Source organism: Schistocerca americana, chromosome 2, assembly GCF_021461395.2.
Source record: "Schistocerca americana isolate TAMUIC-IGC-003095 chromosome 2, iqSchAmer2.1, whole genome shotgun sequence".
NCBI classification, from domain to species: domain Eukaryota; kingdom Metazoa; phylum Arthropoda; class Insecta; order Orthoptera; family Acrididae; genus Schistocerca; species Schistocerca americana.
Window position 1 is genome coordinate 811,880,682 of NC_060120.1, and position 144,179 is coordinate 812,024,860.

Below are 144,179 nucleotides of genomic sequence, written 5' to 3' on the forward strand. Positions count from 1 at the left end.
TGAAAGTAAATCCCCACACTATCATTGCCAAAAGTACAACCAAAAATAAAACGGGTGCCCGGCAAGCAGCAAGACAGAAAAAGTGACTTCTTTTTACTGTAACAGTATTAATTCTGCTAGTACAAAGAGAACTCATCTATTCGTGTGCTCAGCAATAAATCTCCCTGTGGAGAAGATTACTAAAATTACTGAAACTTCTCCTGATGTTACATGTTCACATACCATGCCATGTCACATCAAAATCTCTATTGGGTAAGGTGCCCTATTTTCGGATAGTTAAGGAAACGTCAGGATAAAATCACCTCCCGAAAATTATTGACGTATGTAACACATAACAGATTTTGATTGTGTGTAACCTTTTACAGGGAAAGTCAGCAGATTGCATTTTACAATTTACCTCAAGGAAACTTGTGCATTTTGGACATTATACTAAAAGGTTGCGCATTGACCCGCCAGGGTAGCCGAGAGCGCTAACGCGCTGCTTCCTGACTCGGGTAGGCGCGCCAGCCCAGGATCGAATCCGCCCGGCGGATTAAGGACGAGGGCCTGCATGCTGGCCAGCGTGGTTGTGGTTTTTAGGCGGTTTTCCACATCCCGCTAGGTGAATACCGGGTTGGTCCTCCGGTTCAGCCTCAGTTACACTACTCAGACATTTGAAAAACGTTCGCACTATTTCATGACTTACACTAGATGCGGAGAGCTGGGGTACACTACTTCCGTCCAGGGGGTTTTGGGGTGGCGGCAGGAAGGGCATCCGTCCACCCTCTGCCATTAACACTGCCAAATCCGTCATAACAAAGCCGCCCCCCGTTGGTGCGGGACACAGGCCCGAGAAAGAAGAATGAAGAACTAAAAGGTTGCGCATTGTTTGTTTTTCAGATAGTCCAGTTGTTAATTTTGGATAGGACTATTTCATAACGAAAACTTTAAGATTGCATACCTGTAGGAATACTGTTTTATTACAAAAAATAGTGTTGAGATATTCCAGTTTGATTACAATAATCATACACTTATAACCACATTGGGTCTATCATTTGCAGATTTCACATATGTACTTCAACTAGCCATGTTTCTCAGTCCCAACACACAGTTCATGTATCCAGCACAATCATCCTAAACACTTTATCCATTCTTCTCCAGATTTATCTTCCCGGTATGGGACAGAACAATAGAAGTATTTCTCATCTGCACTGTCTTCATAACCCGTCGGGACAAAAAACTAAAATTTTCTTTATCCCCACTCGTTTTAGCTACCTTTGTGTTCTCCTGGATGACGTTTTGGCTGCTTGATGTTTTATCCTTTTAGAAGACTCTCCTAGTTCTTCTAAAATTGCCCTCTTGTATTTTAGCTTGCCTTGAGCTCCAAGTCCTTACTAAAGCACATTTTCTGCCTATCTAGAGCCCAGTTTCTATTCCAAGTTTCCTGCCCTTACGTAATCTCAAAATGCAGATTGTGGCACTTGAAACACTTTGGATGCCTTTAAAAACCCTGTTTCTTTATTTGTGATGGTTTCCAGTCCCTTCCTCACATTTTTCTCTGCCCAACACTTTCTTTTCATTCCACCCATCTTCTGAAAACAAATAAAAAGTGAAATCTACAAAGAGGTGCCTCTGTCAGATGATCGAAATTAGGCACCCTAGCAGTATCCGAAATTAGGCACGTATACCATTTGACTAACATGGCTGAACTACCGAAACATGTAATGAATTACCGCATTTAAAAGCTGCTAACAAATTTCATTAAATGTGATATATCACTAATAGATGTTACTAAATTATCAAACTATTTAACATGCAACCTTGATGCTTACGTTGTGTCTACAAAACATTACATTTTATTGTAGGATATTAAGAAAAAAATCAGCCTCTATCACGGAACGCGACTGATGCCCTTGTCAGTTAGCATGACACTAAAATAGCGGAAACAAAAAGATTTCAGCTATTTTCCGCATCGGCAGCATTGTCCAGGGAGCAGAAATCCACCCGTCCAGAAATAGGCCACCCTTCGAAAATAGTGCACTTTACCTGCTGACATGATAAGATATGTAAATAGTGTGATCAATTTTATACTGTGATGATGGCTATTAACGAAAACCAGCGGTGATAATAAAGGACATATAGACGTTTGTATTTCAGGCATTTCATAAAAAAGATTAAAATATACCATTGTTAAAACACTTGTTCAATAATCCCTTTTCATGCTTACCCAAGATGTGCAGACGGTAGTCGGTAGATGCACGAAAGAGTACACACCCTTGTCTAGAGACATGCAAGAGAATGTGTTTCACTCTCCGTGATGTGCTGGGCGAAAAACTGATAGTAGAGTGCTGTGGTTCTTATGATTAGTACAGTTGTATCCAAGTAACTACGTCAAAGAGTAACCAGTGCAAACAGCTTGTGTAAAACTACAGACTGATCATCAGGAAAGATACAAGTACTTAGTGTGTTATGAGATTATATTTCGTGTATTCCTTAGCACAGTTACATCAGTTACTTGGAACGGATTGTATTGCATGTTTGTTACTAATAATATTCATAAACTTATGCAACCACTGGGTGAGTGACAGTGCGGCTGATGAGCTAAGAACTGAATTAACACATTCACTGACTCGATGTGATAGCTGTTGCATAAAAAATAATGTTTCACTCATTTCCTCACATGTCCAAGTCCCTGACTGTGCGCACCATGAAAGTTTGGTAAACATTCTGTTTATCGAGTTAATGGTTTAAGATATGACTGATTCATAACGTAAGTAATAGAAAGGTAGCAGAAAATTGTGCTAAGTGGCTTATATCTAAGAGGGAGGAGTTATATTTTCTTTTCCTAACTGATCGGAATCCCTGATGGAGTTCCATAAGGATACGGTTTGTACTAGTCCCCGTAGGTGAGCAGTCTTCCGTTTAAAGCAATAGAGAAAATTTTAGACTATGTTTTGTTAAGAAATTTTGAGAGATTTTGTGGAAATGGTCTCGTTTTCAGTTTTGTGAAACCATGGTATATTCACACCTGCACATCAATGAACCCAACAACTGCAAATGGTTTGGGGCAAATAAATAGAGCATGAGAATTTTCAGTTGAAGAAACGTGTTCTGAAGATTATTAAATAGTTTGTTTCAACATCGACTAGTAACTGTCTGTGGCAACTCGTCTCTCAAAAAGACAGCATTTTCTTTGTGAAAGTGAAATAACAGGTTCTTGTCTGCTATCATTAAGTGGTTTCCCATTTAAAGAGATTTCTGTTACTTTCATATTTAAAGATGGAACGACAACTTAACATTAAACCCATTCGCAAAAAAAATATGTATCATATATTCTACTACAACTGAAAAGGGTTGTTATTTGTGGTAGTAGTGGTAAGCTCCTATGGGACCAAACTGTTCATGTCATCGGTCCCTTCCACACTACTTAATCTATCTTAAACTAACTTACGCTAAGGACAACTCATACACCCATGCCCGAAGGAGGACTCGAACCTCCAACGAGGGGAGCCGCGAGCGGGTTGCTGTTGAACACGTAAAACGGCCTCAGGAAGAGGATGTACTTCAGAGGTATAGATTTAGCTTGTAGTATACGACATTCCTTTTGCTGTTACAGTCTTCTGTAAGACGTGACATACTTCCTCACGAATGTTCACTAATGCGAGAAATGTTAGAAGGAAGTCACACCTAAATTCTTATACATATGTGATACTAATTTCTGTGCCTGTAAAAGAAGCTGGGAAAAGAGCATGTGGGATGAGATGGGGAATATGGTAGGGCTCCTATAGTCCCTGCAACATTTTTTTCGCAGTCGTGTACTATGAGAAAACAGTGACAGAAAAGTTGTTTATACCGACTCGAAAAAGTGACGCTCTGTGAGACTGTGTAAAATAAGGCCTACTGGTGCAACTAGTTCGTGAAAAAACACACTAGAGAATAATATTACCAACTTGTTACAATTACGGATAGCCGGCATGTAAAAAACAGCTACACTACCGTTTGTGGAAACCGCAACACCAAGAAGTAAACGCGTGAATTTAATTAATCTAATGCCACAGATTAGGTAAATTACAAGTAACAAATGACCACCTTTTCTAATCTGCACATGTCCTTCGCGGGCCGGACGGAGTGGCCGAGAGGTTTTGGGCGCTTCAGTGTGGAACCGCACGACCGCTACGGTCGCAGGTTCGAATCCTGCCTCGGACATGGATGTATGTGATGGCCTTACGTTAGTTAGGTTTAAGTAGTTCTAAGTTCTAGGGTACTGATGACCTCAGATGTTAAGTCCCATAGTGCTCAGAGCCATTTGAACCATTTGTCCTTTGCGCCCTACTATTCAGTACGTCGTGTGGCCACCATGCGCTGCAATTAGAGCTGCTATACGCTGTGGTATTCAATCAATAAGGTACTGAATACGTTCCTGAGGGATTTCCCTCCACACAGTTTGTATCCGTGCCCACAAATAAGTGACACCAGTTACTGGAGAACCGTGACGCACTAGGTGCCGACCAACCGTATCCCAGACATGTTCGATGGGCTGTTTAAAGGTACGAGACGAGATCGGTTGTTGTAACCAATGGCGCCCCAAACCATCACACTAGGTGTTTGTCCGCTATGCCGCTCCACAATGCAGCCCTCCAGGTTGCGCTCACCACGGTAGCGCCTGACACGTATGTGTAGGATACGTTGAGGCGGTGCTCATCTGAGAAGATTACATGTTGCCACTCAGCACCCCAGCGACAGTTTTCACGTGCCCATTGCAGTCGGGGGAGGTTGTGGTTTCTGAACAGTGGAAGCTTATGTAATGGCATACGTGTAACCAGTCCACCCTGTAGCAGACGGCGACGAACCGTCGCTGCAGACAAGTTCACACCTGCTGCAGTGCTCCAGAGACGAGCCAACACTGTGAATGACGCTGTACGGTTCGTAATGGCCTTGCGGACAAGGTGACGGTCATCCCGTTCTGTGGTCATGTTCCGTGGTCCAGTTCCCGCTCGTCGCTGCATACTACCTTCCTCTATCCGCTGCTCCCATACATGCATCACTGTCGTAGCAGCATGCCCTGTGCGAGCCGAAAAGTCACGGTATGACAACTCCGTTTCCCGATCATTCTGCCCCGTTCGAAGTCGCTGACTTGCCAATGTGCCTCCCTTTGACGTCGACGAGGCGTACTGGCACTCACTGTATTGTTTCCATTTTGTGTGACAGCTCTGCACTGACTACACTAGACGCAACACTGACACTGTCGGACCGATACGAAAGGGCTCCGCTCGGCCTACATGTACGTATTACGTATTGCTTGTACATCCGTCGCCACTTCCACCAAGTGTGGCGCTATTCGGGTAATTTCTTCTCGGTGTTGCACTTTTCACAAACGGCAGTGTATGTTAATGGCAAATTTTGTACCTTTACTGTCCACATCCTGCACGAAGCTGACAAGCATTTGCGACATGATTCCCCAAATACATTTTCTGCCACTTTGTACATGCGTCTCAGTCGTCAAAGTAGTCTCCTTGTAGTATTCGCAGATGAGGATAATCTTCATTATAACTTAGTCGCATTTATGAAACTTTCTCTGTGACAATGAATGACAAAAAAAATAGAGATAGGTTGTGCATCACTTCAGATACAAAGTACGTAAAAATTATATAGCTTTAGACTGAGATGTAAGTGCTTTGGCTCATTTCACTGTTAGTTTATACTTAATGAACATCTACTTATTGTACGTATAATTTTTATCGTCAGTGCCTGAGCAAATACTGTCAACATTGCCCAAGAGGCGTCTGCGTTATTGTCGACTCTTGGTTTTACGACTTACACAGGTCTGGCTAACGTGGCACCTAATTCACCGATTTCTCCTGCACGATGACAGATTGTGTGCGTGAAGCATTAAGTCCGGCACATCCGAAGTAAGATGTACATGTGACCACAGAATCTAAAAGTATATTCTTTCGCGTTGTAATGGTGCTTGGAGATCACCGCAGAGCAGTTAGGTAAGAAACAAAGTTCGAGGATTTTCTTTCGGGGTTATTTCGGATATGTCCTGGTTATTTGAAGGCACCAGAAAACTCACCTTTTATCCTCTCGCTATGTCTACATAACGTACAGCCACGGCACGCCATGTATTCAGCAGGGTTCATGCGACTCATCTGTCTTCTTGGACGGGCGCGTAGGATTTGTTGACAGAGCTGCCTTGAATTCTTCAAGGTCTGATTCATACATCAAATTTCAGTGTATGTTCCTCAGAGTTTTGATTCTGAATAGGCATCGGCAGCCTGAACAGGCTCTGGGATACTTTGCCAAACTTTGACCGTTGGAGACAAATCAAATGGTTCAAATGGCTCTGAGCACTATGGGACTTAACATCTATGGTCATCAGTCCCCTAGAACGTAGAACTACTTAAACCTAACTAACCTAAGGACATCACACAACACCCAGTCATCACGAGGCAGAGAAAATCCCTGGCCCCGCCGGGAATCGAACCCGGGAACCCGGGCGCGGGAAGCGAGAACGCTACCGCACGACCACGAGCTGCGGACACCGTTGGAGACAGAAAAGGGATATAAAATAAAAAACAACGTACTTCCAAGAATGTAGGCCCTAGGGGAACCACACTTGGGAAGTCTCACCAGCTGGATCTCCTAAAAACAGGGTTGAGCAGATGCTTGATAAACAACTCTCGGAAAACACAACTACTCTTCGTACTTCAAGGAGCTTCGGAAACATGATGGTCTCGAAGGAATGTGGCAGCACTATGAAAAAGGACAAAAAAAGTACATCAACGGATATATCATAGTAGTAATTTGAAATGTCAGAAGCATTTCCCAAAAAGAAACGAAACTAGCGAATATACTAAAAGACATGAATCTGTAGAAATCGCAGAAGCGAAAAGGACAATGAGACATAGTATGTAGGCGATTACATTATATTCTACAATGGAGCCGAACAAAGCGTAAGAGCATATATGGCACTGCTCTTGCGTCAGAGATTGCAGATACATAAACGAAAAAAATACCCACAGCCAGACTAACTGAGAAGACACTATGCCAGCATCATAAGCGTTTATACACCAGAAAAAGGAAAAAAAGGATGAGTCTAGAATCTTCTACGAAGAACTACAAAAGACTCCAAATAAATACAGTGCTACTGATCAGATTGTTATGATGGATGATTTCAATGCCATATTAGGGAATATCGTAGAATGAATACTATAGGGCCTTTTGGAGAACTGGTATGTAATGAATGGCAAAATACTTAGAGATTTTGCGACTTACAGTAATCTAAAAATAACAAACTGACTTTTTAAGGAAAGGGAAACATAATTTTAACTGAGCCAGTAGAGATCTTAGATCAATAATTGACTACATTTTGGTAAATGGTAAGCTACATCTACATGTACATCTACATTTATACTCCGCAAGCCACCCAACGGTGTGTGGCGGAGGGCACTTTACGTGCCACTGTCATTACCTCCCTTTCCTGTTCCAGTCGCGTATGGTTCGCGGGAAGAACGACTGTCTGAAAGCCTCCGTGCGCGCTCTAATCTCTCTAATTTTGCATTCGTGATCTCCTCGGGAGGTATAAGTAGGGGGAAGCAATATATTCGATACCTCATCCAGAAATGCACCCTCTCGAAACCTGGCGAGCAAGCTACACCGCGATGCAGAGCGCCTCTCTTGCAGAGTCTGCCACTTGAGTTTATTAAACATCTCCGTAACGCTATCACGGTTACCAAATAACCCTGTGACGAAACGCGCCGCTCTTCTTTGGATCTTCTCTGTCTCCTCTGTCAACCCAACCTGGTACGGATCCCACACTGACGAGCAATACTCAAGTATAGGTCGAACGAGTGTTTTGTAAGCCACCTCCTTTGTTGATGGACTACATTTTCTAAGCACTCTCCCAATGAATCTCAACCTGGTACTCGCCTTACCAACAATTAATTTTATATGATCATTCCACTTCAAATCGTTCCGCACGCATACTCCCAGATATTTTACAGAAGTAACTGCTATCAGTGTTTGTTCCGCTATCATATAATCATACAATAAAGGATCCTTCTTTCTATGTATTCGCAATACATTACATTTGTCTATGTTAAGGGTCAGTTGCCACTCCCTGCACCAAGTGCCTATCCGCTGCAGATCTTCCTGCATTTCGCTACAATTTTCTAATGCTGCAACTTCTCTGTGTACTACAGCATTATCCGCGAAAAGCCGCATGGAACTTCCGACACTATCTACTAGGTCATTTATATATATTGTGAAAAGCAATGGTCCCATAACACTCCCCTGTGGCACGCCAGAGGTTACTTTAACGTCTGTAGACGTCTCTCCATTGATAACAACATGCTGTGTTCTGTTCGCTAAAAACTCTTCAATCCAGCCACACAGCTGGTATGATATTCCGTAGGCTCTTACTTTGTTTATCAGGCGACAGTGCGGAACTGTATCGAACGCCTTCCGGAAGTCAAGAAAAATAGCATCTACCTGGGAGCCTGTATCTAATATTTTCTGGGTCTCATGAACAAATAAAGCGAGTTGGGTCTCACACGATCGCTGTTTCCGGAATCCATGTTGATTCCTACATAGTAGATTCTGGGTTTCCAAAAACGACATGATACTCGAGCAAAAAACATGTTCTAAAATTCTACAACAGATCGACGTCAGAGATATAGGTCTATAGTTTTGCGCATCTGCTCGACGACCCTTCTTGAAGACTGGGACTATCTGTGCTCTTTTCCAATCATTTGGAACCGTCCGTTCCTCTAGAGACTTGCGGTACACGGCTGTTAGAAGGGGGGCAAGTTCTTTCGCGTACTCTGTGTAGAATCGAATTGGTATCCCGTCAGGTCCAGTGGACTTTCCTCTATTGAGTGATTCCAGTTGCTTTTCTATTCCTTGGACACTTATTTCGATGTCAGCCATTTTTTCGTTTGTGCGAGGATTTAGAGAAGGAACTGCAGTGCGGTCTTCCTCTGTGAAACAGCTTTGGAAAAAGGTGTTTAGTATTTCAGCTTTACGCGTGTCATCCTCTGTTTCAATGCCATTATCATCCCGTAGTGTCTGGATATGCTGTTTCGAGCCACTTACTGATTTAACGTAAGACCAGAACTTCCTAGGATTTTCTGTCAAGTCGGTACATAGAATTTTACTTTCAAATTCACTGAACGCTTCATGCATAGCCCTCCTTACGCTAACTTTGACATCGTTTAGCTTCTGTTTGTCTGAGAGGTTTTGGCTGCGTTTAAACTTGGTGTGGAGCTCTCTTTGCTTTCGCAGTGGTTTCCTAATTTTGTTGTTGTACCACGGTGGGTTTTTCCCGTCCCTCACAGTTTTACTCGGCACGTACCTGTCTAAAACGCATTTTACGATTGCCTTGAACTTTTTCCATAAACACACAACATTGTCAGTGTCGGAACAGAAATTTTCGTTTTGATCTGTTAGGTAGTCTGAAATCTGCCTTCTATTACTCTTGCTAAACAGATAAACCTAGTGGGTTAAGTAAGGGATAGAAGAATTTATGGAGGACAAGATATAGGATCAGACAATTTCTGGTAATCTCCGGAATAGGTCCTTTTGCGAAATGGAAGAAAATGACAAAAGAAACAAGTAACCGGCAGTACACTTGCTTGAAGAGGACAGTGTCAAATATCTTCACCAAAGCATATTCAATAAAAAGCCAGAAAACTTGCAAACTAAAGATAATGTAGAAGAATAATGGCAAAATTCGGAGAATATGAAACTTAGAGTAGACAGATAAGCTCTTGGTAGAAAGAGAAGAGTAAGGAAAAGAAAAGGCTTAAAAATTTGGAAACTAGTATATAATGAAAGCTGTTAAAAACAGTATGTATCTATAAAATACTTGAATAACTTCACAACCGAAAAGAAGCAATACTACAAGAAGAGAAGAAATATTGCTGAACATATGGTAAGAAAATCGCACCAAGAACAATGGGATTGATTTACTTCTGATATCGAGAATGATGTTCACGGGAGACATCGAATGGCCTATAAGATTTTAAATACTTTAGATGCAACAGAAAAAGAGAAAATACAAATAAACAATATTGAAGAGGAACAATGGATAAATTATTAAAAAGGATTACAGTACGATGATAAGGCACTGTAAACTGAAATTGAACCAATAGATCTGAAGGGATTTCGTTAAATACTGTCTGACGAAAGAACATCTGCCTTAACATCACTTAAGAACATAAAAGCGGCAGGAAGAGATGGTATTAATGCTGAATTGCTGAAATATGAAGGAATAATGCTACATTCACAACTGCTTTATCCTTTAAATAAGTGTTGGAAGAACAAGAGTATCTCCAGAGATTGGAAGATTGCCAGAGTGATATCAGTTTCTAAAAAGGAGATAAAGGCTTATATAGAAGCTACAGACGAGTAAATTTACTGGACTCAGCAACAAGGTATATGCTAAGATTTTAATAAGAAGACTTAAAAACATAACGGAAGTAATACTTCATGAGGAGCAAATGAGTTTTAGGAAGAGGTCTACGGTAGATGCAGTTTTTATTTTACAGCAAATAATAGAAAAATGCAGAGAACTGCTTCTATCAATTTAAAGAAAAAGCCTTCACATTATCACTGGGCAGAAACTTTACAAGCTAATGACGAATCGCGGAAATCCGAAACATTTAGCAAATGAGATAAAACTATGTACCAGAACACGACTATCACTCTAGATCTCAATGGAAAATTGATTAATGAGATACCAAGTAAGAAAGGAGTACGAGAAGGCTACTGTAACTCCTCTACTTTGTTTATTTACATACATATGTATGTATGGAAAACAGATGTATGCATGGAAAACAGAATTTCGGAAAGCTATATACCTAGGTTCATTTAAACAGTTTATATAGTTTAAATATGCTGACGATGCACTGATTCTAGCAGGCACAGAAGAAGATTTTCAGAAAGAAATTTAATTACTAAAGCACACATGGAGATCTCAACAGAAAAAGACAATGCGATTCACGGGGAAAGAACACATTAGAACGAAACTAGTGGCAGATAAGAAAATTCTAGGCCAAGTAACCCACGTCAGTTACCTAGGATGTAAAATGACATATGGCTATTGCAAAGATATAGAAATTAAGCTTAGTAAATTCAGCCGGGTGTGTAGGGAAATTAACAGAAATCTCTCAAACAAAATTAGGAAAGTTACTCAAATTCAACAAAACAGTTGCAGTCCCTACACTGTTCTATGAAAGCATGACCTGCGTGATTGGCAAGAAGCAAGAAAGCCGTATTCAGGCATAAGAAATTAAATTCCTGAGGCGAGTTAAAGGTTGCACAATAGAAGACAGACTAGAGGAATGACGATACTAAAGAAGAACTAGAAAAAATTAGTCTAAATGGTAAAATTCTAGATATAATAGAAAATAGAGAGAACTTCTAGAAAGAATGGAGAGTGACAGACTCTCCCTAAAGGCCAGAAATTAAAAGTGCCAAGAAAGATGAGATAGAGGAAGATCCCAGTAGTGAGGGGTACCTTAACTGGCAACTTCACCTAATAGCTGAAGAGGAAGAAGAAGAAGTACAAGAACGAGAACAAGTCTGAGGGCCTGAAGAGTCGTATCTTGTGGCTGGTACGATCAGACAGCAGCTGTTCGACTTTCAGGTAAGATAGAGATCAGTAGTTGCCATACATCTCTTCGATTAAAAATGTTGGAGTAAAACATTTACAGTGTATGCCTCATCCTTAAAATTTCAGCGTAATCCCCACCGCCAATGACCACCTCGCGCCAGAGTGGCTTCAGACGTCGAGCACGCGGCGTGTTCCGCCAGCAACATCGTCTCCAGGAATACGATTGCCACCGTACTGCCCGCTGTGAAATGAATCTCCGACTGCGCAACCCTTGAGGCAGTCTCACTCCATTTACGAAGGATGTAGGAGCGTCTGCAAGAGAGCCGGGTATTTGCCTGGCGAGAGAAGCAGTGGCGACGCCGGGGAGGCGGCAGGTCGGCGTCACGTTGGCGGGGGCTGTCTCGCTACGTGACGGCCGTCTCGGTGCCGAGATTATGACGTAAGGCGCCGCTGAAAGAACATTACCATACTTGTGTACGGGCGCCGCAAACAGAGTGGCCAATAGCGCAGACGCGGACGCGGACGCGGACCCCGAACTAGTGAAAGGCGTCCGGCGCGCATTAGTAATCAGCGTCAGTCCAGCTTGCAGTAAGTACATTTCTTACTGGTCACTTGCGCACTTTCTACAATGAAATATGAGGCATGTCCCCTGCCTGTCCTCTGCTGTAGGATCGAGGCCACGTCGTATCCTAGTTGCACGTACTATCCTACATTATTGTGATCTTCAACATTATTTTTAAAATGAAGTCTTCGTGATGTTATATTCCGACACATGTTTACCCTCACGGTGCCCCCCCCCCTCTCTCTCTCTCTCTCTCTCTCTCTCTCTCTCTCTCTCTCTCTCTCTCTCACTCTCTCTTTCCTCCTTTTCTCTTTGTCTCTTACTCATACTCTCCTTTCACCTTATTATGCTCTCTTCCTTCTTAAAAGAATTTTCCTGCGCAGACTGCAATAAACACCTCATTTTCTTATTTAGAAATAAGCGAATTTCATCCCCTTTGGGCATCATCAATTTACTTCGCAATAAATACTGATATGCTTGCAGGCCGGAAGGCCAAGAGGGAAGAGTTCAGATTAAAAAGGGTATAAGACAGGGATGAAGTTTTTCATCTCTACTGTTCAATCAATACATAGAAGAAGCAATGGCGGAAATAGAAGAAAGGTTCTAGAATGAATTTTAATATTCAGGGCGAAAGGATAACAATGTTAAAGTTGGCTGATGACATTGCAACCCCCGGTGAAAATGAAGAACACATACAGAAAGTGTTGAATGGGATGAACGGTTTAATTAACACGAATATTAATTGAGAGTAAATCGAAGAAAGGGAGAAGTAATCAGAAGTATCAAAAACGAGAACAGCGAGAAAGTTACCTCAAAATTGGGAATCACCAAGTACACGAAGTGAAGGGTTTCTGCTACCTAAGAAGCAAAATAATCCATGATGGTATGGGCAAGAGGGACATATAAACCAGACTAGGACTGTCAAAGAACGCATTCTTGGCCGAGAGTAGTTTGCTGCTATCAAACATAGGCCTTAATTTCAGGAAGAAAATTCTGAAAATTTACATTTGGAGTTCAGCATTCTGTGATAGTGAGACACTGACTTCGGGAAAACCGGTACAGTATAAAATGGAAGCATCTGAGATGTGGTGTTACCGAAAATTAGGTGGACAGATAAGGTAAAAATAATAAGGTACTCTGCAGAATTGGTGAGGAAAGGAGGGTAAAAACTGTATAAGAAAACTGAGACTGGAGTATTCTAGGCGCTTCAGTACGGAACCATGAGGCTGCTACGGTCGCAGGTTCGAATCCCGCCTCGGGCATGGATGTGTTTGATGCCCTTAGGTTAGTCAGGTTTAAGTAGTTCTAAGTCTAGGGGACTGATGACCTCATATGTTAAGTCCCATAGTGCTTAAAGCCATTTGAACCATTTTAGACTGTAATACGACCAGCAAATAATTGACGATGTAGGTTGCAAGTGCTACTCTGAAAAAATGGTTCAAATAGCTCTGAGCACTATGGGACTTAACATCTATGGTCATCAGTCCCCTAGACCTTAGACCTACTTAAACCTAACCAACCTAAGGACATCACACAACACCCAGTCATCACGAGGCAGAGAAAATCCCTGACCCCGCCGTGAATCGAACCCGGGAACCCGGGCGTGGGAAGCGAGAACGCTACCGCTGCTACTCTGAGATAAAAAGGTAGGCACAAAAGAGGAATTCTTGACGGGCAGCATCAAACCAGTCAGAAGACTGATGACTCAAAAAATTAAAAAAAAACTTATAGAATGTTACATTCCACTCGCAGTTTTGGGAGAAGCAACATGTGATGGTGTGAGATGCCGCTTGAGCTGAACATTGAATAAATTTTGAGCTGTGAGGATCGCTATAATCATTTTTTCGTATACATTACCGATTTCGTCAATTCTCAGTTGCAACTTGGAATCTATGTTTACAGCATTACATGGTTTTTCTCCTTCAGCACAGTAATGCTGTAAACATACAGTAGATGGCAATAGATAGTTGCCTAAACGGTAATCTATACCAATAAATGATTTTAGCGATCTCGGCAGTTGAAAATTTATCCACTGTTTCACAACCTGCGACATGGTCCCGAATTGATGAGTGAGCCGAAAATGTACAAAAAATTTCTTTTATTTCTCGTGTATGGTGACAAACTTGTAGGTCCTCAGACTACCGGTTTCGGTCAGCAATGATCAACTTCAGATCTGCAACAAAATATGGGAAAAAACACAAATACAACTAACAGATTATCTACAGCTTAAAATAATCAAATAGACCGTGATAAAAAGTATGTCTGACATACATGAAAATTTAAACGCTTTAAATGTGATGAGGCATACCGGTTTTATAAAAGCATGTCCTAATATACTGGAGCCAAAGTGTAATCGTCAAATGCTAAACATGAAATCTGCGCCGGCATCATCTCGCATATATGTATAATAGTATACACAGGAGTCATCTTGTCAGCAGCACTACTGTTCAAAAGAAACTACCGCACAACAGCAACAGAATGTTTGTGTTGCAATTTCGCCAGAAGTCGCTACTGTACGCGAACACATATTCTTCAGTTATAATTGTACGATGTAAAATAAACAGAGGGATACAATGTGTAAGACGCTTAAATTCTCATGTATGTCAGTAATACTTTTCCTCATGGTCTATTTTATTGTTTTAAGCTGTAGACAATCTGCTAGTTGTATTTGTGTTTTTTTCGTATACTCTGCTGCAGATTTGAAGATGATCATTGCTCACCGAAGCCGGGAGTCTGAGCCGATAGGCTCTCTAGCATACCCTACGGCGCTTAAGTCCGACCTCCGGTAACATGCAGGACCGGGAAGCTCCCCATAGGATAACACAAATTTAAGAGAAAAACTAGAAAAGGAAACAAGCTATCACAAGAAAAAGTTGCTTACTCGTCATAAGACATCAAATGAAATGATTTATCAACTGAATCCAGCATATAAATATTTAATAAATAGACAAATTATAAACTGTAGCCTTGGCACAAGTACTTGGACATGTGAAAGCATAATATGAAACTACATCGAGGTTATAATCAATGACTGCGAAAATGATTTGCGATTTGAAGAAAGAACCAGGGAAAAGTAAGTACGAACAGCCATATACTCACCAGAATTCCTGATGGGTGCAACTAGCTGGCTGTGAATGTTAAAACTGAGCTGTTAAATCCTGATGTAAATTAATTAGTCGCCCTCGGCTCGGTGATTGCATCGCCGGCTTATGCTTACCACCCTTGGCGGAATGAATGTGGAAGACGGCTGCAGTAGCTGCTGGAAATTCTGAGTCTTTACTCTGTTCTAAGTCGGAGACAGCTCTCTCTCCCGCTAGTACATTCTTCAGCGTCTCTGAAGCAAGCACACTCTTCCATATCCCAGCAGCAAGTTTTTCAGTCTCTCTGAAAAACTGTTTTCTGACTTAATTCCCTGAATCGTAGGTGGCTCTGCCATCACAGGAATCTCGCCAGCCAGTTATAACAGACCTTGTGATTTCTGACCAACAATAGTTTTAAAAACAAGTTTAACAAATTCTTACTCTTGCAGATTCTATCATGGTGAACCATTATTGGTGGGCCGAAGGGAGTAATGCAGACAACCTTTCCTACTGTATGACAGGTTTAGAAACGCAACCAGCCAAAACCTTGCATATAGGCACATGTGGGAAATGCGCCTTCTGCCGAAATAATTGTCATGAGCCAATCACAATCCCTTTTACTTGGATGTAAACAAATATTCCTTCGTGGCAAACCTTGTTTATGAAAGAACCACGTTCAAGTGCAGTATATTCAGTCATGAGAACACATTAAGTGCCTTTAACAGAAACAGTGTTTCTTAGCTTCAAATGATCATTTCAGTTAAATAAGATGAGTGTGGGTTGCAACGGAAGTTCAAAACAAGTGTTTTGCAAATAAGAAGACTTCGAGTCTTTGATTTTTCATGACCCATTTTCAGTTGGTTAGGTATTACAGAAAGAAGTGTATGGTTCCTATAGGGACTAATAAACAAACACTAAGAGGTTGCATTAGGTCAGTTGAAGATTTTGGTTATAATTTGTCATCACTTATGTTAAATACACGTTTTTTATTCTGCTGCACTATGAGACAGTTGGTTCACTACAATTTTTGATAGCCAGATCGCATTATTGTTTATTTTTGGTTCAAATTCCTTATAAGGAGAATTTTTCCGGTCATTAAAATCGGAATCACAACATGCTATTAACTTACATGTTGAATTTTAAATATAGTGACCGCTTTCAATTTTACATATGGATTTCAACATTTCTTTAAACTATGCCCATGCCTTCTATGTTTGTGCGAAACTCATTGAGATCACCAGTAAGTTGCTTTTTCCTGCGCTGTGTGGAATATAACGCGCTAAGCATATTAGCTTTTAGTGTGATGTTGCTTAATAGTGTCCTAGAGAGTGAAATTAGTTGAGTGCTACATAATGAAATGAGTGTTTAGTTCAAAATAAAAGAAACATCTGCACAGGATGATGACCTTCTTTAAGAAATTTACCGCGGTTGTGAGCCCATACTCTTCCTCCTGCCCCCTCTGTTTTTCACAATTTTCCTCTTTTGACTCACGCCCTCCTCCTTTCACTTCTCCTCTCGGTTTCGTAAACATTCGGGTACTTCCCTCTCACCGTCAGTATTTCTGTCTTCCTCCCAATTTCTCCCTCCTGCGCTATTTCTTCCTTCCTTACACGTCTTTCTCTGTTCGCCCCTGGCTTTTTTCTTATATCTGATCCTCCTTCTACAAAATCTCCTTTATTATTCTCGCTCTCATTCTCTTTTAACGTGCTTTTCCGCCCTCTCCTTCGCTCCGTGTCTTTGAAACATATGACCTTCCTCTTTCCTTATTCCTCTTCTATCTTGGGTATCCTTATTCTCTGTTTTCTTTTTTTTTTTTTTATTCCTAGGTCCACAATTGCTATGAATTTTGTAATAGTTGTGATACCGCCAGCTAATTCTTTATTTTCGAACCATTACGTATCCCAACAAAAAAATTTTATAAAACAATATTAGATCATCAGTACTTAACTTTTACGTTAAAATTTGAATGCAGTGACTACGCAGAATATAAGTTGGATTGGATATAGTAATTTACCAGATAGAGCTACTGTTGGATTTTACACCATTATAGTTCAAAATGTTAATAAAGTTAGCCTCTGTTACTGGCGCTATATGCACACCATTGGACAGATGCAGAAACTCTAACACATTTGTGCGTCATCATCGTAAATATTCAGTGTCTCGTTGGCACAAGTTCTCTGAAACAGCATCTTCTGCTCAACTGGTAAGATATGACGTCGTAGATATTTTATGATTGCTTTCTCTTCATCTCTTCAGCACTCTGTATCCTACTCCCTGTTTTGCACCATCTTTCCAGTAATTCGACATTTCTTTCTAATTTTATAATTATTTCCACGTAAATTAGCCCATATAACCCCTCCCCTTAAATCTGGGTTCCTGTGAATTGTTTCATTGGCGTTAATGGACGATATGTTAATGCATTTTCATTTGAGACTAATCTGTCTTCTATTTTTTCATTTTGAGTCTCCTGCAGTCTAAAATATGTAGAACACGAGCGCTTATGTGCATAGAATTTCCTTGGTTACCAGTAGGTGCTCATTTCAAAATGTGTCCCTTTCATTTGAATCATGAATAGTCTTACGTTAGAGTGGGCACTGTTACAGTCTGTTTATATGTTACCCATATTTGTTCGAATATGTAGCCGGGAAAGACCATTCTACTTTGAGAGGCCCTTTTTCAGATGATGATGTTCTGATGCGTGTGAAATCTTATGGGACTTAACTGCTAAGGTCATCAGTCCCTAAGCTTACACACTACTTAACCTAAATTATCCTAAGGACAAACACACACACCCATGCCCGAGGGAGGACTCGAACCCCCGCCGGAACCAGCGGCACAGTCCAGGACTGCAGCGCCTTAGACCGCTCGGTTAGAACCTTTTTCTCTACAGCAACATCTACCTGCGTCTTTAATTATAGTCTATCAGTCTCCCCTATTAAACCTTTTCTAGTTCAGGTGATAAGTATGTCATTGTAATGCAACATACTACGTTCATTTCTTAAAAGTAATATCCTTTGTCTTACTCTGTGATTCATCGCTGTCACTCTGCGTAGTTGAATTTCTGACTGAATGTGATATAAATTACAAATGTTATGATCCTTGTTTTTGTCTATACCTGTGTCTTGAAGTGCTGGAAATGAACATGTGGCTCTTCTTGAGATAGATACATCTCTTTAAGGTAACAAGAATCTCAATAATGGAGACAGATATCACTGTTGCAATACACAAAAAAGTCTGGTGGAAGCTGTACTGATACAAATATTGACTGTAAGATTACTGTCTATCCCATCTCAGTGACGTCTTATGAACACACATGATTTGTATTTCAACTACCGACCCAACATGTCTTCGCCCGGATACTGGTAGTAGTAAGTATCTAGTCTCAGTCGATTTGTTTATAGTACGTAGTCACTTACAGAATTGTAAATCAGTCTGTCTGTTAGTGAAAACTGTATCCAAATCCAGATTAGCCATTCACATACAGACTGAAAAACTCGGCGAGGAACTTCAATATAAAATATGTACAGATTCTGGTTGATCCTTGCTGCTCTCCAGAGATGTGGAGGCTGGTAAGTTACCGTTTCTCCCGCAGATACCGCCTCCTCTGCTACGAGAATTGACGCCAATTAAATATGGAACATATAATTATGTATCTTACAGCCTCATCATTATTATAATCAATGAATATATATACACAAACTTCCCTTTCAACTCAGTCTATGTCTTAGTCAAAAATGTACCAAAATCCCAATAGCAGTTTATAACATTATCCATAAAATAAAGACAGAAAATCGGGGTAGGGAACTTTGTATTTAATGTATATAGACGTATTTACATTTTTATTTCAATATACTAGGTATTCCTGGCCACACGTTGCAGTGGATCAGTCTGGTTAAATGAAAAATAAGGGAAAGAGAAAGCACACGTCCCTAATATGTATAGATATTGGATATAGGTGCTAATCCCCTTCTCCCACTGTCTCTGTCCATCTTCCCCTTCTCCTCTCTCTTTCATCACCTCCACCTCTCTTCCTCTGTCCATCTTCTCCTGCACCAGTCTCTCCATCACATCTGGCCTCCTCTCTCTCCCCCTCTCTTCGTCCACTACCTCCTCCCACCTTCTCCGTCCATTTTCTCCTCCCCCTGTCTTCACTTTCTTCTGGTCCTCTCTCTCCACCCTCCATCACCTCTTCCCCTTTTTACGTCCATCTTCTTCTCTCCTCCTGTCCCTCTCAATGTTCATCTTCTTTCGGCTTCCTATGTCCATTTTCTCCTATCTCTCTTCCCATCTTCTTCCCCCTACCCTCTCTGATCTTGAGTCCAGTTTATTGTTTGTGCAAATTCAGATTCTAACTACAAGCCGATAACTCTTAAATACAACTTTCCTGTTTATTAACAACGCTCCACTATATGTGTCCAAACATTTATTAAAATACCACGTAAAACTTTGAGCTAAATCTGTAGAGCACTTTACATATATATTTACATATTATATCCATTCGTAACAAACAGCCTATGTCCGTCCATTATTGTGCAATAATCTGAAGAACATCTGTCAAAAACTTTTCGAGATTTTTGATATACTACGTATTTATTTATGTATCACAAAAATTTAAAAACACGCCCATAACCACAGGCACGTATTCGAGTGACACACTGCGTCAAAATGTCGAAGCAATCGGAGAATAACTTTGGAAAATTTACGATTTTGAACAAATCAACATTTACATTTTCATTTATGCAGATGTAAACTTTTGCTTTTTTTAAAAAATGTTTAATCTACAAAACTTCTTCACCGACGGTACTGAAATTTTGACACAAAGTTGCATTCGAATACAGGCGTGTTTTTATATACCATATGGCGCTCCGTGTGTATATATAAACAAGCGTGTATTCGAATGCCACTTTGTGTCAAAATTTCAAACGAATCGACGAAGACTTTTGGAGATTTAAGTCTTAAACAAACAGAAATTTACATTATTATTTCGATTTTCCCTACAATAATTACATGTATATTTATATACATTGAGGCGCCAAAGATACTTGTATAGGCACGAGTATTCAAATACAGAGATATGTAAACAGGCAGAATACGGCGCTGCGGTCGGCAACCCCTGCATAAGACAACAAGTGACTGGCACAATTGTTAGGTCGGTTACTGCAGCTACAATGGCAGATTATCAAGATTTAAGTGAGTTTGAACGTGGTGTTATAGTCGGCGCACGAGCGATGGGGCACAACATCTCCGAGGCAGCGATGAAGTGGGAATTTTCCCGTACGACCATTTCACGAATGTACCACGAATATCAGGAATCCCGTAAAACATCAAATTTCCGACATCGCTGCGGCCGGAAAAAGATCCTCCAAGAAAGGGACCGACGACGACTGATGAGAAGGAGTTCAACCATTCTGCAAATTGCTGTAAATTTCAATGCTGGCCCATCAACAAGTGTCAGAGTGGGAACCATTCAACGAAGTATCATCAATATGGGCTTCCAGAGCCGAAGGTCCACTCGTGTACCCTTCATGACTGCACGACGCAAAGCTTTACGCCTCGCCTGAGCCCGTCAACACCGACTTTGGACTTTTGATGACTGGAAACATGTTGCCCGATCGGACGAATTTCGTTTCACGTTTTACGGAACGGATGGACGTGTACGGGTATGGAGATAACCTCATGAATCCATGGACCCAGCATGTCAGCAGGGGACTGTTCAAGCTGGTGGAGGCTCTGTAATGGTGTAGGGCCTGCGCAGTTAAAGTGATGTAGGACCACCGATACGTCTAGATACGACTCTGACAGGTGACACGTACGTAAGCAGCCTGTCTGGTCACCTGCATCCGTTCATGTCCATTGAGCATACCAAAAGACTTCGGCAATTCCAGCAACACAATGCGATATCCCACACGTCCAGTATTGGTATAGAGTGGCTCCAGAAAACTCTTCTGAATTCAAACACTTCCGCTGGTCAGCAAACCCACCAGACATGAACATTTTTGAGCATATCTGCGATGCCTTGCAAGGTACTGTTCAGAAGAGATCTCCACCCCCTCGTACTCTTACGGTTTTATGGACAGCCCTACAGGATTCATGGTGTCAATTCCCTCTATCACTACTTCAGACAATAGTCGAGTCCGTGCCACGTCGTCTTGCCGCACTTGTTCTTGCTTGGCGGGCCCTATACGGTATGAGGCAGGTGTATCAATTTCTTTGGCTCTTGGTCAAAAACTTTTGAACAAACGAATATTTACATTTTTACTTATATATTGTGGCGCGAGCCCCCGGACTCCAACTAAGTGCTGATGTAGTCGACGAGGTAGAGCTGCTACTGCCACAGCTCTCGCGGCAGAGTAGAGATACGATTGGATATAACGTCAGTCCCCGTAGATTAACGGGAGAAAAAAAACTGAAAAACTTCCGAAAAGGCGTTCCTCGCGTAGTCGTTGTATCTCAATTACAAGCTCGCAGTGTTTCCACTTATGCGAACTTGTATAACTGATGCTTTTTATTATTAATATTGTATTGTTAATTGCCAGGATTTGCAGTAGTTATTAATTCTTCTCTCGTTCGCATAGCACACACCACTGATTGGGAGGAAATATTTTAGTTAACAGTTTTTTCTTATGCTGTTGTCTCGTTCCTATGGAATTGTTGTGCTGGTATGCAGTGTGATCCACAGATACTCTTTAATTCAGTCTTCGTAAGATTGCGTCGCAATACGAAAATATTTTAAAGTTAACTTCTCAACTAATGACGTGAATATTTGCACTTCAATGGAATAGTCTTTTACGAGTAGTCGTTGATTTAGTCACTTATCAAACTATTTAATGATGTAGTCCACGCCGGGTATTTAACTGGTAACGAACAGTTTATTGTTATTTTATCACTAAATACTTATAACTCCCGCACCACACGCACACGGAATAGTTTAGTTAAATCAGTCCGATTGATTTATAGTTTCTTGGCAGTTACCACAACTCGACACTTTAGCGTAATTGATTTATCTTCATGATGTCCTTAAGGTCCAACTAATTTAAAGTCAAGTCTTATGTTCACTAATTCCGTTATTAGATTTCAATTAACCCGTAGTGTACGGTTAAATGAGTCTATCTGTTCCTGTCTCAGTTCATAAGCCGTGAATCCCGTCACGCTACAAACACTTCAAAACTCGAAAACAATCTCGTCACGATTCGCAATCTCAATAATTCAGATCAGAACTGCTCTCGTACGTCTGCACTGGATGAGTTCTAGCAAGCGACTTCTTCTGTGGAAGAGCACTGTAGGGGCATTGAACTTCTTCGTTGCGCTTACAACTCTCTTCCACATAAAAGTTATCTCTGATGAGATTACTTTGGACTTAACTTTTGGGATATTAATTTCACATTTGTCAGATGGATATTTGTACGTTGCTGAAATACGATGTTTCTTCTTTCTCTTTCGCTAACAAATATGCTTAGTCTACATCTACATCTACATCTACATTGATACTCCGCAAGCCACCCAACGGTGTGTGGCGGAGGGCACCTTACGTGCCACTGTCATTATCTCCCTTTCCTGTTCCAGTCGCGTATGGTTCGCGGGAAGAACGACTGTCTGAAAGCCTCCGTGCGCGCTCTAATCTCTCTAATTTTACATTCGTGATCTCCTCGGGAAGTATAAGTAGGGGGAAGCAATATATTCGATACCTCATCCAGAAACGCATCCTCTCGAAACCTGGCGAGCAAGCTACACCGCGATGCAGAGCGCCTCTCTTGCAGAGTCTGCCACTTGAGTTTATTAAACATCTCCGTAACGCTATCACGGTTACCAAATAACCCAGTGACGAAACGCGCCGCTCTTCTTTGGATCTTCTCTATCTCCTCCGTCAACCCGACCTGGTACGGATCCCACACTGATGAGCAATACTCAAGTATAGGTCGAACGAGTGTTTTGTAAGCCACCTCCTTTGTTGATGGACTACATTTTCTAAGCACTCTCCCAATGAATCTCAACCTGGTGCCCGCCTTACCAACAATTAGTTTTATATGATCATTCCACTTCAAATCGTTCCGTACGCATACTCCCAGATATTTTACAGAAGTAACTGCTACCAGTGTTTGTTCCGCTATCATATAATCATACAATAAAGGATCCTTCTTTCTATGTATTCGCAATACATTACATTTGTCTATGTTAAGGGTCAGTTGCCACTCCCTGCACCAAGTGCCTATCCGCTGCAGATCTTCCTGTATTTCGCTACAATTTTCTAATGCAGCAACTTCACTGTATACTACAGCATCATCCGCGAAAAGCCGCATGGAACTTCCGACACTATCTACTAAGTCATTTATATATATTGTGAAAAGCAATGGTCCCATAACACTCCCCTGTGGCACGCCAGAGGTTACTTTAACGTCTGTAGACGTCTCTCCATTGATAACAACATGCTGTGTTCTATTTGCCAAAAACTCCTCAATCCAGCCACACAGCTGGTCTGATATTCCGTAGGCTCTTACTTTGCTTATCAGGCGACAGTGCGGAACTGTATCGAACGCCTTCCGGAAGTCAAGAAGTGGTGTGCAATGTAGTTGCTGACAAAACTCTTTCGTGTTAGCTCATCGGCAAAGATGTCGTAACTGCCAAGATAACTTTCCCTACTTCATGTTCTTTCTTAATTGACTTTAAGGTGGTCGTTGGGGCGTTACAATATTCATACTGTTTTTTCTCGTTCCACCTCGTGTAGAGTTAGTGAGATTGCGCCAACACGCTACGGTTTCTCTCAATAAATGCGAAGTTTACAGTATCAGTTGCCGAGATGTTCTAGCCGACGGCCAGCGGCCGTGAATAGATGGGACCGCATTGTCAAGAGGCTTGTAACACTTTAAATAAGAACAGAAAAATATGTAAAATACATTGTAGCTGCACTATGTAACGTGTCGTACGGCTTCAGTGGGACTGGAATGTGGCTCGGGTGGGGAGTTGTTCATGAGCGGGCTTTTAATCAACCTTTGGTTTATTATTCGACAAATAACAATATCAGAGCGCGTGCATTAATGAACACGGAAAATCCTTGCACCCACCGTCTTGAGACAGTTAACTTCCGTTAACAAATGAAATAAGAAACCGAGAAAATTACCTGGCTTACTGTAACAAAATAACCTCCAAAAGGGGCAACAAGAACATACAATAAACACTTCTCCTAATATACACTATTGGCCATTAAAATTGCTACACCACGAAGATGACGTGCTACTGACGCGAAATTTAACTGACAGGAAGAAGATGCTGAGATATGCAAATGATTAGCTTTTCAGAGCATCCACACAAGGTTGGCGCCGGTGGCGACACCTACAACGTGCTGACATGCGGAAAGTTTGAACCGATTTCTCATACACAAACAGCAGTTGACCGGCGTTGCCTGGTGAAACGTTGTGATGCCTCGTGTAAGGAGGAGAAATGCGTACCATCACGTTTGCGTCTTTGATAAAGGTCGGATTGTAGCCTATCGCGATTGCGGTTTATCGTCTCGCGACATTGCTGCTTGCGTTGGTCGAGATCCAATGACTGTTAGCAGAATATGGAATCGGTGGGTTCAGGAGGGTAAAACGGAACGCCGTGCTGGATCCCACCGGCCTCGTATCACTAGCAGTCGAGATGACAGGCATCTTATCCGCATGGCTGTAACGGACCGTGCAGCCACGTCTCGATCTCTGAGTCAACACATGGGGACGTTGGCAAGATAACAACCATCTCTAAGAACAGTTCGACGACGTTTGCAGCAGCATGGAGTATCAGCTCGGAGACCATGGCTGCGATTACCCTTGACGCTGCATCACAGACAGGAGCGCCTGTGATGGTGCACTCAATGACGAACCTGGGTGCACGAATGGCAACATGTGATTTTTTCGGATGAATCCAGATTCTGTTGACAGCATCATGATGGTCGCATCCGTGTTTGGCGACATCGCGGTGAACGCACATTGAAAGCGTGTATTCGTCTTCGCCATACTAACCTATCACCCGGCATGATAGTATGGGGTGGTTACACGTCTCGTTCACCTCTTGTTCGCATTGACGGCACTTTGAACAATGGAGGTTACCTTTCAGATGTGTTACGACCCGTGGCTCTACTCTTCATTCGATCCCTGCGAAACCCTAAATTTCAGCAGGATAATGCACGACCGCATGTTGCAGGTCCTGTACGGGACTTTCTGGAAACAGAAAATGTTCGACTGTTGCCCTGGCCAGCACATTCTCCAGATCCCTCACCAACTGAAAACGTCTGGTCAATGGTGGCCGTGCAACTCGCTCTTCACAACACGCCAGTCACTTCTCTCGATGAACTTTGGGATGGGCAGCTGTACCTGTACACGCCATCCAATCTCTGTTTGACTCAATACCCAAGCGTATCAAGGCCGTTGTTACGGCCAGAGGTGTTTGTTCTGGGTGCTGATTTCTCAGGATCTATGCACCCAAATTGCGTGAAAATGGGCCGGCCGCGGTGGTCTAGCGGTTCTAGGCGCTCAGTCCGGAGCCGCGCGACTGCTACGGTCGCAGGTTCGAATCCTGCCTCGGGCATGGATGTGTGTGATGTCCTTAGGTTAGTTAGGTTTAAGTAGTTCTAAGTTCTAGGGGACTGATGACCATAGATGTTAAGTCCCATAGTGCTCAGAGCCATTTGAACCATTTTTTTTTTTTTTTTTTTTTTCGTGAAAATGTAATCACATGTCAGTTCTAGTATAATATACACTCCTGGAAATGGAAAAAAGAACACACTGACACCGGTGTGTCAGACCCACCATACTTGCTCCGGACACTGCGCGAGGGCTGTACAAGCAATGATCACACGCACGGCACAGCGGACACACCAGGAACCGCGGTGTTGGCCGTCGAATGGCGCTAGCTGCGCAGCATTTGTGCACCGCCGCCGTCAGTGTCAGCCAGTTTGCCGTGGCATACGGAGCTCCATCGCAGTCTTTAACACTGGTAGCATGCCGCGACAGCGTGGACGTGAACCGTATGTGCAGTTGACGGACTTTGAGCGAGGGCGTATAGTGGGCATGCGGGAGGCCGGGTGGACGTACCGCCGAATTGCTCAACACGTGGGGCGTGAGGTCTCCACAGTACATCGATGTTGTCGCCAGTGGTCGGCGGAAGGTGCACGTGCCCGTCGACCTGGGACCGGACCGCAGCGACGCACGGATGCACGCCAAGACCGTAGGATCCTACGCAGTGCTGTAGGGGACCGCACCGCCACTTCCCAGCAAATTAGGGACACTGTTGCTCCTGGGGTATCGGCGAGGACCATTCGCAACCGTCTCCATGCAGCTGGGCTTCGGTCCCGCACACCGTTAGGCCGTCTTCCGCTCACGCCCCAACATCGTGCAGCCCGCCTCCAGTGGTGTCGCGACAGGCGTGAATGGAGGGACGAATGGAGACATGTCGTCTTCAGCGATGAGAGTCGCTTCTGCCTTGGTGCCAATGATGGTCGTATGCGTGTTTGGCGCCGTGCAGGTGAGCGCCACAATCAGGACTGCATACGACCGAGGCACACAGGGCCAACACCCGGCATCATGGTGCGGGGAGCGATCTCCTACACTGGCCGTACACCACTGGTGATCGTCGAGGGGACACTGAATAGTGCACGGTACATCCAAACCGTCATCGAACCCATCGTTCTACCATTCCTAGACCGGCAAGGGAACTTGCTGTTCCAACAGGACAATGCACGTCCGCATGTATCCCGTGCCACCCAACGTGCTCTAGAAGGTGTAAGTCAACTACCCTGGCCAGCAAGATCTCCGGATCTGTCCCCCATTGAGCATGTTTGGGACTGGATGAAGCGTCGTCTCACGCGGTCTGCACGTCCAGCACGAACGCTGGTCCAACTGAGGCGCCAGGTGAAAATGGCATGGCAAGCCGTTCCACAGGACTACATCCAGCATCTCTACGATCGTCTCCATGGGAGAACAGCAGCCTGCATTGCTGCGAAAGTTGGATATACACTGTACTAGTGCCGACATTGTGCATGCTCTGTTGCCTGTGTCTATGTGCCTGTGGTTCTGTCAGTGTTATCATGTGATGTATCTGACCCCAGGAATGTGTCAATAAAGTTTCCCCTTCCTGAGACAATGAATTCACGATGTTCTTATTTCAATTTCCAGGAGTGTATTTGTCCAATGAATACCCGTTTATCATCTACATTTCTTCTTGGTGCAGCAATTTTAATGGCCAGTAGTGTACTTGTATACGCAACATACAGGATCCAGACACATTAATGTGACCACTGCCTACGTTCTACTCCAACGTGTAATAATCACTTACAGAGAGCAAGCGGTAGCACTAGCAGTGGAGTGCATATAAGCATGTGGCGGGGGCGGTGGAGGAGGGGGGAGGGGGGAGAAAAAGTGCGGTCGCTGTCGTAACGTGGAAATGGAGTGACTTATCTGACGTCCAAAAGGGCATGGTCATTGGCTTTCGGGCCACGGATGGAGCCTTTCCGAAACGGCTAAGTTTGTTCGCATACCGTCTTGCTTAGAATATGCCTTGCATGGAAAAATAGCGCTATCCGAAACCAGCGCTGAGGTAGCTGTGATGCACCAGAGGCCATAGATTACATGAGTGGCAGATCGCTGTGGAGATCGGTACAGGCGAACAGACGTCCAGCTGCCGAGCAACTGTCAGCCCAGATGATCCAAGGGGCTACAAAAAGTGTCTCCTCATCGACCGCTTAGTGACCTTCCTCACCAGGCGCCTGTTTTCTGCACCCTAAGGTTCATCGGTGAGAAAGACTGGAATTTGCACGCCACTGCCGCAACTGGACGTCCTGTCAGTAGGCTGTTTAGGTTTTTATGTTGGTAACGCCACGTAGCGCTCTGTATGAAAATCACTGGCTGTGCTGTGTGCAGTCTGTGGCTGGTTTGCATTGTTGTTGGCTATTGTAGTGTTGGGCAGTTGGCTGTCAACAGCGCGTATCGTCGCGCAGTTGGAGGTGAGCCGCCAGCAGTGGTGGATGTGGGGAGAGAGATGGCGGAGTTTTGAGTGCGGATGATCTGGACGTGTGTCCATCAGAGACAGTAAATTTGTAAGACTGGATGTCATGAACTGATATATATATATTATGACTTTTGAACACTGTTAAGGTAAATACATTGTTTGTTCTTTATCAAAATCTTTCATTTGCTAATTATGTCTATCAGTAGTTAGTGCCTTCAGTAGTTAGAATCTTTTATTTAACTGGCAGTATTGGCGCTCGCTGTATTGCAGTAGTTTGAGTAACGAAGATTTTTCTGAGCTCAGTGATTCATGAAAGGTATAGGTTATTGTTAGTCAGGGTCATTCTCTTGTAGGGATTATTAAAAATCAGATTGCGTTGCGTTAAAAATATTGTGTGTCAGTTTAAGCACGGTCATTGATAATTTTTCTAAGGGCACGTTTCATATGTCGACCCTTAGCCGAGGATACCTCACTGGAATCTTTTGATTTTTTCTTGTAGTTTGTGTAATTAGTGTAGCTATTGTTTATTGCTAGCGCATAATTATAGAGAGAATTTCCTTTGCAGTTGTAGTTTTTCATTGTTGTGCAGTAAAACAGTTGTGGCATGCATGTAGATTTGCACCAAGTATTTCGCAGCTGACTTGCGATTAACTAGATATTATTTTCAGTGCTATGTTAATGTGTTTTCTTATTTTTGTTCTTCATATTGTGCTTTTCTGTGTTATCGGGTGAAATAAGACAATTATGGCGTGTGAAAAACGTAATACTAGGCTCCAAAGTAAACTGAGAAATGTAAGTGAAGACGAAAGCAGTGTGTTAGCGCCACCGTGTAATGAATTAACTAATGTTCAACATAGTAATTTGGTAATTGTGCATAGGGAAATGGAGTGGGCGGCAAACAATGGTGTGGATAGGGAAACAATCAGTGAACAGGGAAGCATTATCGATCGATCGGTCGGCAACAGCTCGCCTCAGGAATCGGGAATGACAGGACACAATCTTGCAAATACTGCAGATTCAGGTTTTGGGTCCTCACCGTTTTCTCAAATAACTCAACACACATTTTCTGCTTGTCGAAATGTGAATGTTGCCGGTGCAAATTCACTGCCGAAAAGCACTGAGGAACATGTTTCAGACACCAGTGTATTGTTATTACAATTAATACAACAAATGGGACAAAAAGCTTCAAAAGTTAGACACAATGGAACAAATTCTTCAAAAGTTAGACACAATGGAACAAAATATTCAAACGCTAGACACAATGGAACAAAATAATCAAACGTTAGACTCAATGGAACAAAAGCTTGAACAAACACGTGACGATTTAATCGCAGAGTTACTTAAAGTCGAATATAAATGTCGAAAAGTCTGTAATGACGTAAAAACACAAATTTGTGAGCATTTTCAACGTATTTTTTCGCGTCATTAAAATGCATTACAGAATCACGAAGCAGCCATCAAAGAACTACAAACTAATGTTCATGAAAATCACGACACCTTTCAAGCTAAAATTGACTCAGTTGCATCTACCGATTCGGTTGGGCAACTTGCAAAACTGAGGAAAACTTAAAAGACACAGTAGATACGACTTCAACACAAACGGACACTCTGAAACTTGGTTCAGAAAAACACACTGAGGAAATCAGTTCACTATCGGAGAAAGTAGACGAACTTTCGGATCAGTTCACTAACTTATCTATAAAGGTAGATGATGATCTGACTGACACAAGACCCTTAGCCTTCACTGACACAGAAGTGTATCAACAAATTAGAAAATTCAAACAAAATCAAAATCAAATCAATACACAGTATAAAAGAGAAATCTGGGAAGTACAAGATCAGTTGACACAGGTACTACAAGAATAACATATTTCAGAGGAGACTCGCGCTCCAACACGGGAAGAGGGACTTAGAAATACGGAACAGCCACAAAATAATAACACAGGGCACTTCGGAAATTGTGAAAGAAATTGGCAAGGTACACCGAATTTTGAGATGGAACCGCCGAAAAGAAGTAACAATGACCGATGTGCGAATCGCCGACAAGATGATTTTGACTATAAGCTGTTCATTACTACACGTATATTCAAAACATTTAAGAATTCTGGCAACGACATTCATCCAAAAGCATGGCTCCATCAATTTTCTCATTGTTTTCCTCCCAACTGGTCATTGGAGCACAGGTTAGAATTTTGTGTGGCTACTTAGAGCATGAACCAGCCGTAAGAATGCGATCGGTCATTCACGATTGTCACAGTGAAGGAGAATTTTATCATGTTTTCCTCTCAGCATATTGGTCTCAAGCTACACAAGAGCGAGTAAAACATAGCATCATAATGATGAAACATTTCGAACAATCTGAATTTTCCAGTCTTGTCAAATATTTCGAAGACATGTTACATAAGAAACAGTATCTTTCAAACCCATGCAGTCCCTCATAACCTATCCGCATTTGCTTAATCAAATTGCCTGAACATTTACGACATATTATTTTGGCAGGACGTTGCAAAGACGCCATTGAAGCTTTCCAGGGACTGTTACAAGAACTGGAAATTGACACTGACAATCGCGGAACGCGAAAACAGGTGCACAACAATTACAGGTCACATCCGTCACAATTCCACGATGACAGAAATAATAACTGGACACGACAAGGCTATTTTTACAACGTAAATCGTGACCAAAACAGACACCACACATATGACAACCGTTGGCACAGTAGTAAGAATTACAGGGAAAGATCACCTCTCCGTGGTAATGACTATCACAGAGACAATCAGAGAAACAGACAATATGGCAACCAGAACTATTATTATCACGGGAGACAGAATAACTTCAGACGCAACGGTCCACCGTGCGGTGATAATTCAGGGAGAAATTCTCCACTACTTAACCGACAAGAAAGGAACTACACTAACTACCGAATGGCGACAGACTATTTGTTCATAACGACAGACCTGAATTTCATCAGAACTGGCAGGATTCAAACAGGGCTGGGCCCTTTCGACAAGGTGAATTTGTAGAAGTTAGGTCTCCTAATCCTATTACGACGCGCGCCAACAAAGAGTCAGACAATGACTCGCACTGCAGGCAGCCACGTGCGCCGGCTGGCTTAGAGAAAAATAACATGGACGCTAACCTTGAGAAAAATTTTAGCGTTTTTTACCGACGTATACCGCGTGCTAATTGCGTTCAAGTTGAAACTCTGCGTACTAGGAAGAGTAAAGGTTTACACCACATTTCACATGTAAAACCGTTTATTGAAGGATAATCTGCTTTTTAACTTAGTCTTTGCTATAAAATTTTTCACTTCACATTACTAGTACTCTTTGACACACTTAGAAACTGTTAACATGCAACTATGTTTTAAAATTAACTATCCAGTCTAGAACCTAGGGAACATATTTAGACAGTAATTACGAATGCATTGTTATAGTGAACAGACGACACAGTGTTATTGTGTGTGTACATTCTTGCTTGTTAGTTTCACGATTACGTAACGACTATAAGGCTTACATACTTAGAACATATACCAGTACTCCTAAAGAGATTTTATTGCAACATTTTGGTTTACTTGAAAATACATTATGGATTTAAAGTGCTTTCTGAGAGATACCAGATGACACAGTGGTTAGTTTATTTGACATCTACACGATTATATCACGACGCTACTAATGTGTGACACAATTTACATGGTTGCTTTTGCGGTGTATCTGTTTTATATCTGCACAGTTTTTCTGAATTCTTCTGGAAAGGAATACATGTTTTAGTAGTAACTTTTGTGGTATAGCTACAATGAGACAGCCTTTTCTGTAGCACAACAATACGTTACAGTACAGTACTTACTTCATCACGGCAATAAGCGTAACAACTACGATATCTATACGCATAGCAATTCACTTTGTTTATTACGAGGTAAGTACATTGACTTCTACGGAACTTTGCTTACGGACGATGATAATTACGACACTTGGCACATTTTTACCCTTAAGTAATGACAGAGATTGTCTTACAACAAGACGCACAGCTTAGCGCTACAGTACACGTGTTTGAGTGATTGATTTTGTACTTAAAACATTTATGTTTAAAGATTTTTGAATTACAATGATACAAATGTTTTCCGTGATACATTTCATTCCATTGCTGTAATCTGTAACGGCTGAGGGTATAATTACATTAATCCTCAGGGGTACACGCCTACTTTGTGTACTAAGCGTGTAGCGAGCGCTAGGAGCCCTAGCTAATATGGTATTTGCTTATAATACTTTACACATCGGTACCATATTTCTCTAACACAGTATAACACAGCTATCTGATTATTTAACAGAGAAACAAACATTTTTTTACTACGTCAGTGACACATGTTTACGCATTTACCCAGTTCGATAACTTCACACTTATGAAATTGTATTTTGTCTGTACTTTGTGAACTGTTCATATTTTTTCGGAACCATTGTGGCACTATGAGAGCTTTGAATGCTGTATTTGGTATGGGATCATGATTTTTAAAGTACGTTTGAGGTAGATGACACTACTGAAATGAGCAGAGAATTTTCTTTAGGTTTTGAAATTATTGGAGGAAGCTACGACGTTTTTGATATTTGATTGAGGTGTCATGACAATGTGTCTTATGCTGTTGAGGTATGTTTATGATCAATAAGCTGAGGCTATGTGAGGAATTTGATTACGCTACGTATTTATCATGATGAAATATTGAAGAAGTGTCTACGAATATGTATATGTGTAATAAAGTAAGGAATAATGAGTAGTGGTTAGAGACTCTGGTTTGTGAAAAAGGATGTTGGAAACCGAGAATCGTACTTTAAGAGTTATGAAATGTGTGTATCTGCGTGAATGTATCACAATGCCGGCGAAAATTTTTTGGACACTGTTATATTTACAGGATTTTGTTTCTACATATTTGAAACGCAAATTCTCGACCTGTGAAATATTTATATGAGACTGTCACTGTAGCAGAAACTGCTGTCGTAAATATTTCGTTAAGAAAGGTAAGTGACCTAGACGTAATGCGTTTTGGGCGCCCAGCTGAGAGACAGTCGTCTGAAAAAAGAAAGCCATTAGGTGAAAAAGAAAAGAGGCCATTATCCTCGCTATTGACATTTCTTTGTAGAAAGCATCGCAAATACGACACGCTCAAACATGAAAACATATGATTACACTGTGGAGCTCTTAATTTATGATATTCACCAAAATGCCTAATGAAATGATGAGAAACATTTTACATCTATTGTCTTTCTGGTTGAGAGATTGCTCATTTTGTTTAATATCTAGTTTCTAGCAGCACTGCGGCATTGGTTAAAATAAAATTTAATAGATGTACTAATATAGTTATTTTATGCCTACAGATCCAGTAAATAATAATTTTATGATCTACTTCCATTAAAACGAGGGAACATAAATAGCCATTTCCCTTCAGGAATTGCATAAATAATTTTTTTACGATTTGGTAACTTTTCTGCTAGAGTAAGTTCTCGTGATGCATCACTCTAGTGTTAAGATGTGACATAGGTATTAGACAAGGCCATTTTTACTGTAATATTTTTTCTGCTTGAGCTTTGTCATGTTTAGGTATAAGTTATAGCATTTGCTGTTGTTATTTGCCAGGTATGGTTCTACTGAATTTTACATTGTATGAAGCCGGTTTTACTACTGATCTATTTTTCTTTTTGCTGCACATTGGCTCATATTAGTGATAATGTTGCATTTGCTTTGCTAATTTAGATATACTGCTGCTTGCTTTGCCAATTTCCATTTTTTTTGTCATTGCTGTTTGTGTTAATTTGTTGTGTGTTGCTGCAATGCCTTGTCCCTTACTATATATAACTGAGCTCAGTAGATTTAAGTTAGCTTAAAAGGGGGTAGACTATATAAGAAACTAATTGTGAAGAATAGAGAAAGAATGCATTGAAAAGTTATTTGAAAAAAATTTGGGCAAAAATGAGCATTGCGCAATGAGAAATATTTATTTAACAGGTTTACATAGGATTTTTTGTATTTGTGTTCGTCCTATCTTTATGTGTTTATCTGATGAGAGTTATGTTGTAGAATTTTTCTAATACTGTGTTATTTACTTTGTAAAGATATTTAGACATTATTTTTTCTGTTTTGTTTTAATGCTCATGTGTGAAGTTGATGTTTCGAAAGTTATTCTGATCTTTTATGTATGTACTTATGTCGTAATTCCTGTAACACTGATGTATCTGTTTATTTCTATTCTTTTGTAAAGCTTGTACTACTACAAATGTTATCTGTATTGTTATGTTCATTAATGATGTATTTTGTACCTTTGTAATTTTTTCTTATGTTGTAAATTCATAATTAGACACCAGTTCTTAAAATTAAGTTTCATTTCACTGCACACATTTTTGTTGGTCATAGTACACGCAGAATATGCGAGGAAAAAAAGGGATCTGGTAGCATTTTCACGTGTGTTGATAATTCAGCAACGGACTGGTTAAAAGCATTGCTGGTTCTAAGGAAAATTCCAAAAACTTTGTAAGTGCACAAGTGGTGGTTTATGGACTTGCTATATTCTCTGCAAAACTCTTCGATGGTGATTGTGCACCTGCACAGTCACAACAGATGGCTGCTGGCCGTCTCTACAAGGGCTACAGTGGGTCTGCATCTTTGATGGCCCACCAATACCATTATCTTCACAAGGACTACAGTGGGTCTGCATCTTTGATAGCCCACCAATACCATTATTTCTACAAGGACTGCAGTGGGTCTGCACCTCTGGTGGCCCACCAGTACCGTAATCTCTACCAGGACTACAGTGGGTCTGCTCTGTGATGACCTACCTACCAATATTCTTCAAAACTTCGACTGACTCTGCGGTGGGTTTGCTCTGTTGTGGCCCATTACCTGTCTGCATGTCAAGAGTCAGCATTATCTTTCCATTGGAAGGACAACACTACTTCTTCAAGACTGTATGGAAATCCACTACTTCCATGTGCATTTTCTTTTACTGCTCAGATTTTGAGAAAGAAAAACACTGCAATTTTACTGTGATGAATGATCAGGACTGTCTTTATGGACTGTGAGAAAATTTTAGCTTTTGCCCAACATTGTATCAATAAGTGTGTGCGTTTGATATTTTTGTTATTGTAATTATAAAAAGAAATTTCAAATCTGCATTGGCCACTGCCCAAAACAATTTGTAAAATTTTTTGTGGGGAGCGTGGGAGCTATGTAAGTAGGCTGTTTAGGATTTTATGTCGGTAACGCCACGTAGCGCTCTGTATGAAAATCACTGGCTGTGCTGTGTGCAGTCTGTGGCTGGTTTGCATTGTTGTTGGCTATTGTAGTGTTGGGCAGTTGGCTGTTAACAGCGCGTAGCGTTGCGCAGTTGGAGTTGAGTCGCCAGCAGTGGTGGATGTGTGGAGAGAGATGGCGGAGTTTTGAGTGAGGATGATCTGGACGTGTGTCCATCAGAGACAGTAAATCTGTAAGACTGGATGTCATGAACTGATATATATTATGACTTTTGAACACTGTTAAGGTAAATACATTGTTTGTTCTTTATCAAAATCTTTCATTTGCTAACTATGCCTGTCAGTAGTTAGTGCCTTCAGTAGTTAGAAACTTTTGTTTAGCTGGCAGTATTGGCGCTCGCTGTATTGCAGTAGTTTGAGTAACGAAGATTTTTGTGAGGTATATGATTCATGAAAGGTATAGGTTATTGTTAGTCAAGTTCATTCTTTTGTAGGGATTATTGAAAGTCAGATTGCGTTGCGCTAAAAATCTTGTTTGTCAGTTTAAGCACAGTCATTGATAATTTTTCTAAGGGGATGTTTCAGTCCACTGAGTGGCGACACGTGGCCTTTTCAGATGAATCGCGTTTTATGCTCCATCGAACAGATGGCCATAAATATGTACAGCGTTGAACGTCTAAAAGCAATCACGATGCAACAATCGTCGGAAAGTTGCAGGCCTGATGGCATTACCTGAGTGATCTCGGCATTCTGTAAGGCCATCCTTGGGTATCCTGTCCTCCTCTACATACCGTTATTCTGTTCGCGGCACGATGGCATCTACCAGCATGACAATGTAATTTATTACGTCGTTTGCAGTGAACTTGCGTGGTTGGAAGACAACCAGAATGAGTTTACCGTACAGCCCTGGCCACCAAACTCCCTTTATTTAAACACAATCGAGAGTCTGCAGGATCACCTGGATAGGGATTTTCGCGCCATGAACCCTCAACGAAGGAACGTCACGCAGCTGGCCAATGCCCTGGAGTCGGCATGACTCCACATCTCCGTCTGTACCTTCCACAACGTCACTGACTCTCTTCCTGCAAGTCTCGCACCACACCGCGCTGCAAAAGCTGCTTATTCGGGCTTTTCCAAGGTGTTCACGGTTTTCACATTAATGTTATTGGACATTGTGTTGTGGCGTAGCAAGACAGCCACGCCACGGAAGTAGCCGAAAGGCACGCGTTTAGCAGGCAAGTTATAGGTCTGTAACAGGATACGTAATGAATCCTATAAAGAAAAGTACGTAGCTTCTGGGATACTTAACTTTAATCCATCCTTTTGGTACATCGCTATTGACGATATAAGTGAGAATCCATAGATACATGCAATGTTACTAATGTTACGAATGTTATGAGACTTAACTGCTTAGGTCATCAGTCCCTAAGCTTACACACTACTTAACCTAAATCATCCTAAGGACAAACACAAACACCCATGCCCGAGGGAGGACTCGAACGTCCGCCGGGACCAGCCGCACAGTCCATGACTGGAGCGCCCTAGACCGTATGACAACCGTTGGCACAGTAGTAAGAATTACAGGGAAAGATCACCTCTCCGCGGGAATGACTATCACAGAGACAACTGTTTGGCTGCTTTCACTTACCGTGAAGACTTTCAACAGTTGCTGCTTCAGTCATGTTTAAAATTTTGTAAACTAAGTGGTGAGATGCTGTAGACAAAGAGGGAAGAAGGGGCGGGCTCATGTTAAGACGTGCAGGCATTCTCCTTCTCTGCAGCTGGGACGTGGGGCAGAGAGGGCAGGGGTCAATATTCGAGGCCTGACCACGGTGTCTCCGGCACCACTACTGGGCAGAAGCGAACGAAAGGGCTAGGAGATAGCAGAGTTAGGGGAATGACCGGCTGCACTTTTATAGTGCATAAGAAAAAAGTTGTGCGTGTCCACGCCACTACCCCACTGTGGGGTACGATATAGAAATGTAGCGCGGGGAATCTCAGACGTCAGCAGCAGTGTCAGATGTGCCAGCCACATGTGTCAGCATCCAGCTGAGCGGGGGTATCGTAAAGATCTCACAAATGTAACTGGCGAAGACGGTGTCGTAGCGCGGTCGGTGCTCGATTTCATTGTGGGGGGTTTGTACGTACTGTCAAAAGTCAAGGCGTGATTTATCGCCAATAGTATACAGGTAAGACATCATCCATCGCTTTACCTTTTAATAGAGTGACTTTTTGTGGCGAAGGAATGAGTGATATCAGGAGGGATAGAAATCAGTGAAGTCCGGCAGAACGCGGGGGTAGAAGTCAACAGACTGTTGCAAGTTAGTGGTGGCAGCACAAGACAGGTTGTGGGCATCGTCGTCCACGAGGTGGAAAAATGTACGAAGTGGAGTCCCCGACAATCCGATTGAATGAAAACGTAGATTTTCCGCGAATTTTCCTTATGTGCCATGGTATCATGTCGTCCGTACGTTATAGGGAAGCAAATGCTAGTGGACATGACGCCAAAAATTTGACCACCGCGTGAATGGATGCTTGAGTTCGACGTTGTTGCGGGATATGTAATGAAGTAATGGGGTGTAGGAATCTTTGGTTCCAGGAAGGCGCGTGCTCAGAAAGTGAGTGTGAGCGCAACTAAAGTGCACCAGATGAGGCGTTACCTGGTTTACTGGCACCGGCGGAGATATGGTCTGGCTCAAGCATGTCCAGCAAGCTGCGCGTAATGGAGGCCCCCTGTTCCACTGATTGTGCATGGTGGCCATGCACGAAGACACCACTCGGTATCGCACAATGGCAAGGCTGAGGCTCTCCGCTCGTGAAAAGGGCAGGGCATAAAAAACTGTTCGAAAGCAGACTGGGGGCTGAGTCCAGTGTTTGCTGGACGTGGGAGTACCTGTGTGTTGTGGATCATCTTGAACGCCACACATTGACTGATGCATTCGAGTCGTTGTAAAGAATAGAGTCGGAGGAGGAGATTTTGTCATACTGCCCCGCGTATAAGTTGGAGAGTACGCCGAAAATTGATGTCAGACGAGAGGCGCATGGTGGAGGCGAAGATGATACCAAGGTACCGTAGTTTCTGTAGTCGTCGTGTGAGAGGCCGTATCCAAAGGGCATTGCCGAGAATTTAGCCACATTCACAGTACTGCCCGCAGCCATTCCGTACATTGGTATCAAATCGAGTACCATTTATGCTTATATCCGTGCCCTAGCCAAGAGGACGAGGTCGTTCGTGTATGCACAACGAACGCAACGTGAAACCTGAAAGGTGGCTCATCAGATTTCCGACGAGTGGCCCCAGCATGGTGGCATAGAGTAGTGTCCAAAGAGAGAACCTTGCCTTATGGAGCGGTATATGGGCAACAGTCCCCCCATATAGCTATTGACCTGAATCGGGGATTCGGCGCTACCGTAAAGGCGGCGGATCATAGCAATAAAGGGGAGGTAGGGTGAGAAACCCATTCGGCCCATTACGGAGAATAGAAAACGATGCTCCACCTTCCTGAACGCGCTGTCAAAACGTATGGCAACCAGCACGAAGAGGAGTATTCACGCCGTTACCAGTGCGATTAAATTACGAAATTCCCCTGTGGCCGTCTGTATATTAACTAGGCCACTCGGAGTTCTCGAACAGACAATAGATTGAAACACTGTATCTTGCGGCAACGCGTCGCTAGGACTCGAGCAAACATTTTATAGTCTGCGTTAAACGGAATTAGAGGGCAGTAATGTGCTGTCGTCGCTTCCGGTGTCGGTTTGAGAATGGGCATAATAATTCGCGGGACTAAGGCTGGCGGTACGGCGCTGTCTGTTGCCAACAGTTCAAGGAAGTATGTCGACCACCGCGACGTCATTAGAGCAAGGACGGCGCGATAAAATCCTATCGACAATCCGTCGATGTCAGGTGAGTTATCGAATGCACCTTTGCTGATTGCATCGTGATCTCGTCGTACGTAGCCAGAGCCGTCAGCTCGTTCAGCTCGTCGCCTGCGAGGACAGGTCTGACGTGTGGTAACAGGACCTCCTAAGCACAGGCGTTGGTAGGCTTCCCCTGGTACATTGTACGGCAGGGGTCTACAAAGGCATTGACCATTTCGTTCTCACAAGTGACATGCAGGACGCAACAGGTGTAGATCTCGATAATGAGTTCGTTGTCGTCGTTGTTTCCTGTCGGAGGCATACGATGCATGGTGCAGATGTTCCCATTCCATCGAATCTTGACGTCTAGTCCTCACCACCGGCCCCTAGAGTCAACGGCGTGTCAGTGTCAAGATATCTGCCTTAATCCTGATGCGTTCCCTCTGGTTTTCGGGGGTGGGTGGTTTGGCGTGTCGGTCGCAGGGAAAGGGGAAGTAATGGTCGACAGCGTGCTAGTGCCACGCAGGTACTTCCTTGCCGCACTGAATCGAGGTACGTCGAGTGGTAGCTTGACACATTTCAGCCACCAAGTCAAGGTTGTGTGGTACTTAGGCAAGCGACGTTCACACGTAGCCCACGTTTCGGTAACACGTTGAAGACACTCGGGGTCGTGCAGGTGGGAGTTGTGTGACTTCCAGTTACATTTAACTTCGACTTTGAACGACTGCACCACACAACTTCGTTGGAGGAGGAGAATATTGCAAATGTGGTCAGAAGAGGCCAAGGACTAAAGTTTTTCACCGTGGAGTCCAGGTGTGAGTTCACGAGAGACGTAAATCCTGTCAAGGCGACTCGTGGAGTGACCCGTTTGTTAAGTATGTCCAGATGTGTCGCCGTACCGAACTTACCAAGTGTCGCGGAGCAACAGTTCACGGACGACAAGGCGCATTTCTTGACAGTTGTTGTAATGGGGCATTTGGTCCTTACGCTGCATGACACAATTAAAATCACCCCAGCCGGCCGGGGTGGCCGAGCGGTCCTAGGCGCTACAGTCTACAACCGCGCGACCGCTACGGTCGCAGGTTCGAATCCTGCCTCGGGCATGGATATGTGTGATGTCTTTAGGTTGGTTATGTTTAAGTAGTTCTAAGTTCTAGGGGACTGATGACCTCAGACGTTAAGTCCCATAGAGCTCAGAGCCATTTGAACCATGTGAAATCACCCCCAAGTGAGTGATGGTCACAGCGCCCAAGAAATAAAGGGGTGATTTCTTCCGAGTAGAAGCACACTCTGGCGTGTCTGCGGGTGGAACACGTCAGGGTTTAAATGTTGACGATACTCATTCTCATGACCGTAATCGCGATGCCTCTGACGGACGGAAGGTATGTGACATCAGCTGCCGGGATGACCTCGCGGGCTTAGATGGCTATGCCACGTCCGAGGTGATCTCACCAAGGGACGGATAAGTGTTACAGCCCACTCCGTCCGGAAGTGTGGCCAAGTGTACCTCCTCTAGTAGTGCGATGCTGACATCTGATGAACATTACCATTTCTCACGGCAGTTGAATTTCCACTCGGGAGCTAATGTTAGTGCTGATCGTTGTTATTCTGTACGTTTGGAGTCGAGAACCATTACGGAGGCGAACTTCATCAGCGGGAGATGAGGAGGGGCGATAAAGCTGCGAGCCGTGCCGTATGCCACCTGACCGCGTTATCGTTGGCGTAATTAGGTCTCCGTTTGGTGTACCTGTGACCCCAACGTGTGATTCGGGTAATCGTCTACGTCGTCACTCCACGCCATCGAGGATGCTAGCCTTGTGACGGTCATATGTTACACAGTGCTCGCAGGAGCGGAGAACGTCTGGACGGCAGTCGTAACGGTGGAGTCCATTGGCTAAGGTGCACCTGGGTGAGCTGGCGCAACCAGTTCCTGCGTCGCGTTGTCTTCATTCTTGTCATCGTGCAGGTTCTCCGAGGCCTCGTCCTGCAGGAGGTCTCAAGTTGCTGTCAAGTCCTCGAAGTAAACACTCGAAAAAAGAATACATGGAATCCAGATACTGAAGGCTCCATTTATCCAAGCATCGATACATCTAATTATCAATATATGGGGTGCATAGGGGCCTTAAGATGGCATTATTGAGATACCGAAACTGAATATCTAAATAAAATAAATTCTCAATACATACGGCTGTTTGGAGATTTGCTTGGTAAAAATTTTGGGTATTTATACTTTGTGTGTGTTTCACCTTGATCTCTTTGGAAGTCACTTAATATTTGTACCTTCGACAGTTATGACAAGTCAGTTATTTAGTATGGAGTTATACCCAAGTACACAGTACTGTAATTGGACCAAGGTTCAGCAAGTTTAAAGTGCAGCACTTTTATATGGACAGTGTTCAGACAGCCGATTGCGACAGTTATGTATGTTCTACATTTGACTGGATCGTTTTAGACGAAAACGTACTTTTAATTCATTGATGTACACTGTGTACGTACAGTGGTTTTAAAATGACACTTTTTAATTCCCCCATTTTCTATAATGCTTGTGTATATTCTATATTCATGTTTTTAGTACCTTAAGTTTCCTCTTGTGAAGATGACTGTAATAAATGAAACTGGTGTAGAATAAACATACAATTGTACAGCTGATGGCTCAAGTATGCTATTTTTCAGACCAAAAAAAGCAAGTTTGTGCTCCCCGTGTACTTTCACTTTATTTGATGAAGCCTTTCGCAGGTGAAACACGTAGTAAATAAATTACAAATCTGCAGCCTACTATTGTTTCTGATATCGAGTAGAAAATCATTATTACCATTGTTTTTTTCTCATTGCTATGAAAAAAATATACCTTCAGGTTTGTGAAGCTTCCTCGCATTCTCACGGCGCGATTCGGCCACCGATATACAGTCAGAATGAAGCATCGCAACGTAAAGTGCGGACGTGACTGCTGACGTCGGCCGGCGCGGGGTGATCGGCTCGGAACGGCTCCAGAGCGGAGTCTGCGCTGCGCGCGCAACGCAAGAAGCGCGGCGTCCTCCCGCCCTCACCCCGCGGTCTTCCTCCACCTCCTCCTCAGAGTTCTAATATTCCTTTTAGGGCCCGGCCGGATTGCAATCAAGAACAACAAAGTCTCACTAATTACAGAGCTGCACGCACACATGCACGGCCGGCGCTGCCTTTCTCAAAGCGGGGCGCACTACTTAAAAATGAATGCTCTAAATGTAGCGCTCGCCGCCATAAAGAATAATAACATTACTGCACACAAGTTGGAGAAAATTTTCGCGAACTGCTTCCCTTTTTTCCCTCGGCTGCCGGCGGGTTCGCCGACGGCGGCGCCCAGTAAGCGCTCTTTGTCTGCGAGTGGAGGCGGCGGGCGGCTCCTCTGCGAGTCAGGCGCCGAGCGTCGCGCGCCCGCCAGCTCTCTGTCTGTCTGTCTGTCTGTCTCTGCCTCTGTCCCCGCTGCCGCGAGCAGTGCGTGCGGGTCAAGGAGGCACACACACGCGCTGTCTCCTGCCCTTCTCTCACTTTTTCCTTTACACAAGTTCTCATTCCCCGGGCGATATATTTAAAGCTATTATACCTCCAGAAACAACTAGGTACAAAAGGCGCTGCAGAGACGAAACGAAAACTTTTGCTCAGTACAGATAAAAATTGGCGAAGTATTCTCTTTTTAAGGTCATCAAATTAGTCGTCTTAAATGTCAAACATCAGCACGTCCTGGGTAGAGTGTACCGTCACAGTGTTTAGTGTGATCATATTGCAGGTGTTTGCCCTAACTCGTAGAGTGAAGTCATATGAGTCGTGTTTTTTAAGTAAGAACCGTTTTGAAATTCCCTTAGACTTCAAGAAGAATATAATAATTCCAATCCCAAAGAAAGCAGGTGTTGACAGATGTAAAAATTACCGATCTATCAGTTTAATAAGTCACAGTTGCAAAAAACTAACACATATTCTTTACAGACGAATGGAAAACTGTTAGAAGCCGACCTCGGGGAAGATCAGTTTGGATTCCGTAGAAATGTTGGAACTCGTGAGGCAATACTGACCCTACGGCTTATCTTAGAAGAAAGATTAAGGAAAGGCAAATCTACGCTTCTAGCATTTGTAGACTTAGGGAAAGCTTTTGACAATGTTGACTGGAATAATCTCTTTCAAATTCTGAAGGTGGCAGTGGTAAAATACAGGGAGCGAAAGGCTATTTACAATTTGTACAGAAACCAGATGGCAGTTATAAGAGTCGAGGGACATGAAAGGGAAGCAGTGGTTGGGAAGGGAGTGAGACAGGGTTGTAGCCTCTCCCCGATGTTATTCAATCTGTATATTGAGCAACCAGTAAAGGAAACAAAGAAAAATTCGGAGTCGGTATTTAAGTCCATGGAGAAGAAATAAAAACTTTGAGGTTCGCCGATGACATTGTAATTCTGTCAGAGACAGCAAAGTACTTGGAAGAGCAGTTGAACGGAATGGACAGTGTCTTGGAAGGAGGGTATAAGATGAACATCAACAAAAGCAAAATGAGGATAATGGAATGTAGTCGAATAAAGTCGGCTGATGCTGCGGGTATTAGATTAGGATATAAGACACTTAAAGTAGTAAAGAGTTTTGCTATTTGGGGAGCAAAATAACTGATGATGGTCGAAGTAGAGAGGATATAAAATGTAGACTGGCAATGGCAAGGAAATCGTTTCTGAAGAAGAGAAATTTGTTAACATCGAGTATTGATTTTAGTGTCAGGAAGTTGTTTCTGAAAGTATTTGTATGGTTTGTAGCCATGTATGGAAGTGAAGCGTTTCTCGCTTCCCGCGCCCGGGTTCCCGGGTTCGATTCCCGGCTGGGTCAGGGATTTCTCTGCCTCGTGATGACTGGGTGTTGTGTGATGTTCTTTGGTTAGTTAGGTTTAAGTAGTTCTAGGGGACTGATGACCATAGATGTCAAGTCCCATAGAGCTCAGATCCATTTGAGCTATTTGAGCCAAGTGAAACGTGGACGATAAATAGTTTAGACAAGAAGTGAATAGAAGCTTTCGAAATGTGGTGCTACAGAAGAATGCTGAAGATTAGATGGGTAGATTACATAACTAATAAGGAGGTATTGAATAATTGAATAGAATTGGGGAGAAGAGGAGCTTGTGGCACAACTTGACTAGAAGAAGGGAACGGTTGGTAGGATATGTTCTGAGGCATCAAGGGATCACTAATTTAGTACTGGAGGGCAGAGTGGACGGTAAAAATCGTAGAGGGAGACCAAGAGATTAATACACTAAGCAGATTCAGAAGGATGTATGTTGAAGTAGGTACTGGGAGATGAAGAGGCTTGCACAGGATAGAGTAGCATGGAGAGCTGCATCAAAACAGTCTCAGGACTGAAGACCACAGCAACAACAACAACCGATTTGAAATTAAAAAAGAGGTGCTAAGATATCTCAATAATTTTATTTTTACATGAAAGCCTGTACCTTAATCTACGCACTGACGTCATTACAGTCTGATTCTTCTTTGTTTACGTTGTGTACTGAATGTTTAAGATGCCTCCGATAATCGTGAGTCCCGCCGACTGTGAAGTACGGGCTGCTATAAGATTTCTTAGTGCTAAAGGCCTAAAAGGGATCGATATTCATCGTGAGATCGGTGCAGTTTACGGAGAAAACATTATGCATGATGAACAACAGAGTGGGCGTCCTTCGGTCATTAATGAAAGTTTGGTGCAGAAAGTGGACAATAAGGTGAGAGAAAACAGATGCTTTACGATTTCCTCCTTGCGGGATGTTTCTCGTAGTGTTTTGTATGGCATTGTGACCGAGCACTTGAATTACCGAAAATTGTGCGCACTTTGGGTACCGAAATGTTGACGGTGGTGTAAAAAACCAAACATTTAGAAAGTGCATTGAGTTTCCTTGAGAGGTACCACAACTACTGTGATGATTTCTTAAGCAAAATCGTTACAGGCGATGAAACATGGGTGGCTTACGTCACACCAGAATCAAAGCATCAGTCCATGGAAGTTGAGCAAGGGCATCGTTTTGCTGCAAGACAAAGCCCGTCCACATGCGGCGAATCAGACCAAAGACGTCATCACATCTTATCGATGGGAAACTCTAGATCATCCTCCGTACAGCCCCGATCTTGCACTCAGTGACTACCATCAATTCCTGCACTTGAAGAAACACCTGGGCGGTCAGCGTCTTCAGGACGATGACGAAGTCAAAACAGTGGTGATGCGGTGGTTAACAAGTCAGGTGGCAGACTTCTATGAGGAGGGTATTCAAAAACTGCTACAACGTTATCACGGGTGCCTCAATATTGACGGAAATTATGTAAAAAATTAGATTAAGGTACAGGCTTCCATGTAACAATAAAATTATTGAGACATCTTAGCAAGTCTTTTTTTAATTTCAAAACGGTACTTATTTAAAAAACACGCCTCGTATTTACGTGGCGAAAAATTACGCTCTACATCTATACTCTGCACTTTATAGTGTATGGAACAGCGTACCTCTGGTACCACTAGTCTCCCACTTCTCCCATTCCCGAATCATACGTGGGAAGAATGAATTTTTGAAAGTACAACATAAGCACTAATATATCTGATTTTCTGATCATGGTCGTTTAGCGAGACATATCCGGAAGTAATATGTTGTCCCACTCTTCTTCGATCGTATGTCCTTCCAATTTCAATCGTACCCCTCTCCGTGGTATACAATGCTTCTCTTGTAGCGACTGCCACCAGAATCTGCATCTACATCTACATCATAGTCCTCAAGCCACCTAAAGATGTGTGGCAGATGGTAATTTTGGTACCACTAATCTTACCCTGTTCCATTCGCGAATGGAGCGTGGGGAGAATGATTGGCAATAAGCTTCTGTATTTGCTCCAATTTCTCGAATTTTGTCGTTGTTGTCAATACGGGAGACGTATGTGAGAGGAAGTAGTATGTTGCCCCACTCTTAGTGGAAAATGTTATCAAGAAATTTTACTAGTAAACCTTTCCGTGATGCACAACACCTCCCTTGTAACCTCTGCCAATGAAGTTTGTTGAGCACCTCACTTACCTGACGAGATACATCGTTCATCGTTTCATATTCTCCGTTTCTGTCGGTCCTGCCTGGTAAGGATCACAGACTGATGAACGATACTCAATAATCTATCTAACATGCCCCTTGTAAACCATTCCCCCGCGGATGAATGACGTTTCCTTAAGATTCTTCCTATGAAACTGTCTAGCATCTGCTTTTCCTACTTCTTATTTAATGTGGCCTTTCCACTTAAGGTCGCTCTGGATAGTTACTATTATATATTTTACGGTACATACTGTTTCCAGTAATTTGTCATCAACAGTTCGTTGTGCAGTAATGGATTTCTTTTCATACGTATACGCAGTGTGTTACATCTGTTTAAGTTCAGGGTCAACTGCCAGAGCCTCCATAGCCGTATCATCTGCGAACAGTCTTAAAGAGCTTCCCACGCTATCTACTGGAACATTTGTTTACGTTGTAAACAGTAACCGTCCAATCACAATTCCTGGATATTGTCTTTACATGTCGATTTCGTTCTGTTAAGAGCGACGTAACGAGTTCTGTCTATGAGGAAGTCTTGAATCCAGTCGCAAATCTGATACTATATTCGGTGACTTCGTCATTTTTTCACTAAACGGCAGCTCAGGTCGGTGTCAAATTCCTTACTGAAGTCACACGGCATCAACCTGAACGCCTGTGTTTACAGCTCTATGAATCTCATGGCGGGACAAAGGCGAGCGGAGTTCCGCAAGATCTCTGATTCGTTTAACTTTGCATTATTTCAACTCTTCATCTTACACATTGTTAAGTCAGTGTTTGTTTTACCTTACGTTATTCAATGCTGTGTAAAGTTGCGCCACGTATTTAACAGTGTTATCACCGAGTCGCGTAACGTCGTCTTTATATGAAAAACGTAGGTACAGCATTACAAATTCGGACAGTAGCGTATTCGCATACCGGTTCTAATCATTGTTGGGGGGGGGGGGAAGAGAGCTCGTAAAAGCGGATTTGGAGCGCCCCATGAATTCTAGGCAGCGCCGCCTTGAAGCTCTGTCTAGCCGCTTGCGTATTTGAAACTTATGGGAACGTAGAACGGAAGTAGTAAGTGCGTACACCGGGTGCACTCTGGGATAATTTAGAGGGCAAAGCAAACCCAACCACAAAAATAGGCTATAGAAGAATAAGATAAGATATAAGAAATTAAATCAATAAAAATTTATTCAGACATCGAACAGTAGATCATGAGATTCATTATCGATATCTTTAGTTTTCTTCATTCCTTTATATCTTAGCTTAATATTACCATCTTCAAAAAACTGAAAGTCCCTGGTAGTTATTATATTATTAAACCTTTCAGGCGAAATAATTTTAAAGTTATTATCAAGTTCCATACAAACTTTCTCCCCATATCTAGTTTTAAGACGTTCATAATCAGTAATGTAACACAATTCATTTACATCCTGCTCACTAATCTTTTTAAACAAATTACAATTACTTGCATTATTCAGATTCTTCAGTACAGTAACCATTTATGCAGAATAAAAAATTATAATCTCTTAAATTTTTAATCTTATAAATATGACTAATGTGTGGCAGGAATTTAAATTTGGCATTTTTTTCTATAGAATAAAATGGCTCTGAGCACTATGGGACTTAACATCTATGGTCATCAGTCCCCTAGAACTTAGAACTACTTAAACCTAACTAACATAAGGACAGCACACAACACCCAGCCATCACGAGGCAGAGAAAATCCCTGACCCCGCCGGGAATCGAACCCGGGAACCCGGGCGTGGGAAGCGAGAACGCTACCGCACGACGAGATGCGGGCTTCTATAGAATAATAAACCATGAAAGAGAAAAGTTGAATGCAATATTTCCATAAAATACTTTAAACTTTCTTTAATTATATAACATTTGTGTATTCTGAATCATAATTTAGAAAAATATGATGAAAGAGATATAGAAATATGGTAATAAATAGCAAACTCAATTTCTCTCTTTTTTACAAATGCAAAAATAATAGCAGAGCGTAATTCAGTTATAGATAATTTACTAAAAGTTACAAAATTACATTAAAGCCTATTCATTATTTTCAAAACTTTTTCATTTTATAAGCAAAAAGTTGGATAATGTAGAACACAACTAAACGCAAATAACTAATTTATGCTATTTATATAAGGAATATGGCATGAATTTTTCTTAGAGATTCAAAATCCATAAGGCACAGCATCAAAATTTTTTAGAACAATTTTCTTGTCGTACTGAAATGAGAATTCTTTCTTAACGTGTTTCTTAACTAGACTTTTGGTATCAACATCTCTAGTCATCTGATTGTACTCTGACTGTATCTTTTGTTTCACTTCACTCTCTATTAGCCTTATCATAGATTCACCATTCAACTGCTGAATATTCTTGTAATTTAGAGTGAAGCCTTTTACTATCATCACACTACTCTTGTCTTTTTTCTCATAATAATAACTTTTTGGTCCAGTTGAAGCCCAATTAGTAATCCATTTATTTTCTCCTAACTTGTCAGTCCATTCACCCAACATACAGCCATTCCCTAAATTGGCTGTGCCATCATCACTATACGCCGCAGAATCACTACCAATTATATAACATTTTTTCCTAGTTTATCCAATCTATCATACAACCTAAGTCTCGCATTTGATGTAGTGAAAGCAGCTATGAAAATGTATGTAGCTGTGTTGTTTTTCACGTAAATATCCTTGAAATTATATCTCATCTGAACGATGTTCTCCATAATAAAATTCACATCTAAATTATCTAAAAGATCATTCAGTAGTGTCTCGTAAAATAGCGGAAAATCTGTCACATACTCAGTTTTATTCATATTATGTCTTTGCCCAAATTTTCCCCATAATGAGTTAAGACATGGCTCGTTTTCCAGGATTTTCCTTTATTCTTTCAGGATCTAAGTCAATATCCAATTTCTCTTTAACTGTTTTGATATACTCTTCATTACTATCAAAATTATGGGAACTGGTTTCCAGTTTTATTTTCATAAAATCTTTCACATAATTTTTAAATAACCTGTTGCTTTTATCTCTGGAATCCCATACTTAAAACTTATATCCTTTTTGCATGGCCAGCGTTACTTCATCCGTTACCCAAGTTCCAATAAAACATCTTTCTTAATCACTGTGATTGCAACTACTTATTTGTTCTTCCACACATTTGACATACAAAGAAAACAATAGTTTTTCATGTTTAACGATTTTTATTTTTTCTGCTGAAACAGGAAGATACAATCCTCTAGGTGCCAATACTTTGCATTTTATGAATCCATACCATTTCTCAGTATAGTATTTTGGTCTATAGATTCTTGTTTCGTGTCATGCAGAATAATAGTCATAAACTGTACAGTTGGATAAAGGCTACAAACTCCATCATATCTTATTTTTGTGCTAACACCATCAGCTATAGCTCTTAATTTTATCACATTTGAACAACCATCATAAAAAGGGTCTCTCAGGTTCAATGGTTAGACAGGTTCTAACAATTTTTCAGAGTTTAGCACTTTGGCGAGTTAATCCATCACAATCCCATCTCCAATAATTTATATCCAGCATTTCGTATCTCTGCCCTCCTTCTTAAAGTCTTTCGATAAAGGTCATCCATTGTCTCCTTATTTTTATTATTAATCATATCACTTTTAAAACACTTTTTACATCCATGCCAGAAACAGCCTTGATATTGATAAACAGTATTCGCTGTTTTATTAGAACCATCTACATTTGCACCAACCATTCTTACTTCACCACCATAAAGAGCATGTGAGATATTGTTTTGTTTAAACTGTTTAAACAAGCTATGGATTGTTTACTGTAATTCTTTTTCTGTTCTTTATCCAATAGAGCAATTGTATTTTTGGTAAATATTTAGATCTGTATAGAGACATGAAACCTCCAGCAATTGTTACATAACAGAACTGGTCAATGTTAGCGATTTCTATAAATTGTTTTCTTAGTTCCAAACAGCTACTTCTCAATATATCTACATCAGAATTACGGTACTCATTAATTTCTTTCTTCATATTGAACACATAATTTTCTTTAACTCTGGAGCTATGCAATTCAGGAAAGCTTCTCTATCTTTTGGCTTCAAAGTGGCAACACAGTAATATTCAGCATCAGGAATAGGTCCCATATAATTTTCATTTTGTGATGTATTGAATAAATGTGGGAAGTAGTGTTTCTTCAATTCTTTCAAATCAAAAGCTTTTGGAAAGCGTCTAAGAGAACCTTGTACAAAATTACAGCTATCTATAATTTTTATGCCTAACTGTTTGATCTCCAATAACATCAGTTTTGTTCCAGTGTACATAATATATGACTTTATTGTATTTTCAACATAGTGCTTCAAAATGCATTGGGAATCTTTTGCGTTGTGAGCTATGAATGTGTGATAACTGGTTTTTTTTTCAGATATCATCCAAATGCAGAATTTATATTTTGTCTTAAATTTATAAACAGTATCACCTGTAAGATTATGAACAATTATGAGATTTGGGATATGTGTTCCAGTTTCTTGAGTTGTTTAAAAATCAAACCACATGTATCTCTCAGTATACATACAAATCACTCTCTTAGGGAATTCGTCTTCACAGCATTTAAACTGTTAACCAGCAACTATTTTATTGCATTCAAAGCATTGGTACACATAAAAATCTTTAAATTCTCCATTAATATAACAGCCAACGTTATTACAATTGGGGCAACCTTGTACTACAATATCTTCAGCAAATTTTCTATCTCTAATACTTCCTTTTTTCAATAAAGATTACATATAACATTTATGATTTTCGATTATTGCTACTTGTCTGCAGTTTCTGCAAAGTTCGAAGCCACATTCATATTTTTCAGATCTCAAACAAATCCTACTGCATTCTTTACATTGATAAGCTGTAGCACAAACTTGTTGGTGATTGTTTAAGCATTCTTCTTTATAACAGTATCTATTGCCGTTTTCACAAGAAACCTTATTTTCTTCACTTTCATGTTCAGGAATTTTGCATAATATGCATACTTTTCTCTCTATTTTGCATCTGTGATGGTCCTTGCTGTTATATGGTTTGTTACATTAATTTCAAAAACATACTGATCCTAGGAAAGCTGTCATACTGTTAATTACATCAAATTGGTTGTGATCTTTGTACAGGGAAGTATTTTTTTCTTTCTCAGGACCATTACAGATAACTGTATTGAAATTCTCAGCACATACAACATTTATTTGAATATTCAACAATTTTTCAACAGTGCCGGCCGGAGTGGCTGAGCGGTTAAATGCGCTACAGTCTGGAACCGCACGACCGCTACGGTCGCAGGTTCGAATCCTGCCTCGGGCATGGATGTGTGTGATGTCCTTAGGTTGGTTAGGTTTAAGTAGTTCTAAGTTCTAGGGGACTTATGACCGCAGCAGTTGAGTCCCATAGTGCTCAGAGCCATTTGAACCATTTTTTCAACATTTTTGATGTCATCTAAAGGAAACCCTTCCTCATTGTATTCACCCAACTGACAACATAATATGTCAGGTAGCTCTTTCTGTAATGTGTATTTATCTCCTACACTGATTTTCTTAATCTCATTTGTAGTTAATTCTCTCCCCTGAAATGTTATTTCTATGGTATATTAATGCCACAACTACTGCTCTAGGACAACACAAATTATCATTGTTATTAATTCTTGTGATACATCTTTTAGTCTTTTTGTCCTCAGCTAGATTTATTATTTTTTTAACTTTACCACCTCTAGGAACTGCTATCATCTGAATATTAAATGAGGTATCTGCAATATCAACATTCTAATTAGATGTTAAGATATCTCTCATTTCATTGCTCAAAACGTGAACAGACTCTCGAGTGTTATTCGATTCTCTATATTCTGTGGATATTGATTTAAACATTTTTGGGTTGTTGATTGTTAAATTCAACATATCCCCTATTCTAAAATTAATTCTGTTTTTAGCTACTTTTACCATAGAATTGAGTGCTTTCATTATATACTCTATTCTCTCACTAACTGTATTGAGGTTGGCAATATTAGCATCACTAAAAACAGTTTTACAGTCAACAGACCATGCTTCAAATGTTTCATTAAATCTCTATCTAATTTCTTTAGTCTCAAAAATATCACTTTTAAATCGTCCTTTTCTTGTTCAAGTAGTATGCTACTGAAAAGGTAAATCTGGTCTAGTCTCAATATTATCTTCCTCTCTCAATGGACAAAGATTTTCAATAATGTCATCATCAAATCTGCAGAAAAAATTTGTATAAGGTACACGTTTTGGTCTTCATCATGTAGTTCGGAATACTACTGAATGAAATGTAAACTCTTGTAATCCAATGGCATTTATTAATTTAGATTTCTTTAATGTAATGCATCCTCTAATGACAAGATTTTCACCTAGAGCTTTGAGTCCCATTACTTCCAAATTATTGAGAGTTATTGTAGGAGGAGGCAGATTACCTGAAACTATTAAGTTAATTAAATCAGCTCATCTAAATCCAATATAAGCAGGTAAATTATTCCTTCTTGCAATAATCACGAAGTTGGGTGGCTGTAAAGTTTGTCAACAGAGTGACCATTTAACTGAGATAAAAAAACAATAAGCCCACAAAAAATAAATAGCAAAATTCAGCTTCTTCATCTTCAGTTAATTTATTGTGCTTGTTTTTCCATAAATGTCTATTGTGACCACTTTTAACTGTTTCTTTTCCACCACACACCATTTTCTTTTTTCGCTTATTTTCTAATTGTCAAATCTTACATTTACTTAAGAGACTGTTCCTAGTTGAATGGTTAATGTAAAAACAATTAAAATTTTTACTGTTTTGCAGCCTGTTTGATGTTCATCATCATCACTCTAACATCTATTAATTTTATTTCGTTGTGTATAGTAGTCCAGAATACAAATCTTACATCTACTGAATAGTTTGCTTTCAGACATAAGATTCGAGTCAAAACAATCAAAATCTTTAATTTCTTGAGAACCAGTACATTTTTTACAGTATGCCTCTTTTAGTTGTTCTCTATTTAACCCCTGTTGTTCATAATAATCCTTGTTAAAACAAAGAAAAACTTCCATATCGTTAAATTCTTCAAATGGGTACTTATGGTTAGATACAAATTGTTTAAAACCTTCTTTTTTATTATCATGTATATTTCTATCATAGTTTCTAGTACATTCTTTACAAATATATGAAAATGTTATCCTTTGAGTGTTTGTGCAAATAAAAATTATCAGTCGACTTTTCATTTCATATTTCTTATACTTCTTGTACACATCCATTTATTAAAACAATTTTTCGTTAGATTAATAAAATTTTTTATGAATAAATGACTCCACTTTCTTGTTGCTATGCACTAGATAGCTGTGTAGATAAAATGTTTACACTCTTAATTTTTTCATTGTCACTAGCGTTCCTCCAATGTATTTCCTCTTTTACATACACATTTCATGAAAGTCAAATTGTGATATACAGGCCAAACTTCCAGGAATCATTCCTCACACACAAAGAAAGAAAATATGTTGTGTGGACATGTGTCCGGAAACACTTACTTTCCATGTTAGAGCTCATTTTATTACTTCTCTTCAAATTACATTACTCATGGAATGGAAACACGCAGCAACAGAACGTACCAGCGTAACTTCAAACATTTTGTTACAGGAAATGTTCAAAATGTCCCTCCGTCGCATGGAATCCCTGATGCGCTGATGCAGCCCTGGAAAATGGCGTATTGTATCACAGCCGTCCACAATACGAGCACGAACAGTCTCTACATTTGGTACCGGTGTTGCGTAGACAAGAGCTTTCAAATGCCCCCATAAATGAAAGTCAAGAGGGTTGAGGTCAGGAGAGCGTGGAGACCATGGAATTGGTCTGCCTCTACCAATCCATTGGTCACCGAATCTGTTGTTGAGAAGCGTACGAACACTTTGACTGAAATGTGCAGGAGCTCCATCGTGTATGAACCACATGTTGTGTCGTACTTGAAAAGGGACATGTTCTACCAGCACCGGTAGAGTATCCCGTATGAAATCATGATAACGTGTTCCATTGAGCGTAGGTGGAAGAACATGGGGCCCAATCAAGACATCACCAATAATGCCTACCCAAACGTTGACAGAAAATCTGTGTTGATGACGTGATTGCACAATTGCGTGCGGATTCTCGTCAGCTCACACATTTTGATTGTGAAAATTTACAATTTGATCACATTGGAATGAAACTTCATCCGTAAAGAGAATATTTGCACTGAAATGAGGATTGACACATTGTTGGATGAACCATTCACAGGAGTGTACGCGTATTGGCCAATCAGCTGCTGATAGTGCCTGCACACGCTGTACATGGTACGGAAACAACTGGTTCTCCTGTAGCACTCTCCATATAGTGACATGGTCAAAGTTACCTTGTACAGCAGCAACTTCTCTGACGCTGACATTACGGTTATCGTCAACTGCACGAAGAATTGCCTCGTCCATTGCAGGTGTCCTCGTCGTTCTAGGTCTTCCCCAGTCACGAGTCATAGGCTGGAATGTTCCGTGCTCTCTAAGATGACAATCAATTGCTTCGAACGTCTTCCTGTCGGGACACTTTCGTTCTGGGAATCTGTCTCGATACAAACGTACCGCGCCACGACTATTGCCCCGTGCTAATCCATACATCAAATGGGCATCTGCCAACTCCGCATTTGTAAACATTGCACTGACTGCAAAACCACATTCGTGATGAACACTAACCTGTTGATGCTATGTACTGATGTGCTTGATGCTAGTACTGTAGACCAATGAGTCGCATGTCAACACAAGCACCAAAGTCAACATTACCTTCCTTCAGTTGGGCCAACTGGCGGTGAATCGAGGAAGTACAGTACATACTGACGACACTAAAATGTGCTCTAACATGGAAACTAATCGTTTCCGGACACATGTCCACATAACACGTTTTCTTTATTTGTGTGTGAGGAATGTTTCCTGAAAGTCTGGCCGTACCTTTTTGTAACACCCTGTATTTTTAGATCCTGCTTTTTTAAAAAAGTGTAAAGGGAATTATTTTCGTAATTCCAGAGATTAAATATTTAAACCCAGCACATGGAATATCGTGCATTATTCGGGCATATATATATATATATATATATATATATATATATATATATATATATATGTATATATATATGTGTGTGTGTGTGTGTGTGTGTGTGTCTGGTAGATCCTATATATATATATATATATATATATATATATATATATATATTATCTACCAGACAGAAATGACATTAGTTCTGAACATGAAGGTTAAGCTTCACAAGGATGATAACAAAATATATAAAATGGTTCCATGGGATTACACCTATTGTGGAGCATGAATTGGCTAATGTAGACACAAGGCACTTGACAGTGTTTGCTTCGAAAGACATATGGCGAAAATATCTAAAATTATATTACCATTTGTTGAAGAAAACCGCCAACTAAGTAACTAAGTAAAGCTTATGCTATCAAGATGGGAACAGGGTGAAAAGAATTCATACACAGATTGTGAGTTAAAAATTCATTCAGTTTGCATCCTACTTACAAGTAATTTAACATTTTCATAAGCAGGCATATCACTGTTTTCCCACATTCTTGAGAACAGGACACCTGTAGATTTACAGGTCTTGAATAGCAGTAAACTTGAAGATTCCATGCGCCCATGTGATCTTGCCTTTGACATAGGCGATGGTCTCTGTGCGGTCGAATAATCGGAGATATGTCACCATATGTAGGGTATACCATAATCAACCCAGTGGACTCCATGGTAGAAACGAGTTAACCTATTTGCACTCCTCTATGTATTAGCACACTTCATATCCTTGAAAAACTTTGGTGATGCAATGTTTTCTGAGTATGTCTTCTGTGTATAGTATGATTGCAACATCTTTAAATATGAACAGTCTACACTCATTGTCACAGAAACCCTAAGCAACTGCAATGATATTCACAGATTGAGACACCATTGTCAAATGCTCTGGGTATGGCTCAACAGCTGTTCATTTATACAGATCGTTGTAGAATATCAGTGAGTGGGCAGTAGTAACAACAAAGTTATGCAGAACTACAGCATATGCTGTCGTCCGTTCTCAGAAATTTCCCGATTATTCAAATTAAATTTTGTATAACGATAGGTGAAGATTTAAGTAGCTTGTTCTGTTTTGAGCAGTCTGTTTTGATGATTGGCACCAGCTCCTTAAACTTCCATGTGCTGAGGAGACATTCTTCCTCTTCAGACAATGAAGCATGGAACCTTGACTGCATGTCATATGCTGGGCTGTATACATTTTCATATCACTGCAGATGCAAATTGTCATACGGGTAGAATTCAGAGTTTAGGTAGATTCTGGCATTAGTTAATCTACAACTGTCAGAAGTTGTGAAATCATTTGCTATATTCCCTCTTCCACTGGTCTGAAATGCAAGTACAATGAACCTGGACATCTACAACTGAGCAAAGTTTGTAATAGCCCACATTTGTCTATGTACTGTCAATAGCAATAGGTACTTTGAAACCTCCTATGAATGGAAAGGAAATGGTAGAAATACACCTGCACTGAGAAATTTTAAAAGCATCAAATGCTGCTCATGCGATATAGTGATGTGCTGCATTTTCCATATTGTTTTATTGGTGGTGATCACGTTATCCTCTTAAGATTCTTGAACAATCTTATACTGCTGTACCCAGTGGCTCATCTAAGAACCATCCAGAACTTTCTAAATTGTTCAAATCCTAGAGAGTAGCACAGACATACGTTTTAAGAGTTGATGCTATGCCTACATTTCGTGCACATTTAGTCTCGACCCTATTAAGTTCATATTGTATGTCATGAAACAGGAGCAGTAAAGCATAACATGTAACCTTTGATGTCACTGTAGCAGTACCATCCCTTTTCATAAACCATCCATCAAGATATGTGAAATTCTTGCTTGGTAGGGTTAAAGTGTCTTGGTGTTGGATGGAAATCCTAATTTCATCGTTCTTGTTAAATGTGGTTCATGCATAAGGTTCATGTGAGAAGAATTCCTTGGGGAATAATATGCTTGTCATATTCCACTAGGGTAGTTATATCAGATGATGTCACAATGAAGTTTCAGACCTACTGATTTCAGAAAGCTGCAGTTCACACATGTAATCACAATGATATTCTGTTTTGAAGTGCACGCTGTACATTGTGTATGTTGGTTTTATAGCTTACGCCCATCCTGTCTTCGTCGACAATACAAGGACACTGGGAAGCTGCTGTAAGTCACCAACACTATTTACTTCGAAGTGACAGCTCAGACATGGGACTATCTAGAGCTGCATATTGTGGTCCAAGATAACCAACTCATTGACTTTTATGGCAGGGAAATCACTGTATGACAAAATCTACGCAAATCAGCAGTGACCCCGAATATGCAGAGATCCAGAAGTGGCGGTGACCTTCATCTGGCCAGAACCTGCAGTTCTCAGCGGGATCAAAGACCCCAACTTGTTGGGAGACGGAAGACGCAGCGGTAACCTTCAAGCATACATTTCTATAAACACCACAGGCCTGGCTTCTTCTTCTTCTTCTTCATTGTCTTCTTAATCGTTGTTTTGCGTTCATAGTTTGCTGTAACTTCACAACCAAGACCATCTTAATTTACCAAGCATGGTTTTATGAACTACATACGCTGCACTGCCCTGTCCTATACCAATATCCCTTGTCACACGTACTTCCTTGGCTTTATCAGCTAAAATTCGATCTGCGATGTGACATCCGTGGGGGGGGGAGGGGGGGGGGTTTCTCTATGTTCCGCATATGCAGTGTTGTGCTCGAACACAACTCGTCAAGCAGGTTGATCCCCTTATCACCATGAGAACGACATTTTTGAATCTTTGTACTGGGTCCATAGTAATTATACCCTGGATTGTGTAATTCAGCTGAAAGCTTGTTATGAACACCACCACCTTAAATAATGTGTCTCCTACATTGCATGTTATGCTTCTGGGTTGCCTGTGCTCTGTGGACCCCAATACAGCAAATTGTCAGCGACAGTCCAGGTGATCTGTGTTGCAGGAAAACCAAACCATTTAACTAATGCTTTATTCCCTTGAAATCTTATGACAACTCAATGAGAAACAAATGTGGTTCTGAGCTCGTCTACAATTTTTCTTTGTAATAGCATGCTGAAATTTCAGTGTCACTACTATCCTTTAAGATATAAGTTCTGAGATTTGTTCTCTGCACTTTGGAAACTGTGATTATCTCACTCGACAAGTTTGGAAGGTATGACTTCTCAAATTCTGGCTTGTGTTTTAAGACATGTACCATATCACACACATAAAATTTGTGTTTACGTGATTCAACATTTTAATAAGATACTGTATCCACAAGTCCTTTGTCATAAACATCGATTGGTCTCATATTTATTGTGCTACGTTTGGTTCTGTTATACTATGCCATTATTTCTGGGTGGCTGTCCATCCAGTTGCTTGAGTCTCGAAGATAAAAATGCATCCACATTCGTCCGTTTATTGTTATGTTCAGACATTCCACGATACTCGTCTTGAGGTAGGTGAATATTGAGTAGTAACTTATTCCATACTGCTGCATCACGGTCTTAGAAGACCTATTGTAAACCTCTCCACCACGACATGTTTGCAAGTTGTCTTGGCATTTGTTCCTGCGTGCAAAAAACGCTGAAACACCTCCATAACATCTCCTTCTGTTTTTATTTTAACTGATAATTCCCAAGCATATTTGAAGTATGTGTCAATATCCATTAAAATTTATCGGAATCCATTACTTGCAGGTGAATATTCCCACATATCCAATCTGCCATAAGTCACCAAACCTTCAATTATAACATGCCTACAAGGATATGTATTGCATACTGGTTTGTGCAGTTCTCAAACTACTGTCCCATACATGTTGTATTATACATATCTCTAAGTTTTGAGATTATTCAAACAGCCTCATTCGAATGAGCAGTATCACCAGCAGCACATGCTGTAATCAGCAGTCACAGTCGACCTATTAGCTCATTGGGATTGGTGTAGTATGCAAACTGCGAGGATCAATTGCTAGCATTTATGTTGGTTGGTAATACCATCACTAATGATACAGCAAGTATGTAATATAGGATTTTTAACGGTTCTCTATTTTGCACAATACTGGTTTCCCACTTCTGCAGTATTTCACCATACATTCCAATATTTTTGGGCGAATAATTTAAAGTTTTTACGCAATTTAGGAAAATGAGTTTCATTAGATTAGTTGTTCTTTGAAGTACTCTAGCACCTATCTGTATTGTTTTTTTATTTGAAACGAATAGGCTGCTTACCCAACATGTATGGTTTTTCACCATTGATACCGAATGGTTTGCCTATCCTAGGACTGCTGTGGTGGTTAATGTAATCAGCAAACCCATCGTGTTGTGTAATTTTGCTGAGAGTTCATCTAGAGATTCAATGACTGGTTTAAAGGTTTCTCTCAGTGTCTCCTCTCGACCAAATGTCCTACATCTGCGGTAATAATTTCTTCTGAACAGACTTCCCCGCTGCGTTGATATTAGACTTCGTCGACATCTTGTTATGTACTAAGTGGATTCATTTGTAGGATGCACCTTATATACATTCTGTTCAATTCTATCTACGTTACAGTTAATTCGTGTACATTCGTTTCAGTTACGTCAGCCTTTACACTAAGTCATCTACTTTCTGCCTCAGACTGATCCAGGTAAACATCTTTAGTTCCTTAACCCTAGCATCAAAGTCATCGATCAGTCTCAGAAAGGTCTGGGCATACGTCTATAGCTCTTTAACTTTACATGCAAGAGATTGAAATTTTCTACCTGTATATAGATGCATTCTCGTTCATGCACACCTATCCTCTCAGGCTGGCCTGACATAAGTGCGAAACGGCCAGTGGTGTGATGTAAAGTAACATACTTATTATTTTCTTCATAGCTATATATAAAGAAACTCCTAGAAGTTCGGTCTGTACCTACCATCATTCTGTTGTCTTGAATTATCAGTAACGAGAATCCTGTACTCTGTGTGATTCCAGCAACTTGTACATATCTCTACAACATAAGTGACTGACATGTCAGCTCCCACATGCCCCAGTAAGTGGGTTTTAAATTCAGATTGTCTTGTTTGAAAGCTGTAATGAGTTCTGCACTGTCCCCACCGACTGTTTCATGATTCTGGAATACATCTGACTCCAGTAAAATGTCTCAGCACCCATGTTGTTGTTGTACTGTCCAGAGACAGTTTGATGCAGCTCTCCATGCTACTCTATCCTGAGCAACCTTCTTCATCTCCCAGTACCTACTGCAACCTTCTGAATCTGCTTAGTGTATTCATCTCTTGGTCTCCCTCTACGATTTTTACCCTCCACGCTGCCATCCAATACTAAATTGGTGATCCCTTGATGCCTCAGACCATCTCCTACCAACCAATCCCTTCTTCTAGTCAAGGTGTGCCACATCCTTTTCTTCTCCCTAATTCTGTTCAGTACCTCCTCATTAGTTATGTGATCTAATCTTAAGCATTCTTCTGTAGCACCACATTGCGAAAGCTTCTATTCTCTTCTTGTCCAAACTATTTATCGTCCACGTTTCACTTCCATACATTGCTACACTCCATACAAATACTTCCAGAAATGACTTCCTAACATTTAAATCTATACTCGATGTTAACAAATTTCTCTTCTTCATGAACGCTTTCCTTGCCATTGCCAGTCTACATTTTCGACTGCATTCCATTATCATCGTTTTGCTTTTGTTGATGTTCATCTTATATCCTCCTTTCAAGACACTGTCCATTCCGTTCAGCTGCTCTTCTAGGTCCTTTGCTGTCTCTGACAGAATTACAATGTCATCGGCGAACCTCGAAGATTTTATTTCTTCTCCATGGATTTTAATTCCCACTCCAAATTTTTCTTTTGTTTCCTTTAGTGCTTGCTCAATATACAGATTGAATAACACCAGGGATAGGCTACAACCTTGTCTCATTCACTTCCCAGCTACTGCTTCCCTTTCATGCTTCTCCACTCTTATAACTGCCATCTATTTCTGTACAAATAGTAAATAGCCTTTCGCTCCCTATATTTTACCCCTGCCACCTAATGACGACCAAAACAGAAATGTCGTAGAGTTTCAGCGTGGTTTTCCACAGCAAATATCGTAAAATATGGGCATGATGTTTGCTTTACTTTTTCTGGTTGAGGGATTTCTCTACTTTGAGTGAATGTTGCGAACCCTTGAAGTATGTTTTACATTAACTGGTACTTGGACTGAAAAACTGTTTTTTTAAAATACACATAAATGCTCAAAGCGGACTCCATATGGCTGTTTTAGCAGTCACATGAGAGTATATGTCTTGCCAGAGTTGGATAGACCTAATTACCAGTCATTTATTATCACTCTTCTTCTTCTGCTCTTCTACCACACCATCTCAGGACTAGTCACTTGCAACGAACCCCTAATGTTTCACCCACCCCACCATGATATCGACCACGTCAGGTTTTGGTGTGCAATGGGTTTTGTACAAATTTATATGTCATCAAATAAGGTATGTGGTATATACACACATGAAAATATGATGCATCAGTCATTTTAGCAATGACTGTAGACGTTGACTGTGGTGATGGGGTGAGCTTGGTCCTGCTGTGGTATTCTAGACATACCAGTCAATATACTGGCGGCAGTAACAAAATTATGAGAGGTATGAACAAAATAAAAACAGAGTTTGTGCTAATACACATTTTTTAATCAACAGCCATACAATAAGTGTGCTACATAAAAAGAATCAACTGATTCTTTCTTTAGCTTCAGAAGAAGTCAGTGCTTATTTCGATCAAACTGATGGGTGTTCCTTTAGCTTCTCCTTTTGACACCATACTGATGCACTGTTCTAAATCATCTGCATGCACACTATACATACAGAGATAATTCACAATGTCTTTATACACAGTTTGAACACATGGCAGGCCACGGTTCAGTCTTTCCAACACAACGGATAGCACCTTCCATAAGACAAACAAGTTTGTTATGGTGGAGTACTGCAGATAAGTAGATTGACCTCCAGATCTCACTACGACTGCCACGGCATCATACAAAATAATGTCTAAGAGCCGTGACTAGGATAGTTTCTCTGTCGAAGTTATGCGCTTTGCGGCGTGCTGGTTGGCTAGCGCCCTCTATTTAGGACGGCCGCAGCCCGCAATGGGGGGCGGGGGGGGGGGGGGGGGGGCAGTGACGGAGACTCAGTCGGGTCAGTGACAGAGGGGAGACAGCGCGGGAAGCATAGCGAGTAGTCGGTCGGCGCTTGGCGTACTGCGAGGAAGCACCGTGTTGACATTCCGGCGCTTGGGTCTGGCGGCGAACGGAACTGGAGAGCGGAAGCAGTCACCGGTCAACATGGGGTCTACAATGAGATTTTTACTCTGCAGTGGAGTGTGCGCTGATATGAAACTTCCTGGCAGATTAAAACTGTGTGCCAGACCGAGACTCGAACTCGGGACCTTTGCCTTCCGCGAGTAAGTGCTCTACCAACTGAGCTACCCAAGCACGACTCACGCCTCGTCCTCACAGCTTTACTTCTGCCAGTATCTTGCCCGCGAAAGGCAGAGGTCCCGAGTTCGAGTCTCGGTCCAGCACACAGTTTTAATCTGCCAGGAAGTTTCTACATAGGGTCTGCTTAAGAGTCGTGTCTGTCTCGTATCCTGAGGAGAGTGCGGGAGTTTATCCTGGCGTTCATGTTACAGCGAACTCCCGGACTAACTTTAAATGGTGAGCCATTTTATGTGATTGCTCCATGCAGACACTTCAATTTTCGCAAGTCATTCCTTAAACCACTTGGACTTGGGTTGGGGATACTTGGTATTGCGAGTCCACGTAACTGCGCTATGCCCTGGTTCCGTTGCATTTATCTTGCATTACAAGTGTGGTCGATATTCGGCAGTTAATTTTTTTGTTATTATTGTTAATATGTAAAGTGGTCAATTTTATGAATCAATGTTTTTTCACTGTATAAAACTTCAACCGCTAACTTGAACTGGAATTGCAAACTTCTTTCTTGTTGGCAAGTATAACTGTAACAGTTTTGCGCCGTCAAACGGTGCTCTGGTATTAAAGTTGTGTGCGGATTGTCTGGTCATTATGACCTTAGTTGTGGTTTATAAATTTATCAAGTGAAATTTCAAGTCATCGGAGATTGTTTAATGAACTATTGCTTTAATAGTAACTGCGGTTGTCACACTATAGCGTTTAACATATCTTCCTGCATTTGGCGCTACCCAGTGCTTGGCTGTTGGTTTTAGTATTTTAGTGAACTGTGTATTAATAATGGGTTTGTGTGTTCTAGAAGCACTAGACTATCTGTATCCAGTTGCTACATCGAAGACACAATGTCGTAAATAAAATAATGGCTCAAGAGTGAGATTAAAATTCAGGGAGGAAGGACATCTATCTTAAGGGTCCTTGTGACATCGCTCTCCTCAGTAAAAGTGAAAAAAATTTACAGGATTTGGTGAATGGAACTCAATTAATCTTTCCCCTCTCTCATTCCTTGTCCCAAGGCCACATTCTCCTGTGACCTTTTCTGCTAGTCCTTCCCTTACAAGTGCTTTCCTGTCCCCCACGACAATCAGATTTCCATCTCCCTTTATGTACTGTATTACCCTTTGAATATCCTCATATACTTTCTCTTTCTCTCTCCATTTTCAGCTTGCAACGTCGGCTTGAATACCGGAACTATCGTTGTCGGTGTTGGTTTGTTTTTGATTCTTATAGGAACAGCCCCTGAATTGTTCACTGTAACACATTCGCCCTACCTTTCTATTCATATACTTACATGGATATGGTGTCTATTTTATAAGTATACAGATCAGGCAACATCGGCCATGACCTTCTTCTTCTGTGCGGATGCACACATATTACCCAACTCTTACGGGACTTGGTAAGAATGTCTTCTACGAGTAATGAGTGTGTTGGGTAGGGGCACTATGAACGTAGTGTTTGGACACATAAGGTGAGAATGTGGGTCTCGCGGGAGGCCTGCGCGAGATAGTCCCTACAGTCACACTGTTCTCTGTGCCCTCTGTGGCTCAGCTGGATAGAGTGTCTGCAATTTAAGTAGGATATTCCGGGTTCGGGTCCCGGTCGGGGGACACATTTTCGGCTGTCCCCATCGAGGTAAATCAACAACACCTGTCAGCAGTTAAGGATTTCAATTAATTATCATTTATTTTAGAGAAGCTGTACGGTCATCAATGGTATCTGTTCTTTCGAGAGCAGTTACTATATTCATATTCAGATATCTAGAGTGGCCCATGTTCTTTTATCCAACACTTTTAATTGCTGTTTGCATAGCAGACTCATCCCACTGTTTTCGAGCTCGTGAAATTTCTAAAGCAATTTTTATAAGTAAACAGGTTGTGAAGGTACGGTACGAATATGGCATACTAGGGTACAAGCATGGAATACTAGTATTCCATATTAGTGACACAGCCATCTTGAAATTCAGAAACGGAAATAAAATCGAAAATTAAATTTAAATAGGCACCAAAGACGCCATTTTACGGCTTAATATATTAGCTAAATGTTTGCTTATAAAATATATTAATAATTTATGTGTTATGACAAGAGGACAAGAGTGACACTGAAAATCAGAAACCTGCAACAGTTATGCCTCATAGTGAATTCGTTAAAACGGCTACACTCGTTCGCAATGGCTGCCAGTTGTAATATGAATGCATCCCAAAGCAGGAAAAAAAGTTGTTGAACGTAGTTTTTAAGCAGCTAACCAAAGTACAGCACCTACAAGGTGAGAAAGCACGGCATTCCGTATTACTAGCCTATTCAACATTTGTACCTCTTCCTCTAACAACCTCCGATTTGCAGACGACATAGTGTTTTTAGCCAGCAGCTAGGACGAACTTGCTGAGTTACTGTCAAAAATAAAGGACTATGTCATATGGATTGGATCTCAGTCTCAGCAATTCCAAACTCATGGTAAATGATCGAGGAGTATAAGTTCAACTCACTGGTCGATGAAAGGAACTGGATAGTTGCGCAATCTTTCAGCTATCTTGGGTCAACCACCTGGGACAAGAAATCTGTGAAAATGGATCACTCTAGGGCAGGTGGCTACGAAGATTCTCACCAAGATCTGACATAACACAGCAGTAATGAACACTGCAAAGCTCCATCTTATTAAAAGCACTCGTGTTTTCCGTCTTCTTTTATGCTTGAGAGGCATGAACACTTAAAGCCTGGGACAAACAGCACATCGATGCGTTTCAGCTTTGATGATGGCATAGGATGCTGCTCATAAAATGGACTGAAAGAAGAACAAATGTGTCCATTATCGGACAACTCAATAACTCCACGAGCGTACAACGCAATAACTCCACGCGCCTTCTCGTGTGAACCAAAATCTTCTGGTATTCTTTGGCCATATTATGAGAAGGGATGGAGATAACGTGGAGAAAATAATCATGGAACGGAAGATCGAGGGTTAGAGACGGAGCCGCGCGAGATTAGCCGATCGGTCTGAGGCGTTGCAGTCATGAACTGTGGGGCTGGTCCCGGCGAAGATTCGAGTCCACCCTCGGGCATGGGTGTGTGTGTTTGTCCTTAGGATAATTTAGGTTAAGTAGTGTGTAAGCTTAGGGATTGATGACCTTAGCAGTTAAGTCCCATAAGATTTCACACACATTTGAACATTCTTGAGACCGAGGAGAAGAGCAGCGAACAGGAGAATTGATCAAACCAAGAAAATCTTAGATCCACCTTTTCGGCAGGTTAGTCTAAGACACGCTGGTAACCGTCCGGTATGGAGACGCTTGGTTCATGGGGTCACGACGCTCAGCATTGGATACAACTGTTTATAATGATAACGATGATGTGTACGATTAGATTCCCGTGGTGGTGTCATTCCGTATATTGTGTTGTAGTGTAAACTCAATTACCAATGAGCAGCTTCGCAAGCGCGCCTACAGTGTATGGCACAGGACGGTCCAGACGTACAGTCGACGAAAGAGGCGCCGCAGCTGGGTGCTAGGGCTGCGCTAATGAAGAGAACTCTAATTGTAAGGAGGCGGGCGCGCTTGCTCCGCCGCAACATTCGTGATACGCCAGCATTAGAGGCGTGATCAATAGCGCTGCGTGGGAACACGTGCATTCTCGGGCGCGCCACGTGGCCCACCGTAATCGCTACGCCGCAGGCACGGCGCTTTTATTTTTACAACACCTCGCCGCGGCTCTGGCACCGCTATCTGCCCGCAGCGGGCGCTAGGACCTCTGTCTGTCCGCTAGGCCGCAGTCCCGTGACGTCACTGCCACCACTTTGTACTCCGCGACGACGAGAGCTGGTGCAAGGCAGATTAGGGCTCAACGTCCTCTTGACGTCAAGGTCATTAGACATGGAGAACTAGCTCCACAGGAGAAAAATCCTGTAAACAGTTATCTTTGAGGATATTCTTGCATCACAGAGGGGCAAAAGAATGCATAATAGAACTAAGTGCCCTGAAGTGAACTCCGCCCCTCCTTCCCCCTAAATCGGCCCCCACCGCCTGGTCGCTTGGCTCTGCACTGTTCTGAACTCTAGTGGGACCAAATACAAATAGTTCAAAAACGGCTCTGAGCACTATGGGACTTAACTTCTGAGGTCATCAGTCCCCTAGAACTTAGAACTACTTAAACCTAACTAACCTAAGGACATCACACACATCCATGCCCGAGGCAGGATTCGAACCTGCGGCCGTGGTGGTCACGCGGCTCCAGACTGTAGCGCCTAGAACCGTTCGGCCACTCCGGCTGGCATATAAATAGTACTTTAGGCTTCTACCACACTGTAGCGCAGTGCACAAGCAGCCCGCCTCACTCGTTACCTGTTAGTTCAGCATTAAAAGTTTTGAGAATGGAGGCTTCTTTACGTACATTCTACTACTATTTTCGTTATTTCTCCTACATAATGGATTGTAAACCTTTCAACCCATACGTGTTCTTGAATAGTAAAGTTTGAATTTAATGTTTTTGACCAAACAGTTTCATTTAGATTGTTGGATAATGTACGCTGTAGTCACGTAAACTGGGCCCCCCTTCAGTTGTTTGAGCCAGACCACATAGTTCTTCACGTTTCAAGTCTGCTTCCATTAGCAGAATCCAAGATGATAATGATTCAAATGGCTCTAAGTACTATGGAACTTAACATCTCAGGTCATCAGTCCCCTAGAATTAGAACTACTTAGCCGGCCGCTGTGGCCGAGCGGTTCTAGGCGCTTCAGTCTGGAACCGAGTGACCGCTACGGTCGCAGCTTCGAATCCTGTCTCGGGCATGGATGTGTATAATGTCCTTAGGTTAGTTAGGTTTAAGTAGTTCTAAGTTCTAGGGGACTGATGATCTTAGATGTTAAGTCCCATGGTGCTCAGAGCCATTTGAACCATTTTTAGAACTACTTAAACCTAACTAACCTAAGGACATCACAAATATCCATGCCAGAGGCAGGATTCGAATCTGCGACCGTAGCAGCAGTGCGGTTCCGGAGTGAAGCGCCTAGAACCGCTCGACCACTACGGCCAGCTATGATAATGGGAAAGGAGGATTAAAGCAAGTGGAGTCCATCTAAAACGACTCAAGCTGTTGATGCAGCTCAGAAGAAGGTGATGGAAGAGTAGTACTTCAGTGGAACTTTTTCCAATTCATGGCTGGATAACGCAGCAACCAGTGATAAAAAAATTTTAAAGTCTCGTATTCTTATATTTTATTGTTATATCAATTGTAATCATTGTGTTTTATTCTTATGTTCATTCTTCAGGAAGATTTGGTGGATTCCCTTCCATGATACCGATTGCAGACCGCCGAAACATTCGGAACGTAGGAATTCCGAATACCACGAGCGCTACACGAAGGCAGGGTTTTCACAGCGACATTTCTTCGTATGAGTCTTACTCGGAAAAGAAACGTCGTTACCACTGCTGAAGATCTTATGAGCAGGCAATAATTTCGTGACAAGCAATGCATAACTGATCACTTTTCCGAAAACTGGGGCTTGCAATTGATTACAAATCAAGATACACTACAGGAATATCACCGAAATCGATCTTAAATATCTTTTCCATTCATTTATTGCTTTTCTGTATTTTTTTTTAAATTCATTCATTAAACACACAACTAGTGCACGAACGGACGCTATTTCAGTATACTCGTACAAGGGCGAACATTCGTGTAGATATCTTCTACGGACATGAGTAGATAAATGAAAAAAAAGTAATGATCGGGTTTCGAACACGCGACGCAAATGTGTGAAACCAATACAATAGCCACTGTGTCACTGCTTCGGCTCGACTGTTTTCTCCGTAAGAGGCACATAAAGTAACTCGAAAACTTTGTCAGTCGTTTTCTTAGGAAACGGTCGAATATCAATAGAAAATCGAAGACCCCTGCTTGCTTATTTTAACCCCTCTTCCACCGAGCGAAGTCCCTAGGAAATCGGGATATGGCACTTGCCGTGTTCCTCTCGCGGTTTGGTGCAGTGCGTGGTGACGTATCTGTGTCGGTGTCAATGACACAACAGAGAGCATGAAACCGGTCCCGCTACATAGGTTATTCATCTCGAAATGAACGACAGTATCTGGCGTGGTCAGACACCCCTTTCGATTGTTATCGACTGTGTCTCATACCGTCACACCATCAAATATTCAGACTGGCTGGTCATACAGCGAGCAGTCCGATGGCAATTTCCGCGACCTTGTTCTCTAGCTGACTAACCAATAGGGCTGAAAATTTCTTGCAACATAATAATTTTATTGGCCTTCCCCTGTGTTTGGACGGCTTAAAAGAAATACTGCTGACTTTTGTGTGCCTAATTGTTACTGTGCATGTGACACCGATCCGTCCGTTCACGTCAGAAACTCAGAAACAAAACAGTAATCAAAGCTGGTGGTAAAACTGGTGCCCTGCGCTGAGCAAACCCATTTCGTCTGGCGCAAACGTGATGGTTAGTGTTTTCATAGATATAAATAGGCTTCTTGTAGGCAGAGTAGGATGAAACATATCATCGACGGCGAGGTTATTAAATGCGGAGAACAAGCACGGAATACGAAAGGATAAGGACGGACGTCGGCCGCACATCTGTTGTGACTTGGGAAAATCACGAAAATCCTGAATCTGGATGGACAGACGACTTTTGGAACCTCCATCGTTTCGATTGTCTGTTGCAAGATTCGTCTGGCGTAATGTCGAACGAAGAAAGTCCATGATAAAAGCAGTACGTACCACAGTTTGGCAGAAAGAGAAGAATATTTTGTTTTTCAGAAGACATCTAAGTTACTGAATCTAAGTGAAGGAAATACGTCGTAGCTTTATGTGGTAGAATGAAGCTGATAGGTAGACAATGGCGAAAAATCTGTAACTACTCTTTGCTTTCTTCCCTCTGTGTCTACAGCCCCCAATTCCTCGTTAAGACTTGTACACACCTCACTCCACGCGTTCGATGTGGAATTGCAGTCTGCGTTTATGGCTGTAATGTTGTACCATGGTAGAGATCTTCCTAGTAAAAAAAGTAATGAGTTCAAAATGGTTCAAATGGCTCTGAGCACTATGGAAAGTAACATCTGCGGCCATCAGTCCCCTAGAACTTAGAACTACTTAAACCTAACTAACCTAAGGACATCACACACAAATCCATACCCGAGGCAGGATTCGAACCTGCGACCATAGAGGTCGCGCGGTTCCAGACTGAATCGTCTAGAACCGTTCGGTCACACCGGCCGGCTAGTAATGAGTCCCTCTGTACCGATTTCAGCATCCATTGTAGCACAAAAGCACAGTCCACCCAATAAAGATAGCAAGCAGTAGTTTCTCTTACAAATTACTCACCGTTCGTCTATCGCCGCATTGTGTGAACACCGCTAAGAAAAAGGGACCAGAGCGACGGAATCGGAAACAACATAAATTATTTTAATACTAAAATATTAAATTTAGAAGCCTTTTACGACGTAGCAAATAATAAGTCAGGAGCAACAAAGAAAGAAGAGAATGGAAAAAAACTAGATGGGGTGTGGATGGATTGTAAAAGTAGTAAACAAATAGTGAAAAGTTGTTAAACTAACCCAGTTCGTCTACATCTACATCTATGCTCTGCAAGTCATCTTATGGTGTCTTGTGCGTGACGGACGATATTGTGTGTACCACTGTCACTTGCCCCCTTTCTGCTCCAGTCGCGAGTGGTTCGAAGGAAGAATGATCGCTGGCAAACCTACGTGCGAGTTCGAATCTAATTTTACCCTCAAGAGCTTTTCGCAAGATATACGTAGGAGGAAGCAATAGACTGTTTAACTCATCTAGGAAGGTAAACCCGTGAAATTTTAACAGTAACTCACACAGCGATGTACAACGCCTCCTCTTGCTGCGTCTGCTATTGGATTTTGCGAGTTTAAGCACTGTCAGGCCGTTTTGCCCTCACGGGCGCACATTTAAGAAATGACGTATTCCAGGTCCGAGAGCAACTTGTCGTCAGGTTAAAAGATGAGCACTAGTCACACAGGGCTACTAATAAAAATGACAGTGATCAGTACGTTAAACAAGAAATTTCTCTGTCCTACATGGCATCACAAGCGTTCAAGGGTGTTTAAAACAGAAAACACACACTAACTTAATGACCTCTGCAATTTCAGTCTGAACATCAATGATAATTTGACAAGCACACAAGCATGCATGCGTGTAAGTCTTGTCGACGAGGAAGCCACCTGAAGAGTCTGTACTCTGTGCAGTGAGAACAATCTTTCTGCAGTCACCACAGTGCTGCACATCGCAAGCGAGAAACCTCGCATGCTGGATGGGCACCAATAAGCTGTCTTTTCGGTTGTTTAGTGAAGCTGTGATGAAATGTGCTGTTCAACATAAATTCTTCTCTAATTACTCTCTCAATGTTATATGGTACAAGTCACGGACCGACGAGCAATATACAAGGATTGTTCGGGAGATGGTTTTGTAAGCTACTTCATTCGTGGGCGGGGTATACTTCTTGAAGATTCTTCCAATCTCATTCTGGGATATACCTTACCCATGATTAGTTTTATGTGATCGTTTCGCCTTAAATCTCCTGGTACACTTGCTTCTTATTATTTTGTGGATGTTACTTCCTCTAGTGATTTTTACTGTTTACCGTCATATAGTCTTTCCGCCTTTTTATGTGCAAAAAGTAAATTTCATTATATCGAGAGTAAACAGAGAAGCATTCCAGGCAGAGAGCTGTCATTGAGTTTCTTTTGGCGGGAAGCAACATGCAGGTATTCATAGACACTTCCCCATTGAAGTGAATAAAAGTACAGTAACTCACTGGGCATGGCAACGGCCTTGCCACAGTGGATACACCGGTTCCCATCATACCACCAAAGTTAAGCGCTGTCGGGCGTGGCCGGCCCTTTGATGGGTGACCATCCGGGCCGCCATGCCCTGTTGCCATTTTTCGGGGTAAACTCAGCCTCGTGACGCCAATTGAGGAGCTACTCGACTGAGTAGTAGCGGCTTCGGTCAAAGAAAACCATCATAGCGACTGGGAGAGCGGTGTGCTGAGAGCAGTGTGCTGATCACACGTCCCTCCTACCCCCATCCGCATCTGAGGATGACACGGCGGTCGGATGATCGCGATGGGCCACTTGTTGTCTGAAGACGGAATGCAATGATAAGTCCCTGGGCGAGGCGTCTGCCATCATCGCAACAAGGTCGCGCAAACCTGTCCGATCGCACGGGAAAGCGGTCTGCGTGGCGCCACCTGGGGAAGGTGTGTTGCCTTCCGAAACTGGGTTAAAACCGCCAGGAGACCCTCTGATTCCCGGAAACCTTCAGACTGTCTGAAGTGCTCTGTGGCTCAGAGGAACCTGAGTGGGGCGGGGACCGTAATGTCCTATCCCGTGGCCTTGACGTGGCCCCGGCGCTCAGTAGCCCCCTAGATGGGGTGAAGCTAACACGGGAAGGGCCGTCCATGCATGACGTTAAAAGGCTAGCCCTTAACTGGGTGCAATCCTCACCGATCCGCACTGGCCCACCGTGAATTATCAAAAGCGGTGGGTGAGACATGGTCGGCCATGATCCCCCAGTACGTGTGGGGGCCCTCCGGGGAACGTAACTCGGGTTTGAGTGCCGCACCGTCTCGATGATGTCAAACTCCACAACATAAGACCCGGGCCATTCCATCATTCTTTCAACATCATCATCTTCTCATAACATCTCCGGGCTGTGGAAAGGTGAGGGTTGTCGTTGTGTCAAGGAAGGACGTTAAACTCCCGTCAAGGTAGGACGTTAAACGCCCCCAACCCAAAGCGAAAGCAAAGGGTGCGTGGCGCAGGGGGAGCTGCGCAATAGAGGACACCACACCAGCTGTGTCCTCACGCCGGTAGCTGGTTTGCCGTCGTGGGATCCTGCCCCAAGTCGGCAAGTGTGCTTCGCCGCGCCTCTGGTCTTCCGAGGCGTGCTCCGCCAAGCCCAGGAGGTGGTAACACAACCTGGGTGAGGTTAGATGGGTCCAGACCCCCGAACGACTGGGTGACCGGCCCGCCACCTGAGTAGGAGTGGGTCCTTGGCCGTCAGGTGGAAACTCGGGCCAGTAGGGGGCGAAGGGCGGGAGGTGCATCCGCCTCCCCGGAGTGCGGGGCATACTTGCCGGTGCGAGATAGGTGAAATCGGAGGTGGCTAGTTTGTCGAAGAGGACCAGTGCGCTGGAAACGGCGCGCTGAACCTGGCAGCTCTGAGGAGTCCTTGGTCTAGGGGCGAGGCCGGTGGACGAGCTGCACTTAGTCCCCCCCCATGCCAGAGGAGCCGGTCCGGGGTAAGAGACGTGGCTCCCAATTTTTTCGCTTGTCAAACTGGAATGATGGCTACAGAAGAGACAAGCGAATCGAGTGCGCCCTCGCGGGCTTCTATGCTAGCTGATTTCTCGCCACAAGATGGCCTGAATCAAGCGACGGAGGAAACCACGACAGAACGATTCATGAGGCTAAGCCAATTTATAGACCAAAATGTAAAGAATGGCAAAATTAGTCAAGCAGCCGTTCAAACAATCAAAAATGAGCTGGCGGCATGGTCAATTGCAAGTGCCAAACTAGAGGGCAGGATAGAGGAGCTAGAGAAGGAAAATGATAGACTTAGGAAGCAGCCAACAAAGTCATGGGCTGCTGTTGCAGCGCAAGCGGCAACAAAGCCACAATCTACCAAGGATACGATTGCGAGAGTGTCGAAACGACCTGACACAGCGGTCTTTCTGCGACCACTCCCAGGACAGGACATTAAGAAAGTTCAGGAGGTCTTTGCAACTACAATAAATCCAGCTAAAGACAAGATAAAGATTAATAGAGTTAAGGCAACTAAAAATGTGGTTATCGTAGATGTTGCCACAGAGGAGGATAAAGACAAGATTCTGGCAAATCAGAAACTCTGTAAGTCAGTCCGATGCGAGCCCCCACGAAAGAGGAACCCACTGGTCATCTTATACGATGTTCCAGTCTCACTGACCAACGAAGACATTTGTGACACCTTATATCAACAAAACCTAGATGACATGAACATTGAGACTTTCATGAAGGATTTTAAATTAAGATTTAGGACAGGACCGAGGGATCGAGATGTGGTCCACCATGTGGCAGAGGTTTCAGGGGCTCTCTGGAAAAGATTGACAACTATGGGCAAGGTATACATCGGCTTTCATGCAATAAATGTAAAGGACTTCCTGGTGGTACCTCGTTGCCACAACTGCGCAGATATTGACCATATACACAAATACTGCACTAGGAAACCGGCTTGCTCCAGGTGTGGTTCTGAAGATCACTTAAGAAAGAACTGTAGTAGAACAAATGTTTGCGTCCCATGTACACGTAGAGGGAAAAAGTCCTGCGGGGCATCTGGCAGAAACTGTCCTACCTATAAAATGTTAGAACAGCGCTTAATAGCCAGAACCGATTATGGCTGACGCTGTAAGTAGAAACAGGACACCTAGGAAAAGAAAATCACCGAGCAAACAAAGAAGAGATGCCGAAAGAGCACGAAAATTCAAACAATTCATAAATCAAACACAGAACATCAAAGAAATAACTATGAGAAGTGTAAGTACACAAACGGAACTAGCAGATGAAGCAGACAAACAAAAAACTCCCACAAAAGACACAACCAGACAGCTTGACCCTTGTAATTCTGATCCTCCACATGTCACTTCCACACTCAACCCTGAAGCGGCAAACTTTATTGCCCGATCAGTAACAACAAGGCAACCCCCCACAACAACACTAAGCACCCGCACGCCACCTGAGGACTCAAGACTCCAAGACACAAACACCGCCACCCCTACACAAGACATCACCCCTACAGAAATTCTACAGGATAGCACTGTTACAAGTACCACACAAATGGAGACAACAACATCAAGACTCACAGGAGTAGACCCTAGGAGAATCTACCCGAACTTAGAATTCGCTATGCAGCTTTCCCGCCTGGAGCAGCCGGCCATCCTCACTACAGCACTTCGGCACGTCGTGCGCGTAGGGCATAAATACGGAAGAAGGGTCACTTTCTCCACAATGGAGGCTGTAGACAGAATACAGCTAAGGTCAATGAACCTCCCCACTGATTTCGGAGCCCTGCGTGACTTACTTATAAAAGTGTTTGCAAGGAGAGGGGAAAAATTCGTGCTAGACGAAATATATGCACAGTCTGTCCTGGCCAATGGGCGGATTGCATCAAACTGGAACAAACCTTGGCCCGAATGTAATTTTCATACATACTTCCCATAATGCCACCAAAAGTCGTAATTGGACAAATTAACACCCACAATAGTCGCCTTGTCATGCAGGAGCTGCGGAGAATAGTGGAGGAGCTGAGACTGGATGTAATCTGTCTACAGGAGCCATACTCTCGAGCTGGACAAATCCCCTTCATGTCAGCCTCCTGGCAAGTCATTTCCAACGGGGAAGAACCCCAAGCAATAGTAATCATCACAAACAAAGGACTAAGAGCAACAACAATAACACAGTTGTCAAACAGCCACTGTAACGTGGTGGAATTACAAACGCCTCTCGGCCTGGTCTTCATAGTAAACATGTACTTCCAGTACGGTGGGAATTTTGAGGATCACCTAGATCATCTTGCGGAAACTACCACGTTATTACAAGGCAAAAGAGTCATTATCACGGCAGATATAAATGCGAAATCCCCCCTATGGTACAGCGGCACCAGAGACGCAAATGGCGGAAAGGCTGAGGAGTTTATCATGGCCCAGCAGCTTGTCGTGGCCAACAAACCAGGAAATCCCCCCACCTATACAGGTGGAGGCGGTTTAGGGACCAACATCGACGTCACCCTGGCCACATCCAACATCAGTAGTAACATAAATAATTGTAGAGTTAAGGACCAAGTCACCACAAGTGACCACAATTTAATTGTTTTTCAACTCAGTCAAGAAGAGTGCCGCTGGGACCTGGGGTGGGAAGTACAATACAACTATAATAAAACCAACTGGGAACGTCTGGCTCGAGAGTGTAGTATTCCTCCATTGCCCGAGGGTGACCTGGACGTGGATAGGTACGCCGAGGAACTGGTGGGATCAGTGGTTAGGGCGGTAAAAGCTGCTGTTCCAACTAGGAGAAGGGCCGTAGCGGCCTCTCCATCGCCATGGACTGCTGACCTCGAACGTCTGCGCCAGTCTGTCCGACGGGCGAGGAGGTATTACCAGCGATGTGCCATCTGGCCCGAAAAACAATATTGGTTGCAGCAATATAGAGAAACAAAGGAAGCATTCCAGAAGGAATTAAAACAGGTTAGAATGAGTAGCTGGGAGGATTATGTACTCAGACAACTCGAAACTGACCCGTGGGGAATTCCCTACAAGTTGGTCAGAGAGAAGATAAGGTCCCCGGCAGTCCTCTCCACTCTCAGAGAGGCTGGAAGAACTACAGAGTCCTGGCGGGAGACCGCTGAGGTCCTCCTGAGGACTCTGCTTCCAGATGATGAGGAAGACGGGGAAACAGAGACCCAGCAGCAAATCCGTAGGGCAGACCAGCAGGAGTACACCAACAACACCCGGGTGTACCCTTTTTCTGAAGAAGAAATTGCTGTGAAAATAAAATCGTTAAAAAAGGGGAAAGCACCAGGACCAGATGGTATAGTAGCGGAGGTGGTACAGTTCCTCGCCCCGCAGCTAATAGCACCTCTTACAGGGTTATACAATGAATGTCTCAGGGTAGGTAAATTCCCTAAGATCTGGAAAAGGGCGAATATGGTTATCATTAAGAAGGGCAAGGACAAAGATCCTATGGAGCCAAAGTCCTATAGACCAATATGTCTCCTAGACATCATGGGGAAACTGTTAGAGAAGCTGTTGGCTGACAGACTGATTGCACACAGAACTTTGTGTGGGATGAGCGATAGGCAATTCGGCTTTCGGCCGGGGCGATCGGCGTCTGACGCAATCGCCCTGGCGGCTGAGGTCTGTGGCTCTGCCCCACACAAATACGTGGTTGGCATCATGGTGGACATCAGTGGCGCCTTTGACAACCTGTGGTGGCCCTCGCTCTTCTCCCGCCTGCGTGAGAAGGAGTGCCCAGGGCCCCTCTATGGTTGTCTCAGGAGCTATTGCATGGACAGGGAGGTCTGGTTATCATCGCCTAGCGACAAAATAAGCAAGACCATTACGAAGGGGTGTCCCCAGGGCTCCGTACTGGGGCCACTCTTTTGGGACGTAAATGTAGAGCCATTGTTAGAAAACCTACAACTCTGCGAGGACGTGCTAGACGTGATAGCCTACGCGGACGACCTCCTCCTGTTGGTCGGCGGCCGTAGCCGAGAAGAACTTGAACCAAAAGTAGAAAGGGCAATAAACATACTTGCTGAATGGTGTCAACAAGCCAAAATGAAGGTTGCACCAAATAAGTCAACATACCTTCTTTTAAAAGGCAGCCTAGTTAGGAATCCCACAGTAAGGATTGATGGAATTCCAGTTCTTCGGCGTCGCGAAGCGCGATACCTTGGAGTAATAATTGATGAAAAATGGAATTACACATCTCATATCGAAACCATTACACTACGCGCAATAGAAACCTTAAACAACCTCATCAACATTGGTCATAAAAGATTTCACCTGCCACCTGCTCTTATCAAATTATATCACAACAGCATCCTTTCATCAATAGTAGGTTATGCGTGTGGGGTCTGGGCCCACAGGCTCACGAGGGTGATGCCGGCCATGGCCGCGAGAAGAGTGCAAAGAAACATGATAATGCGGTCCGTAGGTGCCTACAGAACGACACCTGGGGGGGCTCTATTGGTGTTAATGGGATTATGCCCGTTAGATATAAAAATAAGGGAACAGGCCGCATGGTACTGGGTGACTAAGGGTAAAACAGATAAGACAAGGGAAATATTAGGGATCCAGGTAGGAAACAAACCTGCCATAAAGATAAGAGGGGAAGAGTTATGGCAAATATCTTGGGAGAACGAAGAAGCTGGCAGGAGGGTCTTTCAGTTGCTGCCAAACATCAGGGAACGACTTGGGATGACCTACTTCGAGCCAAGCAGGGGACTATTGCACTTTCTCACGGGACATGGACCATATCCGACATACTTATGTCGGTTTGGAAAAAGAGCTACACCAGCGTGTGACTGTGGTGCTCAGGATGGAACACCGGAACACATCATATACAACTGCCCGTTATATGATGACGTGGCGCATGACCTGCGATCGCAATTACCAGATCACGACACTTATGCCCTGATACGACGTGCCGATACCTTTAGTATCCTTAATAAATTGGCAAACGAGGTATCACATAAGGTTTTGCGAGAATTCCTAAGAAATCAAGAAAGATGATATCAACCCGGATTAGACCAAGATGTACTCGCCATACCGCCGGGTGCGGAGCAGGCCAGTCTCCATTGACTGGAATCCGCCGCACTACTGGACCAGGACAGCGAGTGCATGACCCACCAGGCTACGACAATTGCACTCAACTTAGACTTAGAACCAATATCATTATTAGTAGTAGTAAATTTAGAACACTAACAACACTAACAAATAGGGACTGCAGCGAAAAAACAGACTTGGCCAGCCCAGTGCCAGGGGCACGCTCACATGGGTTTAGCTCAGTGAGCAGGCCTCACAATAGTAGGTTTGTAATACCAACTGGCACACCTGTAATCGCTGCAGAATATAACAGAATAGTAGGATAGTCTAGCAGATTAACCTTGTCCATAAGTTAGCCAGTTGAAATACTAAAAAAGTAGAACTTGCTGTATTTAGAAGTAGTATAATACATAGACCCACTAATTATTAAGGTGGTGGGTTATCTTTTGTATTCTTATAAAGTTGTAATGTATTGTGTTAATAAAGTTTTTTTTTTTTTAAAAAAAAAAAAAAAAAAAAAAAAACCTGTCCGATCTCCCGCGTACTGGCCGTCAGCACACAGCTATGATCCCTGCAATGTTGGAACGTGTAGACACTCTCATTCGAGGAGGATGACGCATCACAAACACCTCACTGGTCAACTGGACGTCTCTTTCAGCAGTGCTGACACACTCGTCCACCAGCTGCGGTAGTCACTGGCGTATTCTTGCGGTCCTTCCCACCTAACAAAGCTCATAAACAGCAACGAAGGATCATCTGTGTGAAGTTGTTTGTATGTTAGGGGGCTGATGTGACAATTTTTTGTCGAACATCTCCAAAGGCGATGAAACATGGGTTCATCACTTCGAATTGGAAACAAAACAGCAATCCATGGAGTAGCACAATAACACCTCTTATCCGAAGAAAAAGCCCGAGAGGACCTCACAGAATAGCATGGGACTGTTCTTCCTCATCCAGTTTACAGCCCGGATCTCGCAGGTTCCGACTTCCATCTGTTTGGCCCAATGAGGGATGCACATCGAAGAGAGTAGTATGTGGATGAAGGGAAGGTTCGCTACGGTCGCAGGTTCGAATCCTGCCTCGAGCATGGATGTGTGTGATGTCCTTAGGTTAGTTAGGTTTAAGTAGTTCTAAGTTCTAGAGGACTGATGACCTCAGATGTTAAGTCCCATAGTGCTGAGAGCCATTTGAACCATTTGAAGGGAAGGTTACTGATACCCAAGACGCTGGCTCCGAAGTCGACCAGTAGAGTGCGATATATGCAGGCATAAAGGCCCTCCCAGGGAGGTGGCGTAAGGCCGTCGTATTGAACGCAGATTACGGCGAAAAATAGGGTTTTGTAGCCAAAAGAGTGGGGAACAATATGACATATGAGAATCCTGGATTGGATTGTTTTGGGGAAGAGACCAAACAGCGAGGTCATCGGTCTCATCGGATTAGGGAAGAACGAGGAAGGAAGGCGGCCGTGCCCTTTCAAAGGAACCATCCCGGCATTTGCCTGGAGCGATTTAGGGAAATCACGGAAAACCTAAATCTGCATGGCCGGACGCGCGATTGAACCGTCGTCCTCCCGAATGCGAGTCCAGTGTGCTAACCTTAGAATCCTGAATAAAACTATCCTGCTTTCAGAAGAAGATGTGTTCCATTACTTATTGAACGCCCCTCCTTTTTTTTTTTGTATCTTTATTTTCTGAGACCATTCGCCGAACTTTTCAGACGCACCTTGTATAACATTAAAAAGTACTGGCGAAAGCGTAAAGACATCACTAATGCTGTTACTGACTTGTGGTGCCAAAATACCAGCCAAGATGCGAATTTGGTACAGTGCCTATCGATTGAGAAGAGTTCCGCGTGACCGGCGGAGGGCGGTCCCTTCTTCCGGAGACCCGGGCAGCTAAACTGCGCATTGTCGCCGCCGGCCGCCGGCCGCCGGCAAGGCAGCAAGGCAATCCTCGGGGCGGCGGGCACGGCGCGCTGCTGCGGTGAGGCGACGTGTGGGGGCGGGCAGCGCGCCGCTTCTTTCACTCTCGCCCTCTCCGTCTCTTTCTCCTCCTCGCCCGCCGCCGCCGCCCGCCGCTCCCTCACAAGCAAAAATTAAACAAGAACCAGGCACGGACGGGGAGGAGTCTTAAAACCCAATCAATATACACCCGGCAGCGCGCGGCGCGGCTCGGCTCGGCGCGGTCTTATTGCTGCACCCCAGCCCGGCTAGCTCTCTTCTGCCCGCTCAATATACTACTCTGCGTGCCACGCCTTGCCCGCTTTCTTATCTTCACTCCGTCTCGGACACGCTTTTCTCAGACAACACCAAATTTCCTCACCAGATTCTACTACCAGGTGTACCCCAACGTCGTTCAGCCTTGCTCTGGGCCATCCTCATTTCTTGATCTCCCATTATCAACAAAAAAAAAAAAAAAAAAAAATGCAGCAACATATGTGGTGGCACACACTAGGAGAAGATGTATATCTCTCGAAATGGTATTGCAGTACTCTGACGATACGAACCTGTGAATTTGCTGTCGTGCTCCCCTTTCGGGTAAAAAGACTTCCTCCGACGTCTCTTCAGTCGGTAGCGTCCATGAACGAAATGCAATTCCACATGATCTGTTCAACAACCCTTACTTGGACCCAAAACTTTTCTCCTGGTCATAAATTTATCAAGGTGTGTACTTGCATATCTGTAGTTAAGATGGTTAGATCGCATTGTGTCTACAGCAGGTGAAGAACTTATTGATCACGAAGCATGAACGGCACGTTTCCGAATGATTCCCATCTTCAGTCATCAGACTGACATCTCATGCTACCTGCAGACCTGGTAACGCTCTTGCCCTTGTGCTATCTTCACACTTGGATTTGTTAAGATGGAAATAATTCCGAAACGCATCTTCGTACTTTGTGATCAATAAAGTCATTCTTCACATTCTCTATCACTTTTTATGCGAGCTAGCGAGCTTCACTACAGTTCTACGGATATTCGCTAGAATGGTCGGTAGCCTCCTACGTGATTTTATGTCATACCTTTAGTTATTATTTCTTTAGGTCTAACAGAGTGGCGAATAGTCAGGAAAAAACTGGAAAAATCTGGAATTCTTAGGAAAACCTAATTTGCAGGAAAAAACGGAGGGTTCTCAAGGACTTCTGAAAGGCTAAGGAAATTTTGAGGCACCCTGGAGGAGGAGAGGGGGCAGCTACTACAACTTTGGCGGCAAGAAACGTACTGAGTCATTTATCTTTCTTACATTGTGCTTCGGTAACAGTCAGTCGTGGAGTCACCTAAAGAAAGGTAAAGACGAGCAATGAACGGTTCTAACGTTTGTTGCTCGATTGCTGGTGTTTCTGAGCGCCCGCCGACGGCAGAAATCTTCGTTATTGTCTACGGGTTGTCGACCTCCAGATCCGTTTCCCACTGCACGACTGTACTCCACGTACGAATTCACCAATGGAGCAACAGCAAGAGTAAATTTTTTAACATACATGTATATACAGCGTGTCAGAGTGTAAGCGCAGATATACAGGGTGAGTCATCTAACATTACCGCTGGATATATTTCGTAAACCACATCAAATACTGACGAATCGATTCCACAGACCGAACGTGAGGAGAGGGGCTAGTGTAATTGGTTAATACAAACCATAAAAAAATGTACGGAAGTATGTTTTTTTAACACAAACCTACGTTTTTTTAAATGGGACCCCGTTAGACTCTCCTCGGAAGATGTTCTCCGTAGTTGAGAACGAAACGTCAGGGAGAAGAAGTTCTACAGATCGACCACGGCAACTTAGCCCGGAAGAGTTTACTGATAAAGACGCCGGCCGTGAAAGCCTACATGGAATGACCCGTTAGTTTTGTTAGCACATCTGAACATATAAACAAATACGTAATCAGTGCCGTTTGTTGGATTGTAAAATGTTAATTACATCCGGAGATATTGTAACCTAAAGTTTACGCTTGAGTACCACTCCTCCGCTGTTCGATCGTGTGTATCGGAGAGCACCGAATTACGTAGGGATCCAAAGGGAACGGTGATGGACCTTAGGTACTGAACAGACTGGAACAGCACATTACGTCCACATGCTAACACCTTTTTATTGGTCTTTTTCACTGACGCACATGCACATTACCATGAGGGGTGAGGCACACGTACACACGTGGTTTCCGTTTTCAATTACGGAGTGGAATAGAGTGTGTCCCGACATGTCAGGCCAATAGATGTTCAATGTGGTGGCCATCATTTGCTGCACACAATTGCAATCTCTGGCGTAATGAATGTCGTACACGCCGCAGTACATCTGGTGTAATGTCGCCACAGGCTGCCACAATACGTTGTTTCATATCCTCTGGGGTAGTAGGCACATCACGGTACACATTATCCTTTAACGTACCCCACAGAAAGAAGTCCAGAGGTGTAATACCAGGAGAACGGGCTGGCCAATTTATGCGTCCTCCACGTCCCATGAAACGCCCGTCGAACATCCTGTCAAGGGTCAGCCTAGTGTTAATTGCGGAATGTGCAGGTGCACCATCATGCTGATACCACATACGTCGACGCGTTTCCAGTAGGACATTTTCGAGCAACGTTGGCAGATCATTCTGTAGAAACGTGATGTATGTTGTGTTTGTTACAACACGCAACTGAACGTCGGAGGTTTCAAGCGTCAACTTTAGGTTACAATATCTCCGGGTGTAGTTAACATTTTACAATGCAACAAACGGCACTGATTACGTATTTGTTTATATGTTCAGATGTGCTAACAAAACTAACGTGGTTCCATTTTAAAAAACGTAGGTTTGTCTTAAAAAACATATTTCTGTGCATTTTTGTATGGTTTGTATTAAACAATTGCACTAGCCCCTCTCCTCACGTTCGGTCTGTGGAATCGGTTCGTCAGTATTTGATGTGGTTTACGAAATATATCCAGCGGTAACGTGAGGTGACTCACCCTATATATAGTGGTAACTGAGGACAATGTACTGAACGACATTACATCAGTATTTACTTCGTTTCCAAAGTATGATAATAATTATAGCTCTCACCAGCAGAATGTATATAGGTTGGGTAGTATCTCCAAGTACACATGGCAGGTACAAGCCATTAACGGTTATTTCTCCTGGGCAGCAGATAAGGAACTGAAGTGTGGACATGTGGACGCAAAATTGATACTCTATATTGACAGGCGTAATCCAGTTTGCAGCGCAGTTACGACTGTTTTTTGGTTGGTTTGTGGGATTCAAGGGACAAGACTGCTACAGTCATCGGTCCCAGTTACGACTGTGCAGAAAACATGAAGTAGTAAGTCATACGATGTGTTTGTGGGAAGACTGTCAGACGCAAAGGGAAACAACTAACACACTGATGTAGGGACATATTACGGTACCAATTGCCGTAATATCTGTACCTATACTCAGAACACTCTGTATGACATTATTTTAGTACAAAAATGGATCGGTTGATTAGGGCACAACCTGGGCCATGAAAGAATCGTCGGTTACGGATGGAAGTGAGAGTGTTAAAACGTTTGGAGCGATATCAAAGGATGAAGACAGTAAGCAGCTCCCAATGGATGTAGACTGGAGTAGTTTTTCGGCGATGAAGAACCTGCACAGGATCACAGGAAAGAGAGTAGAGAGCTGCATCAATCTAGTCTTTGCAGCTTTGGGCATTATCGCCGCAACACTCACACTCAATCAGACACACACACACACACACACACACACACACACACACACACACATATATATATATATATATATATATATATATATATATATATATATATATATATATATATATATATATAGGGTTATTACAAATGATTGAAGCGATTTCACAGCTCTACAATAACTTTATTATTTGAGATATTTTCACAATGCTTTGCACACACATACAAAAACTCAAAAAGTTTTTTAGGCATTCACAAATGTTCGATATGTGCTCCTTTAGTGATTCGGCAGACATCAAGCCGATAATCAAGTTCCTCCCACACTCGGCGCAGCATGTCCCCATCAATGAGTTCGAAAGCATCGTTGATGCGAGCTCGCAGTTCTGGCACGTTTCTTAGTAGAGGAGGTTTAAACACTGAATCTTTCACATAACCCCACAGAAAGAAATCGCATGGGGTTAAGTCGGGAGAGCGTGGAGGCTATGACATGAATTGCTGATCATGATCTCCACCACGACCGATCCATCGGTTTTCCAATCTCCTGTTTAAGAAATGCCGAACATCATGATGGAAGTCGGTGGAGCACCATCCTGTTGAAAGATGAAGTCGGCGCTTCCGGTCTCCAGTTGTGGCATGAGCCAATTTTCCAGCATGTCCAGATACACGTGTCCTGTAACGTTTTTTTCGCAGAAGAAAAAGGCGCCGTAAACTTCAAACCGTGAGATTGCACAAAACACGTTAACTTTTGGTGAATTTCGAATTTGCTGCACGAATGCGTGAGGATTCTCTACCACCCAGATTCGCACATTGTGTCTGTTCACTTCACCATTAAGAAAAAATGTTGCTTCATCACTGAAAACAAGTTTCGCACTGAACGCATCCTCTTCCATGAGCTGTTGCAACCGCGCCGAAAATTCTAAGCGTTTGACTTTGTCATCGGGTGTCAGGGCTTATAGCAATTGTAAACGGTAAGGCTTCTGCTTTAGCCTTTTCCGTAAGATTTTCCAAACCGTCGGCTGTGGTAAGTTTAGCTCCCTGCTTGCTTTATTCGTCGACTTCCGCGGGCTACGCGTGAAACTTGCCCGCACGCGTTCAACCGTTTCTTCGCTCACTGCAGGCCGACCCGTTGATTTCTCCTTACAGAGGCATCCAGAAGCTTTAAACTGCGCATACCATCGCCGAATGGAGTTAGCAGTTGGTGGATCTTTGTTGAACTTCGTCCTGAAGTGTCGTTGCACTGTTATGACTGACTGATGTGAGTGCATTTCAAGCACGACATACGCTTTCTCGGCTCCTGTCGCCGTTTTATCTCACTGCGCTCTCGAGCGCTCTGGCGGCAGAAACCTGAAGTGCGGCTTCAGCCGAACAAAACTTTATGAGTTTTTCTACGTATCTGTAGTGTGTCGTAACCACATGTCAATGAATGGAGCTACAGTGAATTTATGAAATCGCTTCAATCATTTGTAATAGCCCTGTATATAAACATATATGTGTGTGTGTGTGTGTGTGTGTGTGTGTGTGTGTGTGCGCGCGCGCGCGCATGTGTATGTATGTATGTATATATGTGAGTTGTGTGAAAGATATATCAATACAACATTGTAGTCTTTTCTTTTTTCCTTTTGGGTGTCTCTTCTGATTGGTTCGATGCAGCCTTCTAAGGGTTCTTATGTTGTGTGAACCTCTGTATCTCAGAGTAGCACTTACAACCTATACACGTACTCAGCTATTTGATGGATGTATTCCGCTCGCTATCTTCCTCTTCAGTTTATACCTCCTATAGCTAGCCTTAGCACCGTGGATGCTATTCTCTGATGTCTTAAAATACTCGTCAACTATCACTAGTGCCACGGTGCCAAACGAACGTAAACGTACAAGAGCAATGTTCTGTGTGATGTGAGCTTTCATGTGTAATTACTACGACACTACAGCAGTCATTTTCTTTAAATCGTTAACGAATATATTCTCGTTCAGATCTACACTAATGTATTAAACATAAAGACGAACGTAACTGTCACATGATGTGCAGTTGCCAAGTAACATAACTCTAACTCATTATGACCAAACATAGGAACAACTGCTAGAGTAAGGTACAGAAAGTAACTGAATGAAACACGTAATGAAGACTAACAGAAAATAAAACAACAATTACACTAAAGTCACCATGAGTCATGATTGTCCCCCGGATATCCACGAAAGGCAAAACACTCTTTGCAACGTGCTCCCGTAATGACCGCGAGGTGGATAAGAAGTTCTTATAGCAGGGCGTTCCATTCCCCACCAGCGCGATAGCCAATTTCTGCATGATCATTGGGAAGTGTGTGGTTGATTTAGGTCGGGGTAACTTTCCCAGTGTATTCGTTGAATATCTTCTTACCACAAGAGCTTCTCCATCAGCGCTGTTCCGTGTGGTCGAGCGTTATCACCTAAGTAAATGAATGCAGGGTCAATTTACTGCTGAAAAGGCACACGTGGGAAAGGAGTACGTGTCACAGTAACGTTGACCAGGGAGCATACTCTTTCAAAGATTTCACGATCAGTACGCCAATACAACATTATGCCTCTCTATACCATACAACTTGACCACCAAAACGATTATGTTCGACGAAGTTCCTGGATGCAATACGTGTTCACATCTCTCGTCCTTGAAGATACATCCAGAATCTCTACGCAAACTGAATCTGTCCTCAATAAAGAAAATCACGCGACCTCACCCCTTCTTGGTCCAGTCCTTATACTCTCGGTACCTTCGCAGATCTTGTAAGTAGGCTGTTTATGTTTTCTTACTGGCAACGTTACGTAGCGCACTGTATGAAAATCACTGGCTGTGCTGTGTGCAGTCTGTGGCTAGTTTGCATTGTTGTCTGCCATTGTAGTGTTGGGCAGCGGCAGCTGGATTTGAACAGCGCGTAGCGTTGCGCAGTTGGAGGTGAGCCGCCAGCAATGGTGGATGTGGGGAGAGAGATGGCGGAGTTTTGAAATTTGTCATGAACTGCTATATATATTATGACTATTAAGGTAAATACATTGTTTGTTCTCTATTAAAATCTTTCATTTGCTAACTATGCCTATCAGTAGTTAGTGCCTTCCGTAGTTTGAGTCTTTTATTTAGCTGGCAGTAGTGGCGCTCGCTGTATTGCAGTAGTTCCAGTAACGAAGATTTTTGTGAGGTAAGTGATTTAACGTATAGGTTAATGTTAGTCAGGGCCATTCTTTTGTAGGGATTATTGGAAGTCAGATTGCGTTGCGCTAAAAATATTGTGTGTCACGTTAAGCACAGTCTTGTATAATTTTTCATAGGGGACGTTTCAATCTTTGAACACGCAACACTCACCATTCAACGCTACTGCGACACTGTACACACTCCCTATGCGGGTCTTTTCAGGGTTGCATTCGACACCGCCTTCATTTTTATGGGTGACAATATACAACCTTAGTCCGCAGCTCGTGGTCGTGCGGTAGCGTTCTCGCTTCCCGCGCCCGGGTTCCCGGTTTCGATTCCCGGCGGGGTCAGGGATTTTCTCTGCCTCGTGATGACTGGGTGTTGTGTGATGTCCTTAGTTTTAGTTAGGTTTAAGTAGTTCTAAGTTCTAGGGGACTGATGACCATAGATGTTAAGTCCCATAGTGCTCAGAGCTATTTGAGCCATTTGAACCATACAACCTTAAGTTTCGTGTTACCAGGGTAATCATACATTTCATTGAGAGAAGACATCGTATACACCCACAAAGGATGACGGTGTAAAATTACGAGTAGATAAGTAAGAAGAGGGCACAATGCCGAAATCAGTTGACTACGTAAAATAAATAAAAGTGTTCGTAACACAGTCAAGGTGAAGAATGGGACTGTCCTTTAATAAATTTTTCACGGTGGTAACCAATATGAAAAAAATTATCAGAAGTAAATATACACGTCTCGCTTCTTTTTTACTAACTGAAATATAATGTAATACTTGCTGACTTTCTGGCAGTGTCAAGCTTCAAGTTACCCGTGATGTACTGATGAAAGCGTCCAGTTTGAAACACGATGTGTCACGGCGTTCGATGTCCATTGGTATTACAGACCAGTGACAATAGATCGAATCGTGATCCTGTGAGGATTTCTCACACGCCTGACATTATCATACAGTGACCTTACATGGCCCAGAATAGTGGCGGACCACGGTAACGATAGCATTTCCGTTTAAAATTTGACTACGGTTACTGTGTTCCGAAGTGTTACGACTCAACATCATTTATGGAACTACAAAAACGATGCCATTACTTTGTGTACGTAAGTTTTTTCGCTGAAAGCTGAACTTTTAATAATCACTAGTAACTTACGTGGTAATTCAAAAATTTATGGTCATGGAAACTAGTGAAGTAAAACTTGTTCTTGTTCTGCGACTTAACAAAAATTAGCTCGGAGACTTTTATAATTTCAACCTTTAAAAACTACAAATGAGGGAATGGAGGGGGAAGGGGGAGAATATTTTGATGAAATAAAGTCACCATCCTGTGAGGGAACAGGCGGGAAGGCAGTTGGTGGCATATCTGTTGATCAAGGTGGATGTTTCAGCACGGATGAGCGTAAAATACCGCAGGCGATATCCATTTCACTAAAATGCAATAGTGTATGCAACCGCGTAATTACATTATAGAAAGACCAAATTTTCGGTTTCTATTGCAGGTAGACTGTCACAATGAGTACTTGGTGATTTGTAGATGCTGCTTCATACAGAGTGAACCAGAACTCCACCGATTATCTTTCAGAGATGCTAGTATGCACCAAAATAAGAAAAAAGGTCCCGTAATCATAGGTTCTAACCTCATTGCCTTAGAAGACATTAGCACTTGGCTGCCAGAAGAGATGTATTTAAGAGTAGCGCAGATTGAACAAGTGCCCGTCGCTCTTAAGGTTGTAAGTCTTCTATTACATTTATGTCTATATATGAGATAACTCAATAGATCGATTTCGAAAACTTTTTCCTGATCTTACATGTACTTTAGACAACATGTTCAATTGTTGAGCTAAGCTGACTATTTGTCAGCCCTGTGTTGCGCATGTCGATACTGCTGTGAAATAAAACTTTAAATTTCATGATTTGCAAATCTGAAATAAAGAAAGTGAAACCAGTTAAATGCCCAAAGAAATCGTATGCTGAATGAAAACTATATAACTAAAACTCAGTACCGAATCACGCTATGAACTATGCGTGGCATGAACTGCAATGTTAGACTAGGAATGTAGACAAAAAATAAATTACTACGCTACTCGGAAAATAATAACTGCTTAAAATTACTAATACCGTTCAGTGAAAATTAATCTGCCTGCTAACACGACCCCTCACCATTCCGATTATACACTGTTGGCTCAATAATGGAAGGTGAGGTCGACCGAGAAACAAATGTGACTTACCTCTTGATCAGCATGCTGTTTATGAATCTGGAGTGCTGATGTTCTCGAAAGCAAAGACATATCGGCAGATGCATTAGTTGAAGGTAAATAATCTATTCTAAATCGTTTTTGCAGAAACAATCTGTTGCTTCGAGTGGCGTAGGGTGCAGTACACACACGATAAAAATTCAAATCTTTACTATGAATCATGGAGATCAGTTTTACTTCAAGGAAAATCGTTTTTGATAAATAAGACGCTGACTGTGGAGAAAAAGAGTGCACAATATTAGAAGACCTAAACAATTACGAAATTCTCTCATTACAAAAACACTACAAACATTCCTTTAAAATTCATTCACAATCTTCTCTATCAATGAAACGAACAAGAAAACATTGTATGTCAGTTTTAATCCCCATAATAAAGTAGTCTAGATAGCTTCTCCTTCACAGTAAGCAGACCACATTCTTTGAAAAACTCAAATGCACGTTACTACGCCTCAAATAAGAATCTCAGCACCGCAGAACTAGCAGATTAACAAGTCAATCACAGATAAAATTAAAGAAAGATTCACGGAAGCTATTCGCTACTACTGTAGTGCGCTCATTCATCTTTGCCCCGTAACAGTAAAGATTCATTACTTACAATAGCAAAGAACATATGACAACCTTACATTATCCTCTGCCCCCCCCCCCCCCCCCCCTTCCACAAAAATTTCATACGGATTGTCTTAGTTGTGCTAAGGCAAGGAGAAAGATTTTTTTTTTTTTAATTCAAATAAGTGAGTACAAGAAGCTACAATTACAAATAATACCACAAGTGACAGGAATGAGGTTACAAAAAGTTCAAGAGAATACTCTGATTTGAGTATTACAAACAAAGATTTGTCTTTGCACGTGGAGGAAGTATATACACTATTTCCTGAGTTCTGTAGATTGTAGGGAAATGTTTTATCACATCCACTGTACACCAAGAAAATTTCATGACATAGATGCTTATTTTTGTGAGACAAAGGATAGGACTTTACAAGTGCTTTCTGGCCAATGTATAGCTTTTTGACGTTTAACTTAGTGTGTTGTGACTTCTTTACTCCACCTGCAGCTTTTTTGGTGTTACTTACCGCTATGTCTATTACCCCTTTGTGACGTAATCTGCTTGAGTTAGTAAAAGGTACAAGCTCTCTGATTCGGTCTGCATTCGGTCTAGTGGCTGTTCGTTTTTAAGTACAAATAAGAGAAGAAAAGAATTAGAATCATGAGGCAGTGCTTTTAAAATACTCTGAAACATGTGTTTGTGCTCATCTTAATTCTGATGGTTTCGATGACAGTGTATTCTTAAAGTTTATTGATTTGTTGCATAAGGTGTTCAAAAGGGTTAGCTTTTGGCCAATAAAGAAAAATGAATATAGGTTTCATCTGTGATTTCTTAAAGTTCTAGCCAAAATGCCTGCTCTATATTGGGTAACGTTGTCCGAGGTTGCCTTGTTAACGTGTCCTACTTCACGTAGGAAATACTTTACAAATGCATGAGATACAGTTCTGCCAGTGGCTCTCTGTACCGGCGTGAGTGACACAGATTCAGAAGTTAACCCTAAACCAACAAAAACAAACGAAAGTTCATTCTTAGCTCTTACGAATGTGCTTAGACGATCTACAGCTGCTAATGCTTTTAACTTTGTAGGAGTCATGACAGATAATGGAACACAGTGTTTAACAGTAGATGGCTTTGCTTTCTGACACAATTTGCATACAGATAAAGCTTTTCTAATTTTTTTTTCGTGTTACTGAAGTAATAGGTTGTGTGAAGTTTGCTGAAATAAGTACGTGATCCAAAATGAGCGTGACTGAGATGTGTGTACCAACTGAATTTTATTGCGAAATCATCAAGAATGCGTAAGCCACCAAATGAGTCATTGACAGTACATTACTTAAAGAGAATGTTCTTGCATACAAGGTAGTACTGTCTTCTCTCTGTCTTTGTTTTGTCGTACCAACTATTTTTCAGGTCTTTCCAGACGAGATCCATATCCTGTTCCGGTGCAATATCCTTTAAAAAGGAAGCAATAAAGTTCTCAAAGACAAAGTTATGAATACTCAACATACTGAAGTTTCTCTCAAGATTCGTTTCTATATTACTTTCTTCTACGCCAATGGGTACACGAGATAAAGTGTCAGCAACAACATTTTGAGAACCAGGAATATGAATTACTGTGAAACAGAGTTCTTGAAGATGCGATGCCCAACGTTTTAATCTGTAATGATTCAGTTTTGAAGACCATACAAGTATAATGTGAAAATGACCGAACTATCAGTTTCATAAGTCACAGCTGCAAAATACTAACACGAATTCTTTACAGACGAATGTAAAAACTGGTAGAAGCCGACCTCGGGGAAGATCACTTCGGATTCCGTAGAAATATTGGAACACGTGAAGCAATACTGACCTTACGACGTATCTTAGAAGAAAGATTAAGGAAAGGCAAACCTACGTTTCTAGCATTTGTAGACTTAGAGAAAGCTTTTGACAATGTTGACTGGATAACTCTCTTTCAAATTCTGAAGGTGGCAGGGGTAAAATACAGGGAGCGAAAGGCTATTTACAATTTGTACAAAAACCAGATGGCAGTTATAAGAGTCGAGGGACATGAAAGGGAAACAGTGGTTGGGAAGGGAGTGAGACAGGGTTGTAGCCTCTCCCCGATGTTGCTCAATCTGTATATTGAGCAAGCAGTAAAGGAAACAAAAGAAAAATTCGGAGTAGGTGTTAAAATCCATGGAGAAGAAATAAAAACTTTGAGACAGCAAAGGACTTGGAAGAGCAGTTGAACGGAATGGACAGTGTCTTGAAAGAAGGATATAAGATGAACATCAACAGAAGCAAAACAAGGATAATGTAGTGTAGTCGATTTAAATCGGGTGATGCTGCGGGAATTAGTTTAGGAAATGAGATGCTTATAGTAATAGATGAGTTTTCATTTTTGGGGAGCAAAATAACTGATGATGGTCGAAGTAGAGAAGAATTAAGATATAGACAGGAAATGGCAAGGAAAGCGTTTCTGAAGAAGAGAAATTTCTTAACATCGAGTATAGATTTAAGTGTCAGGAAGTCGTTTCTGAAAGTATTTGTATGGAGTGTGGCCATGTATGGAAGTGAAACTTTGGACAAGAAGAGAATAGGAGCTTTCGAAATGTGGTGCTACAGAAGAATGCTGAAGATTAGATGGGTAGATCACATAACTAATGAGGAGGTACTGAATAGAATTAGGGGGAAGAGGAGTTTATGGCACAACCTGACAAGAAGGGACCTGTTGGTCGGACATGTTCTGCGGCATCAAGGGATCACAAATTTAGCATTGGAGGGCAGCGTGGAGGGTAAAAATTGTAGAGGGAGACCAAGGGGTGAATATACTAAGCAGATTCAGAAGGATGTAGGTTGCAGTAAGTACTGGGAGATGAAGTAGCTTGCACAGGATAGGGTAGCATGGAGAGCTGCATCAAACCAGTCTCAGGACTGAAGACAACAACAACAACAACAACAACAACAACAACAACAAGTATAATGCACGATGATATGTATAGACTTCAGTGTGTTTACTAGAGAAGAAAAAACGAAATTTAGAACATGCTCAAATAGATGCTAGAGCTTCTAGTTCAGTTATTGAATAATTTCTTTCTGATTTCTTTAAAACACGGGTAGCAAAGGCTAGGCTTCTTTGGGCAATGGTAGCATTTTCCTCAAATTTCTGGAATAGATGAGAAACTAACTCAGCTTTTGATGAATCTCTTGTCAAAAAAAAATGGCTTAACAGGTCTAGGTGGGCAAGAACTGGAGCATTCAGAAATGCTTCCTTCAGACTTAGGAACTCAATTGGCGCTTGTTTTTCCCAATGCCACATTTTCTTTTTATCAGTAACAGAATAAAGTTTTAGGGAGGCAAGAGTTTTCATGCTCAAGAAGCGATGATGGAAATTTGTTAAAAAGATAAAACTACAAACTTGTCTTTTGGTGTAGGGCTAACTGATTGCCTCAGGTTTTCAGCATCAAGCGCTGTGCCTCCAGATCAGTTGATGTGACCTAGAAACTTTACTCTGAAATTGCCAAATTCCGACCTATCCAGATAGATAGTAATTCCCGATTCTTCAAAAATCGTAAAAAACTATTGAGAATACAGTTACGTTGTGACCAAGAATTTTTAGGTAAGAGGATGTCATAAACATATGGGGTGAAGTGTTGCTTCAAGGACTCGGTTAAGATAGAGTTTAAACTGTAAATGGAGGCCGCAGAAGGAATGTTAAGACCAAATGGTAATTTGGTAAACCGGTAGTACACTCCAAAATTGGGAAATGCAGTGTATTTTCTACATTCTGGGCGCAGTCCTATTTGCCAGAAACTCCCTATCAAGTCTACAGAAGACAGAACATGTACACCATAAAAATTCTGAAGTAATTAATTTAATGTTTGGGATCTATCTGTCTCAGGTAAGACAAATGTGTTAACTGTCTTGAAAGTAATACGAGTCTGATTGACCCATTCTTTTTCCCTACTATGTGCAGCGGATTGGTGTATTAGCTACTGATGGTCCTATGACACCTTCTGCAGCATAGACTGAATTGCAGCTTTCACTTGCTCTCTGTGGTAAGCAGGAATAATACATGGCTTAACGCAAAATTTGTTGCTACCTTTGACTTCAAATATGTATTGAAAACCTTTTATATTTCCTGCATGGCGATTAAAAACAATTGAGGGTGAACGTAAAACGTCAAAAAGACTCCTCTTATCTGTATTAGCGCAATGCTATACTTTGTTTATTTTCTCTTCTATCAAATTGTGGATATCTATTTTCTGACCAAGGCCATCACAAGGATTACGTCTGTCATAACAGAGTTCAGATGGAACTCGTGTTGAATAGTCTGACGAAAAGCGCGGACGGTTCACTTCCTCATCTTGTCTTAAGATCCAGCCTTCACATTTCAGAGTAATTGACTTCCTTTCAGCATCTATGATTATCTTAGCATCATTAAAGCTTAAAATTGCATTGTGTTCATTTAAAAAGTCTACTCGCAATATCATATCACCCGACAAAAGCGGTACATTTAAGAAACTCATCACAAATTTATGGCCTTGACATGGGAAATCCAAACAAGTTAGATGTCGTACATCAACACTTTTGCCTGAAATAGAAACTGACTGATGACCTCAGATGTTAAGTCCCTTAGTGCTCAGAACCATTTGAACCATTTTAAATTAGGTCCGCGAAGGACAACACACGCACCCATGCCCGAGGGAGGACTCGAACCTCTGACGGGGGAGAAGCGCGAAACGTGGCAAGGCACCTCAGACCGCTCGGCTACCCCGCGGGGCATAATTTGAGTAAAGTTACATTCAGTACAATGCTTCTAGGTGCGTGATCGTGTCAGTCGAATTTTCGAGTATTGTGCAGGTACTTTTTAACGTGGCGTTGTATACCTTTTTGCAAAGCTGTACTCTATCTATTTTCAGCACTTCTGATTTTGTGATATATTGAAATAATATGCATATCATGGATATTTTTCGTTTGTTACGAAAAATACACTGATCAACCAGAACATTATGACGACCTAGCTAATAGCCCGCATGTCTACCTTTGGCACGGACAACGGCGCGGCGACGTCTCGTAGTATGGAAGCCATGAGACCTTGATAGGTCGCTGGAGGGAGTTGGCACCAAATCTGCACACACAAGTCATCTAATTCGACTAAATTCCAGGAAGGGGGCCATGAGGTCTGACGCCACTTTCAGCCACATATCAGAAGTGCTGGATCGGGTTCAGATCTGGGGAGTTCGAGCGCCAGCACATCAACGGGAACTCCCCACTGTTACTCGATCCACACCACCACACTACTGGCCTTGTGACATGGCGCATTATCTTGCTCAAAAATGGTGTCATTCACGAGCGCCATAGAACTTTCATAGATGCCAACGTGAATGTTCCCCAGAGCATAACAGAGCTGCCGCCAGCTTGTCTCCGTCCCGCAATATAGGTATCAAGGAGGACGATGGATTCGCGTCCTCCCATCGACAAGATTAAGGACTTATCGCGATTCATCAGACCATGCAACGGTCTGCCGTTGCGCCCATGTCCAATGCCGATGGTTACGTGCCCATTTCAGTCGTAGTTGCCGATGAAGTAGTGTTGGCACTGGTACAAACATGGGCCGTCGGCTGCGGAGGCCCATCGTTAGATGTGTTAGGTGCACATTGTCCTCAGACACTCTTGTACTCCACCCCAACATTAAAGTCTGTTGTTAGTTCCGCCATAGTTCAATGCCTGTCGTGTTTTACCACTGTGTCCAGACTACGATGCCTGGCATCTGTAATGAGGGGAGGTCACCTAATTCCACGATTTCTTGATACAATAATTTACCAACAGCTGTATGTATTGTAGAAATTTATTTTATGAACTTCTTATATGCAACCAGTTTCGGCATTACGTTATTGTAATGTACATTATTGTATCAAGAAATACATACCTGCCGTTGTTCCACAGTCCGTAATGGATCAACAAAGATTTAATTCCACGATGTCTGGGCGTGATTTCACTTCGATTTCGCCACGTGTTGAAGACACTCAACACAGCACTCCTCGAACACCAGACAAGTCGTGCAGTTTCCAAAATGCCTCCGGGCCATCACAATCTGCCCTCGCCCGCATCTCGTGGTCGTGCGGTAGCGTTCTCGCTTCCCACGCGCGGGTTCCCGGGTTCGATTCCCGGCGGGGTCAGGGATTTTCTCTGCCTCGTGATGGCTGGGTGTTGTGTGCTGTCCTTAGGTTAGTTAGGTTTAAGTAGTTCTAAGTTCTAGGGGACTTATGACCACAGCAGTTGAGTCCCATAGTGCTCAGAGCCATTTCAACCATTAACAATCTGCCCTCGGCGAAACTCAGATAGATTGCGCTCCTTCCCCATTCTATACACGGACAGCACACTCACTGATACTACATGCACCGTACGTGTGCCTGACAAGTAGTCATTTCTCGCCAGGCGACGTTGCTATCGCCTGGACGGGTTTATATCGATAGCAGGTCAGTGATCATAATGTTCATGCTGACTTGTGTATTTTTGTGATAAGTGCCAAGAATTGTATATTCCATGTTTTACTTTCTGTAACACGGCAGATCCGATGATAGCAAGTTAGCCGAAACCCGTAAGTAAAATAAGAAATAATAATATGTGTCCAAGACTGAAAAATTTTGAGTGTATGTTAATTTTTTTACACTTTTTTCTTGCAATTTTCCTGTTTCCTCAGTGTCTCGTGTCACAGACATGAAGTGTTGATCCTGAGCACACATTCCCGGTAGCAAAGTACAAAAAGCTTTTCTGGACCGAGCATCTGTTTTAACGAGACATTCCTCTGTTTCACCCTGGTTTAGATAGTGGAGTTGTTCTTGTAATACTTTCAACGCTGTCACATAACTGCCAATCTCAGTTTCTGCTTTTTCTCTGGCACTGCTGTCATTACTGTCCTCAATCTGATGAAGTATTCGATCTTCTAAAGCAGGTATTCTAACACTGTTTGGTCTTCCGCAAAGAAATCATCTTTTCTCAAAAAAGCCTGTCTCTGCAAGACGTTCGTGTACTCTTTGAAAAGTCTTATTGTTCGATAAATGCCTATTAGGAAATCTTTCACCATCCAAACGGCTAGCTTCAGACGCATCGTAATTTGCAAGACCATGCATCAGGTGCATGCACACCATATGCTAATAAGAACACATTTAGCCATAAAAGAGCAGTACACATTAGCCGAATAACAATACGGAGTCACGCCCGTGACTGGAGGTCGGAAACAACACGTCTTTCTACAGCTGAGGAAGCTAACGCACGCTTGTTTGATGGTGCCCTCCTACAAACAGCCGAACGCGGTGACACGGTAGTTAGCACAGTGGATTTTCATTCGGGAGGATGCCGGTTCAAACAGCTTCCTGCAATTCAGATTTAGGTTTCCCGCAGTTTTTCTGAATCATTGCAAGTAAATGTCGGGATGATTCTTGTCAAAGGGCACGACTGATTTCCTTCACTATCCTTGGCACAATCCGAGATTGTGCTCCGTCTCTAATGACCTCGATGTCGACGGGACGTTGAACACAAACTTCATTCCTTGCTTGCTCTCGGAAATAGCTGATTCGATTTCTGGAGTGGAAAGAATTTTCTGTACATACTAAGCACTAGTTCAACAACAACTGTATACAGGGATATTACAAATGATTGAAGCGATTTGACAGCTCTACAATAACTTTATTATTTGAGATATTTTCACAATGCTTTGCACACACATACAAAAACTCAAAACGTTTTTTTAGGCATTCACAAATGTTCGATATGTGCCCCTTTAGTGATTCGGCAGACATCAAGCCGATAATTAAGTTCCTCCCACACTCGGTGCAGCATGTCCCCATCAATGAGTTCGAAAGCATCGTTGATACGAGCTCGCAGTTCTGGCACGTTTCTTGGTAGAGGAGGTTTAAACACTGAATTTTTCACATAACCCCACAGAAAGAAATCGCATGGGGTTAAGTCGGGAGAGCGTGGAGACCATGACATGAATTGTTGATCATGATCTCCACCACGACCGATCCATCGGTTTTCCAATCTCCTGTTTAAGAAATGCTTCTGCTTTAGCCTTTTCCGTAAGATTTTCCAAACCGTCGGCTGTGGTACGTTTAGCTCCCTGCTTGCTTTATTCGTCGACTTCCGCGGCTACGCGTGAAACTTGCCCGCACGCGTTCAACCGTTTCTTCGCTCACAGCAGGCCGACCCGTTGATTTCCCCTTACAGAGGCATCCAGAAGCTTTAAACTGCGCATACCATCGCCGAATGGAGTTAGCAGTTGGTGGATCTTTGTTGAACTTCGTCCTGAAGTGTCGTTGCACTGTTATGACTGACTGATGTGAGTGCATTTCAAGCACGACATACGCTTTCTCGGCTCCTGTCGCCATTTTGTCTCAACTGCGCTCTCGAGTGCTCTGGCGGCAGAAACCTGAAGTGCGGCTTCAGCCGAACAAAACCTTATGAGTTTTTCTACGTATCTGTAGTGTGTCGTGACCCTATGTCAATGAATGGAGCTACAGTGAATTTATGAAATCGCTTCAATCATTTGTAATAGCCCTGTAGTTAGCTTCCTTTACCGACTGTGTTCTCAATAATAAAAGGACTTTTTTTATTTACTAGCACCATGGCAACTAACATAAACATCAGAGGGCTTTGACTTAACACTTCCCAACACATGTAAAGATAAAAATAACTGTAAGGCCACGCTGGAAACATGAAAACGAAAATATAGATATAAAGCAAACATGTAACAACAAAAGAACTGCCTGTAACTACGAAACGTACGTATGATTTTTTTGCTTATTTTTTTGTCAGGTCTCTATTCCTCAGGGGTTTCCCATATCGGCATACATTCCAATAACCTATATAAAATTCATTCCATGTTTTCCGCGAGAAAATATGTGAAGCGCCACCGGTTCTTTTCACTAATATTTGCCAAGTATAAATACTTGACACGTACTGCATCGCCGGCCGCGGTGGCCGTGCGGTTCTGGCGCTGCAGTCCGGAACCGCGGGACTGCTACGGTCGCAGGTTGGAATCCTCCCTCGGGCATGGGTGTGTGTGATGTCCTTAGGTTAGTTAGGTTTAAGTAGTTCTAAGTTCTAGGGGACTTATGACCTAAGATGTTGAGTCCCATAGTGCTCAGAGCCATTTGAACCATTTTTCGTACTGCATCGTAGAGAGTGATTAACAGTTTCCTTACTTCTGTCTCCAATTCACATTCACAGTGGCCTTGCAGTTAAACAATAAATAAATAAATTCACGGCAACGTTTCTGGAACCATGTCACATGCACGACGATGACGAACGAACGTTTGTTACTCGTAGATACGGAATCTGAGAGTTCACAATGCCAGCAGAAAGAGTCATTTTGATTTCGAGTGTAAGTTATCTAGATTCTTATGCTCCTTCTAAATCTTCGCAGGAAGCTTACTCCATCAAATAAAGTGGAAACTGGCAATTTATGTTTCACCTAGCACGCCATAGTATAGAAACTGTGGGCGTCAATAAAAATTTACAACTAGAACAAATAGTTTTGACAAACCTGTACGGCTGACTACAATTTTTTATACATTTTATTTATTTATATACATCTCTCTTTACGTACAAAATACTATGTATAATTTTTTGGTCATCATACAGATTCCTGGAAGAGTGGTAATTATTTATTTACTACGCTGTCTTAGAATTATTGCAAAAAACGGACGGGTTTCTTATTTGCCATCGGATGAATATTATATTTCAATTACTGTAAGTTAGTAAGGATCGTTAAACGCGAACAACGCCAGCTTAGCTTTCTCTTTCATGCAACCTCAGTTCTTAGCTCGTTGATTGTCAGCTCGAGTAACTATCACGAAGGGACTGGTTACGTACAAACGTTTAGTCAAGACTTCAGTGACATCCCTGTGATTCATGTACTAAGAATGTAGAAATGTCATACTGTTTGATGAAATGGGAAACACTTCCGTCATTGGTGCCATTTAGCACATAACGGCTGGCAGAGGAAACATACTACTTCCCATTAATTGATGCGTATAGTGGATAAATTCTCAAAATAATGTGTTTTATTCCTTATGGTTCTATAATACAACGCAGAATGCAACTGACCGAGAAGGGAACCCGCCACATTCCAGGTTGCATAGCTGTCATACTAATGTAAGCAATCATCGGTGTCACACTTCCCTGACAAACAATTAAAAGTAGGCAAATTTCAGGATGAAAACTCTCTACCATTACTGTTTTTCACGAAAATCTGGTAGAGATCGACAAATGAAGGTTGGGTATTATTGGATTTGGTCAGTTTAAGTGACTCAGTGCATGTCCCAATGCCACAAAACTGCATACTGTTTCTTCAAAGCCCAATGGTTTTACAGAAAACGTTTCAAGTAGCAAGCACAGCAACATGACCGCAGTTGAAGCCTAAGCTATTAAGACAGAAAAGAAACTGGTTTATTAACTTAGATCCGAAAATTTTGCGAAACGATTCCGAAAGTATTTCTGTTCCGCATGGCTAGCCTCACCGCACTGAAGCTACTTCTCCACACGCTGGTCCCGCCGGAGGTTCGAGTCCTCCTTCGGGCATATGTGTGTGTGTTTGTCCTAAGGATAATTTAGGTTAAGTAGTGTGTAAGATTTCACACACATTTGAACTTTTTTTTTCTCCACACGCTGAGACATATCGAAGAACATACATTGGATAATAGTAAGACAAAGATTATCACGAGATAATAAATGTAAGCAGTTTCACATTTGGCTACGTGGCGATCAGTGGGCAGGTCGCACGTAGAATATTAGCATTTTATTTTATAATATTTGATCTGTCGTATAGGGATGATAAAAATTACAGGAACGCGATGTCAGTAACTGTTGATATACAGTAATCAGACTGTGATAACTGCCACATGAGCATGCAGTCCAAACAACCAATCCTGGAATGATAGTAACTAAATCTTCTACATGGAACAAAAATCTAAGCTAATTATTGGGCTTAGCAAAGCACATAGCAACTCTTAACTACAATCAGCATCAAACGTCCCCCAAACGAAAATGAAGGTGACTCACGTACCAAGCAGCAGCGTGAGTTTGAAAGTAAACCAAAATAAATCGAAGTTAAACCACGATATGATGAACTCAGTTTGGTTCTAGTACAAACGCGTTGAACTCTATTTTCCGGCAAAATGGTGTTTCAGCTACAAGCAAGCAAGTTACCGGTATAAGGCACTGGAGTGATGCATATTGGGACACGACCGATACAACAACTCACGACCACTTTCTAGTTAAGGTCATCTCTCTTTGTTCTACGTACAGAAGTCTCGTGGTGTCACGTGCCAAGAGAAAAGCATTTCCCATATTCCGCTTATGTCCATCTATCCGTACTGCGACAGTCCGTCGCAATAGGTAGAGGGCTGACGGAGATCTGTCCATGTGGTCAGCATACCAGGGAACAGTCGCCAGCTGCACTACAAACGAACTATGAAAACCTGCTGGGTATTCACCCACCTTTCCGTTCTCAGCAGTTGTAATTATTTTATTTACAAACTGAATTATGGTATAGTCAGTGTGATCTCACAATCCAGTATCAGCAACAAATCAGTGTTTCTGTTACGTTTTTCCTTCATGTCACAGAATGTGAAAATGAATGAAGTCTACATAACGTCCCATGACGTTATTGGGGACGACTTAGCTGGACGCGATGCGCAGATGAGTAGCAATAAACTACATTGAGGTACAAAATTCGTGGGATAGCATTAGGCACATAAACATACGCCGGTAATATCGTCTACTCAAGGTAGAAGAAGGGCAGTGCATCGGCGGAGCTATCATTTGTACTCAGCTGATTCACGTTAAAAGGCTTCCGAAGTGATTATGCCCGCAAGACAGGAATTAACAGACTTTCATCACGGAATGGTAGTTGGAGCTAGATGCGTGGGACGTTCCATTCCGGAAATCGTTAGGGAATTCAGTATTCCTCGATCCATTGTGTCAACAATGTGCCGAGAACACATTTCAGGCATTACCTCTCACAAAGGACAAAGCAGTGGCCGACGGCCTTCACTTAACGACCAAGAACAGCAGCGTTTACCTAGAGTTATCAGAGCTAACAGATAAGCAACACAGCATGGAAAAACGACAGAGATCAATATGGGACTCACGACTAACGTATCCGTTGGGGCATTTCGATAAAATTAGGCGTTAATAGGTTATGGCGGCAGACGACTGAGGCGAGTGCCTTTGGTAACAGCACGCCATCGCCTGCAGAGCGTGTCCTGGCTTCGTGACCAAATCGCTTGGACACGAGACGACTCAAAAACCCTGACCTGGTCAGATGAGTCCGGATTGCAGTTGGTAAGAGATGATGGTAGCATTCGGGCTTGGTGCAGACCCCACAAAGCTCTGGACCCACGTTATTAGCAAGGCACTGTGCAAGCTGGTGGTGACTCCATAATAGTGTGGGCTGTATTTACATGGAATTCACTGTTTCATTTATTGGAAATGGTTATGTTCAGCTACTTGGAGATCATTTGCACCCATTCATGGGCTTCATATTCTCAAACAACGATGGAACTTTTAAGGATGACTGTGCGCGTTTCACCAGGCCACGACTGTTCGCCAATTTGAATATCATTATGGACAGTTCGAGCGAATAATTTGACGATCCTGATCGGCAGATATGAACCCCATAGAACATTTGTGGGACGTAATCGAGGAGTCAGTTCGTGTACAAAATCCTGCACCGGCAACGCTTTCGAAACTACGGGCCGCTGTAGAGGCATCGGGGCTCAGTATTTCTGCAGGGGACTTCCAGCGACTTTTTAAGTCCATCCCCGTCGAGTTGCTGCACTACACTGGAAAGAAGGAGATCCGACACGAAATTACGAGGCGAAATGGCACGAAATGGAAACCTCTCGATTGCTTCACGTCGCTCTTTTCAGTTCAGATCGCGTAGAAATGTCTAAAACAACAGTGTCTTCCGCCAATTATGTAGATCTGGTGAGAGATTTCGCCTGAAGCTATGTAGCCCACGTAACATATATGTCATGCGTATCTTTCTTCAAATCAACTTTCAGCCGCACTCTGCAGGGGCAATGAAGACGCTCCTGCAGCTTTTTTGATAGGAAATGTTTGATCACTCGCAGTACAGCCCTTAATTGGCTCCTCCGTTGTTCATCTCTCCTCGCATGAACCTCTGGCTACGAAGACAACACTTTGGCACAAACAATGAAAGGCAGACCAGCGTAGAGAATTAGCGGAAACCACAGGCGGCTGTATTCTGTGCCGAGGGTAATGGAAAGTTGGTACACCACCATGACAAATGTCTAAGTCGGAGCAGAGACTATTTGCAGAGGTAATTGGAATGTGTGCCTAACTGATGCGAATAAAATGTTTTTATGTTCACTGTGGTTTTCATCTCGCGACCGATCGGACCCTACTTTCCAAACAGCCCTCGTAGCTGGTATCCCTTGATTTTGTTACCTCTATGTAATGCCCACAAGGGAAACTCCTTATCGCAACCCCTCAGATTTAGTGGTAAGATGGACCAGTGAATAGCCCGTCAAAAACTGAACACAGATAAAGCATTAAAACAGGAAGAAGGTGTAATGAATCGTGTAAAAAGAAGGAAGATCGAAACAGTGAACGGTCTAAGAGCAAGATGTGCAACATCAAGCGAATGTGAATAGTCAGGGGTCGTGGTTATGTGGTCACAGTGCTGAAATGTGAAGGAGGAGGTCCGTGTTAAAATCTCCTCGTGCCTCGTTTTTTTTCCACAAAATTATGAACTGCCCATTCGGCTACTGATTCTCTTGATGTTGCACATCTTTTGCTTCGACTGTGCGCTATTTATATTTCGCTTCTTTTTTCACAGGTCGATACACCTTCTTCTGTTTTCATGCTTGATCTGTGTTCAGTTTCTGAAGGGCTGTTCACTTGGCCTTTTTACTACTAAACCTGAGATATGCAATGGGGAGTTTCCCTTGCCAGAGTGAACATATTTATAACAGTGACCCATCACAGTGTATGATGATGGCATATATAGCCAGTACTGGAAATCAGGTCCATTTCATTTAGAAAACGACTAGAGCCCCAGTCATAATATCATAATACACTCCTGGAAATGGAAAAAAGAACACATTGACACCGGTGTGTCAGACCCACCATACTTGCTCCGGACACTGCGAGAGGGCTGTACAAGCAATGATCACACGCACGGCACAGCGGACACACCAGGAACCGCGGTGTTGGCCTTCGAATGGCGCTAGCTGCGCAGCATTTGTGCACCGCCGCCGTCAGTGTCAGCCAGTTTGCCGTGGCATACGGAGCTCCATCGCAGTCTTTAACACTGGTAGCATGCCGCGACAGCGTGGACGTGAACCGTATGTGCAGTTGACGGACTTTGAGCGAGGGCGTATAGTGGGCATGCGGGAGGCCGGGTGGACGTACCGCCGAATTGCTCAACACGTGGGGCGTGAGGTCTCCACAGTACATCGATGTTGTCGCTAGTGGTCGGCGGAAGGTGCACGTGCCCGTCGACCTGGGACCGGACCGCAGCGACGCACGGATGCACGCCAAGACCATAGGTTCCTACGCAGTGCCGTAGGGGACCGCACCGCCACTTCCCAGCAAATTAGGGACACTGTTGCTCCTGGGGTATCGGCGAGGACCATTCGCAACCGTCTCCATGAAGCTGGGCTACGGTCCCGCACACCGTTAGGCCGTCTTCCGATCACGCCCCAACATCGTGCAGCCCGCCTCCAGTGGTGTCGCGACAGGCGTGAATGGAGGCACGAATGGAGACGTGTCGTCTTCAGCGATGAGAGTCGCTTCTGCCTTGGTGCCAATGATGGTCGTATGCGTGTTTGGCGCCGTGGAGGTGAGCGCCACAATCACGACTGCATACGACCGAGGCACACAGGGCCAACATCCGGCATCATGGTGTGGGGAGCGATCTCCTACACTGGCCGTACACCACTGGTGATCGTCGAGGGGACACTGAATAGTGCACGGTACATCCAAACCGTCATCGAACCCATCGTTCTACCATTCCTAGACCGGCAAGGGAACTTGCTGTTCCAACAGGACAATGCACGTCCGCATGTATCCCGTGCCACCCAACGTGCTCTAGAAGGTGTAAGTCAACTACCCTGGCCAGCAAGATCTCCGGATCTGTCCCCCATTGAGCATGTTTGGGACTGGATGAAGCGTCGTCTCACGCGGTCTGCTCGTTCAGCACGAACGCTGGTCCAACTGAGGCGCCAGGTGGAAATGGCATGGCAAGCCGTTCCACAGGACTACATCCAGCATCTCTACGATCGTCTCCATGGGAGAATAGCAGCACGCATTGCTGCGAAAGGTGGATATACACTGTACTAGTGCCGACATTGTGCATGCTCTGTTGCCTGTGTCTATGTGCCTGTGGTTCTGTCAGTGTGATCATGTGATGTATCTGACCCCAGAAATGTGTCAATAAAGTTTCCCCTTCCTGGGACAATGAATTCACGGTGTTCTTATTTCAATTTCCAGGAGTGTAGTAGATTGTTAAGAAGCTGTCTGAGTCACGAAAAAAAAGTAACATCGATTTCGTGAGTTCTTGTACAAAGCTGTAGATCAATGTATCTATGTTTGCATTGAGTCTAATTGGTATCTTCACTTACACAAAGGTTAATCTCGCGTAGTTCCTCTGGAATAATAAGCACTTAACTTCTCCAGAAAATCATTTCACTAGAGTGGCACGATCAGCACGCACGGCTATGTAGTCGTTTCTGTGCGCTGGAAGGCATTCGAACTTCACGTAGCTCTGCGATATAGGTCAGGTGTAGTATCTAATGACTGAGACGGGCGTGAATGCCGTAAAAACGTGGTACATTGTACCCATCCGAGCGAACTACCGTAATTGCTTTAATGATTGGTGCCGTAGCCGTTCGGGAACGCAAGTATAATAGCTAACGTAGCTATCACGAAAAACAATCTGCGGCAGAAAGTCACACCTTGTCATAGACAGATTGTGACATATCAGGCAAACGAAGCTAGAAGCTGAGAGAGGAATTCCTATTTGACGTAGAGCGATGGTCTAGAGACTTGCGATTGTTCTCTGCCAGTTCAGTTTGTTAAGTACAACAGATGAAAGAAAATATCTGTGATCGCGTACAGTGACGATCTAGTAACTGTTGTGAGCTCGGTTAAGAAAGAATAAGGACGTCTAAATAATCTTACCGCAGTCTGTTCATAGGCACCTCACAGGGTACTCTGTGATCTTTGTATTTCAATACGGAAATAAGTTACTGGACGTGGATTTGAAAATCCTTAACTATAGGGAACTTGTCAGAAACTCATTTCATGTTCTGACAAAATCTGTTTCTTCGTGATATTCTGGTAAACTGCATACTGCACTTTATAAATTTGCTTTATAAAGTTGCTTCGCTGCACGTTTATCTATGCTTCACCGAATGTTTATTTAAAGTAACAATCACTAAGAAGATACCGAAGTCAAAAAACAGAGACACAAGACCGCTTGCAAAACTTACAACACTCTGGAACATGTTAGTTCCATGTTCTATGGATGATGACCAGGATAACTGACGCTATGCTATTCAATGAAAAACTACAAACATCAGAAAAAGTTTTGCATCACCTCGGTTCCGAGAGTTCTGGAACCTGTACAGAAAATTGGAATAGAGATCAACATAAACATCACTTCCACCCTTTTTATTGCTCATGAAAACCACACATTGCATGTTGTATCATCATACAGCAAGACCTTAAGAGGTGGTGGCCCAGAATGCTGTACACCCCGGTACCTCTGATACCCAGTAGCACGTCCTCTTGGTGTGATGCATGCCTGTATTCGTCGTGCCATACTATCCACAAGTTCATCAAGGCACTGTTGATCTAGACTGTCCCACGCCTCAACCGCGATTAGGCATAGATCCCTCAGAGTGGCTGGTGGATCACGTCGTTTATAAACAGACCTTCTCAATCTATCCCAGGCAAGTTGGACAGGGTTCATGTCTGGAGAACATGCAGGCCCCTCTAGTCGAGCAGTGTCCTTACCCTGAAGGAAGTCATTCACAAGATGTACACGATGTGGGCGCGAATTGTCGTCCATGAAGACGAATGCCTCGCCAATATGCTGCCAATATGGCTGCACTATCGGTCGGAGGATGGCATTCACGTATCGTACAGCCGTTACGGCGCCTTCCAAGACCACAAGCGGACGTCGGCCCCACATAATGCCACCCCAAAACAGCAGGGATCCTCCACCTTGCTGCACTCGCCAGACTGTGTGTCTAAGGCGTTCGTCTCCGACGATTGTCTGGCTGAAGGCATATGCGACACTCATCGGGGAAGAGAACGTGATGACAGTCGTGAGCGGTCCATTCTGCATGTTGTTGGGTCCATCTGTACCGCGCTGCATGGTGTCGTGGTTGCACAGATGGACCTCGCCATGGACGTTGGGAGTGAAGTTGCGCATTATGCTGCCTATTGCGCACAGTTTGAGCCGTGCTCCACGAAAAGCATTATTTAACATGTTGACATTGCTGTCAGGGTTCCTCCGAGCCATAATCTGTAGGCAGCGGTCATCCACTGCAGTAGTAGCCCTTGGATAGCCTGGGCGAAGCATGTCATCAACAGTTTCTGTCCCTTTGTATCTCTTCCATATCCGAGTAACGACGCTTTGGTTCACTCCGAGACGCCTGGACATTTCCCTTGTTGATTGCCCTTCCTCGCCCAAAATAACAATTCAGACGCGATCGAACAGCGGTATTGACCATCTAGGCATGGCTGAACTACAAACAACACGAGTCCTGTTCCTCCTTCCCGGTGGAATGACTGGAACTGATCGGCTGTCGAATCCCCTCCTGGACTCGCTTTCGGGAGGACGACGGTTCAAACCCATGTCTGGCTAATCAGATTTAGGTTTTCCGTGATTTCCCTAAATCGCTCCAGGGACATGCCGGAATGGTTCCTTTGAAAGGGCACGCCGATTTCCTCCTCCATCCTTTACACATTCCGAGCCTGTGTTCCGCCTCTAAGGACCTCGATGTCGACCAGACGTAAAACCCAATCTTCCTTCCTTCTTACATCTTTAGAAACAGATTTCTTTGTGATAGTTTAGTGGATATTTTCTAAGAACTCCGCCATTTATTTCTGCATGAAGATTAGATACTTTTGATCCATTAGACTCAGAGGAATCAAACATATGGCAATCGATGACACTGTTTGGTGAAGCAGGTTTTAAACACAAGACATCATGAGACATCGGATAGTTGAGTTGTACTGGGAGACCATTAAATGTGGTTAGCATTCACTTATGAGAAATTTAATTAGAGATCGTTCCCTTCTTGAAGAAAGAGCGCTTATATCACCTCGAACTATTCACGACCGGCACTTTGACATGCGTCATTGCAAACCGTCGGCATCATTGTAGGCCGCATTATAGTAAAACCACTGATCTCGGTATAGGTAACTGTGACTGGGCTGTGGTTACGCAACGCACTTGTCATGTAGAGCTTGAAAGGAATGGGCTTCTCACTTGAGCCGTTAGTAGGAAGAAACAGCCGACTCCAGACACAAATGCAGTAGACAACAATGTGTCGTCGACAGGAGCCTTCGTTGACTCCTGAGGGCTGTAAATAGCGGACAGGCAGATCACAGTACTAACTGAATGCAGAGCAACAACAACCGACGAGCAACCTAACCATCTGGAAGCACCTCCTTTGTCTGTGGTGCACAAATCATCGCCCTAGATTCGTACCTATGCTCACTATACATAACAGAACACAGACCGTAGCGCTGCTACACACTATAAGCATGGTAATTGTGACTTGTAGTGACATGTTGTGACAAACAGTGGTATACGCCAGTGGCAGGATACGTCTAGGTGGAAAATCATATGAGATGATAATTCCTGATACGAACGGGAATCCTCGTCAGACCACGAGAAAGCGAGAGCGAATTGAAATTCTCCGCCCTTTCTGGAGATATTAAATACATTTTTAATTGGCACGATGTTGTTTGGCTACCTTTTTGCTAGTAGGGCACATTTTTCGGTTAATGAAGTACACATAATTACGGAAGCAAATTGTATTTTTAAAATCGGTGAAGTTCATGCAGCTCCTATATAGATATTACTGTGTAGGAAATTCAGTGAATACTCGTCGTCATTTTAGCGAACTGAATGTAATCTAACTAGCGCTATCTGGAAAGCTAATATGATGAATATACAACTATACACATTTAAAATGCATTTTATATTTTTACTTTAAAGTTTGTATTTTAAAGAGTATCTGTATTTTATGAGCCTGAAGAGAGAGAAAAATATAAACAATAAGATAAAATTTGAAGCCGATATCTCTCACATTGGTTGCTAGAATTTACATCATTGTACCAATTTTTTATCCAACTGTTAGTGGACATCCCAACTAGGCACAGCTTTTAATACTGCTGAAGTGTGTTCTGCAGGTTCTAAGCGTATTGGTGAGTGTATTTTTAAAGATTTTTTAACTTATTTAACTTTTTAATTTTTCACCTCTTGTATTATGTTGTTGACTTACACACGTCTCTCATGCTTTACGTTCCTCTAAACTTCAATGCAGATATCTATTGATAGCCGTAGCCAAAGTGGCATAATAAGAAGAGAAAAATTTTATAGAAAGCTGGGTGGCTTCATTCAAAAAATAAAAATGCACTAGATATACAATTATTATAAAATAAGACTACATTTCAAAGATAAATTAGATACACACTTGGTTGACTGTGCTCTTTCACACACACTCTAGCTATAACAAGGGGTATTCAGAGTTTAATTAAATTATACAATGTGTTTAAAATTTTCTCAAATACCTAAACTTAGATACAAAATAAGACTTTCATTATCTGAGCAGTTAAGATGGATATTTCTTGATCAAACAAATGCAAACAAATTAAATTATAGTGAGAATATATTTTCCTGGGAACTGCGGGTTTAATCTATTAATCAGAAGGGAGTATTTCACTATAAGTATGCGAATTGGAATCAGTTCATTGTGGTAGTGACTGCAAGCTACAGTTTACAGCTGAAATTACAATTTACTATTACAATTTACGATAAACATTTTCACATACATTTCACATTGTTTCTCATTTTTCATTTATTTATATTTTTGAAGTATTTACATTATTTAAAATAAAAGTTAATCATCATCATCAGCAGCAGCAACAACATTTTTCAGGTGGTAATGACACCCAAGCCAATGTGTTCCCCTTATCCAGACGTGTAAGACGTTCACTGCATTAAGCCTGTTCAATTTACAGTTCAATGCAACTAACTTTTTTGTTCAGAATAACACTCCTTTGAAAATCTGGTTTGGCAATCAATGCAGATGCTCCGTATCTGCCTTTCGAGAGTAGTCTTAAGTAACACATCTTTTGCACATTTTGCATTGTCCTTCGAAAGACACTATTGTTTAACAGTTTGAAAAAATTTTTCGAAATCATGATAAGATTCGTTGAACGCATTTTTAAAACCAATTTATGTTGTAAACATTTCCATAATGAATAATGTAGTTTTTCTTAACATACAAAACTGAAATTAATTTTTTGGTATCTCGCTATTCGATGGAGGTGACATTGTTTCTGGTTGTAAGGGCGAATCTGAGTAAAAGTCATGAATGCTCTCTAGAGACTTGAGTTCCATGTCTAGAAGGTACCCTGGTTCAAAATCTACTGGTACGTTTTCCACATAAAAACTTTCAACACTCGCTGAAGAAACCAATATAAATCTGGACACTGGAAGATACCCTAACACCGTCCATCTTTAAAGACTATTCACAGCAAGATATATAATGTAAGATGAGTTAATTTTGCTATCGTAACTGGCAATGACTCCTTTGTTTCCGACGGCATGTCTACAAGAACAGTGACAATACCACCTCTAAAGCCTTTTTTGGGGTAAAACGGAGTTATTCAGTATTGGCAAATAAGCCGCCTTTCCGTTTAGATTATTCTCAGCAGAGAATCCCATGCAAGAGAGTTGCAGGATCCAATTCATATTGAATATATTCCATACATTCCAAACTCTTTGGTACTCGCCTTCTCTTACAATTTCCCCTATTAAGACGGCAAGAGCTGACAAGTGCGAGAATTATCACACAATCAGCTTAACAGCTCATGCATCGAAGCTGCTTACAAGAATAATATACAGAAGAATGGAAAAGAAAATTGAGAATGCGCTAGGTGACGATCAGCTTGGCTTTAGGAAAAGCAAAGGGACGAGATAGGCAATTCTGACGTTACGGCTAATAATGGAAGCAAGGCTAAAGAAAAATCAAGACACTTTCATAGGATTTGTCGACCTGGTAAAAGCGTTCTACAATATAAAATGGTGCAAGCTGTTCGAGATTCTGGAAAAAGTAGGGGTAAGCTATAGGGAGAGACGGGTCATATACAATATGTACAACAACCAAGAGGGAATAATAAGAGTGGACGATCAAGAACGAAGTGCTCGTATTAAGGAGGGTGTAAGACAAGGCTGTAGCCTTTCGCCCCTACTCTTCAATCTGTACGTCGAGGAAGCAATGATGGAAATAAAAGAAAGGTTCAGGAGTGGAATTAAAATACAAGGTGAAAGGACATCAATGATACGATTCGCTGATGACATTGCTATCCTGAGTGAAAGTGAAGAAGAATTAAATGATCTGCTGAACGGAATGAACAGTCTAATGAGTACACAGTATGGTTTGAGAGTAAATCGGAGAAAGACGAAGGTAATGAGAAGTAGTAGAAATGAGAACAGCGAGAAACTTAACATCAGGATTGATGGTCACGAAGTCAATGAAGTTAAGGAATTCTGCTACCTAGGCAGTAAAATAACCAATGACGGACGGAGCAAGGAGGACATCAAAAGCAGACTCGCTATGGCAAAAAGGCATTTCTGGCCAAGAGAAGTCTACTAATATCAAATACCGGCCTTAATTTGAGGAAGAAATTTCTGAGGATGTACGTCTGGAGTACAGAATTGTATGGTAGTGAAACATGGACTGTGGGAAAACCGGAACAGAAGAGAACCGAAGCATTTGAGATGTGGTGCTATAGACGAATGTTGAAAATTAGGTGGACTGATAAGGTAAGGAATAAGGAGGTTCTACGCAGAATCGGAGAGGAAAGGAATATGTGGAAAACACTGATAAGGAGAAGGGACAGGATGATAGGACATCTGCTAAGACATAAGCGAATGACTTCCATGGTACTAGAGGGAGCTGTAGAGGGCAAGCCGACCGCGGTGGTCTAGCGGTTCTAGGCGCTCAGTCCGGAACCGTGGGACTGCTACGGTCGCAGGTTCGAATCCTGCCTCGGGCATGGATGTATGTGATGTCCTTAGGTTAGTTAGGTTTAAGTAGCTGTAAGTTCCAGGGGACTGATGACCTCAGATGCTAAGTCCCATAGTGCTCAGAGCCATTTGAACCATTTTTTGTAGAGTGCAAAAACTGTAGAGGAAGACAGAGATTGAGAGATTGGAATATGTCAAGCAAATAATTGAGGACGTAGGTTGCAAGTGCTGCTCTGAGATGAAGTTGTTAGCACAGGAAAGGAATTCGTGGCGGGCCGCATCAAACCAGTCAGTAAACTGATGACAAAAAAAAAAAAAACTCTCTAACTTTTCAGTTGAGGGTAAGTGATTTTCTAGTGAAAACAACGCATTGTTCACGTACTAATACTAGATTAAACTGTAAACATCAGGGAAATATATCCTCGCTATCCTGATTTCATTCACTTTGAATTGAGCACGTCAAAAAAACTATGAATCGATAAATCGCAAATTTATATCGCAATACCTCTCTTGGTGCAATACTGCAACACTCATCAGAAATGATTTATGTATATCCGGATTGGATGGTAACAGAGACCTGTATTTAATTTGACTATACATATGTTATATTTTGTTTGTGTGTGTTTGTCATTGAGCAATGCCCATATAATAGCTCAGATGTGGGATACTACTGGCACTGGCACTGTACTCTGGCAGACCTCTGCTGAGCAAGACGCTGGTTCTTATTTAAGTCTTATTTCCATCTTTTCATTTTGCTATAAAAAGCATTCGGACTCTCAGTGACTGAATTCAGCTGTTCAGATGTTCAGTGAACCACTGCAGTCGCTGTCTTTGTAGAGTTTAAACTCGGAATTTCCTCGTCGTAATCGCGGTGTATATAGTAGGCTATTATGATAAGTGTATACAAATGTTCTTGATCAGAAAACAGACCAAAGTCATGGCTATGATTTCAAGTCGCAACTGGTACTACCAAACGCTCTGAGTCAGCATACAATACTAAAGGGAGCTGCAGTTTGTTGCTGAACATAGTGATTTTATAAACCCATTCTTGTCATTAATCATGAAATCGTTGACTGACTTGAACTGTGCGTAGTCATCTAAATGTGCATCTGGCCTTTCTTTGGCATAAAAATGGCACAAGCAACGCTCTAATATTCAATACACTTAAGAGGAGGAGAAATGCTACTACGTGCTAGCATAGAAAGGTTTTTTTAAGCAGTGGATGTAGTATGTGCCTGTATCACCAACCTACACCGTTAATAATTTTACATGATTCTCGCGACAGTGATTTGTGATATGTAACGACATAACTTGAAATTTTTTCTCATCGCTCTTGTCACCTGTGACCATTCATGCACAATCCGAATATTGGACGCCGTTTAGAGAGAGATTTTCACTCTGTTTCTCGAAAATTTGAACATGTTTCAGCTCCGCAGGGTATGTTGGATGGTTAAGTTTACTTTGTTTGCATACAGAATATCTGTAGATACACTGTGGAGCCTTATTTACAGGATACAGTCCAGCTAAAATTAACCACCACATGCATTGACTGGACGTTATTGTTAGATGTCTATCTGGCATCACCTTTGATAGCTTTATGAACACTCGTGCACTAAAATCTCCATTTTTTATTACATTAACATGCAGTTGAACTATTTACTTGCCAACAAGAATCTGTCTCTTGAAAAGTCTAAAGTTTCTGTAACAGTTTACCAATAACTTTAGTCATCACTGATTTTGGATGGCATTAAAAACACAATCTTTGCATTGAGATACATTTGTTTTCCTTTGCGTGACTTGGGCAGGCATCTACGAAATGTCTAGGAGCCTTAAACCCAACCCTATAAGGTATCACACCCGTAAATGCACACTCAACCACGGCTCACTGAAGAACATTGGTTACATCTGACTTAATGTGTTATGGTACCAGTTCACCCGTTACTGTGAACTTGGTACTAACACAGTAATATACTAGATTAGTGGCCAATAACGGTGACAATGATGCCCACGAAGATCACAGCCTACTGAGAGACTCCATCAGCCGTCTTCCGTGGCATTCTTCAGTGAGATACTAGTTTTTGCAGTTCTTCAACCACTGCCCAATTGGGATACTACACGACAGCTGCTTCCTGATTCTCTGTTGCTCTGATCATGTAATAGTACCCACTGCAATCCTTTGACAACTGGCCGGTCGGATACTCGAAGTCACACGTTTGGAAATTCTGCAGTACTGAATGAAAAGTGCACCAGAGTGGTGAATTCGGGAAAGACGTCATAGCTGCATTCATAGACACGGAAAGCTCTGAATAAACTTGAAACAGTTGAAAGGAATGCAGCTGAGGAATTTGTTTATTAATGACCGAATAATACAATGTGAATAGCCTACATATGCAAAAACGTTTCTCACGTATATATAATGTCATCACGATCGGATGTATTTGTCTGGGAGACGACGGTCACTTGTGTGTGTTTGTGTGTGTGTGTGTGTGTGTGTGTGTGTGTGTGTGTCTGTCTGTCTGTCTGTGTCGGAGTAACATTTTTTTGTGTGCTTGCACAGATGTTCTTCAAAGAAAACGTGTTGGCTTCCAATGACAGCCATGAAGGCACATCAAAATCTTGCCCTGAGTGGATTTCCTGATTTAATAACCCACCTCACTGCCGACTCTGCTGAATAGTTCTGAATACTTTCGAGTATTTCCCACCGTTCCTTCTGAATCAGCAAGTAATGCGAGGAGGGGAAGAATCCGTCCAAGTGCATTTACTGAATTTCTTATCTCATGTGAAGTATCTACTCGGCCACTTCTACAAGTAGAACAATTTTCAACAATACCGCCAGCTGTAATTTCATTACCGATTTATTGGCAACCGGTTTCTACGATACATTTCGTCATCATCAGCCCTTCTAAATACATAGTGGCTGAATTTTCCCGAAAGACATCAGTCAGAAAGTCCCATGTGAAAACAAACGATATCCGTAACAGTTGTTGAGGTAAGCAACCAAATAACCACACATGGTGAAATCGCAAGCAGAAGTACTGACCATCGTTGCCCCACACAGCAGTATCTGGGGTAATAGTTTTCAGCTTTAAATTGACCATCATTACCCCGTGTTCCATGTTCAATTTTCCTGTCTTAATTGGAGCTGTAAGTGTGTTCTGGTTGACATTTTATACACTGTTACATGAATTTTAGAAATTCAGTCTGTGTTCATTGGTGAGGGTTTCTGTATGTTCATGTTACAAATATTCTTGTTTATTGGGTTAGAGTCTGATTTGTAATTTATGAGTATTATTTTGCCCTGCCTCGGAACATGGGGTTAAATGTAGTAGTTTTATTTGAAGAGCGCTGGTGTTGTTTCTTAAATTTATTTGTTCATGTCTCATCGTACTCAGTTTTACTATAGTGTTCTATAATAGTGGCTCATTGCCTGCTCTGAGCTGATAACTAAATGTCCCTTCGTGTTAGAGTATTGTTATATAGCATCTGCTAATGGAAATGTTTTACTCTTTGTTTTAATTATTGCTGTGGTTATCCATCTATTTTGGAACATAACCAGCAGGGTAGAGTGAAGCTTAAAAGTTTGCTAGCTTCAGTAAAACTATTCAGTTCTAATTACAAAATTTTACTGGTCATTTGTTTGCATTTGGTGCATCTTAATAGTTTGGTACCTTCAGAAAAACTGTCCGATTTCCAGTTCTAAAAGTACACTGTTCATTTGTTTCCTTTTATTGAAGTTTCTCAGACGAGCACTGACCTGTTAAAAAATGGCTCCAGAGGTAACAAATGAGGTCACAGGATATACGTGACATACTAATGTGCCGTCAGACTTTCCTAAATCATTACTAGACACGACTTGATGCCGTACGCAGTCGCTATATCTCTCCAAAACACTGCAAGATTGGTACCTCTCTCCAGGTCGCGGCATGCTTACCGACGATAGTCATCCAGGGTAGTGCAGAATAGTGATTCATCGCTGAACACAGTGCGACGCCATCCCTCAGCAGCCCAAACTGGTCTGTCATAGGACCACTCCAAAAACAGCTTTCGTTGTTGCGGTGTTAACTGCATCCTACGTTGTGACCGTACTCCCCTAGTCTGGCTACTTCTGGTCTGCGACCAGTGGTGCAGGATGGCTCAGATTGTGGCAGGGAGTCCAACACTTGTTTCCGGATGGTAGAAGCAGACGTGAAGGGGGTACGACGAGCTGGGTCCACGATAGAACGACCCTCCTCTGTGGTAGTGCTCGACCGGAACCTTGACGAGTATGCCAGCCCTCTCATTCCCACGCAGTCCAACACTGGGCCACTGTCAGATCCGAATGCCACATAAGTCGGGATATTATACGATTCGACCAGCCGGCCCACAATGAGGTCCCTTTCAAACCCTGTCAGGTGCAGATAACGCCGTCTCACACGTATATCTGACCTTTCCGCTTTTTGCGCTCCTCATATACCCTACCAGGCCTGGTAATAACATTAAACACGAACACCACTACTGCACTATGGTGACCTTTATACCTGTCACCGACAACTGCACTTCTAGTCGCTACAGATGAGTGGTGTGTACGTTTACGACGTTATATTGACAACCGGCAATATCTTCCGAGGTTTCACATTCTTACTAGGCACTGTACATCCGCGTATGGACCGAGGGATGTGCAGGCTGCGGTGGTGGGGGTAGCTTGCGCTGACAAGATGACTGACGGGAGTCAGTACGCCGGGAAAATCTACGAACACACACTTAATTTTAATGCTCATACTTGTTTTATAATTTGAGAGTTTGGAAATGTAGGAACTCTAAATCTGCCTGTTAGCCCCTCCGCGTCATTGCGTTCTGAAAGAAATCATTTCTCGTTCCACGATCGTCGTAACTTTTTTCAGAACATGTCTTAGTCTAATGACAACGCAGTTCTTAGTGGCGACGTTCCTCACAGCGTCAGATTTGCATAAAATGTCAAGCTGTCGACCGACTACTTCCACCATCGTCAGGAGTTATCTGCAGAGCGTGTGGCGCTATATTTACTTGGTTGATTCATGTCACGAAGAAGGCACAAAGTCACGGAACTTCCTTGCACTACCAGAGAGAATAACGACGTCTGTGGAGGGAGAACATTGATAGTGACGTTGATTTCGTCAGTTGGTAGACGGTAGACGAGTCAGGTTATTTCTCTGTGGCCTTTCAGCATCAAGCGCCTATTTCGGTGCAACACTAAGGATATAATCGCTGTTCCGGTTAAAGTTGTTGTTATGCATATTCGGGTCTCAGTGGCTTCTTTTTGATAGAATCACAGTAGATGAAACCATGGGATACTACACGGTCTAGTCACAATAATGTCACCACCGTATACGTCCGACGTCAACGTGCAATAACCACGCACTACCGACAGGTGGCTGCGCTAGTGGTAGAGGGGATATAAAGCATGTCGGGGGGACTCAGAAAACAGCGTAGTCTTCGTCGTACTGTTGAAACGAAGCAATTTATCTGACATCCAAAAGGGCATGATCATTGCCTTTTAGGCCAAGGGTGGAAGAATTTCCGAAACGCATATGTTTGTAAACTGTTCGTGTGCCACCGTAATAAAGTATGCCGTGCATGACAAAATTGTGATATTAAAAATCGTCTCAGAGGCAATAGGTGGCAGGGGTGAAGGACGGCTGCGGGGATGTGAACTGGTGACTAGACGTGCAGCTGTTGAGCAACTGACCATCTAGAAGAAACAAGCGGCTACCAGCAGTGTCTCCTCAAAGGCATGTCAGCGAATGTTGCTGTAGGTTCAGATGGCTCTAAGCACTGAGGAACTTAACGTGTGAGGTCATCAGTCCCCTAGACCTAGAACTACTTAAACCTAACCAACGTAAGGACATCACACACATCCATGTACGAGGCAGGATTCGAACCTGCTACCGTCGTAGCAGCGCGGTTCCGGAATGAAGCGCCTAAAACCGCTCGGTCACAGCGGCCGGCTCTGCAGTAGGCACCAGGCTGATGCAACCATGCTTTTCATCATGATGAAGGCTGCAATTTGCCCTGGACGTCCATTGAGTGGCGACAGGTGGCCTTTCCAGATGAATCCAGTTTTAAGCTCCATTGCAAATATGACTGTTGGTGTGTACGGCGTGAAATATCTGAAAAAAAAACATCTTGCAGCAATCGTCGGTGGGGTCCAGTACAAAGGTGAGAGTATAATGGTTTGGAGAATGTTTTCGTGGCAGTCCCTGGGTGACGTTGTCATTCTGGAAGGCGCAATGGAGCAAAACAAGCATGCCTCTATCCTTTGGGACCAAGTTAATCCTCACATGCACGATGGCATCTACCAGCTGCACATTGCAACGTGTCACACAGGTCGCAGTGTACGTGTGTAGTTCGAAGAGCACCAGGATGAATTTATAGTACTGTCCTGGACACCATTTTCCCAGAATTTAAACCATCTCCCTCAGGCTTTTCCCCTCATGGCCGGCCGGCTCTGCAGTAGGCACCAGGCTGATGCAACCATGCATTTCATCATGATGAAGGCTGCAATTTGCCCTGGACGTCCATTGAGTGGCGACAGGTGGCCTTTCCAGATGAATCCAGTTTTAAGCTCCATTGCAAATATGACTGTTGGTGTGTATGGCGTGAAATATCTGAAAAAAAACATCTTGCAGCAATCGTCGGTGGGGTCCAGTACAAAGGTGAGAGTATAGTGGTTTGGAGAATGTTTTCGTGGCAGTTCCTGGGTGATGTTGTCATTCTGGAAGGCGCAATGGAGCAAAACAAGCATGCCTCTATCCTTTGGGACCAAGTTAATCCTCACATGCACGATGGCATCTACCAGCTGCACATTGCAACGTGTCACACAGGTCGCAGTGTACGTGTGTAGTTCGAAGAGCACCAGGATGAATTTATAGTACTGTCCTGGACACCAACGTCCCAGGATTTAAACCATCTCCCTCAGGCTTTTCCCCTCATGGATCCTCAGTCGAGAAATCTAGCCCAGATACGGCTCTACATCCATGTAGCTACCTCACAGACTCTCTTCCTGCACGTCTCGCAGCTATCCTTCCAGCAATAGATGGCTATTTGGGCTTCTGACGGGTGGCCACATTAATGTGACTAGATAGTCAACAACGCCTATTCATGAGGTTGTGAACAAAGAACCTGTTGAGTTCTCATTGTATAGAAACAACTGTGTTGGGCAGCGGCTATACCATCAGCGCCGCATGGAAATAAGAGCTTGGTGATCAAACTGCGGCAGAGAAGTGATCATCGATATCACATCACTACCAGTCTTCCTCCATCACAGATACCAACATGGTCTCTGGTAGCATACGGAAGTTCCGTGACTTCGCCTCGCTTCCATGACGTAAGTCGACCAAGTGAAAAAAAGGACCTCACTACACACAGGGAACTCCTTACGATAACAACGATAGAAGGCAACGAACGCTTGAGATCGCAGAAAGCTGTCACGTAACAAGAGCACCATGAAGCATCTGTCCATGCCTTAACATATACACTTACACACACACTCCGCAAGTCACAGTACTGTGCGTGGAGGAGGATACCCTATGACACTTATAGTCAGGTCCTTTCCTGTTCCACAGGTAAACAGAGCGAGAGAAAAGCGATCGTCTATATGCCTCCATATGAGCCCTAACTTCTCGTAACTTTTCATAATCCTTATTCGAAATGTATTTTGGTGGCAGTAGAATCATTCTGCAGTCACCTTCAAATGCTGATCATCTAAATACCAAAAATGGTGCAAATGGCTCTGAGCAATATGGGACGTAACTGCAGTGGTCATCAGTCCCCTAGATCTTAGAACTACTTAAACCTAACTAACCTAAGGACATCACACACATCCATGCCCGAGGCAGGATTCGAACCTGCGAATGTAGCGCTCGCTCGGTTCCAGACTGTAGCACCTAGAACCTCTCAGCCACCCCGGCCGGTCTCTAAATATCCTCAGCAGTGTTCCTAGAAAAGAGTTCCTAGAAAACAACGTCACTCTCTCTGCAGGGATTACCATTTAAGCTCCAGAAGCATCTCAGTAACACTTTCGTGTTGTTCCAACCTACCGGTAACAGAACAACCAGCCGTTGAATTACTTAGATGTCTCACTTCATTCCGACCTGGTACGAATCCTAAAAACTCGAGCAGTACACAAGAATAGGTCGCGCTATGTATGCAGTCTCCTTTACAGGTGAACCACACCATCCCAGAAATTTTTTCCAATAAACCGAAGTCGACCATTCGCCTTCCCTACCACAATACTCATGCGCTCGTTCCATTTCATATCGCTTCCCAACGTTACGCCCAGATAAGTAAACGACTTGCCTGTGACAAGCAGAACACTAGTAATGTTCTATCCGAACATTAGGGGTTCGTTTTCCCTACGCATCCGCATTAACTTACGTTTTTCTACACTTAGAGCCAGCTTTTTCTAAGCCATCTTAAATCTTCGTGCAGTCATTCAACTTCGACAAATTCTCGTACCACGACAGTGTCGTTAGCGAACAACCGTTGATTGCTCCCCACCTTGTCTGCCAGACCATTTATGTACATAGAATATAATAGTGGTCCTATGGCACTTTCCTGGGACACTCTTGACGACTCCTTTGCCTCTGATAAACACTCGCCGTCGAAAACAACATACTGAGTCCTATTACTTAAGAAGTCTTCGAACCACCCACGTGTCTCGAAACATACAGGATGTTCGGAAACACCCTTTACAAAATTCTAGAACTTGTAGAGGGGAGTGAGTGTATAATATTTGCAATAGGAACCCATGTCCAGAAACTTGCCGTTTCCGTTCCACGACAGTTTCAATTCAGATGTGTAACGCGTCCAGTCTGCTGAGGGAAAGAGAAAAGTCTCAGAACTGCTTCTTATGGTATGTGGTATGCAATAGGGTAGACAGGATGACATATACTACGTCGGGCGGTCACCTGACGTCACTTAACATCTGCCTTGTTGGGAATTTATGAGAATCCTCTACAGACAGAGGAACATATGCTGGCACGATTTTTGGCCGCTGCATTAGAAACTGACACCGGGTGGAATGCACAGTGTTTACCATAACATGCTTCCTAGGTACAATGTCTGTAACAACGCTGGCCGCCACATCGATCCAATGTTGACATGTATAAGTACTGACTGCCCTGTATGTAAAGTATGTAGGGTTCTGTTTCTTTTTAAATAATATAAACACGTGATGTTTTGATTTTAACACAAAAAACTTGCGTAAGTCATAAATGGATATCTCGTTATGTTTCCTTTTGCAGTGCTACCTAGTAATTGTACTGTGTGACGCCTAATTCACTGCCTCAAGGAGAAGTGGATGAGTTAAACGTCTGAATTGAAACAGACGCAGCGAGGAAAAAGTATGTTTGACGATATGGATTCCTATTCAGAAAATTAGTATTCACTCCGCTCTACAAGTCCTACAACTTTGTAACGGGAATTTCGGAACACCTTGTATCCCATATGCTCGTACCTCCATTAACAATCTACAGTGGACCACCGTGTGAAATGTTTTCCGGAAATGCAGAAACATGGAATCTACATCTACATCTACATTTATACTCCGCAAGCCACTCCTGTTCCAGAAGCGTATGGTTCGCGGGAAGAAGGACTGCCGAAAAGCCTCCGTGAACGTTCGAATCTCTCTAATTTTACATTCGTGATATCCTCGGGAGGTATAAGCAGGGGGAAGCAATATATTCGATACCTCATCCAGAAACGCACCCTCTCGAAACCTGGACAACAAGCTACACCGCGATGCGGAGCGCCTCTCTTGCAGAATCTGCCACTTGAGTTTGTTAAACATCTCCGTAACGCTATCACGGTTACCAAATAACCCTGTGACGAAACGCGCCGCTCTTCTTTGGATCTTCTCTATCTCCTCCGTCAACCCGATCTGGTACGGATCCCACACTGATGAGCAATACTCAAGTATAGGTCGAACGAGTGTTTTGTAAGCCACCTCCTTTGTTGATGGACCACATTTTCTAAGGACTCTCTCAATGAATCTCAACATGGCACCCGCGTTACCAACAATTAATTTTATACGATCACTCCACTTCAAATCGTTCCGTACGCATACTCCCAGATATTTTACAGAAGTAACTGCTACCAGTGTTTGTACTGTTATCATATAATCATACAATTAAGGATCCTTCTTTCTATGTATTCGCAATACATTACATTTGCCTATGTTAAGAGTCAGTTGCCACTACCTGCACCAAGTGCCTATCGACTGCAGTCATTATATGACAATTTTAATACGTAAGAACCAAAGTACTGATGGCACTAGTGTGGCGGGCACGTAACGAGCTGCTAATTAATAACGAGGCACTCGGAGACGCGGCCGGGCAGCATTGTGCCTTACGCGCCTGCAGCACAAACACAGCTCGCGTCCTCGGCGGCGCGGCGGCGCGCCATTGTCTGCGATTCCGCCCCCACGTGCAGGACTGGCCCGTGCGGACGTCCGGGAGAATGTGGCGGGCGCAGAGTGCACACGCCGGAACAACGGCGCCCAGCGACACCGCACCGGCGAGTTATACGGCGGTCCGCTGCCGCCCCACCCCCACCCCCTCCCCCATATCCCTCCCCATCCCACATCCGCGGCCACCTTGCCCGCACGGGCAGCAGTAATTACACAAAACGCACTCCCGACCGGCAGAAAACGCCGCCGCGCCGCCCACGCCGCGCCGGTTCGTGCGTCCCCGGCCCGGCCCGGCCCTTTCTGTTGTATATACATTAAGTTAGATGTGTTTCGAGGGCTGCGTTATTGATTATTAGGCCCGCCACCCGTCCGCCCTGCAAGACAAGGACTCGGTGGCGGCGGCGGCGGCGGCAGCGAGGGGGAAAATCAGAATGCTGGGGTTGAAAACTTTGAAATGAGTGGGAAACGGAGGGCGGCGGCATCAGCGTCGGAGGGTTGCGGAGGGCCGGGGAAGCAAAGGAAGGGCTGCAGGGGGGGAAGGAGGGCGTTCGGCAGCTTACGTGCCGCACTAATACACGCGGGCACGCACATGCGTGAGGGCCGGCGTTTAGCTTTCATTACTGTTTGTTAATGCGTGGCGCGCTCGCCAGCACTGCACAGTTCCTGGAGGAGCGTGCACGGGGCGATCGGCCTCGCCGCTCTGCGCCAGATGTGACCAGTCTCCCCTTCTCCAGATGATCGCACTGACCAAGGGGGTGGCATCCTGAGCCACACAGCCGTAGCGCCCAAGACTCCGCCGCATGCGGAGTTTCCTCTTGTGTTGACGCATTATGTGGACCCTTCGTACATTCATCTTCCGATAGATCGTCAGACGACAGCTGTTAAATACGCTACTGGCCATTAAAATTGCTACACCACGAAGATGGCGTGCTACAGACGCGAAATTTAACCGACAAGAAGAAGATGCTGTGATATGCAAATGATTAGCTTTTCAGAACATTCACACAAGGTTAGCGCCGGTGGCGACACCTACAACGTGCTGACGTGAGGAAAGTTTCCAACCGATTTCTCGTACACAAACAGCAGCGTTGCCTGGTGAAACGTTGTTGTGATGCCGTGTGTAAGGAGGAGAAATGCGTCCCATCACGTTTCCGAGTTTGATAAAGGTCGGATTGTAGCCTATCGCGACTGTGGATTATCGTATCGCGACATTGCTGCTCGCTTTGGTCGAGGTCCAATGACTGTTAGCAGAATATGCAGTCGGTGGGTTCAGGAGGGTAATTCGGAACGCCGCGCTGGATCCCAACGGCCTCGCATCACTACCAGTCCAGATGACAGGCATCTTATCCGCATGGCTGTAATGGATCGTGCAGCCACGTCTCGATCCCTAACAGATGGGGACGTTTGCAAGACAACAACCTTCTGCACGAACAGTTCGACGACGTTTGCAGCAGCATGGACTATCAGCTCGGAGACCATGGCTGCGGTTACCCTTGACGCTGCATCACAGACAGGAGCGCCTGCAACGGCAACGGTGTACTCAACGACAAACCTGGGTGCACGAATTGCAAAACGTCATTTTTTTTTCAGATGAATCCAGGATCTGTTTACAGCATCGTGAGGGTCGCATCCGTGTTTGGCGACATCGTGGTGAACGCACATTGGAAGCGTGTATTCGTCATCGCCATACTGGCGTATCACCCGGCGTGATAGTATGGGGTGCCATTGGTTACATGTCTCGGTCACCTCTTGTTCGCATTGATGACACTTTGAACAGTGGACGTTACATTTCAGATGTGTTACGACCGTGGTTCTACCCTTCATTCGATCCCTGCGAATCCTACATTTCAGCAGGATAATGCACGACTGCATGTTGCAGGTCCTGTACGGGCCTTTTCTGGATACAGAAAATGTTTGAATGCTGCCCTGGCCAGCACGTTCTTCAGATCTCTCACCAATTGAAAACGTCTGGCTCGTCACAATACGCCAGTCACTACTCTTGATGAACTGTGGTATCGTGTTGAAGCTGCATGGGCAGCTGTACCTGTACACGCCATCCAAGCTCTGTTTGACTCAATGCCCAGGCGTATCAATGCCATTATTACGGCCAGAGGTAGTTGTTCTGGGTACTGATTTCTCAGGATCTGTGCCCCCAAATTGCGTGAAAATGTAATCACAAGTCAGTTCTAGTATAATATATTTGTCCAATGAATACCCATTTATCATCTGCAGGTCTTCTTGGTGTAGCAATTTTAATGGCCAGTACTGTAGAATCATCATACTGTAGGGCTGCCGCATTCAGCTGCATTTATGTTTCAATTACAGTTGAGTTCGGTGTTCTGGTTCTAACCATCCAAGATTCCCCTGTATGTGGATTTTTTCTGGCGTTGACACTTTACATATACTCAACGTACACCCATCTTCCGATAGATTGCGGCATCATAGCTTTTCTATATCATCACGTCGTACGGATGACACCTTCAGCTTATTTAAAGATCTTGTTTTATTTACAAACGATTTCGATGTTCACTACACTTCTGATCACCTGGTACCGTAGAGGGTGCAGAAGATGGTGTAAATTAGTATCGAAATCGGTTGCAAATAAAATACACTGAGGTGACAAAACTCATGTGATAACGATATAGATATGTACGGAATCCTGTAGTCTCCCGTACACAAGGCATAAAAGGGCAGTATATTGGAAGAGCTGTCATTTGCATGCATGTTGAAAGGTGTCCAAAGAGAATTAAAAGACTCTGAACGCGGAATAGTAGCCGGAGCGACACTCGCGGCTCATCCCATTTCGCATATCGTTAGGGAATAACGTCCACAATGTCAAGAGATTGCCGAGAATACTAAACTTCAGGCATTACTTCTCACAATGGGCAACGCAGTGGCCAGAGCAGCAGCGTTTGCGTAGAGTTGTAAGAGCTAACAGACAAGCAACACTGAATGAAATAACCGCAGAAATCAATGTGGAACGTACGACGAAAGAACCCGTAAGGGCAGTGCGGCGAAATTTAGTGTTAATGCGATATGGCAGCAGACGACCGACGCGAATGCCTTTTCTAACAGCACGATATCGTCTGCGGGGCCTCTACTGGGTTCGTGATCACATCGGCTGGACCCTAGACGACTGGAAAACTATAGCCTGATCAGATGAGTCCCGATTTCAGTGTGTAAGCTCTGATGGTAGCGTTCGAGTGTGGTGCAGACCTCGCAAAGCAACGGAAACAAATTGTAAACAAGGCATTGTCCTGCCTGGTTATGGCTTTTAATATTATGGGCTATGTTTACGTGGAATGGACTGGGTGCTCTGGTCAGACTGAGCCGACCATTGTCTGGAAATTGTTACGTTCGGATATTCAAACTCCATTTTCAGCACTTCATGGGCATCTTGTTTCCTAACAAAGATGGAATTGTTATGGATGACAATGGGCCATGTCAACAGGCCACAGTTGATGGTGATTGGTTTGAATAACATTCTGGACGATTCGAGCGAATGATTTGGCCACCCAGACCACCCGACACAAATCCAATCGAACATTTATAGGATGTAAATGTTCGCGCACAATATCCAGCACCGGCAAATCTTTCGTGTTATGGACGGCTATAGATGGTGCATGACTTAGTATTTCTGCTGGGAGTTCTAACGATTTTCTGAGTCCGTGCCACGTCGTGTTCCTGCCGTACGTCGGGCGGAAGGGTGTCCAACATGATAGTAGGGCGTACGCCATGACTTAGTCACCTTAGTATAAGATCTGCATATACAACTTAGGGTTTCTCAGTCATTAGAGTTACGACTAGATCGATGTGGCCTCCAGGAATTTCTTTCTTGTGCCAGCCTATTCATCTCTGAGTACCTCTTGCACGCTACGTCCTCAATTATTTATTGGATGTATTCCAGTCTCTCCCTTCCACTATAGTTTATACCCTCTACAGCTCCCTCTAACACCGTAGAAGCATTCCCTGGTGTCTTACCACGAGTCCTATCACTCCGTCCCTTCTTCTTGTCTATTTTTACCACAGTTTCTTTCTCCGACAATATTGAGGGGTGGATCCACATAATTTTCAGTTCAAAATGTTCAAATCTGTTTGAAATCCTATGGCACTTTACTGCTAAGGTCATCAGTCCCTAAGCTTACACACTACTTAACCTAAATTATCCTAAGGGCAAACACACACATCCATGCCCGAGGGAGGACTCGAACCTCCGCCGGGACCAGCCTCACAGTCCATGACTGCAGCGCCTGAGACCGCTCGGCTAATCCCGCGCGGCTAATTTTCAGTAATTTTCTGTAGCACCACATCTCAAATGCTTCAATTTTCTTCAGTTCCGGTTTCCCCACTGTCCATGATTCACTACCATACAACGATATGCTCCAAAAGTACATTCTCAGAAATTTCTTTATCTTATTAGAGCCGACGTTTAATACAAGCGGACTGCCCTTGGTCACAAATTCCCTCTTTCCCTGTGCTAATTTCTTTCTTATCTCCTTGCTTCGTCTGTCGTGCGTTAGTTTGCTTCCATGGGTGGGAGAATTCCGTAACTTCGTCTGCGTCTTAGTCCCCAGTTTTGAGAAGTTTGTCGCGAATATCATTTCTGTTGCTCCTCATTACTTACATCTGTCTTCGCTCTACTCTCAAAACTCATTCTCTACCCATTAGGCTGTTCATTCGATTCAACACGTCCCGTAATTCTTCTTCATTTTTTCTGAGGACAGTAGTGTCTTCAGGGAATTTGACCATTCTTCCACCCTGAGTTTTACATCTACCCTTGAACATTTCGTTTATTTCTGTCGTTATATCTTTGTCATAAGCGTCATAACTATCACTCAATGGATTTATGTCGACTGCTAAAAAAGGTTGGGAAACTTTTGAGGTACCCAGCCAGAGTCCAGTAGATTAACGTTTGCAGCACACACCAGTTTCTTGGTTTCTCATAGTTCACATCTACACCCATACTCTGCAAACTTGAATGAAGCGCATAGCCGATGATATTTCACACTATATTATCTATTAGGAATTGTAGCCTCTTCCATTCGAGTATGGAGTGTGGGAAGAAAGACGGTTTAAACACCGCTGAGGCGTGCAGTTGTTACTCAGCTCTTGTATTCGCTACATCTAAGGGAGCGATACATATGAGGCACTGCTATATTTCTCGATTCATCCTTTAACACATTTAAAGTATGCTTTGAAGCGATCTATCGTTAAGCGCCCACCGCTACAGGCCTTACAAATTTCGTCTTACACTCTCCCGAAGGTCACACAAACCTGTCAGCATTCGTATTTCCTTCTTTGGTACACAAACCGCTGTTAGGTCTGCCTGCTATCAGTCTCACACACTTCAACAGTGTTTTTGATGGGTATTTTCTAAGCAATACTAATTAATAAGTGAGAGAGTTTTTCTAGTGTCCACCTTGTGAATGCTAATCCTCAAACCCGCTTCACCTACGGTTGAGCCTACCTGGTATGTTGTCATTACACTTAATATCCCTGTAATATGTCACACTCAGGTATTTCTATGAGGCCTGATTCCAATTCTGACACCTAAACTTTAGTCTAGGAGGCGAAACTACTTTTCTGGATGTTGTGAAGCTCGCAATTTGACATTTATGAACATTCAAGACAAATTTCCAGTCACTGCTCCGCTTTTTAATCTTATCAAGATCTACCTGAATATTTATGTAACTGCAACGGCGCGTACCGATTCCGTCCAACACCTTGTCGCTTACAAGTGGTCTAACCATGCTTCAACTACTTCCCATAGATGCCCACTGCAGTAGCACACAACAGCCGACTAGTCTCACTCTTTCAGAAATGCTAGTTCCCACGGACCGCGCCATAACTATCTGCACATTGTCAGAGTTCCGTATGTGAGAGTCTTTCTCTATTAGTGACCCGTACCATCAGTAGAATGATTACTCAATTGCCTCTGCTCCACTCATATACTTTCGTAATCTACATCTTCATCTACATGAATACACTACAAATCACACTTAAGTGCCTGGTATAGGATTCATCGAATCACCTTTGTAATATTTCTCTGTTATTCCTCTCTCGAATTGCGCGTGAGAGAAACGAACATCTGTATCTTTCCGTGGGAGTTCTGATCTCTCTTATTTTCTTATAATGATTGTTTCCTCCTTTGTAGTCACCGTCAATAGAATATTGTCGCAATCGGACGAGAAAGTTGGTGATTGAAATTTCGTGAGAAGATCCCGCAGCAACGAGAAACGCCTCTGTTTTAATGATGCCTACCCCAAATCCTATATCCTGTCCATGACATTCTCTACCCTATTTCTCTGTAATACAAAACGTAATCCCCTTCTTTTAACTGTCTCTATGTACTTCGTTAATCCTCTCTCGTAAGGATCCCAGACCGCGCAGCAGTACTCCAAAAGAGGACAGACAAGCGTAGTGAAGGCAGTCTCTTAAATAGATCTGCTGCATCTTCTAAGTGTTCCACCAATAAAACGCAGTCTCTGGTTCGCCTTCCCCACAACATGTTCTATGTGTTCTTTCCAAGTTAAGTTGTTCGTAATAGTAATTCCTAGGTACATAGTTGAATTTACGGTTTTTAGATATGATTGATTTATCCTGTAACTGAAGTTTAACGGATTTCTTTTAGCATTCATGTGGATGAGCTCACACTTTTCATTATTTAGGGTGAATTTCCAATTTTCGCACTATACATATATCTTTTCTAAATGGTTTTGCGATTGTTTCGATCTTCTGATGACTTAACTAGGCGGTAAGCAACAGCGTCATCTACAAACATCCTAGGTCTGCAATTAAGATTGTTTCCTTAATCCTTTATGCATATAAGGAACTGCAGATGGCCTGTAACACTACCTTAGGGAACGCCAGAAATCACTTCTCTTTTACTCGTTGACTTTCCGTAAATTATCGCGAATTGTCACCTGTCTGACAGGAAATCACGAATCCAATCACATAACTCAGACGATATTCCACTCGCACGCAATTTCACTACAACAGCTTGTGTGGTACAGTCTCGGAAGCCTTCTTAAAATCTAGAGGTACGGAGTCAATCTGAAATCCCTTGTCGATAGCACTCAGCACTTCGTGTGTGTAAAGATCTAGTTGTGTTTCACAAGAACGATGTTTTCTAAATCTGTGTTAGGTGGGCCAACTGAACGTTCTCTTAGAGGTAATTCATAACGATCGAACACAATACACGTCCCAGAATGCTGCAGCATGTCGACGTTAATGATATGGGCTTGTCATTTAGTTGATTACTACTATTGCTTTCATGAAAACTGACGTCACCTGTGCTACTTTCCAATCTTTGGGTACGGATCTTCCGTCGTGCGATCGGTTATATATGAATGTTAAGCATGGAGCTATTGCGTCAGCATACTCTGAGAGGAGCCTAAACGGTATACAGTCTGGACCGGAAGATTTGCTTTCATTAAGTGATTTGAGTTGCTTCACTATCCCGAGGACATCTGTTTCTAATTTGTGTTGACAGCTATTCTTGATTCGAATTCTGAAATATTTACTTCATCTTCGTTGGTGAAGGAATTTCGGAAGGCTGTTTTTAGTAACTCTGCTTTAGTAGCAATGTCATCGATAGTATTTCCATTGGCATCGCGCAGAGAAGACATTGATTGTGTCTTGCCGCTAGTATACTTTATGTACGATCAGTATCTCTTCGGATATTCTGCCAGGTTTCGAGGCAATGTTTGTTGAGGAAACTATTATAATCATCTCGCATTGAAGTCCGCGCTAAATTACGAGATTCTATAAAATATCATCTGTCTTGGAGATTTTCTGTTCGTTTAAATGTGGCATGCTTTTCTCGTTCCTTCTGCAATTGTGTCTGATCTGTTTTGTGTACCAAGGGGGATCAGCTCCGTCGTTTGTTACTTTATCTCGTATAAATCATTCAATTGCTGTCGATACTATTTCTTTGAATTTAACCCACATGTGGTCTACACTTGCACTGTAAATTTAGGAGTGAATATTGTCTCTCAGGAAGGCGTCACGCGAATTTTTATCTGCATTTTTGAATAGATATACTTTTCACTTATTTTGGAGTATTTGGGAGTTCTGGTATTCAGTCTTGCAACGACACTCCTGTGTCCTGTGTTCACTAGTTCTTGTGTCCGTTTTGAGGCTCGATGTTAGTTCAGGTTAATTTGTTGATAACAGGTCAAGTGCATTTTCAAAATCGTTTACTATTTGAGTAGACTCATGAACTAAGTGCTCGAAATTTTCAAAGAATGCATTTAGCACATTTTAGGACGACGCTTTTCGTTTACCTCCACATTAAACATGTGTATGCGCCAACATATCGAGGGTAAATTGAAGTTACCGCCAATTATAATTGTATGAGTCGTGTACGTGTTTGAAATTAGACTCAAGTTTTCTTTGGATTGGAACGTGAACTGCAGACAACGGACTGCTGAGCCTTTGCTGATTGGCAACGAGCCGTTTTGTCGGATGGGTCCAGTTCTTTGCTTCTAAGAATGGACGGACCTCGATGTGCCCGACAAAGAACTGTAGTCAAAGAACTCTCGACAATGATTACTGAAAAGGACTCAAGAATAAAGCAAATGACTAAGTGGAAATTTCTAAAACTATTGATATATGTGGATTGCGTTATCGTTGATTTGTTTACGAACTCAATCCATCGAGAATACGTTGACCAGTAGTCAATGATTGTGTTCGTTGTTGACGGTGAGTTAATTTCAGGAAGATGGTAATCTATTTCATTCGGTTGAGCATATCTGGGATGCCTCGCAACGTGCTGTTCAGAAGAGATCTGCACCCCCTCGTACTCTTACGGATTTATGGTCACCCCTGCAGGATTCATGGTGTCAGTTCTTTTCAGCACTACTTCAACCATTAGTCGAGTCCATGCCACGTCGTGTTGCTGTACTTCTGCGAGCTCGCGGGGGCGCTACACGATATTAGGCAGGTGTTCCAGTTTTTTTGGCTCTTCGATGTATATTTGGAATATTGTATATGATATTGACTTTTTCATTAAGTTGTCGATTTAAGTATTATATTTCGTCTCAGACAACACGATCTCGGATTGCAGAAGTTAGTTGAAGGGAATTGTCCGTATCTCTTAGAAAGAAACGCCCTGGTAATCAAGTAATTTAGGGAAACCGCAGTCGACCAGACCAAGCGTACACCGAGCAACTCAAAAAGTGTGGAAGCAATCTCTAGAACCAGGCGATTCAAAGGGATAGTCGCCAAGACATGTACGCGTACGCCTAACAGAGTGGCATTTGTTATTAGTAAATACGCGTAAAACACTAACAGGCACATCTTTGAATATGGATCACAGAAAAAGCAAGAAAATGCATTTTGAGTCATTTGAGAAAGTGATCGAACAGAGCTGTAAGTTTTTCCGCGACGTACTACGCGTTTGTTCTAGCTTATCTCACTATAGCTTGTTGAATATTTCTGTGACAATTTCACTTTGAATGAACAAAGCTGATACGTGGCATGCAGTCTTCTTTAAATCGTCTTATTCTCTTTTATTAATCAAAACTAGTCCCAGAACGTCGAACAATACTGAAGAACAAGATGAACTATGCTTACATTTTATACAATAAGCCTGGACGGATTAATGTGGTCGTTCCACCTTAAATCGCCTAGATAGTCGAAAACCATAACTGATTCTAGCAGAGTAACTCAGATCGCTCAGTCAAACGATATTCGATAATTTTGTCGGTTGATACGCATTACCTTACAGCTTTTCTAGATGTTGAGTGCCAGCATCTCTAAACGCTGATCATTTGCAGGAGTGTGACACGCATAGCAATTTCCTGACTACGTCACCTTGCTATATACCTTTAGCGAATCTATCTACCAGGTCATTTATAGTGTATCTGTTGGACACTGCTCCAACCTCAAGCAAGTTCTTGAAAACAGGAGTAAGCATTCTCGAGTCTGGTGCACTGTGATAAGCAAATCGTCTACCGTATTCGTACACAAGTAGTATACCGACATACTTTGCGTAATAAGTAAATACTTGCAACATGCTTAAGCGATTCAGTAGAATTGGTCAATATCGCATTTACAATTATAGCTGAAAAATTCAATAATGTAAACTTAAGCTCAATTTCACAACTTGACCTTTAAAACAACCTATAATTTAGCGCATAACAACAGAACAACTGACACCGGAACCAAACTTTCAGAACCAGACCAACAAAATCTGGGCACATATTATATTGAACATTTGATTGTAAGTAGTTCATACGACCATTTCCTAAAATATTTACTGTCTCTCCTGAAACACCCTGTATGTCGCAAACAGTAGCTAACATATCTCAGTATCTTACGGCATTCGATGTTTCGATTCTGAATAACCACGGCTTACTACCTTCAATGACTTTCTGTTAGCTGAATTACTTCGATTATCTTCCACTGTAAGAAATAATTTGCTCCTCACATGTCGTCGTAGTGGTCATTTCCTTTGGGTAACAAAACGGCCGCTGTGGTACAAAGGATACGACTTCTAGATGTTATTTGTGAGGGCCCAGATATATATATCCCTACGCGGTCACCGTAATACATGTTTTTCATACTTAAATCATTTCACAATTTATTCAGTGATAGGATACCTTTCTGATACACCCACACCTTAAAATCTAGAGGAGAATGATTGTGTTTGGTACCGAATAGTGCAAGCTACGTTCTTTGTGTATTCCTGCTTCGGCTGTGTCAGTATTCTGCTTCTGAGGCGATATAAAAACATACTTGCGTACAAACAATTCCGTGCTGGCTAATGTGCCAGATTATTGGTATTTCATACAGGGCCTGCTTAAATCAAGTACTCAGCAAGCCACATTACAAGGTCAGGTCATCGTTTACCTACACGTCGATATGGCAATGACTCTAGAATATCACATTCTGTAAGATTCAGATACGCTAGAAACTAAAAGAAGAGAAGGCGAAAAAAACTGATTGCCTGAGGAATAGATCGCGAAATTCCACTGCGAAGCTTTTCCTGGAGCAGTGACCAGGAAGGTAATAATGGAGTCCACCACTTCGCAATCCTGCTAGCTGCACACCAGATTTGTCTTGTTCACTTCGATTTGAACGGAAATGACGCTCCCGTGAAGAAACCCTTTTAACTCGGTCGCATATTTTGTACCATCTGATACTTCAATATACTGAACTAACAATGTGCCAAAATATTTAGAAAAAGTTTGCTTATAGGTTTCATAGGTTCTCCTTTTGAAGCTAAGAATTCTGTGATGTCTTGTTGCATTATGCAGCCTCCGACGCACAGTAAATTTCGTTCTCGACATCCCCCTCGTGATTTAACTTCTTAACCCCCTACACTCTTTCCCTCCTCTCAAGTGATCAGACAACCCTTTTCGTCTTCACCCCTTCCTGTACCCGGCCACGCTCCCTCTTCTCAAACTGTTGCAAGAAAACGGATTTTTATTACTCTTCTGTTCGTCAAGACAGGGGTGGTTATTGATGGAAGGAGCATAGGGTGCTGTCTGAACGAGAAGAACAGTCATCCCAGATTCGACGTAAGTAAAGTCTCAAGTTCGCAGGAGAGCTTCTGTAAAGTTTGGAAGGTAGGAGACAAGGTACTGGCAGAAGTAAAGCTGTGAGTACCGGGCGTGAGTCGTGCTTCGGTAGCTCAGTTGGTAGAGCACTTGCCCGCGAAAGGCAAAGGTCCCGAGTTCGAGTCTCGGTCGGGCACACAGTTTTAATCTGTCAGGAAGTTTTATATCAGCGCACACTCCGCTGCAGAGTGAAAATCTCATTCTGGAAGTCTCAAACACATTAAAACAAACCTCCGAGTAAATGCGAAGTTTGGGCTGGCATTCGTAAACCGTTTGCCAAGGACAAAGCTAATGCTGATTAGAATTGCAAGATCTCATGTTTTGCCGGAGTTGATGACGTATACCCATGAAAGCATTGTACCATATACGTAGGCACACTTCACGGTAACCATTTATAAGGAATTCGCTTAATTCCAGGGTGGGGTGAATGGCACAGACTTGAATTAACAATCATTTGTTTTAATCGTCAAGTAACTAACTAGGATTGATGGAAGGATTGGTTAGGATTTAGATTCCTATCGATGAAGAAATTATTGGAGAGGAGAGCTACACAAACTTCGATTAGAATATAAAGAATCCCTTCCAGTATTCGCCTTAAGTGATAAGGACAACTTAAGCAACTTAAGGCAAATGCAATTTGGTTAGTTTAAAGAAGATCAGGCCAGCATGAACTGAAACGTTTTGAGAGTTTGATGTATTAATAACTTTTTTCCCTATACATGTGGCTGTCGCTATTATTTGAGCGTTATAACTTGAGTTTGATGCAATACAATTCCTCATGACGTGTGATTGCGCCAGACAAAGTTACAGACACTGTGGAGGTACGAGGGGCGTTAAGTAAATATTGCAACACTTTCTTCTTGTCAGCCAGTATCGTCTCAAAACTAGACCCGTGGTCTAGGGGTAGGGGTAGCGTCTTTGATTCATAATCAAAACGTCTTCGGTCCGGGGTTCCATCCCCGCCACTGACTAAACTTTGATAAATAATCGGCATTGGCGGCCGAAGACTTCCGGCATAAGAAGTCAGCCTCATTCTACCAACGGCCTTGTCAAAGAGGGCGGAGGAGCGGATAGAGGATCAGGGTACTCTCTTGCCCCAGGGGTGAGAAATTGCCCCTAAAGGCGGAAGAATCAGCAACGTAACGTGTATCCACAGGACATGTGGCCTGTATTTAAAGAAGTCTCATGATGATCTCTCCATTGGCAAAAGATTCCGGAATAGTCCCCCATTCGGATCTCCGGGAGGGGACTGCCAAGGGGGAGGTTACCACGAGAAAAAGATTGAGTAATCAACGAAAGGATAATGTTCTACGAGTCGAGGCGTGGAATGTCAGAAGCTTGAACGTGGTAGGGAAACTAGAAAATCTGAAAAGGGAAATGCAAAGGCTCAATCTAGATATAGTAGGGGTCAGTGAGGTGAAGTGGAAGGAAGACAAGGATTTCTGGTCAGATGAGTATCAGGTAATATCAACAGCAGCAGAAAATGGTATAACAGGTGTAGGATTCGTTATGAATAGGAAGGAAGGGCAGAGGATGTGTTACTGTGAACAGTTCAGTGACCGGGTTGTTCTAATCAGAATCGACAGCTGACCAACACCGACAACGATAGTTCAGGTATACATGCCGACGTCGCAAGCTGAAGATGAACAGATAGAGAAAGTGTATGAGGATATTGAAAGGGTAATGCAGTATGTAAAGGGGGACGAAAATCTAATAGTCATGGACGACTGGGATGCAGTTGTAGGGGAAGGAGTAGAAGAAAAGGTTACAGGAGAATATGGGCTTGGGACAAGGAATGAAAGAGGAGAAAGACTAATTGAGTTCTGTAACAAGTTTCAGCTAGTAATAGCGAATACCCTGTTTAAGAATCACAAGAGGAGGAGGTATACTTGGAAAAGGCGGGGAGATACGGGAAGATTTCAATTAGATTATATCATGGTCAGGCAGAGATTCCGAAATCAGATACTGGATTGTAAGGCGTACCCAGGAGCAGATATAGATTCAGATCACAATACAGTAGTGATTAAGAGTAGGCTGAAGTTCAAGACATTACTCAGGAAGAATCAATACGCAAAGAAGTGGGATACGGAAGTACTAAGGAATAACGAGATACGTTTGAAGTTCTCTAACGCTATAGATACAGCAATAAGGAATAGCGCAGTAGGCAGTACAGTTGAAGAGGAATGGAAATCTCTAAAAAGGGCCACCACAGAAGTTTGGAAGGAAAACATAGGTACAAAGAAGGTAGCTGCGAAGAAACCATGGGTAACAGAAGAAATACTTCAGTTGATTGATGAAAGGAAGAAGTACAAACATGTTCCGGGAAAATCAGGAATACAGAAATACAAGTCGCTGAGGAATAAAATAAATAGGAAGTGCGGGGAAGCTAAGACGAAATGGCTTCAGGAAAAATGTGAAGACATCGAAAAAGATATGATTGTCGGAAGGACAGGCTCAGCATACAGGAAAGTCAAAACAACCTTTGGTGACATTAAAAGCAACGGTGGTAACATTAAGAGTGCAACGGGAATTCCACTGTTAAATGCAGAGGAGAGAGCAGATAGGTGGAAAGAATACATTGAAAGCCTCTATGAGGGTGAAGATTTGTATGATGTGATTGAAGAAGAAACAGGGGACGATTTTGGAGGACTTACGGTCAAATAAGGCAGAAGGGATAGATAACATTCCATCAGAATTTCTAAAATCATTGGGGGAAGGGGCAACAAAACGACTATTCACGTTGGTGTGTAGAATATATGAGTCTGGCGATATACCATCTGACTTTCGGAAAAGCATCATCCACACAATTCCGAAGACGGCTAGAGCTGACAAGTGCGAGAATTATCGCACAATCAACTTAACAGCTCATGCATCGAAGCTGCTTACAAGAATAATATACAGAAGAATGGAAAAGAAAATTGAGAATGCGCTAGGTGACGATCAGTTTGGCTTTAGGAAAAGTAAGGGACGAGAGAGGCAATTCTGACGTTACGGCTAATAATGGAAGCAAGGCTAAAGAAAAATCAAGACACTTTCATAGGATTTGTCGACCCCGAAAAAGCGTTCGACAATATAAAATGGTGCAAGCTGTTCGAGATTCTGAAAAAAGTAGGGGTAAGCTATAGGGAGAGACGGGTCATATACAATATGTACAACAACCACGAGGGAATAATAAGAGTGGACGATCAAGAACGAAGTGCTCGTATTAAGAAGGGTGTAAGACAAGGCTGTAGTCTTTCGCCCCTACTCTTCAATCTGTACATCGATGATGGAAATAAAAGCAAGGTTCAGGAGTGGAATTAAAATACAAGGTGAAAGGATATCAATGATACGATTCGCTGATGATATTGCTATCCTGAGTGAAAGTGAAAAAGAATTAAATGATCTGCTGAACGGAATGAACAGTCTAATGAGTACACAGTAGGGGTTGAGAGTAAATCGGAGAAAGACGAAGGTAATGAGAAGTAGTAGAAATGAGAACAGCGAGAAACTTAACATCAGGATTGATGGTCACGAAGTCAATTAAGTTAAGGAATTCTGCTACCTAGGCAGTAAAATAACCAATGACGGACGGAGCAAGGAGGACATCAAAAGCAGACTCGCTATGGCAAAAAAGGCATTTCTGGCCAAGAGAAGTCTACTAATATCAAATACCGGCCTTAATTTGAGGAAGAAATTTCTGAGGATGTACGTCTGGAGTACAGCATTGTATGGTAGTGAAACATGACTGTGGGAAAACCTGAACAGAAGCGAATCGAAGCATTTGAGATGTGGTGCTATAGACGAATGTTGAAAATTAGGTGGACTGATAAGGTAAGGAATGAGGGGGTTCTACGCAGAATCGGAGAGGAAAGGAATATGTGGAAAACACTGATAAGGAGAAGGGACAGGATGATAGGACATCTGCTAAGACATGGGGGAATGACTTCCATGGTACTAGAGGGAGCTGTAGAGGGCAAAAACTGTAGAGGAAGACAGAGATTGGAATACGTCAAGCAAATAATTGAGGACGTGGGTGCAAGTGCTACTCTGAGATGAAGAGGTTAGCACAGGAAAGGAATTCCTGGCGGGCCGCATCAAACCAGTCAGTAGACTGATGACCAAAAAAAAAAAAAATCGTCTCAAAAATGTAGACTTTGTTGTTGGACACAGCGGAAAATTGCCGCCTCAGTCCCCATAGTCTCGTGAACGCCCGATAGGCGACAGATCTTCAAAATAGCGTTTGTAACAGAAGTGATTTCCAACCAGAACTGTCACTGTGTTTCTTTTGGCAACCAGTGCATGGCAGTTATTCACAGGCGCCTTCAGCGTGTCTACGGACACATTTCAGTGAACAAAATCACGGTGAGTCGTTGGGCGAGGCGTCTGTCATCATTGCAGTAACATCTCGCAGACCAGTCCGATCTCCCGCGTGCTACCCTCAGGAAATTGAAGAAACGGCTTCAGTGTTTTCGTCGACATAAAAATGCAAACTAACTTCTCCTTCTCCAACACAAAACAAGGCCTCACACAAGTCTGCGCACCAGAGAGGAGCTCACAAAACTTTATTGGACTGGTCTTCCTTATCTATCTTATAGTTCAGATTTCACACCTTCGAACTCCCATCTGTTCTGTCCAAAGAAGGATGCACTCCGTGGGAAGCAGGACGTGGGTGGTGAGGAAGCTATTGATGCACCAAGGCGTTGGTTCCGACGTCGACCAATAGAGTGGTACCCCGTGGGCATACAGGCCCTCCCAACAAGGTGGCGTAACGCCCTCGCTCTGACGGCATTTATGTAAAAGATAGCGTTTTCTAGCGAGAAGAGCGGGGAATGATATGATGTACTGAATTCTGAATAAATCCAAACCTATTTTTAGAAAGAAATGTGTTGCGTTGCTGACTGAATGAGCATCGCACTTTTAACATGGTGTTATATACCTTGTTGCAAAGTAAAGCGCATGTCGAGGACTTTTTTAATCTAAAATGCCAAGGTACTATTAATGGATCCTTAGGTATATTTTTCTATTAACCTGATCTTATTTTCAACTTCAAACGTATATTGTAAGCCCATTTTGAAAACTAGAACTGGCGGATCAGAAGCAGGGTAGCAACCATTTAAGTGACCAATTTGAAATGCGAGTATTCACAGTGTCTCCAGGTAGAATAACTCAAATGACTTGAATATGTTCCTTGACACACTAGCAGGAGATTGCTGGTTTGAATCCTAACGGTGCTGATGCGACTCGCCTCTACTTCCTCTCTTCATATCAAGAGTAGCACATGCACCCTACGTCCTTAGTTATTTGATGGATATGTACCCCTATAGTTTTTACGTTCTACAGCTTTCTCTAGTGTTCCAGTGATACCCAGATGTCCTAACAAATGTCCTGTCATTCTGTCCTTTCTTCTTGTCCGTGTTTCCCGGACATTGTTTGTCAACGTATGTCATGCGGAGAGTCTCCCTTTCTCTAATCGCACTAAAGACACATAATATGTAACCACAGGATATGTGGCCTGCAGCTGATGAACTGTCATTATGACGTCTCCATTGGTAAAAGATGCCGGCCGGGCTTGTCTCCATGCTGATCTCTAGGAGGGGACTGCCAAGGGGCAGTTGACCATGAGATAAAGATGTCGAAGCGCAGAATATCAGATATTTGAAAATGGTATGGAAGCTATAAAATCTGAAAAGGGAAATGTAGAGGCCCAATCCAGATATAGTGGGGGATGGCCATTCAGTGAAGTGAAATGGAATGACGGCAAGAATATCTGGTCAGATGAGTATAGGGTAATATCAACAGCAACAGAAAATGATATGACTGAAGTAGAATTCCTTATGAATTGGAAGGTAGGGAAGAGAATGAGTGGGGTAGGAAAATACTAAGCAATGAAGAGATATTCTTGAAATTCTATGAGGCTATACATGATGAAAAATTCAGTGGGCAGTTCAGCTGAAGAGAAATGGACATCTCTAAAAATGGCAAAAAGAGTAGTTAGAGAGAACAACTTAGGTACAAAGAATGTGCGTGCGAAGAAGCTATGGGTAACAAAAGAAATACTTCAGTTGATCGACGAAAAAAAGAAGTACAAAATTGAACAGGGAAATTCAGGAATAAAGAAATACAAGTCACTTAGAAACGAAATAAATAATAAGTTCAGGGAAGCTAAGGCGAAACGGTTGCGTGAAAAATGTGAAAAAAATCAACAAAGAAATTACTGTCGGAAGCACTGACTCAGAGGGTTGAAAATTCGCTGAAATCAAAAGCAAGTGCAACGGGAATTTCACTTTTAAATGCAGAGGAGATGACAGATAGGTGGTAAGTGTTCACTGCAGGTCTCCATGAGGGAGACAACTTTTCTAATGACATGATAGAAGAAAGGAAGATATAGGGAAGAAACAGGGGATCCAGAATTAGAATCAGAATTTAAAAAATGCTTGGACGACTTAACATCAAGTAAGGCTGAAAGGGTCGATAACATTCCATCACAATTTCTAAAACCATCGGGGAAGGTTACAACAAAACGACTATTCACGTTTCTGTGTAAAATGTGTGGGACTACCGATATACCATCAGACTTTCAGAAAAACATTTCCAGAATTATCGCACAACCAGCTTAACATGCAATGCATCCAACTTGATGACAAGAGTAATACACAGAACAGAAGAACGGAAAAGAAATGGTGTGAAAAGTTGTAGTTGACGCTAAATAACGAAAAGTGTGAGATCATCCAGACGAGTGCTAAAAGGAACTCGTTAAACTTCGGTTACATGATAAATCTGTCTAAATTAAAATCCGTAAATTCAAGTAAATACCTAGGTATTACAATTATGGAGAACTTAAATTGGAAGAAGCACATAGAAAATGTAGGGAAATCTATCCAAGGACTGCGTTTTATTGACAGGACACTTAGAAAATGTAACAGACTTACTAAGGAGACTGCATACGCTACGCTTGTCCGTCCTCTTTCAGAATACTGCTGCGCGGTGTGGGATCCTTACCAAATAGGAATGACGGAGTACATCGAAAAAGTTCAAAGAAAGGCAGCACGTTTTGTATTATCGCGAAATATGGGAGAGAGTGTCACAGGAATGATACAGGATTTGGGCTGTAAATCATTTAAAGAAAGGCGTTTTTCGTTGGGACGGTATCTTCTCACAAAATTGCAATCACCAAATTTCTCCTCCGAATGCGAAAGTATTTTGTTGTTACATAGGGAGGAACGATCACCACGATAAAATAAGGGAAATCAGAGCCCTTACAGAAAGATATAGGTGTTCATTCTTTCCGCACGCTATACGAGATTGGAATAATAGAGATTTGTGAAGGTGGTTCTATGAACCCTCTGCCCGACACTTAAATGTGATTTGCAGATTCTCCATGTAGATGTCTGCAGCGTAAGAAAACTTCAAACGCACGTCATGAACTTCAGCCTACTCTTCGTCAATCCTAAAATATGAACTGGGTCCATTTCTGCTACTAGTTACGCCTTCCAATCCTATATCTGATTTCGGAATCTCTATCTGATTATGATGTAATCCAACCGGAATCTTCCCATGTTCGTAGGCCTTCTCCGAGTTTACATCTTCCACTCGAGATCATTGAACAGTGTATGCAGTTGCTAGCCCAAAGTCAAGAGGTATTACACCCCTCTCATTCCAACTACCTAGTCCATATTCTCCCATAACTTTATCATTTACTCTCTGCCTTATTGTAACATTCCATTCCCCCTGATTATTAGATTTTCATCTCTCTTTAAACAGTGAGTAATCCATTCTGTGCCCTCGTCTATTGTATCAGTTCTTAGGTTTGTGAATTCAACAAGTAGACGTGAAATATAACTGTTGAAGCTCACTTGGTTTCTGTTCTGGTGAGAATAATACTTTCAGTGAACTGTTCACAGCAGTTCACTTTTAGCCCTACCTTCATATTATAAGCGAATGCTACTGCCGTTTTTCTATTTTCTGCTCCTGTTGGCATTACCCTACGCTCATCTGATCAGTCTTTATCTTCTTTCAATTTCACATCACTGACTCCTTCTATATTTTAGTATCTGACATTAAGAACGTGTAAATCCACTACAATAAAATTAACTAAGCAGAAACAGTTTGCTTGCTACTTAAATGACAGTGTACCTATATATAGACACATAGTCATAAAAACAGGGATATACTACATGTCGCCGTTAAAGGAAAAATAAAGATCTGCCAGAAGAAACAACAATCTACATATGTGGGCTGCCAATCAGCAAATGTTAGTGAGTGAAAAAACTGAATTTTCAAACAAAACTCCGTTCAGTAAATTGCAAACAAAAAGCTAAAACATGCAGACACCACTCCACTCCCCATGTTCCATTAACATTTACGTAGGTGGCGTACAGAATGACCACTGTAAACGAAAAACGAATAATATTACATGCAACATATTTAACATATTTACAAACGAATAACCTATGAAAAATTTTAAAACAGCTGTTAAAATATTTCGTTTGCTGTCTTCTGTAAAAGAAGAAGAAGAAGCGAAAATTAAAATTATAGAAAAATCAGTTCTACATATGCTGTTGAAGATTAATATTTGAAGTTTAATATTAATATTAAATAAAACGTGCAACATATACATGGATTCTAATACAAGATTTAGTGCCTTAGACATGATGTTGCTTATACACAAAGCAGTCGGCCGACAACGTTTGCAAAGATCGGTCATGTTAAAAAAAATTATTTTAGCATCTGGCTCCTGTCTAATACATGTTATTGACCTGTAACCTAACGTGTAACAGACATGTAAACTCTGTATACAATGAATGGCGCTCATTACTCGGCGGCCGAGGTGGACGAGCGGTTCTAGGCGCTACAGTCTGGAGCCGCGTGACTGCTACGGTCGCAGGTTCGAATCCTGCCTCTGGCATGGATGTGTGTGATAACCTTAGGTTAGTTAGGTTTAAGTAGTTCTAAGTTATAGGGGACTGATGACCTCAGAAGTTAAGTCCCGTAGCGCTCAGAGCCATTTGAACCATTTTTAGCTCATAATTCGTCATCCACACTTATGAGACGGAAGAATAAAATAATAATACGGAGACAAAAATATGAAACATTTAGTTTGGTTTTTATAATATCTAAAATCCTTTTGTAGATGGATATAATTACACTGGAAAACAATAAACAATGATCAAATAAAATTGATAACTAATGCCTCGTTGCCGCAAAGCATTCAACTTGAACATGTGTTCCGACAAAACGATAAATACACAGATTTAGTGCAGGAGCCGGCCGGTGTGTCCGAGCGATTGCAGGCGCTTCAGTCTCGAACCGCACGAACGCTACGGTCGCAGGTTCAAATCCTACTTCGTGCATGGATGTGTGTGATGTCCTTACGTTAGTTAGGTTTAAGTAGTTCTAAGTACTAGGGGACTGATGACCTCAGATGTGAAGTCCCAAAGCGCTCAGTGCCATTTGAACCATTTTTAGTGCAGGAGGCTTCAGCTGAAAAATTCCTGTAAACACATGTACCTCACCGTAATGCAGTTCATCGACTCCTCGAAAAATTTCGAGATGCAAGTCCCACGTCAGATGACAAACTAGGAAGCTACCTAAACTAAAAGAACAGAAGTCGTTGGATATTTATGACTCTTTGCAGCAGAGCTCAGCCTAATAATTACTCAAGTTGTCACAAGAAAAAGATATAAGCTTGCATAAAGTGGTTAGGCAAACATTAAAATTGTTCCTGTATAAAGTGGGATTAGTGCGAGAACTGAAAGATGCAGATCATGAAAAGCGAATTTGTTACTGCAGATGGTTTATGTCTTTCACTGAGATGTACACAACTGATATTCTTGACGTCCCCTTCTACGCAGACAAGGCCATGTCCCACCTCTCTTGTCACCTTAGCACGCAAAACACATAATTATAGTCAACATAGAATGCTGTGCTGCTCCACTGCATGATCAGAAAATCGGAGTGAGCGTATCAGTATTCAAAGGGCGTATTATTTTGCATTTTTTCTTTTAAGAAATCGATTTCATCGGCGATCTAAAGGAAGACGAAATCTGTTTAAGACTG